The sequence below is a fragment of the Dermacentor silvarum genome, chromosome 1, assembly GCF_013339745.2.
Source record: "Dermacentor silvarum isolate Dsil-2018 chromosome 1, BIME_Dsil_1.4, whole genome shotgun sequence".
In the NCBI taxonomy this organism is placed as follows: Eukaryota; Metazoa; Arthropoda; class Arachnida; order Ixodida; family Ixodidae; genus Dermacentor; species Dermacentor silvarum.
In genome coordinates, this window is record NC_051154.1 from 367121274 (window position 1) to 367265452 (window position 144179).

At 44.6% G+C, this 144179-nt stretch overlaps 2 protein-coding genes, 1 long non-coding RNA gene and 1 pseudogene across 3 annotated transcripts; 2 read left to right on the top strand and 2 right to left on the bottom strand.

Annotated features, from left to right (window-relative positions):
• The first annotated feature begins 10483 nt into the window (after positions 1-10483).
• LOC119445289 (polyamine-transporting ATPase 13A3-like) lies at positions 10484-42677 on the top strand (annotated as a pseudogene).
• Positions 42678-42918: 241 nt separating this feature from the next.
• LOC119437448 (uncharacterized) lies at positions 42919-47195 on the top strand. Its single transcript, XR_005189376.2, has 4 exons — positions 42919-42991; positions 45588-45671; positions 45761-45920; positions 46830-47195. It is a non-coding gene; the product is annotated as an uncharacterized LOC119437448 (long non-coding RNA).
• An 11837-nt stretch (positions 47196-59032) lies between these two features.
• On the bottom strand, positions 59033-63535 carry LOC119445300 (uncharacterized). The gene has a single exon (XM_049662993.1). The coding sequence runs from the start codon at positions 63533-63535 to the stop codon at positions 59033-59035; it is 4503 nt and encodes a 1500-aa protein (XP_049518950.1).
• Positions 63536-63594: 59 nt separating this feature from the next.
• On the bottom strand, positions 63595-119834 carry LOC125939613 (splicing factor, arginine/serine-rich 19-like). Its single transcript, XM_049663000.1, has 8 exons — positions 119708-119834; positions 116371-116445; positions 105668-105740; positions 76877-76944; positions 76071-76157; positions 75846-75989; positions 68425-68561; positions 63595-66718 (listed from the first exon to the last, which is right to left on the bottom strand). Exons 1-8 carry the CDS (start codon positions 119750-119752, stop codon positions 63595-63597), a joined length of 3753 nt encoding a protein of 1250 aa, XP_049518957.1. The 5' UTR covers positions 119753-119834.
• Positions 119835-144179: the final 24345 nt, after the last annotated feature.

A 144179-nucleotide genomic window follows, 5' to 3' on the forward strand; every position in this document is an offset into this window, starting at 1 on the left:
TCCAGCGCCGTCTCCCAAATTGATCGAGTACGTGTACTTGGAGTGTCCAGTGCGAATGAACAGCTTCAAGAATTTGTCGCTGATCCATTGCTTCGGGTTCTTGCAGGCTGACACATTGTGAACACGCTGCACCAGTCAAAATTTTTCGCATGCAGCCAACCTGAGCAGTGCCTGTTTCCCTTTCTACATGATAGGTAAACTGTGGGCTTCCGCACAGAGTCCACTTAAGCGTCAACGTAACTGTCGCCAAGTGCTGTATGACACCAAAACTCATCAGCAAGTGTTAATCGGACATAGAGGTCGCTTTCAATCTTTGGTATAGCGAGAATGGCAAGAGATTCGGCTGACCTTGTGTCCACTTTGACATCGATTCCCTTGTTGCCATCCTCTCCAGTCACCAACCTGTCATCTGAGCTGTAGATGCCGGCTATTTCAAATGCCAGGAGTAGGAAGTCGTTTTTTTGGTATCCTTGTTTGGTCGCTCCACCTCTTGCACATTTCGGCATGATCTACAGCAAGCAGCTAAGTGGCTTGGCCTTTGGCAGATTCCACAAGTGTTTCCCCACAGCGGGCACCACTTTAGTGGGTAGCTTCTGTCGCAGAACCAACAGCAATGCAGAGGTCTACTTTTCTTTACAGTGTCTCATCCCTTGGCGATCCCGTCAACGGCAGTGGAGGTATCGTCATGGTCCTAAACACAAGCCTGGCTTAATGCATCTCAGCCGCCTTGCAGAAATCAATGGCCTTGTATGATGTCAGCTCCTTTTCGTGCAACAAGCGTGCTCTTAGCTTTTTGTCCGTGGTGCCACAGTCAAGCTGGTCAAGCACCATGAAGTCCTTCAGTTCGCCAAAATTACATGATTGTGCTTCCAGCTGCACATTGCGTGAAGATTGCTCAAACAGTTCACCCTCATGCTGCATCCGCGTGCAGAAAGCAATTTTTCAAATGTTTCGTTACGTTGCGGTTCGCAGTATGCATTGAACCGGTGAACTAGTGCATCGTAGTCATCCTGTTGAGCTGGTGTGAACTGAAAAGTATTGAAGACATCAATAACTTCTTGGCCTGCTAAGTGAAGTAATATGACAGCTTTCTCTGCATTGTTCGCTGCTTCCCAGTTTCCTTCAAGTAGGAATCGCTGAAACGTCTTCCAGCTGTCGGCTGCGTTCTCGGGCAACACGAGGCATTCCAAAGGAGGCAATGCGTCCATACTAGCTCATATTCTGGGAACCCCGCAGGCATCCCAATTCTGACACCATTCTAAGGACAATCTTGCTGGCTGGTTATTCAGACACGCGCGAGCTGTATGGCTTCCTCGGCGCGCTCTGTAAAATCGGTAGCGTCATCCTCTGTATCGCCACAATTATGGGGCAGCATAGCATCAAGCATCGTCGTTACTTCTCGACCGTGGAGAGGACCGAACGACGTCGTTCTTGTTGTTTCCTGCCGTGTCGTATCATACGAAAATGTGACATATGGCAGTATATTGTCCCAATTCTTGTGTTCCACATTGACGTACATACAGAGCATGTCAGCGAGGGTCTTGTTGAGTCGTTCTGTAAGCCCATTTGTTTGAGGATGGTAGGCTGTTGTCCTCCTATGAGCCGTGCTGCTGAGCCTGAGCACACTTCTCAAAAGCTCAGCTGTGAAAGCGGTTCCTTTGTCTGTTATTATGACAGCTGGAGCACCATGTATTATGACGATGTTCTCAATGAAACGTTATGCCGCTTCAGCTGCCATGTCACTCGGAAGTGCCTTGGCTTCTGTGTACCTCGTGAGGTAGTCTGTCGCAACTATGACCCATTTATTTCTGCTGGCAGATGTCAGAAGTGGGCCTAGAAGGTGCATTCCAATTTGCGCAAACGGCAACACCGGCACTGCAACGTGGTGTAAGAGCCCGGCGGGTTTAGTGGGTGGTACTTTGCGTCACTGACAGTCAAGGCAAGTTCTGATGTAATGCTTCACATCGGCTGCATGCTTTGGCCAGTAATATTTGTTTTTGACTCGTGCCAATGTCCGTGTGTAGCCGAGGTGTCGTGAGGGGGCTTCGTCGGGGCAAGCCTGCAGGATTTCTTTGCGGAAAGTATGTGTGACGTTGCTGGCATCTGGTCGTCTTTGTCGTCACTATCGTGGCTCGATGCAGAGGGGGTCGCGGCAATATAGTATCAGGTGATGTGGTGCCCGACAGGCAGCGTTGCTGGCCTAAATATGGAACACAGCCAATGCAGTGGTCTGCAAAGCTTCCTTGAAATGCCAAGTCTTTCATGCTGTCCCAAGGAAAGGTGGCTACCCGACTTCGTTTAGCCGAGTGGTTCTCTTCATGTGTGTACTTTCAACAGACCAGTGCATACTTGACCACGGAGGCGTTGGTGTGGTTCAAATAAATCATTGTGACTGCATTGCGGATGTGTGTGTACACTTGAATTGTACTGTCATGTGGTCTCCAAAGCTCTCTTGACACGCCAAGTTCTTTATGGCTGTCTGAGTGCATTAGCCCAGTTCACACAAACGGTGGTGGCTATCTAGCTGCTATTGCTTAATGTTAATGCCATTGGGAAGCGAGTGCGCCTTTGTGCGATGAGCTCCTGCTTTGATGGTCTTTCAAAACCAAGTGACATGTGGCACGGTGGAGACTTTTCACAGCTCAGAAAGCCCTCCTTATATGAAGAATGTTCGCAGCGCTCGACCACATCTTGCATGAAGTCATCAACGTATCCTGCATAGTGAAGAGGTGCAGTATCAGTATGAAGTTGTGCGCAAGTGTTGCGCAACAAACTAAGTTGTGCGCAAGTGTTGGCAACCATTTTTTCAATTTTTTTGTATTATCTTTTATACATTAGGATACATTCATACAATAGGATTCTGCTTCCGACGCTCAGCAGAAATTGCTTTTCTCAAATGCAATAGAGTTCAGTAGAATTGGTCAAGCGGTTGTGTAATGAGAGAACTTCTCAGTTTTACATGTATTTGGATAGCGAAATAAGAGTTGACCCAAATTTGTACATTCCGATTAACACGCATGTATTTGCAGCACTCGCCCAAGCATAAACATCTTCCAATAGCCGTAAAACTTGGTAGTCTATAGCACCATGTTTGTCTAGCTAGAAAGAATTGTACACAAAGATCAGCTTCCCTTATCATCCTGCAAATTCATGTTTAGGTCGAACAAAAACCTGTACTGTACATATGTAGAGGTTAACTGTTATATTCCCAGTTCCTGTGCGTACGATTTTGCCAGATTTGGCACATCTTTATAGTTTCATTGGTTTCCTGCTAAGGTCATTAAAGATGCCGCCGCAGGGCATAATACCCCACGGTTTATTAAAACGTTCGTTGACGACACTAGAGCTTTACAAAACAGCGAAAATGCCGAAAATATCGCACTGCAGAGTAATTGCCCTATGGTTGGCAAGAATTTCGTGCACACGTGTTGGTATGTTACAATCTGTCCAGAAATGTTACATACCGTAGCTTGAGTCCTCTTTCACTGTAGTCACAGTGAAGTGGCCTCGCCTTGCCTTGGAAGATTTAATCTTACACCGCTGCTTTCCATCCTGAGTGAGTGCTTGGTGCCGTGCAGCATTCTCATTGAAGTGCAGCACAGCGAGCCTCGTTCTAATGAAGAGAGGTTTGAATTATACCCTTCTCTTATTTCTTAGATGTCGAAATTAAAATTACCCCTCTTGCATTCCGTCCACTGAGAAGGCATTGGACTTTGGAGCAAACCGATTCATCAGGCTGTGGAAGGACTCCAATGAAAACGTTTGGACCTCAGGAGAGAGCCGGTGGATATCTTTCAGTAGTCTTACATTGTCGACAATAGTTTGAGACGAAGAAATGCAGGTGATGCTGAAACAGATACGTATAACAAATTAAAAATCTTTTTAGCTTTTTATCTGAAGATGTGATGTCCACACTAAGAAATGCTGTGTAGGGCAAGAATACAATATACAGTAGTGCTTACCTGGTCTCAACCATTCCCTGTCGTCAAGGGAGTCATGGAGGCATTTTTTGTAGGGCCCATCATGGCCATCGTGTTTGTTGCACACGTGGTTGAGCAGGCTTCTCCACATGCTGGTGACAAGCTCACGATCACCTTGGCCCATGGCAGCCACCCAGTAGAGGTGGTTTAGGATGCTTTGGATCGAAGGTGTGATAACTTGATGTGTGCGGCTAGCAGCCAGGAGCTTTTTTTCAGACCTAGAATATATGACAAGGGGTTGTTATTAGATATTTTATTTACTGACACTGCAGTCATAAAGCAAGGATTGTCGCGTGAGCAAGATGGTTGTTACTAAGCAAGTAACAGTGCCAGGTGCTGTATTGACCAATCTGAACCATAAAATGCAATCTTTATGAAAATTTATTTCAATTTTAAGAAACTAACACACATTCCTGCATGTCACCTGTCCTTTTAGTATGCACACATTTCTAAAGATCATTTGTGATAAGAAAGTGTTCCACCTGCTTAGATGCATTTCTGCAATAGACAAGCATAATTTGCGCAATAAATCGCATTGCAACGTACAGGTAGGCAATAAAAAATCCACTCTCTTTAATTACTCACTTCACGTCACCTGTTGTAACTGAGAAATTGACGCAGACCTGTAGTGAAGTCTGTAGGAAATCTTGAGACTAGACTCTCTTTCAAGATATACAGCCTCCATGTGTGCTAAGAAATATGTCGCCGTTCCAGCTTGCAGTTCCTTCAAAGTGTGTGTCACACAGTTCGAGATTACCTTAGCCACAACAACAAAGCATATTTTAGAATATTTTGGGCACAGATGCAGCAAAAATGCCATTGGTCTTAGGATTTAAGCTAGGCAGACATCTAGACATTGCGATCAATCATGAAAAAAATGTCTACCTCGTCAGGTAATCCTCTTGAATAGGCTGAATTGTGGTTCATGCGATTCTTGTGCATGCTATTGTTAAATTGGCCTGAAACCGGGATATGTGCTTACCTTTAGCAACATGCCAAGTATCAAACCAATGCTTAATCTCTGGCTTCTCCACGCGGCAGTAGCGGTTGACACCAGGATGTCGGTCTGTGAAAAGAATGAAGCTTAGTGAGCAAGGAGGTTATGTAAAACTCCTAGAGTAGCAGCTCCTCGCAGCCGCCTACGGGAGTGAGTGAAGCCACAGCGATCATGTTGCTAGCGGCAAAAGAGAGTGCATCCGTCGCATAGGCGGCCGCGGAATACGCGCAAGAGTCAGTTTCATTTGCAGTACCGCAATAATATTTTGAGAAGAAACATCTTTAAGATGTAAATCAGCTCACAATTAGCTGTCGTGAAAAAAGAGTTCTGCATCCAGCTCTAGTTGCAGGCTTTGAGGGAAGCTATCAGCGAGACACTTCGCTGTGTTAAATTACGACCAGTCTGTAATGTCATGTGACTGCTCAATATTCACCCCTGAATACCCGCTGGTTGGCAAGGAACATTTTCAGTCATCTTTTGTAAAGACGTAGTACGCTTTCCAGCAGCAATTTGTGACTATACGGCGCATGAAAACAAGACATTTTGGCACTAACGTTGAGTATATCACCAAACTGGGATCAATGATATGTTTTTAACCACTAGATCACATGTAAACAAGAAAAGGTGTGAGGCACATGGAACAGAGAGCAATTGGCACCCACAACGACAGCTTCCCTGTAGCAGCTGCCCGCCCATGTCACTCAAAAATTCCACCATGCACACGGCCTCCTTTTCCAGCACCAGCAAGTTTCCTCACAGCTCACTGCACGTCGCCATTAAGAGCTTCCACCACCAACCCTTGCGATAAGCCTTTTTACTTATCTGTTTCACAGCAAGTGTGTCGTAGTGTTAGAAAAAATGTCTTTTTTTGTATCATTCCTGGCAGTGTTACACATACCTTGACCCTGCAATAAGATACATATCCAGAATTAGGGGCCGGGGAGGTTGCTATTTTGGACCTTCTCAATATACGTGGCTAGGCATTTGTTCTCAAGTTGATTACAACAATGTAAATAAGATGCTCTAGCATACACAGCAGCAATGCTTACTGTTTCAGATTGCATCACCAAAATTAAAAAAAACACAATCTCTGTATGGTGTCTGTTGTCAGCGAACGTATCCTGATGCCCAGCTTCTCGACACCCATCAAGCACTTGGCAAGCCCTTGTTTTTCCATAGAAACACTGTTAGGGACTTCAGGTGACTGCACAAATACAGCAGATAGTTTCATAAGAATTTACTCAATATGCGTATAGTACTAATAGTAGCACTATGTGGTTACCTCTCCAACTTGCACTTGTTCTGTGTGCAAAATGCAGCCATTCTGCATTGAAAGCACACTGTATGTCATGTACTTGGCACTCTAGGCTGGAGAGTCACAGCGCCCGTCACCTGCCACGTCGACTTGCAAGCCAGCAAGCTCACTGGCCATTTCAGCTTGCTTACGGTGGAAAAGCTGGAAAAACAAGTGCATAATATACAAGTGCTAATGCATTGCTACAAAACTGCTACAATTTTGCTACCATAACAGCATCCTAATGTACTGGGGTTGTATTCAGTTGGGGCCATGTGCGAGGCACTGCCAACTAGAAAAATCAGAATGGTAAAACTGTTCAATGTGAGCTAAAAGAAACACATAAACAGTTTCTAAATTTCAACACCATGTACCAGAGTTTGTATTCTTTAGAATCATGATGAAGCAAGTTAGATGGGCCAGCTGGTTACAAGAATTAGGCAGCATGATGTTTCGGTGCAACTTTAGATGGCGCAGATTGAGATAAACAGGACAAATGCCAGTGTTGGTCCTCAGTATCCCTAATTTGACATCTAAATTTGCACTGCAAGATCAGGCTCTATGATATCAGACTTGGTAGTCATGCAAGGGCTGTTGGTTGTACATTACGTTACTAGAACATTACCCTAGCAAAAATTCAAATAGAAATACTTTATTGGCTTCTATAGGTCTCATCTTATTGGATTATGAAATGATCGACTTGATACACTAATAAAACTGATAGCCTGTATTGGTCTATCGGACTACAAAATAACATGCCTCATACACTGGTAAAACTGATAGCCTGTATTGGTCTATTAGCTTAAAGGTGCATTGGTGTTGTATAAACCAACAGAGCATGCCTAAATCATGCTCTAGTTCTTTGTAAATGTGACCCAGTAGGCGAACCTCGTTTATGGAAGGCAGCAAGTAGGCCCTCTGGTAGTTGTAGAAGGTCCGTTCTGTGATGGTCTGCACACCGATAGAATTTAGGCATCTCAATGTCGCAGCCACTGCACAGCCAGAAAATAGCACTCCTGCTGCCAGAAGAATGTTTCCAGCTCCACTCCCACGAACAAGTGGCTGGCTCCTCCACTGGAGTATGTGTTCTTCGTCACACATGGCCTCCACTATGAGCAAAGTGCCCACAACCTTGGAGCTGATGTCGCCTATTGCTTGGCCACAGACCTTGCAGGTGCTGAGCAATTCCCGCAGGCAGCTCTCAAAGACAATGAACTTTCGTTCAGTGTGCAAGGGCTCTCCTACCCTTGTGAGGACTTCTGAACTCTCATGGTGAGCACTGCAGGCAAATGGCATCACAAAACATGTCAGTACTTGGGTGCTCATATGTCTATTTGGAATTGTACGATGCATGGTGGCACCAGTTAGTTTGCTACCATTTTACTCGTTGCAAGATATGCCATCTAAAAGCTGTCTGCCTCGCCTCCTATGTATGAAACAGAGTTTAGCCGCAGGCTTCTCAAGAGAATTCTGCTGCCTTTTCACATCTATAGTTGTTTCCACACAAGTTGCAGTCACTCTAGCCCCTTATTACAGCTTGAGTATCATATAGCGTCTAGAGAGCTTTGAAGGGTAAAGAGTTGGATATGTTGGTAGTTCATGTTTAAAAAAACATCGTGAGGGAAAGGGACAAACGAAAAAAGCCACACACAGCGCTGTTTAAACAGAAGCTATCACTTTTTATCTCCAAAGTATAAAAAATTCATATCTTTACTTGGCTTGTCCAAGCAATCTCAAGATTACTAACATTTCCAGGTTTTCTACAACAATAACTTGCTTCTACCCTGCTATTTGAACAAAGCATGGCAAATGAACTGCTGTCTTCTCTGGCACGTCATTATGGAATTCTGTGCGTGATAAAATTAAACCATTGGTATACTTATGTTGACACACTCTGCACGAAATACTCGCTCAATAAGCTATCGGAAGGCAGTCATTAAATTATAATTGCAATCGTTGCTTTCCATTTAACGTTTTCTCGCTTCTGTTGTTTTTTGAATTAGTATGTTTGTAAAGTTCCTGACCTTTGCTGATATGCTCTCGCGCTTGTCCGTTTGTATTGTGATGTTTTTCTATAATAATTGCATTTGTCCAGTTCTTATGTAACCCTTTTGTGTAGTTTGTACTCAGATTTTGTTAATACGATTAGCATTCTGGGGTTCACTCATGCACTGTTATGAAAAATTGTGAGAGATTTATTTTGTTGTGAGTCTACTGTATTTTAATGCATATGATACGTGAAGAAGCTCTCGCTGAATGATGGCACATAGCTGGTGTCTTCTTGAGCTGCTGGCTTGTCTTCATCACCTGCGCAAGAGTCATCCATCTCCATTGGCACAGGCGTTGAACCACGGAGAGTTCTGAAGTCTGCTGGGAGCAATGGTAGTGGGGTGACTTGTATTGCAGTGTCTCTTTGGGCTTCCGGGCATGCAGCCTCATGCTCATTCAGCCCTGCACTTTGTGTTGTGGAGGGATGCTTCGTCTGTGTCGCTATGGAAACCATGGTTTTCATGGTCATCTGCACCTGCGTGGCTGGATTAAAACCGCTTGGGTTAGCAAAACTTTTTTGAGTGACAAGGTGCCTAATTTCTTATCCATAATGAACATTATCTATTATTCTGCTGACATGCAAATTCTGCCAATAAAGCACTATTTTGTAAATGTGCATAGAATGTGCACTGTTTCCGAGTTGTTTGGTCAGCTTAGCAACAGACTGGTATTGTGGTGTCGTCTGGGTTTCCACTGTTCTTGTGGTTTTTCTTGCGGCTGTATAATATGTGATGGATAAGAATAAATGCATACATGGAAGTTCAATATCTTCTTAAATGCATATTTCAAACATCACACTTCATTTCATGCATCATACAATACGACGCATCAAATGCATCACAATGTATTTCATAGATGACATTGGCATTTTTTATGTTTTATAAAGTAATTTCATTCAAGGTGTGTTGTTTTCAAATTGCAAGCCATTCAGTTTAAGGATGTTCAAAATGCTTATGGTACGTGTTATGAAAATGACCTTGGCATATGAAGTTAGCTGCTCTAAAGTAAACATTTATTGAGAGCCACATCCGTTGAACTGCCCTGTCCTAGGCCACCCTGTTGCAGTGTGAAGCTGCATGAGTCAGGCAATATGTAGCGCCTGTATGCGGTACATTTATCTGCTGGTATGTTGTTTCAGTAATATCTTGTATAAGTTAAGAGTACTTACCTGGCTGGCGGAGGTTTTTAATACATCGACACGATCTGTCACGCTTTCCCGAGGTGGTGTATGACCCTGCAAGAAAGCAGCCACTTGTTTGGCAGCGCACGCACATAAAAAAATTAGATTATGGGGTTTTACGTGTCAAAACCATGACCTGATTATGAGGCACGCCGTGGGGGACTCCGGAATAATTTGGACCACCTCGGGTTCTTTAACGTGCTCCTAAATCCAAGTACACGGGTGTTTTCGCATTTCGCCCCCATCGAAACGCACATGAAGGATAACAATATTTTCCACTGTGCTGATTGCATTCGTATCGGCGCATTCGCAGTATAGTTCCGCTTTCTGCGCGTGCATTGCGCTTGATAAAAGTGCGTGAAAGCGGATAACATGCACTGTCACAGCTACATTACAAGCTTGACCGTGCACCCTCAGAACGACGGATACTACGATTATTTATGGAACGCCGAGCTCTTGCCGATCGACGTGCTAGAACCAAGCAGTCCGGTCGCAATATATCTGGAGGCCGCGAGCTCAATTATTTGCTAGGGTAGGTCTATTTGCGCTCATTGTATAGGAAACATGCCCGCCGCTATACTCTATGGACTTCTCCAAAATTTTCATCTAGTCCGAACACATAGATAGTGGTGCGGTAGTGCTCAAAGAGCATAGTTCTGAAATCATGCCCGACGAGCAGCACACGACCTGTTTGTGCACTTACCTTTGCAACGGGAAGGAACAAAGACGCTAGGGCCTTCCCTCTGAGGTGAAAATTCTTCGTGCTGCCTCCAAATCGTTGCATTAGCACGGTATCGTGGTTGTAATCATCCACCGTAAAGTGACAACCGCAAACGCGCAGATCCAGGCGCCTATCGGATACTGAAAGTCCGATGCGCTGCAGCCACTTCGCTCGTCTGCTGCCTTGCAGAGGGACACGATGTCGCAGCTTGACATATGGCAAGTCGCTGCGTTTGCAGCCCACAACGGAACAAGGATGAACCATGGTGCTCGTGAAAAGAAAGCCCGAGACCAACACTGACCGCGCAGCTCTCGTCAGCCCGGAGCACGTTGTGACACAAGCAGACGACACTTGCTGTGGGCCGGAAGTGCTTTTTTGTGTACTGATACATGTCCTTGTGCATTCTCTTTCTGTAACTTTCTTTTTATATAAACAAATTACCTAACATCTAAACTATTACGAACAACATTTGTTCACCATAATGTTGGAAAAATAATTGATGACGTGCCCTGGGCAACCGATCAGATAGCTGCCCCAGTGACGTATTCTGGGCAAATCACGTCATCTGGGGAAAAAATAGCCGCTTGGCGTGCTGCAATCAGTAGCGATGCACATTTTTAAAACCTTATAATAAATTACACGCTTTACGTAGAGCGCTTAGATGGGTCAATTAATGATCAGAAGGACCTACTCTATCGACTCAGTACGTTCGTACAAAATCGTCAAAATCGTTTCAGGGTCCCTTTAAATACTGAGACTGCAACGCTATGTCGGCTGTCTCCGGACAGAGGTTAAATAGTTCCAGCATTTGAGAATCCAACGATCCCATGCAGTAAACCACAGCACTCGTTGGGCGCGGCTGATTATATTGCGTGATTGTAATATATAATCTGTCAGGCCACATGGCCTTTAGCTCTTGTTCCTCTTTCTGTAACAAAGAAAGACATAAACTTCAACTTCAACGTTATCCTGACCTACCCCTCACCCGCAGGTTAAATAAGCTGATTGTGTTTCAAATACGGGTATAGTGGTCTCAAAACACTGGGCATGATGAAAATAGCGCAAGCTGACATTTGTTAGGGCAGGAACTGCCCAGCGCCAGGCCTTCCTTGCAGCGCGAGCGTGTATGGAGAATCCCGTATGTCGCCCGCTACAGCGCGTCCCGAGGAGGCAAAAAAGACAATTCTCACTCTCCAAGGAGGGTATACGTAGTAACGATAAGCATTACTCACATGGCCACTCTATTAAGAAAGAAAATTGAGCTTCAGCTGTAGTTTTGTTGGACTTTCCACCATGCAGCCTTCGGGAACGTGCCCGCTTTCAAAAGTGGGGGGGGGGGGGGTGGCAAGTGCCCCTTTGCCCCCCCCCCCAGGTAAATACGCCTATGGTCTGCCGTGCTCTGTGGTGAGGTCTGTTGAGCTTCGATACGCATATTTTATTACTTTTTTGGTGCAGAATGCCTATAAAGTAGACAACGGCTGCCTGCGTTTGGTTTCAGTGCCTAATGATGTCGTGAGTGCCTTTGCATAAGCGGGAGAAGTCGTTGAAAGAAGGTTTCTCACAGCGCAGCATTGATCCCTTCAGAGGCTGTCGGTTGAACACTCAACAGGATAGTCCAAGCATACCTAGATGAAGGACGCATTCAAGATGCGCCGCACAAAAGGCAAGCCCGCGCCACGTCGATGGACCAATATTTACAAATTGTTGCTGTAATCAATGAGAAGCAATTTCTATGTGCGAAAAATGTGACAGCACGGTACGGCAAAGATTAAGGGAAGTCGTCTTCCGAAGCCGCATCGCCACTCAGAAGCCCTTCCTCACATGTGCCAACAAGACTGCTCGTCTCAAGTTCGCTCTCGAGCAGCGCAGTTGGAGGGTCGAGGATTGGAAATACGTCGTCTTCTCCGACGAATCTACTTTCTGCAGTCGCTGGGATACGCAGCAAAGAGTGTGGCGCGTGCAGAATACACGCTTCTGTGCGCAGAACACCAAGGAGGTCGCCGCAAGTACACGCAGGTCAGTAAAAGTGTGGGCGGCCATTTCACGTGACGGCCTGCGTCTCCTCTGGGAGATTCACAAGTGCTGTGTATTGCACATTGATGGAGCACGAAATGATACACGTATTGAATGGTCCACACCCCGATGGGTACTACCAATTAGAGCACTGCACGGGCTCGGGCTTACCCGAAAGCCCGGGCCCGGCCCGGCCCGTGGGCCGGGCCGGACCGGGTAGAGGAGTTGTTTCACGGGCTCGGGCCGGGCTCGGGTACGGCGTGTGCTTTTTGACCCGGGCCCGGGCCGGGCTCGGGTTTTTTGACGCGGGCCCGGGCCGGGCTCAGGCTTTCTGCGAGTTATTCTCGGGCTTCTCAACTCTGAAAAACATGTATTTTTCGGTCTCGGGCCGGGTTCGAGTCGGGCTCGGGCCGGGCTCGGGCTTAAGGTAAAGGGGTGGCGGGCCGGGCCGGGCGGGTAACGTAGATTATTTCCGGGCCCGGGCCGGGCCCGGGTCTCGCCATAAAAGTTTTAATCGGGCTCTGGCGGGCCGCCCAATGTAAAAACGGGCCCGGGCCGGGCCCGGGCCGCAAAAATCGGCCCGTGCAGTGCTCTGCTACCAATTCCAGCAGGACTTGTCTACCGTGCATACAGCAAAGGACGTAGCAAGTCTGTTAGATGAACGAGGGGTAATGCGCCACGAGTGGTGCGCAAAAGGTGCGGACATGAACATAATAGATCATGTTTGGGCCCGTATGAAGACAAACCTTGGTAGCTCTACTTGGACTTGACGACAGCTCACGAACAGTGGGAAGCCATACGAGGACAACGGGAACGTGTTGCCACTCGGACACAGCCTTCATCGAGGCTCTCTGCAGGTCACTGCCAGCAAGAATGGAAGATGTCATTCAAGCTGGCGGAGCCATGACCCGTTACAGCACCTCCTCTATCTCTCTGTGCCTGGGAAAAGGAGCGGAGAACAAAGAGAACCGGCCGTCGGCCCTAGTAGGGCTTTTCGCCGCCACGAACCGCTGCAGGAGTTGGATCACCGTCGCGCCGTTGGTCATGGAAACGCTGGCCGTGGCTGTACTCGCAGCTCATAAATGGTTGAGTTTTCGACTGTATTCGCGTTGTGTGAAGTACAATCAAAACTTTTGTAAACGGAAACCCTGAAGCACTTGTCGTTCTGGGCAACCAGCCCACTTTAGAGACATGTCTCGTTTGCTGCTATTGGTGCTCGATGCGCTCGCGCGTCGTCTGCTGCACCGATATGAGAGCGCGCGCCAGTTGAAATCCAATGCGTGAGAATTGTCATGTCACCATTATGTTCTCTTGTCTGAGAATCGATTTTTGAAAGCAGCGTTAGCCAGCAGCTAAAGCTGAAAGCTAGGGCGCTGAGAGCTAGCGCGCTGAAAGAGACCCGGTACGTGCTACCATCTACTCGTGTAGCAGACTACACGCAAGCCGGGAGTACATGCGCTAAATAGCACGCAATGTCGTTAGACTGCTTCCAAAGCGGTGCGTTATCCTACGTTCGCTTCGTTAAGTTTTTGAGAATTACATTTGATGCCACCGAAAGCAAGCCACAGCTTGCGCCAGAAAATTCGGAGCTGTGCCGTGTGATTCCATCATTCGAGAGCTTGATTTGATTGATGTTTGGTTTTTTTGGCGCAAGTGCCAGATATGGCCAAAGAGAGCCATACACATGGTGATGAGTTTCCAATCAATTATTTATAAATAAAGGAATGTACTGTGGATGGTGGGTGATAAATGGCTGTAAATAGGCCTAAAATCAGTCGCTGTAACTTGCGTAAAATGTGTAACTATTAAAATGATGACAATGACCGGAGATCTGAGCAATGACCATGGATGGTTTGTTCTGAAGTGATAATGACATAAAACGTGTACGTGAAAGTAGCACCGGTGCCCCAACAGGGCCCTTGAACGCAAGTATTTAGAAGCACGTGCTCTACAATAATGCTGTCGCAGCAGCAGCCTCTGAAGAGAGGAAGAGGATGTTCTTCTACGAACGTAGGGGGCTGATGACTCAATGTACCGGCTTCTTCAAGAAACTTTAAAACTAACTTGTGATCAAAGAACGGTTCTGTGCCCAGAAGCATTTCTGGGTGTAGAGGAACGTGTTTGTATGCTAAGGGGAAGTATTTCTTTCTTTGGGGCTCTAATTCCTTGCACTCTATTAAGACATGGATTACAGGTAGCGTCTCGCCACCTTTGCTACAGGAAGGGGGTTCATTACCAGTCAATAGGTGAGAGTGCGTGCCATACGTGTGGCCAATTCTAAGGCGGCAAAGAGTGACTTGGGTTTGTCGTGTTTTCGTAGTGGGTGGCCAATTCCCTAATTGTGGTTTGATGGCGTGCAGTTTATTTCTCGTTTCCGCATCCCATGAGTGCTGCCAAAATCTACTAAGGCTTTTGCGCAAGAAATGCTTCAATTCTACTGCGGGAACAGCTGTAGAGGAGGTGTTCCCCTTTCTTACAAGGAAATCGCCAGTTTTATCTGCAAGCATGTTGCCCTCAATACCTCTGTGGCCTGGTACCCAGCATATTGTGACACGTTGGTTAGATGTATATGTTGCGCACAGCGCTCAGTAGAGCTCACTGAGCACAGGGTTTTTGTGTTTACGAGGAGACATTGACGCCTTTACTACGCTTAAAGAGTCAGTGAATATAACAGATTTTTGAAGCTTTGTTTTCATTATTTGCTTCCCTGCACACAACAGGACATGAGCCTCAGCCGTAAATATGCTTGTTTCTGGATGCATTTCACCGAATTCAGAAAAGGAAGGACCGATTGCCGCATAGGACACGCCAGCATGTGACTTTGATGCATCAGTAAAGAATTCCGGGCAAGAGCATTTTCATTGAAGTTCACGAAAGTGCATTCGGATATGTACTTCCGGAGCATGCTTCCAGACCTCAACAAACGATATGTCACAATCTATAATTTGCCATTGCCACGGTGGTAACGGCGTTGCTGGAGGCATTAAATGATGCTCAAGCAGTGGAACACCGCTTTCGTCACCGAGTTTCATCACCCGCAGTGAGAAGGGTTCCGTTGCTGTAGGTCGGTTATGGAAAAGTATGGCACACGTAGTGTCATTTACGACAGGGTAGCAAGGATGTTGGCAGTTTGAATTTATTTTCAGAAAGTACATAAGGCTAGAGTAAAATCTTTGAAGGTTGAGTGACCACTCGTTTGACTCAACATAGAGGCTGGGGATGGGGCTTGTTCTAAAAGCCCCAGTCGCTAAGCGGAGCACTAAGTGATGGACAGGATCAAGCATCTTTAGTGCACTTGGCCTTGCAGATTGATATACGACTGATCTATAATCCAAGCGAGAACGTATGATACTCATATAAAGATTCATAAGGCATCTCATGTCACTGCCCCAAGCAGTGTGTGAAATATATCTTTAATATATTGGCTGTTTTTAGGCACTTTGCCTTGAGGTATTTAATGTGGGGGGTAAAAGTTAACTTTGAGTCAAAGTATACTCCCACAAATTTGTGCTCGCTACGTACAGGCAGGTGTACTCCATTCCGCTCAATGGCAGGATTTGCCGCTAAACCCCTCTTTCGAGAGAAAAGCACGCAAGTGCTTTTTTGAGCGCTAAGCCTGAAGCCATTCTCATCTGCCCATTTCGATATTTTGCTAACAGCAAGCTGGACTTGCCTTTCACAGATGGCCAGATTGCAAGACATAAAACCTATCTTGACGTCATCGACGTAAACAGAGTAAGAAAATGTTGGCGGTATGGTAGAACGAAGCGAATTCATTTTAACGATGAACAATATGCAACTCAGGACACCTCCCTGAGGTACACCAGTTTCCTGAATGAAAAGTCATGACAATGTGTTCCCAAGTCTCACACGGAAAGTCGGGTTCGAGAGATAACTTCTATGAGATTCAACATCATGCCTCGTACCCCCATAGACGATAGGTCTTGTGGTATTCTATAGCGCCATGTCGTGTCATAGGCTTTCTCCATATCAAAAAAGACCGAAAAAAATGTTGGTTGTGGAGAAATGCATCTCTTATAATTGCTTCTATTCGAACAAGGTGGTCAATGGTTCATCTGTTTTCTCTAAAACCGCACTGATATGCATCTAGCGCATTGTTATTTTCCAGATAATACAGCAACCGTTGGTTAACCATTTTCTCGAAAAGCTTGCAGATGCAACTTGTAAGCCCTATTGGCCTATAGCTGGATACTGAAGATGGGTCTTGGCCTGTCTTTAGAATAGGAATTACTATAGCTTCCTTCCATGTGGAAGGTATGTATCCCGCAGCCCAGATTCTAGTAGAAAGGAAAAGCAACGCCATTTGGCTTTCAGCGTTCAGGTATCTTATGTCATATACATCGCTGTCACCTCCAGGTGAGGAGTTGCTAAAGCTGCTCAGTGCAGCCTTAAATTCGGCAAGAATAAGGACGGTTGTATGGTTCATCTTCTCCACCTTTACGATTGAATGGCTTTCTTTCGGCTATAGCTTTACGTTTGAGGAAGGACTCGGAGTAGTATGCCGAGCTAGATATGTTTTCAAAGTGGTTACCAAGGGCGTTAGCCTGGTCTGCCAAGCTTTCTCCTTGATCATTCACCAAAGGAAGTGGATGCGATTGTCGACCATAACATTTTCGCAATCTCTTCCACACCTTAGCCTCATCTGTGTAAGAAATAATTCCTGAAAGGAACCTTTCCCAACTTTCTCTGCGAGCTTGACGTTGTGTGCGCCGGCCTCTTGATTTATAATAATTTATAAGGTTTTCTGTTGTTCGTGAACAACGCAAAAGACCCGAAGCCTTATTTTGATATTTCTGCGCCTTTCTACATGCGTCATTCCACCAAGGAGCTCGTTCCTTGGTTGCGGAACCATGTTTCTGCTGTATACAGTTTGTCGCCGCGTCAATTATGACAGCAGTGATATATGAGACCGCCCCATCTATACTTAGGTTATTAATTGAATTTCGAGATACGTAGCAAAGTTCCCGATATCGTTGCCAATCTGCACTCTCTAGCTTCCAGCGAGGCGGATAAGGATTATGTCCGAATTGTTCTGCCGTTTGTAGAACGATAGCATAGTGATCACTTCCATACTGATTTTTGGTCACTGACCATTCGAAATGTGGTAGTAGGGAAGGAGAGCCAATTGTTAAGTCTATGGCAGAGCACGTGTTGTGTCTCGTACTGTAGAAGGTAGGCTCCTTCTCATTGAAGAGGCAGGTACCTGTAGACAGCAGAAAATTTTCAATAAGGTGACCTCTTGCATCAAACCGCGAGTCGCCCCATAACGTATTGTGTGCATTAAAATCGCCAAGCACCATGTAGGGCTGAGATAGCTGGGATATCAAGTTTTCAAAAACCATCCTATTCAATACATAATCTGGTGGAATATATAACGAGCAGAGTGTTACGAGCCTATCATGCAATATGGCGCGGATTGCCACAGCCTCAAGAGGAGTGTAATGTCACCTATTGACAGGCGATCGACATATCAGCAATTATCTCAACGCCTCCTGATGATGTGAGAGCACCATCACGATCTTTTCGAAAAATTGCGAACTCCTTAAGAAAATTATTATGTGATGAATTCAGGTGCTTTTCTTGTACACAGATCATGTTTGGCTGGAAGTGACTGATGAGCTCTTAGACGTCATCTAGATTAATGATAAGCCCTCTGACGTTCCACTGCAAAATTTGGACAGCCATATTAATTAACAGCAATATGAATGCTCTGTGTGCAAAACAAGATATTTAACTTAAGGAGTTGTGTTTTTTGTGGAGCAGTGATTCGAGATTTTTCTTTTTTTGGCGCGCTCAAGTGAGCCACGCTGCTTCCTCTGTGCCAGAGGCGTAGAGGGTCAAGAAGAAGTATCCATCGCCTCTTGCGAGGCGCGGTTCGCCCTTTCCTGGGGCACATAGGACGATTTGTCAGGCCTCACTGCATGTGCAGGGGCCTTAAAGGCCACAGGCTCAGAGGCCTGCTGGCCCTTCTTAGACGAAGGTGGAGCAGCAGCAGCTGCCACCACCGAGGGAGTAGAAGTAGCTGCTGCCGGCACACTGTGTGTGGTTCGGACAGCTGCTAGAGGCTGGTGCGGCGCAGCCCCCACGCGCACCGTATCGGCATAAGAAGGTTTTACAAAAGAAAATCGCTTCCTTGCTTCATTAAATGAAATGTTCTCTTTCACCTTTAGAGTGATGATATCCTTCTCTCTCTCTTCCACGCAGGGCAAGAGCGCGAGAACGCAGGATGATCTCCATCACAGTTTGAACAATGCGGGTCAAATGTGCAATTTACAGCTGCGTGTTCTTTAGCACCACATGTTGCGCAGGACCTTCGGGTACGGCAGCTCTGGGAGCTGTGACCAAACTCCTGGTGCTTGAAACACCTGCGAGGATTAGGAATGTATGGTCTGACACGTATCTTTGTGTAATCTGTTTGGATATATTCTGGGAGTATACTGGAACCAAAGGTTAGGACTAAAGTGCTTTGTCGGTATTTCCTGGTCATTGTGCCTCATCTTGATCGCTGCACTTGGACAACATTTTCATCTTTCCATCCGTCAAGGAGTTCACTTTCGGTGAGATTCAAGAGGTCACTGTCGGATACCACACCACGAACTGTGTCCAAGGAGCGGTTTGCAGTTACGGTTATAGGAGTATTGCCAAAGGATAGGGGGGTGTTCAGTTTGTCATACTGGGTCTTGTTCTGAACTTCTAGGAAAAGGTCTCCACTGGGCATTTTTGTGGCTTTGTAACGTGGTCCGATTGTGTCCGTAAGACACTTCGACACAAGGAAAGGTGAGACTGATCTTGCTGTCATTTCTGGGCATTCAGTGTGGATAATATGAAACCGTGGAAATTTGTCAATGTTCTTTGCGGAAAACTGAAAGGTTTCATCGGTGCGCCCTCTTTTAGAAAGAGGACGATCGGGGAGTCGTGGAAACGATGTCGAAGCCATAAAAGTATATTTGATTTGGGTAACAAAGCCAGCCGCCCACCACCGGGCCCAACAAGGGGACGCTACAAGACCCGGAGGAATCGCAGACGCCAGCTGTACGTATATACCCAATATAGCATGCCCAAGGTTGGATACCATACACCAGGTTAACCCTTGCCGCCTCAGGAATAGGATGATGATGATTGTTGGAGTTTTTTGGCGCAAGGGCCAGATGTGGCCAAAGAGCGCCAAGGCGATGATAATGACTTGTCAGTGGTACATGAATGGTGAATTAGAAGGTGTGGATAAAACAGATGCGGCATGGCTGTGAAGAGGCCTAAAATAGTCGCTGTAAAATACGTAAAATCTATAGGTACTAAGAATATGGCAATGACTAATGAAGTGTGCTATGGATACGAGGGATGGATTGTGAAAGATTGATGATATACTAAAATATGTCGGAGGCTAAAAGTTTCAAAAACACTAATGCCTTAACAGAGCCCTTGAGATGTAAGGGCCTGGAGGCATGTGCTATACTGAGCTATTATCACAGTGGCATCCTCTTGAGAGAGGATGCACTACGTATTTCTTGGGCTGATAACGTGCAAGACAACATCATTAAAAAAAGCGAGGACTGCTTTGGTAATGAAAAGCGGTTCTTTGCCAAGAAACATAGCAGGATGAAGAGGGATAGAACAGCGGTATGCCAGAGGAAAATGTTTCTTCCTCTCTCTCTCGGCTTCCCTACACTCCAGGAGGACGTGAAGAACGGTGAGCCTCTCGCCACATCTACCACAGGTTGGAGGATCATTACCATTCAATAGAAAATTGTGGGTACCATATGTGTGTCCTATTCTGAGGCGACAGAATAGGACATCAGTTCGCCGTGTTTTCGATGCAGAGGGCCAGAAACCTAACTGTGGCTTAATCAAGTGAAGCTTATTATTTGTTTGCGCATCCCACAAGCATTGCCAATGGCTTCGCAGTTTCTTCCGCAAGAAAGGTTTCAAATCTGTTACAGGGACAGCAGCAGTAGGATTAATAGCATGCGATGTTATTGATGTGGCCATTTGGTCAGCCAGAACATTACCCTCGATGTCTCTATGCCCAGGCACCCAGCATATTATGATTTGTTGTTTAGACGCATAAACAGAGCAGATCAGTGAGTAGAGGTTGATAATTACAGGGTGTTTATGTTTTTGCGGCATCATTAACGCTTTAACAACGCTTAAAGAGTCGGTAAATATTACGGCCTTTTGGAGTTTCAATCTATCAATGTGTTTCACCGCCGATAGTACTGCATAGGCCTCTGCCGTAAAGATGCTTGTGTGGGGATAAAGTACATCGGATTCCGAGAAGGACGGACCGACTGCCGCATAGGAAACGCCAGCCTGTGACTTTGATGCGTCTGTGTAAAATTCAGGGCAAGAGTATTTTGACTTTAGTTCTAAAAAGTGCATTTGAATGTGTGCATCTGGCGCGTGTTTTGTGACTTCAATAAACGATGTGTCACATTCAACCAGCTGCCACTGCCACGGCGGTAGCAGCTTCGCTGGAGGCATTAGGCAATGTTCAAGTAGTGCAGCACCCATTTCTTCACTGAGCTTTCTCACGCGTAGCGAGAAGGGCTGCTTCGCTGTTGGTCGATTATTAAATAGTGTGGCACATGTGGTATCGTTTATGGTAAAATAGGTAGGATGTGTACGGTTTGAATTTATTTTAAGGAAATATGTAAAGCTGGCATAAGTCCTCTGTTGGTGGAGCGACCAGACGTTTGCTTCCACATAAAGGCTTTGTACGGGGCTTGTCCTGATGGCCCCAGTCGCGAGGCGGATTCCTAAATGGTGAACAGGATCCAACATTTTTAAAGCGCTGGGTGCAGCAGACTGATAAACTATCGCCCCGTAGTCAAGTCGTGAGCCGACAAGGCACCTGTACAAGTTCAAAATGCATTTCCTGTCACTGCCCCATGTTGTATGCGACAGCAGCTTCAATAAGTTCATTGTTTTCAGGCACTTAGCCTTCAAATATTTGATGTGCGGAACGAATGTGAGTTTTGAGTCCAATATGATGCCGAGAAACTTGTGCTCTTTGCTTACAGGTAGTGTGGTACCAGACAGCTCAATAGCAGGGTCTGGTACTATTCCTCTCTTATTAGTGAAAAGGACGCATGTGCTTTTCTGTGGGCTCAACCTAAAACCGTTTTCATCAGCCCATTTAGCCACTTTATTTAAGCCATGCTGGACATGTCGTTCGCAGACAGCAAAGTTGCACGATTTAAAACCAATCTGGACATCATCTACATATACAGAGTAGAACATCGTTCGTGGAATAGCCGTGCGTAGAGAGTTCATTTTCACAATAAACAGTGTACAGCTAAGCACACCGCCTTGCGGGACACCAGTTTCCTGGGTGAAAGACCTAGACAACGCCTGGCCCACCCTTACACGAAAGGTACGGTTAGAAAGGTAACTTTGGATTGTACTCAACATGTTGCCGCGGACACCCATAGCGGAAAGGTCTCGGATAATACCGAAGCGCCATGTGGTGTCATACGCTTTCTCTAAATCAAGAAATACTGAGAGAAAAAACTGTTTGTGTATAAAGGCATCCCTTATGATTGCCTCGATGCGGACAAGGTGGTCTGTAGTCGACCTACCTTCTCGGAAGCCACATTGGTAAGGATCTAGTATTCCGTTGCTTTCTAGGACACAGATTAGGCGCCGGTTAATCATCTTTTCGAAGAGCTTGCACAGACAGCTTGTCAAAGCAATGGGTCTGTAGCTACTAGGTAAGGACGGGTCCTTGCCCTGTTTAAGTATGGGGATTACTATAGCTTCTTTCCAAGAGGATGGAATGTACCCAGCAGCCCACATGACATTAAAAAGAGAGAGGAGTGTCTTTTGTGTTTCAGGGTGTAGGCACTTGATCATTTCATACATGATACGGTCAGCACCTGGTGCCGAACCGTTGCAACAAGCAAGAGAAGCTTTAAGTTCAGCTAAACTGAACGGGCAGTTGTAATGTTCATTTCGGGCACATTTCCGATCGAGGGGCTGTCGCTCTGCGCGCTCTTTGAACCTAAGGAATGTTTGTGTGTAATGAAATGCACTGGAGACATATTCAAAGTATTCGCCCAGACAATCTGCCTGATCCTCCAGGCAATCTCCTTGGATATTCACTAAGGGCGGCGGGTTCGTCTCACGGCCCTTTAATTTATTAACCCTATTCCATACTTTTGCCTCATCTGTGTAAGAGTTTATACCAGAAATGTACCTCTCCCAACTCTCTCTCTTTGCACGTGGACGTGTCCTTCTGCCTTGCGATTTAACCTGTTTAAAATTAATAAGGTTTTCGGCAGTAGGAGAATCGCGAAGCAATCCCCATGCTTTGTTTTGATTTTTGCGCGCTTTACGACATTCTTCGTTCCACCAAGGAATGCGGCGCTTCTTAGTCAGTCCGTTAGTTTGTGTAATACATTTCGTAGCAGCATCAATAATAAAACCTGTTAGATATGTTACGGCGTCGTCTACGTTAAGAGCAACAATGTCATCACGGCTTAGGTGTGTTAGCTCTCGGAACAGTTCCCAGTTGGCCGAGTCTACGCTCCATCGAGGTGATCGTGGCAAGCATCCATCTCGTTTCGTTGAGTTTAACATAATTGGGAAGTGGTCGCTTCCATAGGGGTTCTTGAGGACGGACCACTCCAGGTATGGCATTAGTGTGCTCGACACTATGCTTAAGTCTATGGACGAGTATGTGTTGTGTGTAATGCTGTAGTATGTAGGTTCTTTCTTGTTCAATAAAGCTTTACTCACTCTGGTGTAACATTTACCTATCTCATAGATATGTAATAATAGGCTGGGTTCCCAGCCATAGAGGAATCTAGGGTAATGTGCTCGCCTACGAAATCGCCAAATCAATGGCATCGCAAGGTATTGGTCTTCCCGCTGCTGCACCTGCTACAGATCTGAAGCCTTTCCTACGAAACAAACTGCGAAGCCACTGGCAACGCTTATAAGACATCGAAACAAATAATAAGCTCCACTTGATTAAGCCACAGTTAGGGTTCTGGCCCTGTACAACGAAAACACGATGAACTGATGTTCTATTCTGTCGTCTCAGAGTAGGACACACATATGTTACAATTTTCTATTGAATGGTAATGATCCTCCAACCTGTGGTAGATGTGGCGAGAGGCTCACCATCCTCCACATCCTCCTGGAGTGTCAGGAAGCCGAAAGAGAAAGAAAGAAGCATTTTCCTCTAGCATACCGCTATTGTGTCCCTCTCCATCCCACTATGTTTCTTGGTAAAGAACCGCTTTTGAACATTAAAGCAGTCCTCGAGTTCTTGAACGATGTCGTCCTGCATGTTATTAGCCCAGTAAGTTCGCAGCGCATCCTCTCTCCAAAGGATGTTGCTTTAACAGTTTTTTTATAGCACATGCCTGAAGGCCCTTGTGTTCCAAGGGCTCTGTTTAGGCACTTGTGCTTCTGGGTAATTCTTGCATCTGTAATATTTTGTAAGTAGTATCATTCTTTCGCAATGCATTGTTCATGTTCATAGTACACATAATTAGTCATCGCCATAATCTTATTATGTATAGATTTACGTACATTACAGCGACTGTATTTAGGCCCCTTTACAGCTATGCCACATCTAATGTTCATATAATTCACTATTCATCTACCACTAACAAGGCATTACCATCGCCTTGGCGCTCTTTGGCCACATCTGGCACTTGCGCAAATAAACTAGAATAATCAATCAAGATGTGACAGCTCATTAGAATACATTTAAAGCGTTTTCTCAGTGCCAAGTTGAATGGCTCGCATTTAGGCTTCCTGTAAATGTCATCTTTCTTGCATAGACTTTTAAGCAGGCCTGTAGTCATGCAGGGCTATATGGTGAGGAGTAGCCTCTGCGACACAGCCTGGTGGTTGTTGATGATGCTATTTAGCAGGTAACGATGATTGAAAACACAGTACTATAAGAATACAAGCATCACTTGGTGAAATGGCAAGTTGCCTGTTTGAGCTTGATGAACTTGGTTTTGTCAAAGCCTGGCCTGGGAGATTTAGCGCTTCGAACAATACTGTTATCTCGAAAGTGCTCACTGATGTGTTTTACTTAGTTTGTGACCCCTAATTTTATTTACCGGTGTTAAAAAATGGTGTCTTGGGTTTTGTGTGATGTTACCTTCATTTTAGAAATCACTTCACGGTACATAAAGTATAGTTATTTAGGTGAGCTTAATTTTATGCATTCAGACAAATACATTTGGTTCACATAGGTTTCCCTTTCTAATCTCCTTTGTCTCCACATCAACAGTGCTTGTTAATCTGGCTGAACGGTGTAAGCTAGTGTATCCCATGTATGTCACAGTTCTCTAAATATGTGAGTCATAGACCAATTTAATGTGCCACTATGTCTCATAGTCTCTATGACATTTTGTGTACTTCATTAATTTTATTCTTCCCTTCTTCCAGTGGGTTGAAGTTGACAGCTGTCAAGATTTGCTCGCAATGTCAGCTGGTTTGTCGGGCTTAGATGTTGACTACCAGCTAGTCCTGTTTAGTGAAAACTCTCTGTACATAGAAATGACACCTGTTAACAAGCTCGTCATAAATGAGCTGAACATGAAAATTTGATACTGGTGCTACCACTTGTAATATTACTTGTAAAAAAGATTAACATAATCTGCAAGTAACAAAAAGAATGCAGTAATGTGTACTTGCACATAGTGGGATTGTTCTATGACTGTAGAGAGTTCATATAACATTCAATTTTTTTATAGAAACAGAAGCAAACTGCTTGTGGCAACCTCTCTTCGCTTGCAAATCAACTGCATGTTAGTGCTGAGAAATGTTATGTGGAATCATACAGCTTACTTGTGACCCTACTTTTAACTGTACCTGGCTGTTCGTGGAAAGCTATTGGTAAATATAATGAAAAATGTTAGGAAAAAGATTTGATTGATTGATTGAGCTTTCACCATTTACAGTAAATGATGCCGATTTCATACTTTACGACCGCACTGTACACTACTATAATCCATTAATAATTTGTTACTCTAGGTTGCTGTAATAAATTATTGTCTTCAGCTTCTACAAATTTTTTTAAACATGGCCTTTCTCTGCCTCTAGGTGTTCAGCCCATTTTACATGTATCAAGTGTTCATTGTTATTGTGTGGATGGTTCTGGTGTATTACCAGTTTGCTGTTTGCGTCGTCTTGCTCTCCATTATATCAGTCAGCATATCAGTCTGGCAATCTAGAAAGGTGGGCTTCTTTCTTATCATTACTGTCATGCCTCATGGTTTTTTATCTCTTGATAACCACTAAAACGTTAATGTAATTTGGTATTTTATTGCCTTTATTGTTTTAACTTTTCATTCAATAATGTTTGCTTTATTTAGTACTTGAAAAAGGTGCACATCTAGTGCGCTTATTCAGTATTTCATGGCTACGCGAATTGTCTGTGTTATAGTAGTGAAAAGTGCATTTTCAATTGCCTGGAAACAATTGCTGCGGTTCATGGCTTGTAGCCCGAGTTTGAAATCACGATCAGGAAAATTCAAGTGCCTTGGGTTGTAATCTTAGGCACTGCAACCAACATAATGGGTTGTATATTAAAAAACAACTGGTGAATGTTGAAATCTTCCACCTACATACTGCAAACCTGATCTTTCAGCAAACAAGGGTGCTGAGGGAAGCAAATCAGACAGAATCAAAAGTGACTGTGTTGCGAGATGAGACTGGTAAGCATGAATGTTGCGTGATATACAGGTCATTACAGTAAACAAGCACAGTGATATTATTCATGACAGCTTAATATGCACAAGGCATTTTTGAGTGAAACCTGTATCACGTGGTGATACAGAAGTAACCCTCTCCTCCAAGGAACTTGTACCTGGCGATGTCATCATACTACCAAAGAAACATGTAATGCTGTCCTTATCAATGGGGACTGTATTGTCAATCAGAGCATGCTGACAGGTAGACACAAATAGTTGTCCTTTCAAATTTAAATTCAAATTTATTACACATCATAGAAATAGTACAGTGTGCATATACGGAAGGAGGTCCAAAGCTATATCACCATTGGCGGCAACTCGATTGAAGCTAATTATGTAAAACGCAAAGTAAAAAACAAAGCAATTGAAAGAGAAGTTACATTTCTTAAAATGCATGTATAGCTGCATCAAGACAATATTTTGGTAAGGTAACACAAGGAAATGTTCACAGGGTGGACAATAATAATTATGTTAAAAAATAAAATGTTTAAATGTCTTTTAAGCATTGGGGGGGGGGCAAAAAAGTTGCAGATTTCATATGCGCGATGATATTGAGGAAAGAAAGCAAAGTGGATATGCCATAATTAGTATGTATACTAGGCAAGAGCAAGTTACGGTGGGTGGTGAAGCGAGTAGAATTAGGTTTAGAGAGCATGCGTTGTGGGAATCTCTAATGTGAGTACACATTGAAAAATTTAAGGAACATCAATGCCTGCAATAAAAATAAAAGCTAGACAAAGGCCCGATGTTAAGATCACCAAGAATGCATTAAGGAAAAGGTGACAACCATGGGGTGAAATCATTAATTATGCTATCGGCTCTTTTCTGGAGTGTAATCAATGGGGAGAGGTGAACAGAGTATGTATGAACCCATGATGTGAAGCAGTAGTTTATATGGCTTTGTATAAAAGCGTAATTTAATGTTGCAAGTAAAAATAAGTGCTTTTAAGTTTATCATGGAATACCAGAGCATGTCTAATTGTAGGTGCACTTGTAGATTGTGAAGAATGATATCGAGGTTTCAAACTTGTGATCAGCCATGGCCAAATCTTGTGTGCATATAATGAGTGAGAGCATCTTGAACCAGATTAGCAGACTAAACATTGTGGGCTACCCAGACAGTGGGTTAAGAAGCACCTTAATGCAACAAAATGGCCCATGTTTTCATCCCACTTGGCGATGCATTGCCGAGACTGCGGGTGTTTATCGAAGTTCGAGTGCACATTTGTTTTGCTCTGACATGGATACCAGATGACAAGGGAAATTCGCGAGGCATTCAATATAAAAATAAACAAAATCGAAATGAGGTGTGTCAGCCAGCGTTTTGTGTTTTCTAACACTTCATCAGAAAGAACTCTCTTAGAGTTTGGAGTGATAATGGCAGCCAAACATCCAAACTGTGTACCTTCTTGGCGTTTTTCAACTTGGCCTTAGTACTGTGTATTACACAGAATTTTTGACAGACTTCTGAGTTAGCAGCCCAAAATGGTGGCAGCCTGAACTCTTTGTTGAAATTTACTTCACTAAAACAGAAATTCGAGATAGTTGGTATTGCATAAGTATAGGTAAATCACCCTGCATTATAGACAAGGCATAACCGCATAAATGACACACACAGGGTGCTCACTTTGACTGATTTATTGGCATAAAGTTCACATACTTATAAGCACATGTTGTGCAGAATAAAAAAACAGAAAGCAATACAACGTTCTTAGAACTTGTGCCGAAAACCAATTTCTTTGTCTAGTAAGGAAATAGAGGAGGTGCTAACACATTGCTCTGTTACTCGTTGTATCATATCTGCTTCAACTATCTCTCTAGTAAGTTGCTCCTTCGCCTTACCTCTAATAGAGCACTTGCCATACAATGGCACACAACCACAATGTGTACAATGATACAATAAGTTTATTTGCTTTAAACAACCTACCTGTCGACGTTATGCTTGTGGTCAGCTAATTTTGTGTTCACGTATCTTCGAGTCTTGCCCACTTATACTTCTAAACAATCCAATGGCAGCAACAGCCTCCACTCAAGAAGCAAACTGCTTCTTGTGCTTTTTGCACATCCTAATGGTTTTGCATTAGGTTACTTTACTTGCATAACTTGGACGGCGTTTCTGGTGCCGTAAAGATGACATAAACGTTACCACTTTGTGCTATCTTCTTGAAGAAGATAGCGCAAGGTGCACACATTCACGTCATCTTTTTGATTGCAAAAGAGGTTATATTCTACTGTCTGTTTGGTGCAGGTGAAAGCTGCCCTAACACAAAGGTTGCTGTGGCTACAGGAGAAGGGTACACATGCACTGCAAACAAAAGGAACACACTCTTCTTTGGAACAAATATACTTCACTCAAGAAGTACTAATGGCCAAGTTAAAGCCGTTGTCTACAGGGCAGGTATGGAACTTTTGTTAGAAATGCCACAGTTTTTAAACAAACAAACAAATAAAAATGACTGTGAACAAATAACTTTTATGTGTAAGTCACAAATACGCAGCTAATTCAGAGCAACTTGAAAAATAAAGCGAACCCCCTTGGGCTGATGAAGCTACCTTTATATTGTCAGCAGCTTCCTAAAGAAGCCTCCAGTACGTGTTTTGTCCTTACTAATTTATTAGCAGTGATTAATTAACTTCTATTATGATAGCAATTACATGGACGATGAAGGCGCATTCACGCCGTCATGCTGTCCAGCTATCGATGGTGCATTTGTGGCACACACGCTAAGGTTTACAGCGTCTTCAGAGATGTGAGTTGTGTTTGTTTGCAAAAACGACAAAGTGAGGGGATGCACCAGCAATGCTCTGCTCAATTGGCTTGGTAACAGAGCCAGGACAGTGTTCTAGCTTCTGCTGCTGGCATGTGCATTGCGCGCACGCACACCACAAGCACACTAACGTTCCTGCTGAGCACTTCTATGGGCCGCACAGGCAAACGTCAGGCTAATGTTATCTAAAATTTTACTGGGCACGGTCTCATCTTCTGAACCATCGAGGTGTGACGCCTAGACTTCACTGGGCAGTGTTCCTCATCACACCAGTGCTGAGACACCTGGTAGCGGCGACGGTGCTAGTAGTTGCTTTGTGTGCTGCATCGTGCCAGCATATGTCGCACCCGCAAATAGTTTAAACACCATCTAATCAGTTAAATTGCACTACTAAATCTTGCTATCACTGGCATAGGCGAAACTGGCGCATTTTTTAAATTATTAACTCTATAGAGGGCAGTGTCAATGAGGTTCGTAAAGCACATTTGAAAATGTTACTTCTATTATTTTGTAATGTGCTACCTTTTCTGTAACTCTTTTCACTGCATATAAAAGAAAGCCGCTGCGATGAGCTGGGGTGGTCTCTTGGAAGGTTTTATGGGCTCTTTTTGAAGCACGGGAAGAAGAGCTATGCAAACAGTAATGTCTAACAGGCAACTGAAAGTGATGTCTTCAAATTGACTCTACAAACCTCATATTGACATTGTGACCGTAAAATTAATGATGAAAAAGTTAGTTGCCCCTTGAAACACCCACTGTACTACCTGTTCTAATTCAGAGACAACCAAATTTGTTTAATATAGTGCAATGCGAATAAAGGCTTCTTTTTTGCTACACATTATTAAAAGCAACAGACATCAATGACTGTGTGATGACTGCAAATTATTTCATATTTGCTAATTAAATGTTAACTAATTACTTTAGGGCACGTTCTGCAGTTCTGTATTTGACTCTGGTCAGTGCTCAAGGCATGTCCACTAAGTAGAAATCGTGGGACCAGCACCAATTTTTGCACATTTTAACAACTGCAAACAGGCACCAAAATGCATTAGCATTTATTTTATCATTTTCTCAGATAGCGTATCTTGTGCACTGCACATAAAAACTGCATGAAAAACGATTGTACTTTGGCAGATTTTGGGTGCAATATGTCGAAAATTGTGTTCGTGTTACCATTTCTTTAAATGAACATGCTCTATGTACTGAATAAACTTGTGCTCTGAGATGAATAATAAAAACTTTAAATGCTGAATGTTAGATATTTATTAGCTATAATTTTAGAGAAGTTGGTAATGCATTTCTAGAAAAAAAAGAGATGTTATCATCTTTGTTGCACTGTCTTTTGAGAAAGTGACCCTTATTTAAAGCAGATGTCGTTGTTCAGCTGTCATAGTTAACCGATTGGTCAGTTTTATAAAAAAGGATTATTGCAAACTAACAAGTTGTTAATTTTCTGTACTTGCCCGACACTGGTGCCCAAATGGATATGCACTTCAAGATTCAACACTGTGAAAGGCGAGCTTGTGAGGACAGTCTTTTTCCCAAAACTAGTGCATTTCAAGCTGCATGCTGATGTTATGAAGTCAATGGCGACATTTCTTAACCTTGGTGAGTAAACCTTACATACCATATATTGCCTTAACTTATCAGGCTTCATGCACTCATGTTGCACATTTTAACTTTTTTAGGCATACCAGCAATGATCTACACTGGCATCATATTCAGCAAACTCGGTGTGAGTACCCGTTTTGTAATTATTGTGTTCTTGTAACCCAAAAAGAGCCTATTACGAAACATAAATTCTTGTTTAAGCAATAGGCTTCCATTAAGCCAAACTCAGAACCAAAAAGGAGGTTTGGCTTATATGTTAAGTTGAGCTTGACAGGATAATCCTAGAAAACATGCACGCATTCTCTAAATGGTGGCCTATAGGAAGCAGTGACTGAGATTGTGTCACAAAGAGAAAAATAATGCCAAAACATCATTTATTACGAAGCAATGTTATAGCCTCCCTAGCAATGAACCAAAAGATCAAACTGCGCGTATTCTTTAAGTGGTCGAGCAACCGGTTTCTGCTGAAAATATTCATGCCGAAATTCTTGGTATCTTCGTGGCCTTGAAGACACCCCTATTAACAAGGGCAGCTATTATTTCTTCGCACTCATTCTGTCAAAATGACCAGGATGTTTTCTTCAGGCACTGAAGTGTGCCATGAGGTTACAATTGTGAAAGTGGCTATTATTCTCTCCTGGTAATTATTTCCTGACTAGGCATGGTAATTCTTGGGATGCCAAACATGTGGGCTGTCTCTGGCTTTGAAAATTTCAATGAATGCATTTCTGACAGCACTTCGAATTTTTTTGAAAGCTTGATTGACTTGTGATTGACTTGTATCAGTGTTTGAAAGTTGTTGAAAAGGAGGTGGAACTGTTGTTTTAATGTCCAGTGCTTTCTAACAGCAGGAGTAGCATAGGCACAGCACTACACAGCCAGGGCTTGTCTAAGCTAAGGCTTTTGATCACTTCAGATCCTTTCACAACCTCTACATGTTCCAACTTCGGAGCTATTATGAACAGATAATCAGTAGCAGTATGATACCTTGAACTACACTATTTTGTAAAGGTGCTCTTGTGGACTGTGGCTGTTTAAGTTAACATAACACCCCTGAAAAGCACTCTTTGTATCCTTTTTGTTTCATTTCAAGGACAAGAGAAACATCGCCATGCAGTGAGGGACAGAGAAGTGGCAGGCATATATAATGCACTTAAGCCAGCTAGCCCGAATCGCAGTTTTTCTAGCTAGCTTTCCAAGAAATACTGAAAGCAATTGTATTGCCACGCGCCTTCGAAGTGGGCTAACGACGTTTATTTATGAGCAGCTGGGCTCTGGAGAAAATGGCGGCGAGAGCTAACTATCGAGCGGGGCGGTTAGCACGCGCACTTCTTTCTTCTTGCGCCTCTGCGCTTGCCCTATTCCCACTACTACAGGTGACATTTCCCCCCTTCCTCGGAAAGAGCATCACCTCGATGCTCAAGAAGTGGTGTGGGAAAGGGAAAAAAACTACAAAAAAAAAACAAAAAACAAAAAAGAAAACACGCTCAATGAAAATGCTCAAGCACAGAACACAGTGATAGCTACAGCAGCGTAGCTAGAAACAGTTCTCTACGTCTCTAGAAACAGAGAGGTAAGCGCATGAGGTGCAAATGGGAGCGTAAAAATCACGAACGCGCAACGTAGGGCTTCATGCGTACGACGTGAACGACGTCAGGGCTAGGTGGTTGTCTTTGCCGTGTTTGCGCCGCACTGTCTGGAACGACTTCATAGTTCACGTCACTAATGCGGCGCAGCACTTTGTATGGGCCAAAATACTGGCTGAGCAACTTTTCACAAAGACCACGGCGGCGAACAGGGGTCCACACCAACACTTGGTCTCCGGGACTGTAGCGCACTTGCCGGTGACTGATGTTATAGCGCCGTGCATCTGAGACTTGCTGCTCACCGATGTGCAGCCGCGCGAGCTGGCGAGCCTCCTCAGCGCGCAGAGCAAACTCTTCGGCGTCAGTAGTTAGGTGCTCGGCGTCGTGGCACGGAAGCATAGCGTCCAGCATCGTCTGTACTTCGCGGCCGTAGACGAGGCGAAATGGTGTGAAGCGCGTTGTTTCTTGTACGGCGGAATTATACGCGAAGGTCACATAAGGCAGGATACGATCCCATGTTTTGTGCTGGACGTCGATGTACATAGAGATCATGTCTGTGATGGTCCTGTTTAGTCGCTCCGTAAGGCCGTTGGACTGCGGATGGTAAGCGGTCGTCTTTCGATGCCTGGTATTGCTTAGTTGAAAAATTTCGTCCATGAGCTGTGCCGTGAACGCCGTTCCTCTGTCTGTGATAACAATGGATGGGGCACCATGGCGCAAGACAATGTGACACATGAAGAACTGCGCTACCTCAGAATCCGTGGCTCGTGGGAGCGCCTCTGTCTCAGCATAGCGGGTTAAATAGTCAGTGGCGACAATCACCCACTTGTTGCCGTCGGTTGATAGAGGAAACGGCCGAAGAATGTCCAAGCCGACTTGGTTGAATGGCTTATGAGGTGGTTCGATGGGTTGCAATAACCCGGCGGGCTTCAGGGGTGGTGACTTTCGCCGCTGACATTCACGACAGCATTTAACATACTGGTTGACGCTTGCCGACAGCCCGGGCCAGTAATACATCTCGCGCACTCTAGCAAGCGTTCGTGAGGAGCCGAGGTGGCCAGAAGTAGGCTCGTCGTGGCAAGCGAAAAGAATATTGTCCCGCAAGTCTTTGGGAACTACTAGGAGGTAGGCTCGGTCATTCGGGCGGGCGTTCTTCTTGTACAGCACATTGTCTCGTAGACAGAAGGACGTCAAGACGCGACGTAGATGGCATGGTATGGTTGTTTGACGGCCCTCTAAGTGGTCGATCAGAGGTCGAATTTCAGCGTCGTCACGCTGCCATCTGACCAAGTCCGACGTAGTAAGGGCGCCCAGGAAGCCGTCGTCGTCCTCTGACTGTCGACTGACAGATTCGGTGGGAGCACGCGACAACGTGTCGGCGTCTTCGTGCTTGCGGCCAGACTTATAAACTATAGTGACGTCAAATTCCTGTAGCCGCAAGCTCCACCGTGCCAGTCGTCCTGAAGGATCGCGTATGTTCGCCAACCAACATAGAGCATGGTGGTCTGTCACCACTTTGAAGGGGCGGCCGTAGAGATAAGGGCGAAACTTCGTGATCGCCCAGACGACCGCGAGACACTCTTTTTCTGTGGTAGAGTAGTTCGCCTCGGCACGGGACAGCGAGCGGCTAGCATAAGCAATTACTCTTTCAATGCCGTCTTGACGTTGGACAAGTACTGCGCCAAGGCCGATGTTACTGGCGTCAGTATGCACCTCGGTGTCAGCCTCTTCGTCGAAATGTGCCAGGACGGGTGCTGACTGCATGCGTTATCGTAGGTCAACGAAGGCCGTCTGTTGCTCATGCGTCCAGGTAAATGGCGTGTCATCCCTGGTAAGGCGAGTCAGCGGTTCCGCAATCTTCGAGAAGTTGTCGATGAAGTGGCGATAATACGCACACAAGCCCAGGAAGCGTCGGACGGCCTTCTTGTCGGCAGGAGGAGGAAAAGCTGCTACAGCGGCAAGTTTGTCGGGATCGGGTCGAACTCCTTTGGCGCTGACGACGTGCCCAAGAAACTTGAGCTCTTCATAACCGAAGTGGCACTTTTCTGGTTTAAGCGTGAGATCAGCCGATCGGAGCGCTTCTAGCACATGCCGCAGGCGATGAAGACGTTGCTCAAATGTTTCAGAAAAGACAACTACGTCGTCAAGATACACAAGGCAAGTCTGCCACTTCAATCCAGCGAGGACAGTATCCATCATTCGCTGGAAAGTAGCTGGGGCTGAACACAAACCGAAAGGGAGCACTCGAAATTCGTAAAGGCCGTCGGGAGTCACAAAAGCAGTTTTCTCGCGGTCTCGTTCGTCTACCTCGATCTGCCAGTATCCACTTTTCAAGTCGAGTGACGAAAAGTACTGGGCACGCCGCAGTCGATCTAACGAGTCGTCGATACGTGGCAGTGGGTACACGTCCTTTTTAGTTACGTTGTTGAGCTTCCGGTAGTCGACGCAAAAGCGTAGCGTTCCGTCTTTCTTTTTGACAAGAACGACCGGAGACGACCATGAGCTGTTGGAAGGTTCGATCACGCCGTCTTCAAGCATCTCTTGTACTTGCGTACGAATCGCTTCGCGTTCCTTTGCCGACACGCGGTAGGGCTGCTGGCGTATCGGGCGTGCGTCGTCGCATGTGATGATCCTGTGCCTTGTAACTGAAGTCTGGTGCACCTTAGACGAGCTTGCGAAGCATGGCCTGAATTCAAGCAAGAGCTCGTGCAGTGCTGCCTGTTTGTCTTGAGACAACTGTGAATTAATGTCGACGTTTCCCAGTGCCTTGTCAGCCATCCTCACTGGTTCAGGCGCAAAACATTCAGCAACGTGTTCTATTTCTTCGGCAAACGCTATCGAAGTACCGCGGAAAAGGTGTCGATGCTCGTTACTAAAGTTGGTGACTAGCAACTTAGATCGGCCATCACGAAGCTGTAGCACACTTCTGGCCGCACAAACACCTTGTGTCAGTAGATACGCTAAGTTACTTTCTGCGACCACTCCACCTTCGCGCAATCCACCACACATCACTTCGACTAGAACACTGGCTCGTGGAGGAAGCATAACACTTTCGGCGGAAACACGTAGCGCGTCGTCACGTCGTTTGTCGGCGTTTGTGTCAATTGCTTGGTCGGCTGAGAACGTGACTACACCTCCCCCTAAGTCAATAACAGCGCCGTATTCCTGCAGGAAGTCAACTCCGAGAATGACGTCGCGGGAGCATTCGCGTAGGACAAGGCAGCTCGCCAAGAATGTCGATCCTCGAATCCGAACTCTTGTCGTGCAGGTTCCCAGTGGAGTAACGACGTGACCACCAGCCGTACGAATCTGCGAAACATGCCAAGGTGTAATTACTTTCTTCAGAAACGTCGCCATCTTCCCGCTGAATATAGAATAGTCCGCTCCGGTATCCACTAAAGCGCTAACCGCATAACCGTCAATCACCACAGGTATGTCGAGCGAAAGCTGGTCATTCCGTTCAGCTGCAGTTGATGTCGGTCCGGTACCCTTCGTTACTCGCGTCGATCGGAGGTCTTCAGCGCGTCGACTGCCAGCGGCCTCGCCCCCAAAGGTCTCTGGAGTTCGTTTTCCCGGCGGGGACTTGGCGACCGTCTGCTCGAATACCGCTGAGGCGATGGTGAAAATCGCCTTGGCGACGGCGAGCGCGACTGCCGCCCGGTAGGCGGTGGCATGCGTTGCTGAGCCAGATAATCTTCAATGTGCCGAGGTCGTTGGCCCAGTCGGGGTGGTGGTGAGTAGGCGGAAAAGCCCCGCAACCCAAGGCGTCGGTATGGGCACTGGCGGTACAAATGATCTGCCTCACCACAGTGGAAGCACAGAGGACGGCGATCCGGAGTGTGCCAAACATCTGACTTCCCAGGGGACATGCGTCGATCGTCGGCGCAATGTACTGGTTGCTCCTGCGGAAGCACAACCGGAGGAGCGGCATGGTGAAATGGTGGAGGCGTGCGTCGTTCCTCGATGTACGGCACCGGTTGGGCTGGTGGAAGTGCAACCGGATGAGCGGCCTGGACAAAAAAGTGGTCGCAGTTTCACCTGAAAGGCGAAGCATCAATTGCGATAGCAAATTTGTAGAGAGCTATACGGAGTAATGATAGTAGCTTTATCAGCCGTATAAACTTGGGCATGCAGCAGCACCGGCAACACGCAGAACTGTTGTCGACGCCGTCGGCGTTTTGCCCGCGTTCGCTCAAAATGCGTGCGGCGTTGGTGAGTGTTGCCGGAGCCTCTGATATAAATAGGCACTTGGTGCCGGCGCTAAACGTCGCCTCCCTTCCCTCCCCTCCCCCCCACGGCCTTTCGTGCGTCAGAAGAAGGCGCGTTTGCTCTACAGATATGGTGATTGTAAAGGAGGAAAGAGACGCCTACTTCTGCAGCCCTTAAGGGAGCACGGCACAGAATGCCCGTTTGTTCTCCGCCATGCGTTCACTCCCCGTGAAAGCGCGCGTCCCTCGCGCCCTTTCACTCGCACATACAGCGTTCGACGGCGCGCGGCGACGATTTTATCTCCATTGACGTCATACGGAACCTCACGGCGACGGCGACGGCGACGGCAGAAATCTGCTTTGGAGTGTCCATATAATTGCTATCGCAATAAAAGCGGCGGGGACGAAGCAGGCTGTCTCAACACTTCTGCGTAGGTCGCACGGTGGTGTATAGAAGGTACAGGCGCGGTGTTAGCAAAAGGAAAGTTGGACCGGAGCGCTTGGTTCACTTCATCTTTTACAACACTCGCAATGGAGCTCACCGTGGCTTATGGCGTGCCATAAACCTTCATTATTTCTTCGCGCACAACGGTGCGGATGAGTTCGCGAAGGTTGTCATTATTGATTCCAATGGTCGTCAAAATGTCTGTACTCGCGTTCACTTGCCGATCATAAAAGTTCGAGCGATGCTGAAGCATCTTTTCCATACTTACAGCCTCGGCTAAAAATTCGGCGACAGTCTTGGGAGGATTGCGCACCAGACCAGCGAAGAGCTGCTCCTTCACCCCTCCCATCAGGTGACGCAGCTTCTTGTCCTCGGTCATTCCAGGGTCTGCTCGCCTGAAGAGGCGCGTCATATCTTCGACGAACGCAGTAACGCTTTCGTTGGGAAGCTGGACTCGGGCCTGGATTGCTCGTTCGGCTCGTTCACGGCGATCGGGACTGGCGTAGGTGTCTAGTAGTTGACGACGGAAGTCGCGCCACGACGTCAGTTGCTCCTCACGGTTTTGAAGCCATGTACGCGCGCCGTTCTCCAGGCAAAAGTAGACATTCCTACGTTTAGTCGCGTCATCCCATTCGTTGCATTCGGCCACGCGCTCGAAGTCGGTCATCCAGTCTTCGACGTCTTCGAAGACGTCGCCATGGAACGACTTCGGCACCTGTGGATTCTGAAGCGTATACCGATTCGTCATTGCACATTCCATACCGGTTGGGGTAGTCCGAAGCACTGCGGTGTCTTCAGTATCTTCAGGAGGTAGTCCCCGGATCCTGCGGCTGGTCCGATGGACGGGAGTATCGACTAACACAGGGCTGGTGCTTCTGCTCCCAGGAGAAGTCTGCGGCATGAGTGAGAAGTACCCCGCACCTCCACCACTTTGCCACGCGCCTTCAAAGGGGGCTAACGACGTTTATTTATAAGCAGCTGGGCTCTGGAGAAAATGGCGGCGAGAGCTAACTATCGAGCGGGGCGGTTAGCACGCGCACTTCTTTCTTCTTGCGCCTCTGCGCTTTCCCTATTCCCACTACTACAGGTGAAAGTATTTAAGGCATGCTTATAATAAATCTGCATGAAAGAGATGTGTTACTATTTGAATGTCATCTCTGTTCAACATTATGAAGCTGAATTTGCGGTCGCTTTTTCCTTACTTTTCTACATTTCAGGCATACGCTCATAATATTGCAATCATTGTCATTGATATCGCCACTTTTATGGTGCTTCCACTACTGCCCGCAGTGCTGACTAGCATCAATGCGTCAGTTCAGAGACGTCTAAAAAATAAAGGCATCTACTGCCTCAAATCCAGCTGCATCAATTTTTGTGGAGCCTTTAGTGTGTCCTGCTTTGATAAGGTAGGTTATGAAGAATATCTGAAACTTGATCCCAAGATATTTACCATGAAAAATTAGACAGAACTATGGAGTTTTCCTTTGCATCTGTCAAAGTGGGTAGTTGTAGGCTACTTCTGCACAGCTTCAAATATACTAGAGTAGGCGTACTGCACAGTATACGAGGCTTAAAGAAACTGTGTAATAAAAGATTTTGCAGTTATGATTTTAATGAACTTGGGGCACATTTTCCTCATTACAATTGAAAGGTAGTGCCTATACTAACACAGACGGTGGCTACTCATAGCTGTACATTTGTCTATCTCGCACACACAACTCTATCATAGAGTTGTGTGCTAGCGGTTTTTATGAGGATGTTACTGTGAATTTTTACATTATTCATTTGAAAAGGTGCTTGTGATATTCTCTTGTGTTAATTTCTAGCCGGCTTTTTAACTTCACTGACCACCATGAAAAACAAAAACACAATTGCCAGACAGCTTCTTGTATGTCTTTTACAGACAGGAACACTGACGGAGGACTGCCTGGACATTGCAGCCATTGTTCCCTGTGAAAATGCAATGTAACAACAGATTAGTGCTCTTTGGAGTTATCAGAGCGTATATATGTCTGTAGTCATTTATTTCAATTGATAAAGCTGTGCAGAATACTTTGATCTTTCATTTTATTAGTGCTCAAAGTAGTGTGTTTAAAACAGCTAGAGCATGATTAGAAACAAAGGGGTAATAGCAAAGTTGACTGCTATGATAATTGGTAATGTGTTGAAGAGCTTGTGTCACAAAAGAATTAGGCAGCACAACGTAAAAGAACTAGACAGGAATGCAGAATGGAAAATGTCACTGCAGGTAATGCAATTACATTGCAATGCAGGGTTTTTCTATGTCCTGATGTAAAGGACAGTACTGCAGGCACGAACCTGGAAAGTCTGGTTAACCTCCGTGCCTTTGCTTCCTCCATTCCCTCTCTCTCGGCTTTCTGCGCTCTTTGAGCATTGTGCTAAAATTCATCTTAGGACCAATAATTAGTTAGTCCAGCAACGCACTCAGTTTAACCTTAAAGGGACAATAAACAGCAACAATAAATAAGTTTAGACTGATAAATTATTCTTTAAAAACTAAGTTTTCACTATTATGTGGCAATGGGTTGATTATTAAAGAACATGAATGTCAAAGATTTATTTTTCTTAGTTTCGCTCCAGAACCCTAGTGCTGGTACGTCAGTGTGGTATCAAGAATTCGGAAGTATTTTGTCATACTTGGGCTTTTGTGGCTCAGTGACAATTCTTGAAACTTGGCAAGTTCGATATTCGGCTTGTTTTGGAATACAGTGTAGTTCATCTTCAGCAATAAAAATGTACCTGCAGCTGTGAGCAAACGTTGTAAAAATACATATTACGGCTAGCTGGTAGCTGGTATGGGAACTTCAAGGTAGCGTCGCCACCCGTCCTCCATTTTTGTGCCTTTTATTGCTTTCCAACCTTCTTCTTACATTAATAGTGGCTTTTTTGGTATTGTAGAAGGGCAATTTACTATTAGAATTGAAAGGATTTTTCACATTAATGTTAAGAAAGACCTCTACCTTGGGTCTAACTTTTTTCTTATCCTAAATACAAAAACGTTCATCCAAACTGCCTTGGTGGCTGCCAAGGGAAGCAATTTTTCTGTTCCGTTTTGCTTAGGTGTGCTGCTTAAGGTGAATCTTTCCTCTAAATGCAACTTTATTTTTGCTTCACATACAATATCGTAAATTATAGTTTGGCATAATGGGCTACTAACAGCTTAGCGTCTTTAGCGTAATGCTTAACATGAGAATGAAATGAGTGACAAATAGTAAACATTGAAACAAATACAAAATATACAGAGCAACAAAGAAATATGTGGGTATACAATGGATTAAACAACAAGCAACCCGTGGCTATGGTGATGAAACAAAGGTACTGCACAGGCTGGAGTAGATTATTAAAGGTGTCAGAACAGCAGTGAAGGACTGCAAGGTATTGGTGAAATGATGTATGTTCAAGTTGGAGTTAAGGGGGTTGTACAGCTAAATTTTGCAAACAATGTACTGGACACTTGTGGAGCAACCGCAGTGAGTGAAACAGTAATATGCTTGCACCTACAATCTATGCTCTCTGGCCTGCACGTTGGAACCAGCAGTGAACAACCTGAAGGTCCTTCCATATGGTCCCATGCTTGTTGCCCTGGCAACATGCCATTCCTTGAACCTTGTTGATGGTGGAGTAGTGGGCTATGAGATGGACATCAAGACGCTACAAATTATTGATTGGGTGAGAAAGAAGCTCTGGAATTGACTATTCCGGAAATTGCAGCATAGTGCTAAAGAAGCTATCGACTTTTTAAGACCGTGCATTATAAAACATGGTATTGCGTGGCTGAGAGTAGAGATTGGAGATGATTCAAGATATCGTTGAGATTCAAAAACTTCACTTTTTTGTAGGAAAAAGGAAAACGTGTCAACATGCCTTAATGTGTCGGTTAAAGTTTTACATATTGCCTGAATTATAATAATTTGAAGCCTCTTATTGGGACCAATTACCTGTGGACACATCTATGCAGCAATGTTAACAAGCCCTTCAGGTGCCAAAGCAAGGAACTTAAGCTTAAACCTATCTTAAAGGGAAAGGCGAACTTAGTTTAATCTCTAAGAATATTTTTTTCAAACCGCATTTGTATTTCTTTATTAAAACAGAACTGATTTGCAGAGAAAAGATGAGTCAAACTTTTTAAATTTTGTGCCCAAACTGTGGTGCAAATGGCATCAGTGTGATGTCACAAACTTTTCATGTATTTGGCACGTCATTATGCAGGAAACGTTTCAACAGTTGCCTGCATGAGTCATACTTCCGAACGCCATGTAATCTTTCTTTATCAGTAAAGGGTTCACTGGTGCTGACCAGGCAATGTCAATAGCGATGATCTTTTGGGGACAGGGTGCGGAAATTTCAAAATGTTATCACCAAATGTCTTTCATTTTTGGATCCTTTCTGGCTTAGAAAGCATGCGCCCATAGCAAGATTACTCTTTTGGTGTTGTGGAAGTGTAGTGTGCTTATTTAACTTTACTTAGTATTGCTTTTTAGTGCCTACTTAAGAACATGGAAGAGTGGATATTTACTATCAATTAATAACGGACAGTGCTGCATTTTTGTCTAAATTTTGTGCAACTGTCATGTTTGCTGTTCAGAGACTGGAGGAACCACAGCTTGGTGAGTCTGTTCCTTTTGAAAAGATACCAGCTCGCATTCTCATGCCAAGAAACTTGCGATTGGTGAGTATGGCACTTTCCCTTATTTTTCTGCATTGTGCTCCATAACATTCACAGTTTGTAAGATTACTTACAGTACACCTTTTGCTCTGTTTTATATGAAACAAATGTTTGCCGGTAAGATAATGCACTGTGGGCTTGCACGTGTTGTCATGTAAGGGTGCTGCTTTACTAGGCTTATCAGTGTATAGCACACCCTAGGGCTATAGGATTTTCTCCAGATGTGCAGTAGAATCTCATTGACACACCCATGTTTGTTACGTTTCCCAGCTCGATCCTTCGCTTTAAAGCACCGGTCCTGTTTTGTTTCAGTAAGGTCATATGGATTAGCTTCCTGTTTGGTACTTTTCTCTTCTCGATTGTTACACCGAAAAACTCCGGCCGTCAGCAACTGTCAGTGGCGGTCTTGTTGACTGCTGAAAAAGAAGCCTCACAGTTGAAGAAAAATTCGTCGGACGAATTCTTCAACTGCGAGGCTTTTCTTCCAAGGAACCCGTATTGGTTTCATTTGTAGCAATTGCTACGATTGAGTGGATGTCTCATTTTCCATTTAAAGATCTGATTATGAGTGGTGGTAATGGATTCTGCGATGTGAAGATAAATCCTAGTTGATGGGGCACAGTTCAGTTTCCTTTAGCCAGCAACTAATCTTTATTGTGGTTTTAAGAACAAGTTACTCTGTTAAACTACGACAGAGACATCCAACCAACCACACTCGTACTGTGGTTTATTTAATAATGACCAAATCATCACCTGTAAGAACTGTTGCTGAAGGGAAATACGTTTTCCAAGCTTTTCTTCAACCTTATGCACATGTACTTTACGTACTTGAAAGTATTTGGAGTTCTGTGGAAGAAAGCACAAAGTTGTTCTTTGTTTGTGCATCTATCCATATAATAACTTATACAATAATTCTTCGAATTACAATTGTCTGTAATGACTGACTTTTGACCATTACTTATGATCCAAACAAAAACCACCAGTTCTGTAAAGTTCACGTGAGCCGTTTTTTGTGCCCATATAGCTGTTGCACTGTTATTTGTTAATTTATTTGACTGTCAGCACAGAGCAGCACAAGCCTGGGGTTTGTAAGGTAGTTCCCATTTGAGTCCCAGCTTCAGAGAGCAAGTGTGGTTGCCACGGCAGCAAGCAGCAACATCTTTCACATCTATGGCAAAGGTGCTCCAGAAGTCATCCAGAAGATGTGCTTGCCAGAAACAGGTATATCATCCTTTTGCTGCCCACAGCATTTACTAAATGTTATAAGGTACGAAGCACAGACAAACTAGTGCAGTCTTGTGCAGAGTGCTGAAACCTCTGCGTGTAAAAGTGTGGTACAGCCTTTTCATTTGGTTCTGTTTCAACCCTATCATCCCTCATGCCACCTGGCCACATCTGGTAATGACAGAGGCACGGATTCGTATAGTGCGCTTGATGAAGCATTGAGAGTATTGGTTTGGGATAAAGCTGGTAGGACAACAGCTGTGCTATACTGGCCATCATCATCATTAATAGGTGAGAAGAGAAAGCACCATGCTGCAATGCTTGTAGCACCTTGCAGTTTTATTAACTCTCATATCTACGAACTGTCTCCTGCTTTTTATGCTTTCTATGAACACTGAAATTAATTTCAATAATTTCAGTGTCGCAGTGAAATTTGCTGTTGTGTCATATATCATATTGTATCCAGCAGAGTTCATACGAAAGTATGTTAATGTAAGTGAAACTTCAGATATTGCTAGTGCCTGTTGTCACATTGTTTGTAGTTCCCCCCAAAATGCTGGGATTTTTGTAGTGATTGTACTGTTTCATTTTTCAGATACAATTGCTCCAATATTCATTATACAAATTGGTCCTATATTACCAATTGTCAGAACATCTGCATAAGATTTTCATTACTAGTACCAGCAAAAAATATGTTTCCTTTGATAATTGATGGATTGTAAAACTCGGCCATCTGGCAGTCAGCCCATGAAGAGAGATAGAGAATTAAAGGCAGGAAATTACCTATACCTTGTGCAATTTGCTACCCTACTCTGTTCATAAACTTTTCTGAAGCACAAATACGCATTGAGAAAACAATTGCAGAATAATTTAGTTCTGAAAATAATCTCAATCATGTGCATATATTGAGAAAACTTGTGCCAAGCAGTGCCAGTGTTGTAAAGGAAACAAGCAAAGGTTTATTAGTAGACATTGTCACTTATGTTAAAGCTCACGGCAAACTCTGATGCCGTCTATTCAAATACATGTAAAACACAGAAATGCTTCTATGAGGCAGCCTCTGGATTGATTTGAATGAAAATTGTTGCAGTTAAGAGAGAAAGTTGAATTGGGGTGATTGTAGGAAATAGAATATTTACATAGGCCATATTTTTTAATATTGCCAAATATTAGTAAGTCTATATAATACTAAAGCACGAACCTTACAAACCCATAACTCTGCGCCAAAAAGTGATATCACACTTCTGTAAACTGCATCCATTAGAACATCAAAAGAGGACAAATTTGATATATGAATTTGCAGCTTACGTGATTTTGTTACAATGCTCTTGAGGATGTTGCGAAAATCCCACAGACATATTAGCGATATATTTCAGAGGGGTGTATGTATACATTCATTTTGGTGCTTTATATGCATTATTAGCCTCAGTTGACGGAATTGTAATATCGTGTTTTATTGCTGAGTTGAGAGGTTGTGAACTTGATCGATAGTTTCACCTTTTAAAATTTTGCAATTTTTAACAATATTTGTAAACATATTGACGGTTTCAATAAAAAATCTTCGTCCGACAGTCACTAGACTTTAACCTTTTCTTTTAACTGCAACAAAGCTCATCAAGTTCGGTTCAGTGGTGGTCAAGAAAAACATTTTCTCCTTTCCCATGTATTTAGACAAGAGCTCTAAAGCTAAAGCTTCCTCTTGGGCAGTATAAATTGATCATTAGCGGTCTACTTAAATATCAATTTTTGAAGGACTTGTATTTCAACCATGCTACTGTTATTATCGCCTCTCTTGTTCCTCTCTAGCAGTGTGTGTCTAAGATCAATTGGTATTCACTGTCTCAACGAAACCACACAATACTTGGCACCCGTTGGTTCCACGGGGTATTCCCAGATAATTGTAGTGGATTACATATACCTAAGCAGACTTACTTCAATATCATAAATTTCAGGGCAGTGTTTTGTGTGCGGCACATTTATGAAAAGCTTTTCATTCATAATCTATCGATTTTAGGAACCGTATTTTTTATTTGGTCCATAAGGTTTTACAATATAGACGACATTAAATTTTTTGAATACTATTGTCAATTTATTTTATTTCTGTGTAACGCAATACTAAAAACAGAAGGCTGTCACAATTATGAAATTACTGTACGTATGAGGTCATATGAAGTGGGTTAAATTCATATATATTGCAACGCTTCAAGATATATAAATATTTGTGAATACAACTTTAGCTAAGCCTTTGTATAAAAGGTGGCAATTTCACATCAGTTGCGAACTAATGCATCATATTTGTCTGCTTGAGGTGCTCTAACAGATGCAATTTACAGAACTGTGATACTATAAAGCTGCGGATTTGAAAACATTATGCTTCAATTTATCTCACATTTATTGATTTTCTGGAAATAATTATAAGGAGTTTGTGGCCCAAAGTAAAGATTGTTTCCTGTAATTCCTTTAATTTAGCTTTTTCACTCAAATTCAACACATTTTATTTAAATCGATTCAACAGTGGTCTAATGAAAAGCATTCTTGTATTTCACATGTATTTGAATGAGGAAATTGGAGTAGGCCCTGGGCTAAATCTTCTTCCTGATGGCCCTTTCTTTAGCAGCATTGGTGCAGTGGTATGCTCGGGAAGGCTTATAAATGTGGGCTTCAGTTTTAAAAGCAGGCTGCGTGGTTAATACTGCCTTAACATACAGTCATAAGATAGCTGTGAAATTGGACTATGTATTTTACAGGTGCAAACGAATCCCTTTAAGAAGCACTTCGTACTGGACGAATTCCGTTCAGTGCATAACATGCGGCTGTGTCATAAACTCTGGTTTCGGTCGGCTGTATGTATGGTGTCAGAGGACCACGTGTTTACATGGAGTGAGGCATCTCACGGTGAAAAACATGTCCAACTTTACTGTGTGCTCTACTTTCAGATTTTTAAACAAGAGCAGCGTTGCTCGCAAATGTAGAAGCTTTGCTTAAATCAATATCCACAAGCATGGGTTCCAATTTTTTCAGTTTTCTGAAACGTGTAGCCTGTTGACATGAAAAACTCTTGAGATTGTCCTTGCTCTCTTTCTTACAGTTTTTGGACGCCCCACAGTATGAGTCCCATGCATTTCTTTTCGTACTCTCTCTGCTGAATTTTATTTTTTCATATTTATGGGTGGTAAGCTTTTGTCATGTTCCTTCTTGCATAAGGATACTGCGGGCAGTTTTCGAAAAAATATAGCGTACATATTCATGCCATTTTTTCAGGTTTTCATGGTTCAACAGTTTCTATTTAACTTTGTCATGCCACGACTTCATAACTGGAGGGGACCTCGTCGCCCATATGAGAAGTTGGGACGGGACCTCATGGCCAAGCCTTCATGGCCACCTCTCATCACTGCTGCTAGCCCCGAGGACGGGCCTCTTTGTGAGTACCATGGCAACTGCAATCATTTTCACTGATGAACACTTTGTTCATTCTTTTTCAGGCCTTAATGTACTTTATGCTGTCAGGAACTGAAAAAACACTAGGCCATTGTAGGTAGTGAAGCTTGCTTCCTACAGCAAATGCGTGTAAGCTAGCGGATGCATGCATAAGCTTTTAAACTTTCTGTGGAATTCTCAAGACATGTGTATAAGGGAGTTTTAGAAATAGAGCACCAAAAGTTAGGGGACCTGAACCGCCAGGCATGCAAAAGAACACTAAGAGAGTCCAAAAGAATGCAGAAGGTCTACAATATGGAGTTCGGGCTTTTGTATTTGCTAAGCATACTTAGGTATGCTATTTCTAAACTCTGTATAGTTTACAAGGCGTAAGCTTATGTTTATATAAACAAAACCATGAATTCAAGACTGTTCCTGGGTATGCATTTTTCTCTTTTGTTACCCACTTTAATTGTGACAAATTCTCTGTGGAGTCAGCATTATTGTAACATAAAGAACACATCTGTGATCCACATACTTATTTTGCCAAGCGGTGAAAATGTTAACATTGCCCCGGGAATTGCTCTCATAGATATCAGAATGCTGAACAGGTATGTGTGGCTGTTTATAGAATTGTGCTTTTGCGATTTGATGTCCTCCAAGCTAACTGCACTTCAAAGCACTTTCAAGCTTGGCTGAGCCTTTCTTCCAACATGCACCAATTCCCATTACAAAATGAATTTGATTGATTGATCGATTGATTAATGTGAATTTCTTTGTTAATGGTGGACATTCTCACATCACATCATCTTGCAAATTTCGAAGCTTCAATATGGTATATAGTGCAACATGTCCCAAGTCTACAGCACAGTGTGAATTCACAATGCTCACAGTGCAGGTTATTTCATTCCAGCATCTCCTAACGATGACCAATCTTCATAACTCCTGAACTTGCCCGCTAGTGGAAAACAAACAGCGAAAATGATGTTTTAATCGAAAGAGATTCATGAAGTGAGCGTGGTGGGTAGGCCCACACTCACATTTTCCACATTTCGTGGTAGCAGCAAGAAACGCAAGAATGAAGCTTTGAGGCATGAGTAACTAACTGAAGACAACTGTGAAAAAGCTCAAAGTGTGGTGCATATTAAAACAGCCATGTTAAGCGCAGGTCAAACGAAAAAATGCAATGCAGCACACAAAAACATTGTGTGATTCATATGTGACTGATAATTGACATGCATTTCTGTTCATGTGTAATAAAAATTGTTTTGGTATGTTGGCCAAGTGCCTCATTTTCATTTATACTTGCAGATCACATTACACTCGAATCTCGTTGATACGATCTTCATGAGAAAAGGAAAATAAAACGCATCACCCAAAAATCGTATTATCTGAAAATAATTGTATGAAAGAAAAAATCGTATACAAGTAAAAAAACGTATTATGCAGAAAAACCTATTATCCAGAATCGTGCCAACGAGATTCCACTGTATATTCATTTCATGTGTTATAAAAATACAGAAGGGTAAAAAGAAGGACACCAACCACAGAAAGAATACAAGAAAAGACGTTTCGGCTCCCCTGACGGGAGCCTTGTTCACAATGAAATCAAGGACGTGCGATACAATGTTTATATGGTTTTTAACATATGACGTAAGCTGCGCGTGTAGATGGGGGGAGAGTTCCGTCATTCCGTTTGAGGGTGTTATCTGTCATTTGGATTAGGAGGGATTCCAAGTGGTGTCTTGAAGTCAAATTTCTTTCTTTTTCTAATATCTTGGCGTTATCCCAATCAATCCTGTGGCCCAAGTCACCTGCATGTTCTGCCAAGGCGTTTGATGCGACTTTTTTCTTTTTGACATCGTTGACATGCTGCTTCAACCGCTGTTCGAAATTGCCTGTCTCGCCGATATATACGCAGTCGCAGTCTTCAATGGAATCCCGTAGACGATGCCAGGAAACTTTGTCTTCGGAAGCTTGTCCTTCACGTTTACCACGAGCGACCAGTCGCGCGGCAATCTGCGCATATTCGCGGGCTCCTTTCACACTCGGAAAGCACTTTTATGTAGCACGTATTGGGCAACAGAAAGCTGCATCGGGAGTTTTTCATTTCTCCTCTACAATTTTCTCATTGACACTTTGACAATTAGGACAGTACTTCTCGAGTTAGTTAGATAATTAATTACAATTAGCTAATGAAATCTCAGTAGCGAAAAAATTACTGCCAGCTAGTGCACTGTACTGGAAACAATACGCACTAGGTTTGCTTCGCGCAATGCCGTTCCTCTTTTTTAAAATTGTGCTGCGTGATAGTTGGGACACCCTGTATATACATATATTGTACTTTAATAACAGTTACATTGGACACTTCGTGTGACCTCGAAAGATTGTTCCCGGAAGTGACGAGCTCATTTGAGTCAAGAGACTATCGTCTCTTGATTGAGCCTTGCGACTAGCGGATTCAGTTAAACACGTTAGGGAGATACATGTGTTTTGTGCGTATTAAGTCGCACAAGTACACATCTATGAAAAAGCAATGTAACGCCTTGTAAAAGATTTAATACAAAAGATACAATCAAGAAACTTTTTCCTGACGAAAGGTCAGTTATTGAGAAGACATAACATATATAAACATTAAACGATATATAGCACTTTCTGAACATAACTTATGACTATAATTATTAGCATAAGTATAATGTGATTCCATAACGCCATAGTTTCATTACATGTCAAACATGCCTTATGCCACTGGTTTCGTTTATTTTCCGGAGGCAGAACAAAGGATTATACAGCAAAAATTATCGGGTGCCCAAATAAATAAGCATATTAACAAATAAATAAATAAGACAGCAATATCTGAAAATTGTGAAAGGACCCTATAGCAAATAAAGGAACAACGTGGATTGTGTTATTGAGAGGCAAATGCAGCATACGACGAATAAAAATGAGGAAAATGCACAGACTAGGGAGTTTTACAAATAGCCCAACCACGTGTCTTTTCTTATCCAAATGGCCTCACTCTGCTGGCGCTTGTATTTGTTCGCTCGTGCACTCGTCCTGTGCATATTCTGCATTATTTTTCGGGTATATCGATATAAATGCGACTTGTGGCATTCAGTGTGTTGCGTGACGGCGAGTAGCTCTCTGGAGCATCGATTGTTTTCATTACGTTCACTCCTCAACGGTGTTTGGCTGGCTATTGTTGTTGTTGCCGGCTTCAAAATGCATTCCGCATCGTACATATCACCTGTGAAACGTTCAAGGATGGGTTCGTGTTGTGTCGTGCTAGGGTGCAGCTTTCGCTCAGGAACCAACCTCCTTTCGAAAGTGCGAACGTATAGGTTCCCTAGTGAGACTGGCAGCGGTGCGCCGGGACAAGTGACAGCCTACCAAGAGCTCCCAGATTTGCTCTGCTCACTTCATCCAAACTAGGTTACTACGTGGAGTAGCCGGACTGGTATAATGCGGAATAATAAAAGTGCTACTGCGCGATTGTTCTGGCTGTATGCGGTGTAACTCACCCGAGAGCAGCTCGACTCTCGCCCCGAGCTTGCCCGCTCGTCCAGTTTCTTGGCTCAGCATGGAACGCCATGCTAGGAACATGAGTTTTAATTATTGTTTAGCGGGTGCCACGCTGTCGCCGTTTTATTTTAATGTTTTTGTATCTGGGGCACAAGTGCACTTCTGCAGCTTTAGTACCCTAGGTACATGTGCGCATTGGTTTATCATGTTTGATGTCCCAAAGCGACTCGGGCTATGACGGACGCCGCAGTGGAGGGCTCCGGATAATTTCGACCACCTGTGGTTCTTTAATTAACGTTCACTGACATTGCACAGTACGCGGACCTCTAGCATTTCGCCTCGATCGAAATGCGACGGCTGGTGCCCAGACGGCGTCTTTCGGGTCAGCAGCCGGGCATCGTAACCGCCGAGCCACCGCGGCGGCATGTGAACATTCGTATCGGTATCGCAGAGCAGAATTGCAGAAAAGCTAGCGATTTCCATGCATGCATGTAGGAAGTTTCGGCCACATTCTACAAGCATTTACGAAATAACGGAGGCCAATTATGGATTGCAATTTCGTGCCCAACACTACAGGTTCCATTTGGTTAGAAGTGTGGTAAGTTCATGAGCATTTAAGTTAGTTCCATTTCAGTCGACCTAGGTGTCTTGCACTAAATGACTTTCGAGAATGTACAGTTATTTGTTAATGCATATTGAAAAGCAGAAACAAGGCATATGACGCAGAAAACATGGGCATGCACACATGCTCAGTTTACCACTTCATCCTCTATCTTGCAGCCAAAAAAGTGCCATTGCGAAATACAAAAACACACGTGTGCTTGTGTTGTAGTGCACGTTAAAGAACCCCAGGTGGTCAAAATTAATCCAGAACCCTCCACTACGGCGAGCCTCACAATCAGAACTGGTTTTGGCACGTAAAACTCTAGAAAGAAGAAAGTGCCATTAAAATTTTTCTAGTTTTCGGCAGTCCCATTACGTGCCTTGAAGACAACAGTCTGCATTCATTGCATGTCCTCACTAATATGCTCCGCTTGTTGCTTCGGTGTTGTAAGTAAGGGAAGGTGTTTGGAGACTGAAGAAAACGAAAATCGCACGACATCATCGTCCAGCAGATCGCGCAGCTCTCCGCCTCTAAACATCAGCTTTTGGCGATACCGATCTTTCGCTTCGGTGCTAAGCGCCTTAAAGTAGTGGCTCGTCATCTCGACAATATTCACGATGTAGAATCAGGTCATCACAGATTCCACCCAGCAGTTTAAACATCGACACGCCGGCCTCACGTCGCGCATGCCTTCAAACAACATAGCCGGAAGTGCTTCTAGCTCTCCTGCCGGAAGTTCCGATGGGGCAACCAATCAGCTGCAAGCGAGGTTTGGTTTGTAAACACTAAAACCGTCTATGGAACTGCACTCAAATTTCGCATTAGGGAGTGTTGTAATCATTGGTGAATTTTTTTTATCTGGCTTGTCTCTATATTTCTGTAACGTTTGCAATACAGATATGGTTATCAGCTATTGATTTCATGTGTGCATACAGTGCCGTGTACATATGTATACAGCATAGCTCCAATATCTTGTTAGCCATTATCTTGGAACAATTCAGTATATGTGTGGTGCACCTGATTAGCAGGTTACTTGAGGCCAGTTTATTCAATAACTTCTAGAATGCTCTCAGAAACATATGATTCGTATCTTTGCAATGAATAATCTATTACACAGTCTCTTCCCCCCTCTCCTTCTTTTTTGGAAAGCTCTGAACAGAGTTCATGCACTCCAGACCTGTCAACTTTAGAATATGAAATATACTACTGTTAAAGTGATAAAATACTAAACATTGCTTGATTACTGATGATGTTGATCATTTCATAAAGAATGACATAAGGGATTGGCAGACTTTTCTCTGTAGGCGTACTGTGAACAGGCAATCTCTTCTATAGTCACAGCAAGAAGGATCTGCATCACAAGCAAATGTTTGTACAGTAGGTTTATTCATGAAATACTCACATAATGGCACCCAAAATATTGACTGCCATTATACATTGGCTTTATGAGTTAGTGACTCTTCTGTGTGAATATGTTCATGCAATCTATAAATCTAAAATATCAGGCTATGAAAATTCGGTCAGCGACTGCTGAAATAGATGCAAGTGAGAAATCGTAAAATTATTGGTACATGCAAATGGCAACAATCGTAAACAAGATCTAAAAATTTTGCATTTTAAGAGGGTATTTTACAATAAAATCGTAAAGTTGGCCTGTGTCTGCAGTGTGTGAGAGAGAGAGAGAGAGAAAAACTTGAGAAAGCAAAAAAACAAGGAATGGCCCATGTTCCTAGATTGTAGAGCTCTTACACATACTTTCTAGCTAACAAAGCCTGCCTAATACTTTAAAACTGGTGGTAGAAACCTTACTTATTGGACATGCATTGAGCACTGCCTGGCTTGCTTTGACAATGCACTTAAGTTTAGTTGGAGATCTTACGGACATTTATCATCCAGTTTCTGATGTTCACAAATGCTACAGACTTTGGCAAGTAAAAGCTATAATGCTGTCTCAAATAGCCCATTTTGAATGATTGGCGACCATCATCATTGAAACGACCAATATATCAGCAGGAGCTCAAGAGGCATTTCTGGACGTTGTCAATGCTATAGGCATAATATCACAAATAAATTTCTAGTTTAAGGCTACTTCCGTACCTATCAACATATCACCTCATTTTTGTTTGTGTGACCTTGATGTAGCAAATGCGTGCTCTGCTTTAAAAAAGTACTAACATGATAATTTTACTTGTCATTTAAAAAAATTAAATGAAAGTTCTACCCTTTTAAACCCTAGCAAATACGGCAGCTGCCAGGGCACCCTAAATGGTTTACTGTAATACTTGTTTCTGTGGACCAATTTTGGCTTGGATACTCGGAAGTTGGACGTGTCATGACATCATTACACACTGACTCACTCTGTTCCTTCAATTGCTGCAGCTATAAGAAATGCTTGCACCATCCGTTCATCTTGTTTTAAGCCGCATCATCATACCTAGCCTTGTTGCAACATGATGTCAGCAAACATTGCTCTCTGTCATGAGATCATGCCAATGTTGATGATGCCATGTCCATCAATGATGCCATGCCGATCATTCGAGATTAGTTTTGTATCACATTAAAACATTCTTACAAAAGTTCTTCAACCAATGTTTTTGCATGTGAGAAACTTGTGGTAGAGTTTCTATAACTTCAGAAATTGTGTGTCGGTGCTCATTTGAGGTTGCCGCTGTGAGCTTCAAAATTTGTATGCTGTTTGCAGACGCCCGCTAATGCTATGTTCAGTTGTAGGACCGGCCTGCCTTCCAAACTGATGGCACTGCATGGTTATGGCTCAGGTCTCCTTAGCTCACGTTCTGGTGAAGCACCACTGCTCAAGTCGCTTTGTGGTCCTCTTGTCCGAATTTGGAGGCCACCTTTGGCAGCGCGATGTCCGACGACAGTTGGCCACACAACTGCCCCAGGATGGTCCCTGCAAGTTGCTGTTCCAGCAGCTGATAGGTATCTGACACTCACAGGCCTAAAATGTCACTGTAGAGGCATCATGGAGCTAAGAATTGGGACTGCATTTAGGTCATCCAGGAGGGCATTCACTCTTTGTGCTGCAGAAGACATTCTGTATTTTCCATTTTTTGCTTTCAAACCTTTTCAAGCTCGGCAAAGAAAGCGAGAAGAAACCATTTCGAATATTATTTATTCACCGTTTATTGGAGAACAATTATTTCACCTGTATTAGTAAATTGCTCTTCTACAATACAAAAAAGACATTGTTGCCGTGAGCAGAAGCTTAGCAAGCCAGAAAAGCTGCAAAAATGAAAAGTTGGTCGCATTTGTTCGGGCCGAGTTAATTGTTTATTGGTAAAATCAACTAACTATATTGTATTCCGAAAGAGACAAAAACTTAACTTGGCAAATTTCAAGAACTTTCACTGAGCCAAAATGGCTGAGCTACGAAAATATGCATTGAAATCTGTCAGAGAAAATGAAAGCCTTCTTTTTCTCTTCTAATAATCAGCCTATTATTCTGCGAAATTCATGAAAATATTCTTCTTAAAAAATACTTTGCCAGTCTAAAATGATTATTGTTTCTCTTTAGCGTCCCTTTAGTGTAGCTCTGTCACCACCATTTGTCTGCCTACAACAATTAAGCTTTGTTTCCACATGTGTGAAGGTAGTGCCATTCTTCCTTTTCTTGTCCAAGCATCCAACCTTCCCACCATCTATCACTGCTGTCATTACTCAGCCCTCCCAAATTGAGTCTATATGAGGCCAGTTATGGTGTTGGACTCATCTGTTGGCTAGCCACAGAAAAAAATAGGGCAGAGACCATAAGAGGACAATTGTCAAAATCAGTCGATAGTTTCCCATTAAACCTGCTGAGATATGCTGCCGAGGACCGACACTTGTTGAGTTAGCTCTCTTGGCTAATGCTATGAGATGTGTGGGTGCTGTGACATTGCACTGCCTCCATGACTGGCTCGCGTTACATTACAAAGCACAATAAAACTGATGCAAGGACACACATAGTGCACTGGTATCAGGGTCAGTCTTCCAAATCACGACCTTTGATTACACTGTCTTTGGGATTGGGCCAACTTTGAATGTGTCGTCTCCAGGATTAGCCCAGTTTACTTGGCTAGATGCAAAGCTGGTCCTCGCGAAGTGCGGGAAGAGGCAGTAAAAGCTAAGTGAAAAGTGTATAGTTCCTGCATGACACCCCATCCGGTGGCCATGAATTTACATTTATTTCAATTTATGAGCCATCATCTCTTTAGCTGCAATTTTATTAGTGCCCGAGTCATTTCTTGGCTCAGAAAAAAAAGTTTTTAGAATGGGGTCATTATTTGCCCTCAGTGTCCCTTTAAAGGGAAATCTGTGAAGTATATGTAGTGTTAAAGGGCACCCACCACCTCACAAATCGTTTCCAGGAAATGTTTTTAAAGCACATTTTGTACAAGAAGAGTTATTAAAAATCAAATGTTGTCTCTGCCAGTCGTTTGCGTCATTGCTCTTCTTCTTGGCATTTATAGCAGCTGGAGGTTGTGTTGGGGCAGGGCAATGCCTGCGATGCTACCTCTCTCCTCCCTCCCAGCTGTTTGTCATGGTATTGAGCTTTGGTGTATCAGGACAATAGTAGTACTGTTGGCTGCCAGCAGATGATGCCAATGCCATATTTGATAGCTTTCCATTGTTTCATCAACCTTTGCAGTAACTGTAGGCAGACATTGTCTGATTATTAATTAAGCACAGACTTACTGTTGCTAAACATGTTATTTAGCTACCACACTTCTGAATTGCAAGTTGTTTCAAACACGTATGAAAGGTATAGTCCATTGAAGCATGCATAAAGTTCTCTGCAATAATAGATGGAACCACAATTTATATCTTCGTCGTCATCATGATGATACAACAGCACATGCAAGAAATTCACTGGCACGAAACTCGCCAAAGCATGCAGGCACGCTAAAGGATAGACAAAAAGCGGCACTTTGAGGAGGTAGCACAACTCCTGTAATGACTGTCACTTGAGACTGGAAATGCAGAAATGAAGTTAATTGCACTTTTTAACCTGGTGGACATTTATAATTGTTGCCAGTCTCACTGAATAATAATAGCATTACTGGAGGTGTTCTGGTTGTCTGGAAGCATTCATCAGTCATGCTGTCTCAAGAAATCAAGGAAGCACACTGGCCAATAGCCCACTGTGTTTCAATTGATAAGCCTGAAATGGCTGTATGCATGAAGCGGCAGGTGCAGGAATAATATTTGGCTCTGCTGTTCACGATAGCACAGTCTTGTGACTGGCAGCTTTATTTACCACATCCGAAAAGCATTGCTTTATTGAAGATCTGGATGTGAATGGCAGCTTAATTGTCCAATTTGCCTCATGTGCAGTGCCTACTGTTAGTGCATGTTGTCTAGCAATAGCAGATTTATTGGGCATCCCTGCAAGCAATGATCACCCACAACAAATGCCATAGTGTTAAGTAGTGACACAATTCTGTTTGATCACTTCTGTGGTGTACAGACTCTTGGTACTGAAACCTAGCTTAGCTAAACCAATCTACCGTGCTGATGGGCTTTACCTAGCTATGTATTAAAACATATGTTCCCCTAGATGTTCCACAAAACTTCTGCTATTGCCAAGAACAGCTATTCTTGCTGTGTTTGCAAGCATGGAAAGCTTAGCAATTGCATACTTGAAAGCAATGTTGGGCCCCACCTGAATACAGCCACATCATGCTTGACTTTTCTTGAGTGTAGTTTCATGGATTCATTGGAAGTAATGCTTGTTCATAAGCAAATAAAACATCTTGCATCATTTTTACAGACAAGCCACGGTCACTACGATCCATCTGCACGGTTGCCATACTAAGAGCAGTTGGAAGGCAGAGACTAAAGTACCTCAAAAGCTTTCCGTTCCCTTGAATGTGTACAGATTTCTTATATATGCGGACTTGATTCCTAAAGCATGTGAGCTAATAGCTGTCTCTGAGTAAACTATGACCTTCAAATAAATTTTGTGCCACCTGAAAAGGTGCCGCCACGGTGCAGTGCACCTTTGAACCTCGCAGCGAGGGGGTGCAGACCGGCTCACCACAACTTGCACCTTTTCGTTCGTGGTGCTGTGCACATTTTCTGAATTTAACAAACCTTGTACGACAAATTTTCACACCCAACCTAGTTTTAATAAAACTATTATATCTGCATTGCCCCATGGCCACTTTACTCACGACTTAAGCAGGGTTTGAACAAAGCTCTAATTCCGTCCGTTTTTTGCATGCCTACCTTTTCGTACCATGAATCTTTATTATTTTCACCATTAAAGCATGGTGTATTGAAGCGAGACTGTGCGTAAAATTATGACAATGAAAATCAGTATTCTGCTGCCCATACTATTAATGCCTAACACATGTAATTCAAAAACAGAATCCTCAGTCTCCAAGTGTGTAGCTCACTGCTGACTCGCATTCAATTTTCTTGCTGTCACGACTTCGGGAGTAAGTTTTGGCAGGGTGTTTATAGAACAATGCACTAAAAAGAGGAGTGGTTTGCAAACAGTAAATTAAGGGAAATATTTGCAACATAGATTTAACTCATAAGGATGGTTCAAAAAACGTGTAAGCAATTAGAGGCCTATATCTTTACCATCTATATCCTCTAAAATATTAGAGCATATTTTATACAAAGACATCAAACACTTATTACAACACAGACTATTTATTGATAATCAACATGGTTTTCGCAAGGGACTGTCCTGCACAACACGATTCAGTTCTATCGCGATTTATTGTCCGAGGTGGATGAAAACAGGCAAATAGACTGCATTTTTTTTATCTTAGAGAGGCGTTCGACACGTTTTGCCACCCATTAAAACTTCACAAGCTTCATAGGGCAAATGTTGATCAGAAAGTGTGCAGTTGGATCACCAATTACCTGTCACAGTGTTGACAATGTGTTGTGCTGAACGGTACTTCTTGGGTCGAGGTCACATCGGGTGTTCCTCAGGGGTCTGTTTTAGGGCCGCTATCATTTTTTTCTTTATATTAATGATATTCCTGCTGGGATATCTTCAAGTTTACATTTGTTTGCAGACGACTGCATCGCGCACAAAAAAATAAATAAAAATAAACAGACTTCTATTGATTTGCAAACTGACCTTAGTGACCACTTCTCATGTGTGAGAAGTGGAAAATGCAACTAAATGCGAAAAAATGTGTTCATGTGTCCTTTAAAAAAATAGAAACCCATTGTTTTTTGAATAGTGATATTACTAACCAGCAACTTATGTATAAATTTTTGGGTGTGATGTTTTTCAGTAATTGTTCCTGGAATGCACATTTGAACAAGCGCCGCCAGAGCACTAAATTTCATCGAGCAAAATTTGAAATCCTCACCCACTACCCATAAAAAAAATTGCTTATTTTTCATTCATTCGTCCGATAATGAAGTATGCATGTTGTGTTTAAGACCCTTCCCAGAAAACCTTGATTTACCAAATCAAGATAATACAGAATGGAGCAGCAATGTTCATTCTGGGGCAGTGCAAGCGAGGGTAGAGCTGCACTGAAATGAAAAGCCAGCTAGAATGGGAAGCTGAAGAAAACTACGTTTGAAATTGTTATTTAAAGTATATAACAAGACCAGAACAGAGACAATTATCTTAAACTACTGCACTGTATATCTAAAAGAACTGATCATGACCTTAAAATTCAATACCGGAATAGAACGAACCTTTATGCTAATTCATATTTTGCTCAAACTGAAACAGTGGAATCGATTGTCTTGTGACCAAGTGTGCTGTATTAATGAAGACTTGTTTTTCTCCAAGTGTAATTCGCAAAGCCGGGTATCTCTGAATAAAGATAAGGAACTACCAATTTAATGTTCCAGGGTCACTTATCAGGAACCAATGGGTGCAGCTCGAGACATTTTTTGCACATTCACTGCAACATGGATCATGGTCGGTTAATCTCCCTGTGCAACTGTGCAGGGCTTTCCTGCAGTGTGCAAGAGACATCTTTGCTAAAAATCAACTGAGAGAAAAAATTGTAGTCACATCTCATCTCATGCATTGTGGCTCCATATCTCTGTAGCCTGAGGAAGTTTCAAAGGAGCACAACTCCCTGGTGACTCGCCAGTGGGACACGACGCACCAGAGGAATACGACAGGTGACCCACCGGTGGGTCACAACACACAGGAATCTAGACTTATAAAGTGCAGCTGCAGAGATTGTGTTAACTAGCTCATGTAAGCAAGTGCATATAATCCCAGGCAAGCAACACACCAACTAGTGGCCACTGCTGTGATGGATTAGAAGATACCACATTTTACTCGTAAGCACAGGATCACTGTTTCTGTTCTCAAGGTTGCATTCTCAATGGAGTGCAGCACATAAAAACACTTGTGTACTGACCCACAAGGGGTTAAGAGTAACCTGTTGGCATAGCCCAAATTCCTACTCCACTCATGGTGGCAGCCCTTGCAGACCAGGTGTAGCTTCTGAATGTGAAACCTCATCAATGTATACCATACAGTGTGGGCATGGAACACACTTCAACACTGTTACAATTGATGTTTGCTGCTCCTGTTCTGTGTAGTGCACTCACTTTTTCACTGCACCAAAGCCAACTTCCACAATATTACACTACGAAGCAAATCATTCCACAAGAATACTTCATTTATTCTACGAATAACAATAAGCATACTTAACAATTTATAATGATGTTCAATGCTTGATGTTCATGGTGTATACTGTAAGCAAAAGCTAAGTGACATGCACCTTGTGCCAAATGAAAGCTGGAACACCAGCCTCAGGTAAAACATTCACTGTGAAGACAATGTAACAAATATGTTTTGAGCTCTTGACTCAGCTGTCCACAGAGCTACACATAATCCAAGAAAATGGCAAGCACCCATGACTTGAGCCCGCAATAGAGCCTTTGCTCCTTAGGAGGTCCTGTTTTGTGCCACCTAATGCCACAACACACAGTATCTTTCTTGAGAAGCAGTCACTGGTGTGCACAATGTCCTGAAGAGCACGAGAATGCTATGTGGGTGGCCTGGAGGGTAGCAGGCCCACAGGTGGTGGTGGTGGTGGTGGAAGGTGTGCCTGCTGCAGCTGTTGAGGCTGCATCACAACTGGACCAGCCTGTACAATCTGGTGTGGGTGGTACACGTAGGAAGCAGCAGTAGCACTGCCATAGAGGTGCTGCTGAGGAGGCACCTGCTGCATGGGCATAGCTTGGAGAGCCGCCTGGCCAGGTGCGTAGGTGTAAGCTACTGTCTGCCCCAAATGTGTTGTGGCTGTGTATGCATAGCCTGCTGCTGGGTAGCTACTATATGGGATGGTGTATCCTGCAGCTGGGTAGGCCTGCTGGGGCAAATGCACCTGGTACTGCGGGTAGGCAGCAGCCACGGTTTCCACAGCAACAGGGCGAGTAGGGGCGGCTGCTGAAGCCACTGCCGCAGCCACTGCTGAAGCAGTGGCCAGAGCAGGTGCCGTTGCAGCCGGTGGTGGTGGTGGTCGTTTTGGGGGAGGTGGGGGCGGCGGCAGGGAGTCGGCTACAGATGATGGTATGATAACCTTGAACTTCGTGCGGTGTTTGCGTTCACGAGGTGGCGGTGGTGGAGGAGGTGGTGGTGGAGGAGGCGGTGGTGAAGGAGGTGGTGGTGGAGGAGGTGGTGGTGATGGGGCACCACCTCTAGATGGTGGTTCTTTGCCTGGCGGGATGCCATCAGCAAAAGTAACAGATTTCTTTGGCTTATTTGAGAGGGTGCCCCTGCCGGCTAGCAAGAGAATACCTGCAGGTGGGGGAGGGAACACCAAGCAACGAACAGGTGGTCGTGGAGGTGGCTGTGGTGGCACTTCTACAGAGCTGGACGAGGTCACAGATGATGATCCTTTGCGTTTCTTGAACCGCAAGTGACGAGGCGGTGGAGGAGGCGGTGGCGGGGAGCTTTCTTTCTCTTCGGGTTGTTCTGCAGGCACTGCCAAGCCGCTGCCAAGGTCATCCGATGATGAACATGCCACTTCCTCGACAGCAGCAAGGCATATATCTTCAGTGTTCACAATGGTTACAAACATGTCATCTGACGATGGAAACTTCACCTGATCCTCGGTGCAGACATCACTTCCAACTTCTACCTCAGCGCCGACCTCTGGTGCTGACTGCTCAGCAGGAAAACATTCTAAGCCATCTACATTTTCTGCCTGTAAGATCTGAGGAGTGGCTGACTGCATTCTTGGCTCAGAATTCGCCTGAACTTTGGTGATGATGGGCCGTAACATACTCTTGCTACTGAAAACTTCTGGCTGGGCAGGCAGTTCTGGCTTTTGGGATGCAGATTTATGCAAGCTGTGTTTTGAATCTTTCTTTGTAGGAGGAGACGGCGGAATTTCCTCAGCACTAGTAGACGTTCTGGCAATCTCACTGTGCCTTTTCCTGTGCAACCTCTTGGATGAAGAAGGTTGGCTTGGTGAAAGAGAAACATCACTAGATGAACAAATTGTATGCACAATGCTTTTAGAAGAATCTGAGGAGGCAGGTGAATTTGAAACAGGCACAGGTGTACTTGTAGCTGCAATAGCAGATGACACTAGCTGTGGACTGGAACTAGCAAGTGGCACAGAGGACTGAAAAGACGTTATTGAAGACACAGGGGCTGGCATAGCAACAGGAGCTGCCAGAACAGGGACAGGAATTGGAGCTTCAGCAGCAACTGATGATATATGTGTAATATGTGAGGCAGGAGCTGATAATGACAATGACGAAGTAATGGGAATCCCAGCAGAAACAATGGACCCAATGGGAGCAAGAACACAAGATGCTTGACTGTCTGCACCAGCGGAACCAACACAGGAAAGGTAAGTAATTGCACCAAGGGCAGATGTAATGGCTGGACTAGGTGCAGGTACAGGTGCCGGAGGTGGTGGCACAGATGGTAAAAATGGAGAGCTGCTGACTTCACTCTCACAAGCCACATCAAGGGCTCCAATGTCTTCAACAGGCACCTGAGATAAATCATCTTGCAATGAAGCTACCAGTAAAGTCTGCATTGGGATAGTGAACACAGGATCCAGTTCGTTCTTGCCTTCAGCTGGTGCTGCGCTGATGACAGCTGGAGCTTGCTCAGGCGGCTCAAGAGCATCTTCACTAGGCACTTCAACTTCCTGTGCTACCTCAACTTCAATACAACTTCCGAGGTTGAGCTGTTCCATGAACTTTTCATATTCAGAGGTCAAGTCCTTGTCAGCACCAAGTGGTGTCATCTGACTGGTTTCCATGCACACTAATTCCTCTGGCAAAGCAGTCATGCTTGGGCTGGCAGCGACAGCTACATCTTCCTTTGGCTCTTCTGCTTTCATGGTGGTTCCCACTTGGGGTTCGCGATTCTCAGCTACAGTTTTTATGGCTCTTTCCATATCATCAGAAACATTCATAGCATTAGGTGAGGGCACGTTCCCTTCTTTCTCTATCTCCGGCAGCCTGACCTCTTCCTGACCAGAGCATAAAACTTTATCCTCCATAAAACATTTTCTTGGACGAGTTGGTTCATTACTGACTTGTTTTTCCGTGCTACTGTTTTTTCCTTCATCCTCCCGTTTATGTTCCTTAGCAGCTTCTTTTTCTGCACTTTCTACTGTCGTTTCAGGTTCAGTTGTCAATTCTGTTTTGTCTAGCAATGATTCTGTCTTTTCTGGTACAGCAAGTGGTGATTTTGATGACACCTCCGTGTTCACTTTTGGTGGTTCACACTCTGGGGTTTTTGGCACAGTACCTTTTGAGTGGTGTGTTGCACCAAGAGCTTCTGAATTGGTTAGTGTGGTTTGAACACTGCAATGTGTGGCTGCATCCAACTCTGTGTTTGCCCACTGATCGCTGATTGCCGTTTCTTCAGGCACATCCTCCTGATCAGCCTTGGAGTGACTTATTTCATTTTCAGAGTCCAGATCCTTTGCTGGCACTTCTGGACTGTCCATGCTATCGTACAGGCACTGCAAAGCCTGAAGTCCTGACATTGCATTGAGGTCGGGAGATAGATGGTCAGTGACATCTGATTCCTTTACTGCTTCCCTAGAAGGTGACGTTACTTTCTTTCTATCTGGAGCATCCAGCGGTACTTCCTTTTTCGACTTGTGTGCTCTACAACAGCCGTCCTTTTTTGCAGAATCTTTTGGCACTTCGCGGATGTCTTTCTTTTCTTTTTCCTCAGGATTACTAGCTACGGAAGTCCTTTTCTCCTTCTTTACAAATGCTACACTGATCTTGGCATAAGTACGGTTGCAGCCATATGAAATAAATGGTTCGCTGTTAGTATATCTAATAAGACTCATAGGCCAGCTGATTTCTTTCTTTCGATCAGCTGTTTTCACTTTGATGCAGTCGCTGCCTTCTTTCCGTGCTTTTTCTAAAGCTTCACCTTTAAGTCTCTCTTTCTCTTTTGGGTACAAAATGGCCTCTTCCTTTACTTTTTTTGCTCCTTCTTGGTGTTCCTTTTTTGTTCTTTTCTTTTTGGTCTTCTCCTGCTTTGTAACAGACCTCCTATGCCCTGCAGTAGTGGTATTGGACTTAGGCAATCGATGACTGGTTCCTCTGCTATCAACCTTGTTTGCTCTTGGTGCATCCTGCTCGAAGGCTCTTTTCTTACATGCAGGCTCATTACTTGGAGATGGTTCACTCTTCCTTTTATGCTCCTTACTTCTCTTGCTGTCAAGTTTCTCGGTTGCTTTGTCATCACTCGTAGGCCGGCGATTGCTTGGTGGGCAGTCCTTCTGGTCTTTTTTTGTATCACTGTGCTCGGTGCTATCTCGGCGCTCAGCACTAACAGGGCACTCAATGTGGTGCTCTGCACTGCTACGGCGCTCGGCAATGGCATTGCAGGGACTCTTTCTTGAAGGCATCTCAACAGTTTTTTTGGTTGAAGTTTCACAAGTTCCCTTGGCTGGGCCACTTGTATTAACTTTAGTAGCAACAGAATCAAGCTTCTTGGCTTCAGTATCAACTTTATTTTTATGTGAACTTTTAGAATGCACTGTAGTCTTGCTGGGAGCATCTGCAGCACCAATACATGCTTTGTCCACATCAGATGCATTTTTTTCAATTTTCAAATGTTGATCTTTGAGTTCACAGGGGACATCAGCGACATTCTTTGAGGACAGTTCTTCCAAACCTTCACCACTGCAGCTCTGTTGCAGCTTATCCAAAGCTTGCTTGCTTGTTTGTGCATCATATGCAGGTTTAATTGGCTCAAGGTCAAAGGTCATTACCAAATTTAAATCTTTGTCAGCTTTTGATGCCTCCTTCACGATAACTTGCTTGGTGGAACCTCTTGAAGCACTAATTTTCTTGACAAGCTCCTGTGGTGGTTTTGAGTCTTCAGCTGTGCGTGCATCATGTGACACACTGCCAATGTGGAGTGTACTGCCTGAATGCTGTGTGGTCTGGGTTATTTGCTTGCTTATGGTCAGTATGCTATCAATGCCAGCAGTCTGTGTGAGCATGGTGGCACGTGCTTGCACAGTCTTGGCAGTCTGTGCCTTCTTTGCCATTCTAGCCATTTTTTTCTTAAGCATCTTGGACTTCAGCATCAGTTTCTTCCTCTTTTTCTTCAGTTTCTGAGGGCACTCCGAAGAAGAAGAGGATGAAGATGATGAGCTGCTAGAGCTGTTTGAACTATAGCTGGAAGAAGACGAGCTGCTGGAACTCTCAGAGTCTGAGCCACTGCCTGAACTGCTTGAGCTACGTTCGTGCCTGAACTGCTGCTACGTGATGAACTTGAAGATGATGATGATGAGGAGTATGATGATGATGATGAGCGCGAACTAGATGCTTTAGGCCTCATCTTTCGTTTCTTTTTCTTCTTTTCCTGTGGCTTGTCTTTTGTGGTCTTCCGTTTCTCCTTAGCTGCCTTGGCAGTTTTCGCCTTGAGAGGGGCTATGAGGTCCACGGTTGGTAACTCTGTACTTTCAGGCTTTGGCTTCTTCAGTTTACTTGCTTTGCTATCTTTTCTGTTATTTCCTGAAACTTCCTTCTTGCTTTCCGAGTTCTGTCTCTGCACTGCCACAAGGGTGCTTTTCTTGATAGCTTCTATTTCCTCTAAGAACTTCTGCTGTGCCTTAATGGGATCATCACAACTTCCAGAGTCATCACTAGCTTCCTTAAGCTTCTCAGTTTGACTTTCAAGTTGTTTCTGACCAATTGCTCCTGTGTCTTCATGAGTTTTCTGTGCTTCTTCAGGCAACAGTTTGTCAATGCATATCTGTGATGGGGAATCAGACTTCGGCTTCTGGCAAAGTTTGCTCTCACTGTCACTTTCATCCAACTTGACAGAGCAGGTTGCTAAAAAATTGTGTTGCTCAGCAATTTCGTCACGAGTCTCAATTTTGTCGTCACAAAGTGACACCTTCTCAGTCGACACTGTTGAAAGCTTACATGGTGAACGCTGAAACATGTCTGCACTGTCAAAACTGTCTGCTTCTCCAAGAGTATCGAGTGGGCTGTCCTTGCACATCAGGTTTATCACTAGCTCCTTTTTTTCTAAGCATTCACCTGCTTCATCAGGTTTTTTATGACATGCAGTTTGCAAAATGGTCAAATCGAAAGCTTGCTTTTTGTCTTGCTTGCAAGTGGTTTCTGGCAAATGTCTGGGCCCTCTAGCAGCCTTCTCTTCTTCTGCATTATGAGATTCCTCACCATTCATTGCTTCTGTAGTGCCATCATCCAGAGGTGCCTCTGGACTCGAAGCCTGTGGCTCTGCACTTGCTGTTTCCATCCGTACTGTGTCCTCCTTCTTATGGTCATTAGTAGTGGCATGCTTTTCTTCACTTTTCTTGCAATCTGTTGACATCTCTTTTTTCTTCTGACTGTCAGCATTGCTTCTTGCATGGCCCTTTGAGTGACTTACTCGCTCCCTGCTCAGTGACCGCTGCTTGGCTTCTTTCCCAGTCTTATGAGTGTCTCTGTCTTTGCCTCTATCCTTGAACTTGCTCCTCTGCCGCTCCCTCGACCTGCTCCTTCTTGTGTCCTTGGCATGGCTTGCCTTTTTGTCTCTAGAGCGACTTTGCTTTCCATCCTTGGAACTGCTCCTCTTTTTATCTCGTGTGGAACGGCTGCGGTGGCGCTCTCGTGATTGCCCCTTTCGTCGATCCCTGGATCTACTTCTCCTTCGCTCCCTTGATTGGCTTCGTTTCTTGTCTTTTAAACAACTCCTTTTACGTTCACGGGAACGACTTTTCCTGTCTCTGGAGTGCTTACCGCTGCGAGGACTTCTGCCGCAATCCTTTTCTGTTTTGGAACCACTAGTTGCACTTTCTTTCTTCTTCCTGCCATTTCGAGATGAGACATCGAGAGACTCTGTCTTACTTTTGGCAGACCCTTCACTCCTGTCACTAACTTTAGAAGGCTGCTGCTTTTTCTTCGCATCTCCATGACTTTCTTCAGAATCTGCTTTACTGCCTGTGGCATCAACTAGTTTCTTGGTTGCATCCTCTGACTCATTTTTAATTTTTTTCTCTGGAACTCCTTCCACTGCATCATCAGGAAGCTTGAGCTCAAACTTATCACTCTTCAAAAACTTCACAAATTCGAACTTTGGCTTCACCCTTAACCTCTTGGGAGGGGACACAAAGTAAAAGTTCCTGTCTTCCTGTTGCTCAGGTTCGGTGAATGGCTTCCCGTTTTTCTCAGGTTCTTCAGCACTTGTAGCATCACCCGGCTGTGCCTCTTCACTTGTTGTAGCTGCAGCAGTCACTTCTGGGCCTTCCTTATCAGGCTGGTCATCGTCTTCCTTGAACAGTGCACTTGAAATGGGTGCCACTTTTCCAATGTTTTTCTGAGCAAAGCTGAATGACAAGGCACCCTTGACTGGCTTTGTGATTGTAGTAGCTGCCCTCTTCCTCTTCACTTCGAGGGCTTTCTGCAGGGGCTGGTTTGAAGTCAAAGAGAATGCGATGAGTCGCTTCTTTGCCAATGCTTTGCCAATGAGCAGCTTAGACTTGGACTCCTCGATGAGGGGTGGCTCTATTGCAGGCAAGAGTGCCTCCGTAGGTGGGGCAGGAGGTGGAGGCACCTCGGACACCAAGGGCTGTGGCAGCTCGGACACTGAAGGCTGTGGCAAGTCGGGCACCGTAGGTTGTGGCAATTGAGGTAGAGCAGGCTCTGGAAGAGCAGGTGTAGGCTCTTCTGGCGAGTACTTTTCTCGACCAGGGTCTAAAAGGGTAAGAATTAAAAATGGAGGTGGGGGTGGGGGAGGTGGAATGTCGGTGGGAAAGGGAATCTCACTAGGCAGTGGTGGCAGTTCAAATATGTTAGAATCAGCAAAGAATGTTGTTTGTGGGATGCTTGCTTCTTCTTTGTGTTCTGGAACACTTCCTGGTGGACTCTGAGCTTGGCTGTCAAGGTCTAGTTCCTTTTTCGCATTGATTTCATCGTCACATGAATTGGCATTGCTGGAGTCCTGCTGGCTTTCGTCGGCATCCTGCTGGCTTTCATCGGCATCCTGCTGGCTCTCATCTGCTTCCTGCTGGTTTTCATCGGCTTCCTGCTGGCTTTCATCAATGTCTTGCTGGCATTCATTGATGTCTTGCTGGCATTCATTGGTGTCCTGCTGGTATTCGTCACTGTCATAGAGAGTGGGAAACTGTGATGATGCTTGTGGCTTTGTTTCATCAACGTAGTCCAGCTGCTGGAAACGTCCTCTAAACTTTTCTCCAGTTCCCATTTCGCTGGGTCCCCTATAGCAAAGAAACAGCAATTATTTTTTAGAGAGAGAGTCAGCACACCAGCATCATAAAAAATAAACATGAAGAGCTAATTCTTTAGTTTAGGAATGAGTAAACTTGGGCATGTATTTACTTGAACACTCAACTGATGGTTAATAAATATAGCAAACACAGTGAAACATTTGTAAATATGCAGGCCTTCCAATTATAGACCAGGCCCCATCATAGGGGACGGACAGTACTCTCAAATGAGACACAGCACGTCTTCCTGGAATTTATTCCGACGAAGCAGAAGTTACTCGTTTGTGACTAGCGCTTGCTCTTCTAATACTTCGTTTTCCTTTTCTTCCTAATAAGAAACACTTTGTGTTTTTACGTCGCTATAAAATACATATTTGAATGAACTATTCATAGTGAAATATTTAACGCACACAATAGACAAGGACACAGTGAAGGTGGAAACACGAGTGCTTACTCAAACCTGTTTATTTTTTGGAAAGAGACAGAACATAAATGCACCAGCTATCTGCACTGAGCATGTGCAAAAAGAGTTATCAGTATATACAGAAACACAGTACAAAGGTTCAACCGGTATTCAAGAATGCAAATTCTTTGTCAGTGATTTTTCAGCACACCTTTTGATATGAAACGCTTCTGTTATTTCACGTGTTAGTTCTTATCTGAAAACAAAATATCAGTGTCAAAAAATACTGGATCACAAAGACATAGATTAAAGTGGTTAGACAAGTGCGAATGATTTTCTTTACCGAGAGAAAGTTGATGTTCTTTTAGACAGGTGTTTGTGCACCGACCGGTTTGTCCTATGTACATGTTGCCACAGGTTAACAGAAGCCAGTACACAACACCTATTCTGCATTTTGTAAATTTTTGATCTTCTTTTAGACCGCAGCTGCATTTTCTTACCCTATTGTCAAACTTTTTTGAAGCACAGTTTTTGCACCTTGCTAGGAGCGCTGAAAACCACTTCAATGCCATACCCGGCTACCAACATTCTTTAGGCCATGAGAAAAATAATGGACATAATGCACAACCGCAAGGCGCTTCATCTTCGTGCTATGCCTGTTCCTTGAATCTGTGGGTTGTACATCCTTTACAATCATAATTACTTTTTCAACCGCTCTGCCAATAATAAGTTCCGGGAATCCCACTGAAGCTAGCCTTGTTACCTGATTGGCAAAGCTTTCTTTTATTCGGTGGCAACAAGATTGTGCGTGCTAAATATTTCAGTATGAACTCGCCCAACTATCAGTTCCGCTGAATAACTACTGTTCAGATGAGCAAACCTTTACAGAATCCCCCACATAGACTTCAATTTGAGTGAACACTTTCTTCAGGTTCCCTGAAGTTTTTTGATGCCAAGTTTCACTTTATTGGGAGAGCGGGAAATGTAGGTGAATAGCAGAAATCTGCAGCTGACACGATACTATCAGGTTCAGCAGGGGTATTGAATCAGCACCAGAATAGTTACTCCACAGTAGATGTAATTCAATATATAGTCATGGTGCTTTGATCTTTCACAGCACCACTAAAGAACTTTGGGGTAGACACTATAGCACAACACTGATGCTAATTCTGCTCACACACTGGCCACATAATTATGTTCCGAAGAAACAAATCAACATTTCAATTAAACTTTCCTCATACCTTAGGAGAAAGCGTGCCTAAGGCTAGCAGTGAAGAAGAAAAGCAGTGCTCACCGTATCACTGCCACATGAGCTCTTAGCTCTGCCAAATGCTGGAGACGTCGCTGCTCCTTCTCACGGCCCTTGTCCTCACGTTTCACCTTGGACAGCACATTGCGTCCAAACTCCCGCTGCTTGAGCTCCTTGAGTCTCTGCATCAGCCATTTAGATTACTAGTCAGTGAAGCATATTGTTACGGGCATAACGTTTATTTAGGGAGTATTGCTGTATACAAGGTTTGGACAAGCAGCGGCGACGGATGCAAGGCTGTCGCGTGCCTCTGGCTACTTCGTCGCCGTCGTCTTCTGTCCGACCGACAGTAGCAGCCCCTTCACTGTCTCGTTGCACTACCCCCCCGGGGCGATAGCGCCGACCCGGTGCTTGCTACGACGGACCAGAGGGTCCAGTTACGCACGGCTTAAATCTCGAGACATGCACGATAGCAGAAGGCGGGGGCGTAGACGGCACTGACTGGCTCGATCTCATACGTAACGTCGGCGACTTGACGTAGCACCCTGTAAGGACCATCGTAGCGGGACAATAGCTTTTCAGAGAGACCGATGCGGCGGGACAGAGACCACAGTAGCACGAGGGTGCCTGGGGAGTAAGAAACGTCTCTGTGGCGACTATCATACAGGGCTTTTTGGGAAGCCTGAGACACTGTGAGCTGTTCACGAGCGATCTGGCAAGCTGTGTCGGCGCGCGCTATGGCGTCGCGAACGTACGTGGTGGTTGAGCTGACAGGAAGTAAAGTATTGAGAGGCAGAGAAGGTTCGCGTTTATACAGGAGATAAAATGGGGAGTAGCCAGTGGTGTCATGTCGGGACGAGTTATAGGCGAAAGTAATGTACGGCAAAGTAGCGTCCCAATCGTGGTGATCGGCGGAGACGTACATTGAAAGCATATCGGTCACAGTTCGGTTCAGGCGCTCTGTGAGTCCATTCGTTTGCGGGTGATAAGCAGTTGTGAGCTTAGAGCAGGAACGAAGGATGTCATCGATGACACGAGACAACAAGTATCGGTGTTGATCGGTCAGAAGCTGTCGAAGAGCACCATGATGTAGGATGAGGTCATGAAGGAGAAAGTCCGCGATATCCGTAGCGCAGCTGGTTGGGAGGGCATGGGTAACGGCGTATCGCGTGGCGTAGTCGGTCGCGACGGCAACCCACTTGTTGCCTGATGTCGAGGTTGGAAAGGGGCCAAGAAGGTCAAGCCCAATATGAAAGAACGGTTCGGCGGGAATGTCTATATGATGAAGCAGACCGGCAGGTAACATAGCTGGCCTCTTGCGGCAATGGCATTTGTCACAGCTAGCGACATATCATTGGACAGAGCGATAAAGACCAGGCCAGAAGAAACGGCGCCTGACGCGATCATAAGTGCGGGTGACACCAAGGTGACCAGCAGTGGGCTCATCGTGAAGCTGGCGAAGGATATCATACTCCAGATGGGCAGGCACGACAAGGAGGTGTTCAGGGCCCTCAGGATGCATATTCTGGCGGTATAAGGTGCCGTCCTGAAGGAAGAACAAGTGGAGTGAAGGGTCGGGTGTGGCGGAGTTGAGACGGTCAATGATAGACCGTAAAGCTGAGTCGCGGCGTTGTTCGAACCGTATATTAACGAGGTCCGAGATAGACAAGACGCAGGCGTCCGTGTCTTGCTCGGTGACGTGCATCTTGATGAAGCTGACCGGACTTGTGCACCACTGAAAACAAGTATTCTTGGAGGCGCAGAGCCCAACGACAAAGATGGCCTGTAGGGTCTTTGAGCGAAGAAAGCCAACAGAGGGCATGATGATCAGTTACGACGGTAAAGGTGCGGCCAAACAGGTAGGGATGAAATTTGGCGACAGCCCAGACAAGAGCAAAACACTCTCGTTCCGTGATGGAGTAATTCTTGTACAGTGCGGACAGGAGGCGGCTAGCGTACGCAATAACAGTCGTGGCCGCTCTGACGCTGAGCGAGGACGGTACCAATTCCATGGCCGCTGGCATCTGTGCGAAGTTCCGTCGGTGCTGTCGGATCAATGTGCTAAAATAGGGGAAGTCGTGAGGGCATCTATAAGCGCCGAAAAGGCAGTAGCTTGGGGTGAGCCCCATGTAAAAGCAACGTCTTCTTTAGGAGCGCAGTAAGGGGATGCGCAATGTCGGCGAAATTACGAATAAAACGTGGAAATAGGAGCACAATCCTATAAAACTGCGTGTGTCTTTAGCCGAACAAGGTACAGGAAAATGCTGCACGGCGCGAACTTTTTCAGGATCGGCCTGGACGCCTGTCGCGTTGATGAGATGGATAAGTACGGTTATTTCACGGCGTCCAAAACGGCATTTTGAGGCATTGAGTTGGAGACTGGCATTGCGGAATACCTCGAAAATTATGGAGAGGCGCTGAAGATGGCTGTCAAATGTTGGCGAAAAAACAATGACATCGTCAAGGTAGCACAAGCAGGTTGACCATTTCAAGCCACGAAGAAGCGAATCCATCATGCGCTCGAATGTGGCCAGCGCATTGCAAAGGCCGAAAGGCATCACTTTAAAGTGATAGAGGCCATCGGGAGTTACGAATGCGGTTTTTTAGCGGTCCAGTGGGTCAGCAGCAATCTGCCAATAACCTGAGCAAAGGTCAATACACAAGAAATATTGGGCGCCGTGAAGACAGTCGAGTGCGTCGTCGATACGGGGCAAGGGACAGATGTCCTTGTTCGTGACCTTGTTGAGGTGTCGATAACCAACACAAAATCTCCAGGTGTTGTCCTTTTTTTTTGACCAGCACAACAAGAGCAGCCCAAGGACTCGAGGACGGTTCGATGATGTTCTTGGCCAGCATTTTATCGACTTGCTTTTGGATTATGGCGCGTTCCGCAGCGGAAACGTGATAAGGGCGCCGGTGAACCGGTTGAGCATCACTGGTGTGGATGGAGTGCTGAACAACTGTTGTCTGGCCTAAAGGCCGATTTTCGAGATCAAAGATATCGCAATACGACAGCAAGACCCGGCGAAGATCTTCTGCTTGCCTATGCGGGAGGTCGACTGCTATCATTTTCTCGAAATTGGCACATAGCGACGAGGTGGCTGTGAGAGAGCCGGAAACAGTTCGAGGGCTGTCGACGGCTAACACAGAAATTGCGCATTCCTGCAACGACGACACAGTGGCAAGCGCGATACCAGCAGGTAGCATGTGGGTAAAAACACCAAAGTTCAAAAGCAGCAGGCAGGCTGTGTTGTCGCGTACGGTAACCACAGTGTGCGGGAGAACGACAGAGTGCATCAAGACCACATTGAGAATCGGGGAAACAATGTATTCACCATCGCACACAGGAGGAGAGGGACTTAATGGCATGCACGTGGAGGCTTATAGTGGCAGGTGGAGGAACTCGACAGAACATAAGCGGCTGGGAGTGTCCGATAGTACGTGGGCGTGAAAAGGGAGTTCCAGTTGAAGGAAACCTGTGGAGCAGTCGATAAGGGCTGAGTGCGTCGAGAGACAGTCTAGGCCGAGGATCACGTCGTGGGGACACTTTGCAAGCATGGCAAACAAACCAATGGTCTGATGGCCAGCAATGCACACTCAAGCGGTGCACATACCAAGAACGGCAGACGAGCTGCCATCAGCGACCCGTACTGTGCTCTGAATTGTGGGCATAATCACTTTGCTGAGCTGAGTATGGAAAGTAGCGCTCATTATTGAAATCTGGGCTCCGGTGTCTATGAGGGCCGTAACAGTGACGTCGTCCACTTGAATGTCCAGAAGGTTTCGGCGCATAGGTACAGTCAACAGAGGATTTGTATATCGGGTCACTGATGCAGCGTCACCTTCGGGAGCTGCACAGCTTAGTTTTCCGGAGCGTAGGTGCCAGGCTGTGCAGGGGACGATGACCGGTATGGTCGTGGTGATCGAGATCGAGGGCCTTGTGGGGACGGTGAGCGGCTAAACCTGGAGTGTGGAACGGCGGCATCGGAAGCTTCGAAAGCATGTGCATCGGAGCGAGGGGAAAACCGTCGAATGTTGCCTCCAGGACGACGCCAAGATCCAGTGCTCCAGTTTGAAGGCGACACCAGCTACTGCGGCAGTGACGGGCAATGTGTCCCACGCGAGAGCAGTTGAAACATATGGGTCGGTCGTCTGCTGTCCTCCAGTCAGCCGGGTTTGTGTAGCGCGAAGGGTAGACCTGGTTCAGGGTGACATTTTCAGGGGTAAGTTCGGATGTATGGATGGAACAGACGGCCGATGATAATCCCATGTTTGCGAACTCCTGGCAGACGATTGCTTGTATGAGTGACACGGTGGACAGGTTGGCTGACTGAACGTCTGGAAGAATGGCCGTAGGAGCTAGAGCTTAGAGTTTACGGCGGACAATACGTGTTACATCTTCTGACGCTGTAGCCTGTACACGCGTCGGTGGGTCTTCGCATGATGATGTAGCGGCGGTGTTAGGTAGCAGAAGGAACTGGCGGGTGATGCGGCGACTCTTCACTTGTTCAAAGCGCTGGCATTCCTTAAATATGGCGTCGACCGTCATACCGTCCTTACACACCAGCAGATTAAACGCGTCGTTGGCTATTCCTTTCAAAATATGCGATATCTTGTCATCTTCGGCCATTTTTGTGTCAACTTTTTGACAAAGGCCCAGTACGTCCTGTATGTACGAACGATTCAGTGGTCATGTGGATACGAGATCCCAACTCTTTTTTAGCGGCCTGCTGTCGGCCAAATGATCTGCCGAACAACTCACGCAGCTTCGCCTTGCAAGTGTCCCAATATGTAAGATCTTCATGCGTCCGGTACTACAGGCGTGCCATTCTTTTCAGATAGAATATCGCGTTGGCTAATATAACCGTGGGGTCCCACCTGTTGCAGTTGCTGACGCATTCGTACATGTCGATCCAGTCTTCGACATCCAAGCCATCTGTGCCAGAAAAGGTTCCCGGGTCTTGTGGGTGCAAAAGAATCACAGGAGCCGGTGGCTGCTGCATCGTCGGCACTACACTGGTAATCGCGGAGCAACCAAGATGGCAACCGCTTCAAAGTTCCGTGCTTGGTTGACGGAGCCGGCACGTTGACAGGTTTACCAAGCACCTCCACCAAAAGATGTTACGGGGATAACATTTATTTAGGGAGTATTGCTATATACAAGGTTTAGACAAGCAGCGGCGACGGATGCAAGGCCGTCGCGCGCCTCTGGCTACTTCGCCGCCATCGTCTTCGTTCGACCTACAGTAGCAGCCCCTTCACTATCTCGTGGCAATATGTTAAATGTTAAACCTATGTCCTATTAGTGTGACTTTCGTATTCAAGGTGGTGGCCGGCAACGTGTTGATTGATTAATTGCTTTGTGGAGTTTAACATACCAAATCAACGAACAAGCAATGAGAGATGCGATAGTGGAGGGCTTCGAATTAAATATGACAACCCAGGGATCTAGAACGGGCAGCTAAATCCAAGTAGTACATGAACGTTATTGCATTTTACCCCCCAGATATGTGGCTGCTGCCACCAGGCATTGAACCCACCACCTCGTGCTAAGTGGCAGAATGCCATAGTCACTGAGCCATCGCGGTAAGTGGGCAATATGACAAATAGCAAACAGAATGATCAATTCTCTAGTTAAGCATTGATGCAGTTGCAGTCTTGATTGTAATTAACAGGTTAAAATTATATATATATATATATATATATATATATATATGTGCCAAAACCACAATCCAACTATGAGGCATGGTGTAGTGGGAGAGGGACTCCGGATTAATTTTGTCTGCCTAGTGTTCTTTAACGTGCACCTAACGCACGGTATCCAAGCGTTTTTGCATTTTGCCCCTGTCAAAATTTGGCCTCCACAGCTGGGAATCAAACCCACAATATTGTGCTCAGATGCAAAATGCCATGGCCATCAAGCCACTGTGATTATTCTGAAAAAACTTAATAAAAAGCAGTTCAGTTGAAAATAGATCAGTACTTTCAACCTCCAAAAAAAGGCTCTTAGGAGGCCGGTGTTGTGAAGCTGCCAACATTTATTAAAGCCTTCTCATTCCGGCTAGTAATGCACTCCTACAACCTTATGCTCAGCTGAAAAATGCCATACCCACCAAGCCACTGCGACGAGTCAGTTAAAAATAATAATAAAAAGCAGTTCAGTTGCAAATAGATAAGTACTTTCTGTCTCAAGAAAAGGCTCGTAGGAGGCCGGTGTTGTGAAGCTGCCCACATTTATTAAGGCATCCTCGTTCCGCGTTAGATCATGGAGTGTACTACAGTGTGTAGGCTATCCAGTCTTCTTCTTCTGTTGGACAGTGGCACCACTGCTGTTGGCAGCACCACTACAAGATCAATAGAATGAACTACAGTTAACCCTGCTTATAATGAACCTCCATATAATGAATTCATGGATATAACAAAGTTTTTCTATTCCCTGCCATTACTCCATAGAAGCACATGTATTTGAGACTTCTACGTAATGAAGTGGCAATGGCAGACCCCCTCGAAATAATTTTTCCCCACCGACCACCTAGAGATTTCACCCCAAATTTTGTCATTTTTGCGCGAGCAGCAACCGGAAGCACCTTCTCCACCACGACGGAATGCAAAGCGGCAGCATCGCGCATGGTGCGCTTAAATTCACAGCGACTGTGAGGCGAGAGCGAGCGCACCTGTGCGTGTATGTGAGCGTGCGCGAAGTGGGCCTGCCTTCCTCGACCCGGCGATCTTGCCACCGCAGGATCGCCGGGTCGGCCCTTTTTTATGAAGGCATTTGACTGTACTTGATTTAAGCCTGCCGAGACATGGAGGGCTGTTGACGAAAGGAAAAAGGTGATTACATCTTCCAAAGAGTCTAAACACACCATTGCTGAACTCGTATTATATAATGTCTAGTGCAAAACTGTTGAAAAAGCTACAAAACCCAGAATCCATAGGGCTGGTAATCCAGCACAGCACAGAAGTAGATTCATTAGTCTACAGGCAACCACTTCCAGATACCAAGAATGCTATTTTATCTGCCATTTGACAATCAGTGATCACTCAAATGTCATCGACTGCATGGTACTCACAGCAAGCTGCTTCTATGTTGGTAACCAAATGCATAATATCAGCAACGAAGCCCTGATTTTGGCCAGTAGATGCATATTTTATGAAACAGCACTTCCAACGGGCACAAAGCAGGGAGGTCATGTTCATGACGTAGTCTTAGCGATTGTTCCTTTTATAATTTGATATTTTTTTTGTTTTTGCCAGTAGCAAAACAAGTATACATGTTGGATTTTTCCCCATACATAAACATCACTATTGCCAGTCAGCACTCGTTTTTGTCATTTGCTTTATGTTGTAAGCACAATTTTTAATGGCAACCTTTTCCTTTCAGTAACATTGCAGGAACTGGCACTTGCATAAAAAACCCTGTGCACTATACTTCCTCCAGGTTGCAAAGCTGGATTGACACCTACCTGTTTGTGAGCATGGTCATAAGAGTTGATGTGGTTGTCAAACTCCTGATGCTTTGTGTACTGTTTGTCACAGAGGTCGCAGTAGAAGTTGGCCTTCAGGGTCGCCAAGGCCTCCTGAGCTACCTTTTCTTTCTCTTGAACGGCCTTGAAAGAGTTAAAAAAAGATAGGCAATTCAATACTTTGACCAGAGGAGTATGCTTGCCGGTGAAGAATGCATTAGTCACCTTGTACTTAAGTTTGAGCTCTTCCGTCTCCTCCTTCTCAATCTCCAGTGTTCTCCTTTTCTCTGTTGTCTCCTCTGCGTAGTCCATCTGGAAGTGCCCAAGTACGAAAAGAAAAAGGTGTCAAGGCAGTTTCCCCAATACCTAGAAGGTTACACCTTAGAGCTTTAACTAATGTATATTAAAAACAACTTACAAGCATAAAACTACAGCTAAAGCAAGAGGATTGCCGGAAAACTAAGAAGTGAAGTGATCAAACAAGTGATGTTGCAGGAGCAAACGTTCCAACAAACTTGTCCTTGTCAGGGCAACAACACAGTTGTTGCGTTGATGAAGATAAGTCAACTTGTAGAAACATCAGCGCCAGTGACATCACTTGTTCGACGACTGTTCATCACTACAGCTAAAGGAGTATCATTTATGTTCATATTGCACTGCTGCTTAAAAAAAGAACTTGTTTAGTGATCCAACAAATTCAAGGTCATTCAAGGTCTAGATTTCAACATTACAGCAATTACAACTTTGCTCCTTCAAGCCTGTAAACTTCAGATAATACACAATAGTTTTAAGTTCTGCACTGCCACACCAACTGCATCAGCAGGATTACATTTTGGCAGACATGAAAGATTTACCATTGGGCTAGGTGCATTCCCACACTTTAATATGAGATGGTTCTTTTATTGCAATTTAGGAAATGGTACTTTTAAACAATTAAAAATATGAAAATTTATATGAAACAATGCAATCTGTATAGCCTTGTCAATAGCTAACACTGGAGAATAAAACAGAAGTGGTTAGAGGATTCGTACTTCCATCTCCATTCGTCCAAATCCCATGTTGTCTTCCTTGAGGATGATTGTCAAGGGATCGGTGCGCCCTGAAAAAAAGATGAATGCACTTCTTTTGCACTGTACAACTACATACCCTGCCATCTTCCTTGATGTACATACATCACACAGATTACTGTGGCCAGCATTAAAAAGATGAGAGTGAGGCTCCAACGAATATATAAACAAGAAACTCTTTAAATTCTTATCTACACTTCTGTTGATCCCCATTATGCTTTATAACATTCAATACAAATGCTGACTAAGAATTTAATTGAATCAATGTTTCACAAACTCGTTACCACAGCCAAAAATTGGCCTGTCAACCTGCTTCCTGTCATGTCTGAAAGGAAAATTTTTCAAAAGAACTACTACTCAATGCATTCAAGTGCTACAGCCTTCACATGACTGCCAGTAAGGAAAACCTTCAGGACATTCATGAGTATGCAACACTGATTATTATGTGATTGTAGTTGCTAAAATCTAGGCATAGGTGAGAAAATTCCAAGAAACAAATTTGAAGGAATACAATGATGGCTGGTTGTTGAAATTGCACAGGTACACCGTTGAAGATTTGCCTCGTGCATGCCCCCGGTACTTGGTGCTGAAGAAATTGTGCAGCTCTTCAAAGAATGTACAACTATCAAAGAAACATTGAACTGGGTACTCAGCTCATCTTTTGAATGCATTTGTTATGGTGAGCCTTTTTTCATGCAAAAGAAAAGCGAGACAACACAACAAAGCCCCGTTTACAACACTACTTTATTCACAACAGAGAATCATTTGATGATCAAAACACTGCAAACAGGCTCTGCTTGAACTTTTCCAGCAGCTTCCATGGCGGCGATGAAGCTTCTACTTGTGTGATGAACAGATGGCATCATCCATCCTGTTCAAACAAAAAGTGAAGGGAACATTAGAAAAAATCTGGGAAATTAACAGTAGACAAAAACATCAACGTACCTCTACTTTGCAACCTCATATTAAAAATATATTATCACAACTATATTTGGCTTGTCCACTCATAATGTCAATCATTTGTCAAATCTCTCCCACATGATCAATTGAAGTATAAATTATGCCCAAGGAAATAAGCAATACTATAATTACCACAATTGGACTACACTATATATATATACCGTTACTACTAGTACTTGAGTGTTCACAAAGTTGTTTTGTGCTGTATCACTAGTTTGCTGAACACCAAGCATGAACATGACAGGAATAATAATAATAATAATAATAATGAAAGAAGCGGAAAAACAATCATTTTGCACTTGTAAAATCAATTCAATGCCAAAAATACCAGCAATATGAAAATTATTATTATTAAATCTCATAGTTATCATATGGCTGCTGCAAAAATTGGATCAACAACCTGAAAAAGAAATTATATTTAACCCTCTGGTGCTACCAGTTAACTAAGATTGCATAGCGGAATGTCAGGTTTGATGACAATTCTGTCATAGCGGTTGTGCTTAAAGTTCATAACAATGGTGGCACACTACACTACAATGCAGCTGCAAACGCATCTATCTCACTGGCAGCTTGCACATATTGACCGTCCGACTACCGCAACCAATTTCACATGTCCTAGCATGTGTGTGAATGTATTCACTAGTCACTACAGTTGGAGTGTACTAGATTGGGGGAGTTGGTCCAGCGGACGCCTTGGCAAGCGCCGAGGGTGAAGCAAAAAAACATGGAAAATCTGGCGGCACTGCTGTCGCCTTCTTCCGAATCTCCGGCCAATAAACGTTGGCTCCGGCTGTTTTGGCAGCGCTCATTGGCTGAGGTACAGTGTACTTGAAGGGGGCAGTGGGCTTACTCAGCTGCTCCTCTGACGCAGTCAGCAGTCGCAACCAAGAGGTGGCGCCACTGGCAACCTCAATGGAAGCTTTGCTTGCAGAAGCTTTGATTTTTCTCGCGTTTCTGTCGGTTTCAGATCGAAGCAGTTCACACTCTTATTTGTTTCTAATTTTGGCATACTTGAGAGTCTACATATCTTTAGCAAGCACTGTATTTGTTTAGGCCACATGATATTTGTCATAATAGTACCTTGTGGAAAAGGAAGACGGCAACTCTTGGGCAATTTGCTGCCTATTCTAACTGTTACACCTTTTGTCAGATTTTTCTTATGCGGAAGGGGCCTTCGAATTTTCCGAATTATCGGGCAATTGTAAAAAAATGAAAGAAAATTTTGAATTAAAGGGACAGTGACCAAATATACGGTTTCATGCCGTGTCGACCTAATGTAAAATTTTGTCAGACCCAGAAAACAATGCGCGCATAATTCCCAGCTGGGCTCAAAAAAAGAACAAAAAATCCGGCGTGCTAATAAGGTTTGTGCCTTTGCTCAGCCAAAATGAATTTGTATATATGGCTTAAATATTTCATTGTTCCACTTTAGTTGTTCCATGCTTCACAGTAGCCTTCTGTGTTTATTATTAACCATCAATACGCCGGCACACATTTGTTAAATCAAATCGGGTTTATTTTTTCCATAAAGAAATGGAGGGAGGCCTGAACAAAAAATGAGAGCTATAGTTCACTTGACAAAGACTCAGGCCTATGCTTATGTACAGCTATACAAGGGTAAGCAAAATGAAGATAACAGGGCTGTTACTGACACAAATCTTTTATTTGCAAGTACAGCAAGCCATTGTTTCATGCACTTCAACTCATGTGCAATGGCTCAACTTCAGCTGCTTCGCTCTCTGCCGCTTTTCTGCCTTGCCACTGTTAATTCCTTTCACATAAAAATGCAGACGTGTGACAATGTAAAAACGAATTATTTTAGCTGTGAGGCTAAAAGCGTGCACATTGCAGCCAACTTTGAGGGAAAAGCTTGCTCTTAACAACTGCCAGCATATCCAAACGCTGTCGGAGTGCAGCTCACTCTAACAGAAGTATTCTGAGATAAGATCCTCTAGCTTTTTCATGAAGCCGTATAGATGACTGGAGGGATAAAGGAGGCCTCCTCGGTCACAGAAGTTTGTAATTAGCAGAGCGAGTTGAACACTTTTGCCTGGTGGCGTCATAGTGAGCAGCTTTATGCATTCTTGGCATTTTGTGCTGGAATTGACAATACACTTCCGCGCAACATAGCCCGCAATGCGTTAAGTGAGCCTCGAGTCGCTTCTGGCCACGTGCTGGTTATGGTCGTTTGAAACCCGCAAACCCGTGCAATGATGGGGTACCACGTTTTGTGTGGCCTCTGTGGCAGTAGCGCTAGCAGCAGTTTGACTGCACTCATTTCTGTCAACTGATGCTTCGAGAGAGTCAACTTCCAGTAAGGAGGCCAGTGTACCTTCCTCGCAGTTTCCTTTACTAACTAACCTAACTAGATCATAAAAAGAAAGATAATTCACAGTGATCAGGAACTGCGTTGGAGTTGAGCACAAAACGTGGCTCGAAATGGAGCTCGCATACTGCGCTCGTGTCGTCCAGGGGCTTGTCAGCTCTGTGGAGGTTCTTTTCCCACTCTTTCCGCCTATTTTTATCCTTTGGGACGCAAAACAAGGACAACTTCGGCCCATCCTTCCCATAAACATATAGCCAGTTTGGCACCCAGGCGCGTAACAGTTGTTTGGTCGATGCCGCGGCATGGCTCAGTTACTGCAAGGCATACTAATCTCTTGCAGGCTATGTGCGGAAAAAAAACTGAATGAAAAAAAAACCCCACGCGACGACGTCCACAGAAAAAACAACGCAGCTCAGGAACTCCAACTAATATGATTGGGCACTGGGCGGGCACTGGCAGCTGCGCTGTCGCACCCACGTTCCATTGAAAGCGATGCCAGCGCTGCCGCTCGGGTTATCAGAGAAGCTCATATTGGCGACATTCGTGGAGCCGCCGCATCGCATAGCCATCGCCAGAGAGTAAGCCCACTGCCCCCTTCCAGTACAATGTAGCTGAGGCGAGCTCACGGGCTGAGTAGCTGTCGTCTGCTCGATGTACCGTCGCTTTTACATCATTTGCGTTCTTTCCGCTGCTCTTTTTCCATTTTATTTACAACAGATTGGTGGGGAATAATCTCAGTGTTACCGCCACCGAGTATACGCCTGTCAAAGCTGCATGCAGCTGCGGTAGGGTCTCCGACGGGGCCGCTCATTCGGGAGAAAGTGACGGTGGTGCCACCTGGATTATCAATAAAAAATGTCTCAGCACAGAGCCCTCGTTGGACCCACTCCCCTAATCTAGTACACTCTACTACAGTTGAACCTCATGTGAAGGCGCTTTCGGCACAAAAATAACTTTGCTATAATTCATATTCTTTATAAGCATATATCCAATTACACCCTAAAATTGGTGAGCAAATTATATATACTTCATTATATTCGATAATTTGTTATACACAATGTTTCGTTGTACCAAGGTTTCACTGTGTGTTCATCTTCAACAGCGCCACTTAAGACAGGGACAAGCAAAAAAAAAAAACAAGACCTTGTCGACTCACTGACCTTCCCTGTCTAAAAGTGTATGCTTTAGCAGGGCGCTACAAGCTACAACTCGGCACTGCTGACAAGCTTATGCTTCGCTCATGTTTTTATAAGTGTTTTCTTTGTATTGTGTGCCACTTTTCACTTACTATACCGACAAATTAAACTCAAAGCAGAATCCCTCTTACAAGTGATACCGTATTTATTCGAATCTAGGCCGATAGTTTTTTTCAAATAATCACATACGAAACTCTAGGGTCGGCTTAGATTCGAGGATTTTAAAAAATGCGCCAGTTTTTAACTGAAACTGATAAATATGGTGCATAGTTAGCGCCATCTAGAAAAGTCAGTATCGCAGCCGCTACTAGCCGCGCCAGTAGCCAGCTGAAGTACACGAGTGACGTCGCCATTTTGACCTGCGTCGAATCGGTATGGTGCAGCATCGGCGCGCAGTGTGGCGTTATCGTAATGGCACCAAATGGGCGATGCCACTATAGTGCTGCTTTCAAAACGAATACTGTATTTACTCGAATCTAACGCGCACTTTCAACACGACCCTAAATCTGCGTCGGCATTTCAAAATGGCCGCCTCGCACTCGCGTCGTGCCTAGCTACCGTACAGCATGCGGAAGCTTCCTCCGTGTGCTGCAGTACACGTGCTTAGGCAATAGTCTACCGTCTGTCTTCACGTTCCCAGCGTCTGCTCTATCTATCAGCATGAAGTACCGAGTTCATCATGATGCCGCATTTAAAAGGAAAGTGATCGTCTGTGCGGAGACGGACGGAAATCGGGCCGCATCACGGGCGTTCGGAGAATCTGAAACTTGCGAGCGGGACTGGCGCAAACAGAAGGAGAGGATTTTCGCCAGCAAAGCAATGCGGTACGGTTTCAGTGGACCGAAGCAGGACGTAATCTGCGACGATCCACTCCGGCGATACGATCAGGCTTGGCCCTATCTTGAAAGCAATCTGCGACGGGTGAAGTCCGCCGCGCGCCGTGTTTTCGCCGCGTTGAAGCAAGAGGCATGCTAGCACGAAGGCGCGCTTCGTCTCCAGCGTTTTGATAGTTCGTTTCCGCGGTCAACGAGCGAGATGTGTTCAAGTTTGCTTGAGCGCGCATGACACCGTGCTTGTTAATAGCGGTCTACTAAATTGCTACCGCATTCGATGCATCGCCTTTCGGGCGAAACTGCGACTTTTTTTTATTCATCGCAACATCAGTGCATCGGGAGGAAATCTATTTTTCCAAATGACAGAAAGTTGTATTTCAGTTTGAAAGCATGAGGTGCGCGGTACTGGTAAAGGACTTTTTCCTCACGGAAAACGGGTGCGCGTTACAATCGAGGAAGCGTGAGAATCGAGTAAATACGGTAGTTGTGCTAGCCGTAGAGGCATCGTCAAACGTTCAAGCCGGGCGGAACTTCGGCATCGGTCTGTCGTTGGAGGGGGCCACGGGAGATGGTTTTTGCGTGCGCCGCAACGTGCGCTCCTTCCAAAAAAGCAGCATATCTAATGCGCTAGGTGGTACTGAACATAGCGCACTGTTTGAAGATGTCAGCAGTAAGAAAGATAGCGACGAGGCTAGCAGCGATGGTGACATAGAATGAGCTCGGCATGTTCAAATTTAATAAATGCTGTTTCATTTTGCGAATGCTGTTCTCGCTTTTTCGTTCGGCCTACATTCGAGGTAAGTTTTTTTTTTTCGGACTTCGAACTTTTGGGGGGCCGGCTTAGAATCGGAGTTGGCCTAGATTCGAGTAAATACGGTAACTTAAAAATGTGATCTCTCACCACTGTACCTATAGTTTCAAAAGATGGTGTAAACCCAAACTAAGGAGCACTAAGTGAGAGCATGCTGACATAACCAGAGTGTCGAACTGAAACTTTTTTTCATTTCGGTTCACTGAAAACAGTTCAGTTCTGGTTCAACTCAAGAATGAAAAAATGGTTCAAACCAATTCGAACCAGCTCAAGTTCATTTGCTTAACCGAAGAATAATTACAAGAAAACAGTACAAATTTATTTTGTACAATAACTTGACGGTGATGCTAAGCTGCACTGAAAGATTACACCTGTTTGTTCTTCAGGCTGCGCATAGTTACAAAAGAATTATGTAGATCCAACACCAATGCTGGAATCTATGTGATACAAAGCTTTATTAAGAGAGCGTGAGAGAAGAGAATATACTGAGGAACCACACTCATCCAGGGTGCTACCCTGCTCAGGAGTACAAAAAAGTGGGGGGGGGGGACCAAGGAGTAATAATGAAGAAAGGTAGCTGGATGCAATTATATGTATGCCCGTGTTTGAAGGGCTTGTTCACAGCCTGGAGGCCTGTGGTAACGAACATTTTTAAGAGAGGCTTGATAGCTCGCTTCATTAATATGTCCGGTCGACGGCCCAGTAACACTTTTTATCTGAACGGCCTGTTAATTGGCACTAACAAAGACATCAATGATGCTGTTCACAATAATACTGGGACAAACAACAAGTATACGTGCTCCACTGTCTCAGGTACTTTGCATGCATCACAGTCTGGTGATCCCATGTATCGGATGTGACATAGATATTGTCGCGAAAACACAACACTCAGTCTGCCCACTGATGCAACAAACTGGAAACCGTACTAAAGGTGCTGCTGCTTTTAAAATCACGGGAGGATGGTGTGTATTTACAAATGAGGTAGCATCGTAGAGCGACAAGTGCAGGCAATGCGTGGATGAAACGTTCCAGAATAGGTGGCCAACCTGAACCGAAAAGCATTTTTGGGGGAGTTTTGCTCTTGAGTGAAAAAATTTTTAACGTTCCGTTTCAGGTACAGTTCGATAGCTAGGCATAACACAAACTATAGAAAGCAGACATGAAAGATTGCCTTTAGTTAGCCAGCCATAACTTCTTTGTGTTTCTTTCATTCACACTAGTAATGTGCCAACTTGCACAAAATTAAAACAATTCTTTTTTTATTTGAGCAACATCGAGGGGACCCTGCTCTTCAAAGATAATTTACTTCTGGGTAGATTTGGATGAAACTTGCTGAATTGATGTGCTTCAATGTGCTAATTTAGGATACACATTCAGTTCTCTTGCAGAGTAAATAATGTTTCAGAAATTAAAAAAATTCAGTTCTTTTCACAACTTGCTTGGAGCTGAGCTATTAAATAAACTATATAGCATGCAATAAAGACTGACATACAAAAATGATGTGGAACCAACAAGGAGTGCAAACAGCAAGAATATTATTCTAAGCAAATTTTATATCAAGTGAGAGCAAGGCAAATGTTTCAAGCGAGAAGCCATAAAACGCCCAGGACAAATAACTTTTTTAAAAATTTTGTATATTCATTATAATAAAGACCCTATTGCACTCTCCAATTGTCTACCTTTCTGACAAAAAAAAATATGCGATAGGACAAGTATAACCAGAAACACTATCGCTTCAGTACTATGACACCATCAAAAATGATGTTTTGTGAAAATGAGAAAAACGTATCGCAACATGTTTCTAGTGACTGCGGCAAAGGCCAAATCAACCAATACAGGGGTCCAATCAAACAAAAATAAATGCTGTATGCCTTTCTTTGTTCATTGCGGTGCTCTGCTTGCATGCATTATGAGAGCAGCAATGACAAGTGACTGCCATTTTCATCTCTCCTCAGCTGAGTCGTCTGCAGGTATGTTTGCCACACTGCCTGCCCTCTGAACGTCTAGCTTGGCTTGACTCGACTTCTGCTGCATAGTTGAAACAAATAGTTGTCTAAAATGGTGGATCACATATTTTAAAGCCAATTTGTTTACTGCAAAATGATATTAATGAGGCAGAAGGGTGATTGCCATATTTGTTAATTTTTTTCTAATTATCGTTACTAGCATTATTTTTAAACGACATCACCTTTTGCCATGTAGCGATTCGCGAGAACAATGACAAAGTTCAACAATATGTCACTCATTGGAAGTGACAGTTCGCATTGAGACAGGGGTATAAATAACACCATGTTGGAAAACCCTTAGGTCACTTGCCCAAAATCATATCATTAATAAGAAACATCGGCAGGAATTATCATAACTCTCCACAATAGCTCAGTGGCTATGGCACTGTGCTGCCGAGCACGAGGTCGTAGGTTCGATCCCAGCCACCGCAGCCACATTCCGATGGGGACAGAATGCAAAAATGCTTGTGTACCATACACTGAGTGCACGTTAAAAAACCCCAGGTGGTAAAAATTAATCCAAAGTGCACCACTACAGCATGCGTCATAATAAAATTGTGGTTTTGACACGTAAAACCCCAGAAATTGATTTAATTTAGAAGTTAATGTAGACAATTTCACCAATGAATGTGTGTACCTGTGGTGGCAACATGCAGAAGGACAACCCCCCAAAAATTTAAGTAGGCCAACCTGGCAATTTGCAGCCAATGGACCCCTGCAGATGATGCACACCAAGTCACCATGTCACAGCTCACCTCGGGCTCACAGAACCCTTGCACAGCACTGAAAACATGGTGAGTGGCTTCAACATCATGTCAGCATGTACAGAGAGATATCAGTCTGCACAACAAAATTTTACTGGGCCCCTTACTCATCTATTAAAATCCTAGCCATGTAATGTTCAATTTACCTAAGCAGCAGCATAGACAACTCTATGCAAAATTTACACAATGATCAAAGCCAGATCGCATGCCATGTATGCACAGTGCTATACATAAAGCACAGCTATGTTAACCTAGAATGAATAGATTAAACTTCTGGGACTGTCGATATGTCAATGTCATCGTAAGCAGAGGCTCATTAAGTCGAAAAAAACATGATGATGAAAGAGGGGCAGCATGGCCACCTTGAAAACCACATACCAGCTCCTTGTGACGTCACAGATTGTGGCAGCATTTGCTCAGCACTAGTCACTAAATTATTTACCACAGAAGAAATGGAACTACATTACATTTGAAAGTAAGCAAAGACGATACCTGGCAAAAAAAGACCAGACATGTGAAAATACAGTTGAACATAATGAATTGAATATAATGAAATGACCTGTACAATTAGGGATTCCGTATGCCCTGGCCGAATTCCTATTTCTTATTTTTTATTGTGAAAGCCTCTACACTGCAGACCACAACAACAAATCCACATGTATAACAAATGCAACAGCTCATTTGTTTCCCTACAATAAACACACATACCAGCGTTGAAACTACCTTCCACAGCATCACTGAGTTGTGCTGCGGCATAGAGAGTGCCTATGAACACCACAGCAAAGACGGGATGTGTGTAGCGTACCTCAATGTCCTAAGGTCAGTTGCAGTTGCACATTTCATGAGATGAAGTGTACAGAAAAAAATTCACAACTTCTTCCACTAAGTAACTCTTGTATTCTTGTGAATATCATGCACACACCGGACCCCAATGATGACCACTGTGGTGACAGTGGCAGCATCCATGTTGCCAGTGTTGCAGCCGTTTACAGGATGCATTGAACACGCATCATCTCCGTCGGCCTACCCCAGAAAGATTTAAAATCGAAAACATTAGCTCACTATGAATAATTATAGTACTGTTTACCCTACTTTACCGCGTGCCTTTTTTCCCCAAGAAAGTTCATCCAGAAATTGCTTGCGCAGTGCAATCGCATACGCAATCAAAACCGTGTTCACAGCAGCCTACCGTCAGAGCCAGCCTAGCCAGCGTCATTGCCACGACCATCACAAGATGGTAATGGTGACCATGGATGGCAATGTATGAGTTCTCGCATAGCATGATGACAATTTCGTGCCGCTTTCAAGTCTGATTACGAAAGTACATTGAGACAATAACTTATTTTGCATGTTAAGCTAGCAGCAACAAGTCACATGTTCTTGGCATTCTGCAGAATTGCATGCATGGCAGGACAAACTGGCCATGTGTTTAGTCTAGGCATGGGCTACCATTTTGTTTGCAACTGCTGCGGAGTCGTCTGCTCAATACAGAATACCAGACGCGCTATGGACTGTATGGAAGACAACATGTTTGGTTCTAATAGACAGTGATGAAGTGCTGCCTGGGAGTGATGACGATGGGCATTCCCTTCAACACGTCGGTACTAGAGTCACACTTCCTTGTGAATAAACTCTTTGCAGTTCTGCGATTTCGTTACCGGCAAAGAGCCACATTTCATATTGAATTACCTGGAGCCAGTACAATTCTACTCGTTACAGGCAAAGAAGTTCGAGATTTCATCGTTTAGAATAAGTAAATAAATTTCTATTCTGCAAAGGTAAAGCTCACTGCTTCCCTTTTTTTGTTATTGCCAGAATTGGAGGCATGCTACGTCTCTTTTGCTAAAAAGCGGGTGCGTGTTCAATTTAGGGATGTGTTAGAAGCGAGACAGACGCTTTCAAATTGATTAACAGTGTTTTTTCGTGTTTTTCCTGCTAGGTTAATTTGACCTGTTGGATAATTCGACCAATTTTGTTGGTCCCACCAGGGTTGTATTAGCAGAAGTCAACTGTATTCTTTCGCTGAACCTGCTTGCTCTATTTGCAAGTGGTATGGTGCGTGACCGTTACAATAAAGCAACCTGTATTAAAAATGATTTTCGAGGTCCAATGTGCTTCATTATAAAGGCATTTGACTGCACAGCAAAATCCCCAACATCAGACTGATGTCAAAGACACCATGATTTGAGTGTTCATTACAAAGAAAGAAAAAGGAGGGCAGGGGTTCCCTTCGGCCTTAATTTACTCTGCTAACAATTACCTTTATTTCTGCCACATAATTGCGAAATGGAATTGTGAAAGGACAATCTACCCGGCTAAAGTCATGTACTGTTTCTCTTTAGCATCGCTTGGAATAACATTGTAGCGTTCCTAACTAGAACGGCTATATAAAAGACCTAATCTCAGTGAGACGGGTGTCGTCCGCCATTTAATCTCACTTCTTCATTTTCACTTCTCCCCTAGCCACCCTCTTTGTCTTCTTTCATGCATCCAGGCCAGACCGCTTCACTCTTCTGGACTTCTTTTTATTACACCTCCTGGTGTAATACTTGAATGTGTTCCCAATGGAAGTGCACTCCGTTTGACCGGACGCTCCAGTGTACCAGACGTTCTTCAATATTCCATGCTGGGATGCGGTCTTAAGCACTTCAAATGATCCATAAAATTTGGAGTTTTAAGGTACAACTCCTTTCCTTATAAGGACATAGTCTCCAGGTTGTACGTCTGGTATCTCGCTGTTGTATCTCTTATCAAAGTTTGTCTTCATGCAGCACTTGTAGACCTGTTCTCTTACAGTTTTCTTGACTTCATTAATTTGGAGGTTTTCTAAGTGGCCTAGCTCACGATCTGCAGGAAGTATGGGCGCTGTGCCCGAAGTGGCAAAATGAGGACTGCAGCCTAAACCAGTGGTGTACGATCTGTTGTGATGTTTCACAGTGGCCTCGAGGTAGCACTTCCAGCCACCTGCAAAGTCAGGATACATCTTCAGAAACTGTTTGACGTCTCGTATGGCTCATTCCGGTAGGCCATTTGCTGCCGGGTGGTACGGAGAAGAATACTTGATCGTTATCCCGTGCTCTTGTGCCCACTTTGATAACTTCACACTCCAGAATGCCGGCCCGTTGTCGCAGACTATCGTATTTGTGTGCTTAAAACATTCAGCCTTGAGGAGATCGATAACGCTGCTTGCGTCTTCTTTACCAGCTTTAGCCGCAATCATCCTTGTGCATTCATCTATGGAAAGCAGGAAAGCTTGCGTTCGTTTGACTCCTTCCCCCTTCTTGAGCTCCGCAAAGTCCAAATGAATTACTTCGAATGGGACGCTTGAATATTCGGGGTTTGTCATAACGTCTGTCGACTGCTTGAATTTACCTTTGTTCACCTGGCAGAGGTGGCATGTGTGTATGTAATTGCTGATGTTTTTCATGCCTGGCCATGTGAATGTCATGAGCAATTTCTTATATGTGTGCCAGAAGCCATCATGTCCGCCCGATCCAGAAGTGTCGTGGTACAAATGAAGAATCCTTTGAACCATAGTTGGCCGTACATGATACTTTCCTTTGATGAACTGGAGATCTTCTGTACCTTCCCACAGCTTAATATGATTATTTCTGGATTCTCGCTTGATTCGTGTACAAGTAATCGAGATAGTGCATCAGCATCAGTGAGAAGCGGGCCAGGATGGTGCGAGGTTATGAAATCAAACTGTTGCAGATAGTTGACCCATCTGGCAATGCGGCCTCTTGGTTGTGCCATGCTCAGAAGTTGAGTCAGTGCTTGATGGTCAGTGAAAAGCTTGAATTTTGCACCTTCCAGGTAAGTACGAAAATATTGAACAGCTTTTAAGATGGCCAGAGCTTCCTTTTCTGTGGTGGAGTAATTGATTTCAGCAGGCTTCAGAGTATAGCTATAATACCCCACAACACGGTGTTTCATTTGATCAGCTTGTGTTGAGGATTTCTGATATAGGACTGCACTGGTTGCATAGTGTGACATGTCTGTGTTCAGCACGAAAGGCAGAGAAAAATTCGGTATTCGCAAGATCGGGTCTGACGATATTAGTTTTACCTGCTCACAATAGGCACCTTCGCACTCCTCGTCCCATCGAAAAGGCATGTCCTTCTGGGTTAAACGTGTCAGACACCTTGTTCTCAGGGCATAGTCTTTGATAAACGCCCTAAAGTGTCCTGGTAGGCCAAGAAAAACACGTAGGGAGTGCACCGTCGTAAGGCTTTACCAACTTGGAAATTCTTTCTACCGATTCTTGCTTAGTGCTTTTAGTGTGTCCATCAAACACCCTGCCAAGAAATACTTTTTCTTGAAAAAATGCAGTTTTCTTAAAGTTGACTTTAAATTGGGCAAGGCTGAGAGCGTGAATAACCTTTGAAAGATGACTACGGTGCTCCTCTTTTGTTTTTGAGTAGATGATGATGTAGTCGATGTACACAATGCAAAATGTGCCCAAGTAAGGTTTCAGAATGTCGGTCATAATCTTCTGAAACCACGCAGGGGAGTTTTTACAACCAAATGGTAGGGATTGTACTCAAACAAGTCAAATGGGGTTATGAATGCAGTGTATTTTTTCGTCTCTTCACTAGATTCCAAAAGCCCTTACAGAGATCAATTCGTGAAAAACAATGGCAACCACCAGTTTCGTCAATGATGTCGTCGATTCTCGGCATTGGATAAGGTATCAATTCAGTTTGACGATTGAGAGCATGGTAGTCTGTACAAAGGCGGAACGTTCCGTCTTTTTTTAGCGGAATGGTTATAGAAGCAAATGGGGATACCGAAGGCCGGATGATACCCGCGTCCAACATTTCTTGCAACTCCTTTTTCATGCACATCTTTTTATCTCTGGACATATTATAGGAGGCTCTACGGACCACTGTTTTATCTGCGAGCTCAAAAGGAACGACGTGTTTTCATCGCTGAAGGATAGCTGCCCATGCATATAACCTTTGGGTACTTAGTATTGATGTCTTGCTCGTTGAAAATCAGCATTGATACGCTAGGTTCTTGACCAGGATCTTCTGTTTTTATGTTGTCTTCGGCCATTACATTGTCGTTCCAATGGAGGTTTATCTTAAGTTTCTTCATGTCTGGGCGGGACAAGAGAAAATCATAGGCGACATTGGGAATAGCCAATACGTCATTGGTAATAGAATGTCCTTGGAATTCAATAGCCAGGGTTATCCATTCGCTATGCATGGTCACTGACCCATCGTAGGCTTGGACACGCAACATTCTACCAGCATGCAAATGACCGGCGTCCACTCGACTCTTGTTGATCATTGAGACAGAAGCCCCACTGTCAACAAGGGCCTTCCCTTCAATGCCATCTACCTTAATGGGAGCATACAGTAAGCTTGACGACACGAAATACACGGTCTGACTGTAGCTCTCTTTCTCAGGCTTTTGAACCACAGCAGTCATGTTTATGTGGAAGTAGTCTGTCGTGAACTATGATAACTGGACTTTCACCATCATCACAGTCATGATCAATGCTTGCTTATGATGTTTTCTTATGAAGCTTTCTTCACACTCGGATGACGGCAATGACTCTAGATATTTATTCATGTTGAGAATCAAGTTGTTCTGTTCAACCGCCTGGTTGTCTTCTTAATGGAACTGTTGGCACTGTAGTATGTAGAATGCTCAGAAGGTCAGCAAGTGATCTTGGACCTTTGAGCTGGACTTGACTACAGATTTCGATACACAACCCTTGAGTTACCAAAGCTACAACTGCACGAGACGCTAGCTTCGGTTCTGCAGAATACAATAGGTGACAGTTTCTCAATACAGTACTCAAGCAGAGAGCCACAGGTATATCTAAACCGTAGTGCAGCATCCCATCTTTCTGCCACGTTGCCTTGGAAGCAGCTAAAAATTTGCTTTTCCAGCTCCCAACTTGTTCGTTCATGATCCATTAGATGCACATCATACCATTTTCTGGCGATAGCGCTCGAATAACGGCGCATATTCAAAATCTTTGTGTCGTCGGAGTGCCACATATTCTTGTCACAGGCGTACTCGAAAAACCACAGCCAGTAGTGCACACTTTGCGAGTCTCCTTCAAAAACATCCGGCTCTACAATATATTGTGCCGATTTCTCTTGATGAAGCAATTGGACAAAAGTTCTCATTATTTCACTTTGTTGCATCGTTTGCCTTTGCAGTTCTTCTATAACAGTCAAGACCAGGCTCACCTTCTCGGCGGGAGTTTCCTCTTTGAGGGTGCCACGGCATATGGGTTCCAGAACGAGTTCGCTCAGTGTCTGGAGCTGTAGGTTCACTGTCACCGATCCTGTTTGCACCAAGGCTTGGTGGCTGATTGCAGCTTCTTGCAGCACCACGTTGATCCGCCCGGTAGAACTAAATTTGTGAGGAAGGTCCGTCGCTGGCTCACTGTGCACTTGGTATCGGGTGAAAACAACAGACTCCGATGACGCCTGGTCGACAAAAAACATCCGGCTCTACAATATATTGTGCCGATTTCTCTTGATGAAGCAATTGGACAAAAGTTCTCATTATTTCACTTTGTTGCATCGTTTGCCTTTGCAGTTCTTCTATAACAGTCAAGACCAGGCTCACCTTCTCGGCGGGAGTTTCCTCTTTGAGGGTGCCACGGCATATGGGTTCCAGAACGAGTTCGCTCAGTGTCTGGAGCTGTAGGTTCACTGTCACCGATCCTGTTTGCACCAAGGCTTGGTGGCTGATTGCAGCTTCTTGCAGCACCACGTTGATCCGCCCGGTAGAACTAAATTTGTGAGGAAGGTCCGTTGCTGGCTCACTGTGCACTTGGTATCGGGTGAAAACAACAGACTCCGATGACGCCTGGTCGACAAAAAACGTCACCCACATGTCTGGTCTTCAGAAGCTGTCGGCTGTGCCAAAATGTAGCATCCCTAACTATAACGGCTATATAAAAGACAATCTCAGTGAGACGGGTGTTGTCTGCCATTTAATCTCACTTCATCTTCACTTCTCCCCTAGCCACCCTCTTCGTCTTCTTTCATGCATCCAGCACAGACCGCTTCAATCATTATAGAACATATTGCTTAAATCTACAGATGACAATAAAGGAATGTTTTAGACCTAAGGCAGGAGATGACAGGAAAAACTTTGCAAACACACCTGGAGTACAGATAAAAATTGGGTAATAAAGTTTTCCTAAAAGAGTTGATGTATTTAGAAAAATTAATGCAGATTTATTAAAATCAAACTTTTTAAAATCAAACATGTAACAAACTAAGAAATTAGTGTGTATCATTAAATTATGTTCTCCCAGAAAGTGAGCTTTACACATACTGATCTACAGGACACAAATTACATGACTACACTTACAGAATAAAAACTTGCATGAAGCTAGTTGAAAGCATGCGCACAAAAATCACTGGTCAATGTGGTGCCATACAATAACACTCAATACTGTACTTCGCACTGATTCAAGAAAATTCATATTAATGCTTCTTTCAAAAATTAATTGTGATTACCTTTCTCAAGCTCCGATCTTATGCAAATACTTTTGTATCTCTATTTGCATATGTCAGCACCAGTTCCAACATGTATCGGCAATCTAGTCATGCCTGGAATCAATCTACTTGCCATGCTTGCACCTGTGACAAGTTACTAAAGTTCATAAAACCTTTATTGACACTATTCAGTTTACTCTCGGAATTATGCAAGTGTGAGAAATTTTATGCTCTTTATGTACTGCACATAAAATTCATAATGTAGTGCGCATAAAATTCATAATCTATGCTGACAACACTACTGTTTTGTTTTCGTGCAATAATGCTCTGGAGCTAGTATCTGTGACTGACTCTTGTTTATCAAAAATATATTCATGGTGTCAAGATTAATGCTGATAAAACAAAGGCAGTTTTATTTCAAGCGAAGAATTAGAATATGTCTTTGCAGGGACGTGATGTTAGGGCCTTCTAAAATTGAACTCGTCCCTTCTGTGAAAACACTCGGGGTCTTTTTGATGAAAATATGAGCTGGAGCGATCAAATTGATGTTCTTGAAGGCAAACTCTCCCAAATTACTGGACGTGTTTTCTCTCTTCACTACATGCCTCGGAAGATTAAAGTGTTTATTTATAATGCTTTATTTGCGAGCCACCTTCATTATTGCTGCCTTATTTGGGGCACCACATCTGTTACAAATATTACCTGCCCGCTTGTAATACAAAAGAAAATTGTTCGCGTATTTAGTGATATGCCCTTTGACTTCCCATCTGAACCCCTATGTAAGAAACTTCACGTAATTAAAGTCAGTGATATGGTTAACTAGCGCCTTGCTCTTGGATACCTAAAAGAAACCAAACGAACATAAGCCTTGTTTCATCTCTGGCCAGATTAGAACACAACATCCCATGCTATAACACCAGGTCCCCGGAATAGTGGCATGTGCTGCATGTGCGTTAAACTTATGATAACCATATGATTTGTTACTCTCCCCACTTTGCTGAATAATCTCAGATCTGCGTCCATTGATGCACCTAATTGTTCTGGCAGAGAACTTCCTGGTCAGACAGACAGCTTGTAAGTGCATCGATAAATAACAACCACCACAAGTTTGAATTACAACCAAAAAAATTTCTTTAAACAATTGTCTACATGCATGTAGAAAATTTGGGGTTCACTATGTACTAACACAAATTATAATTTTATTTAATTCAAGATGAAAACTCCCCACCAGAACAAAATATCACACTGGTGATGCAAATGCAGTAGGCTCCACAATTAATCTTTTGCAATACATCAATAACAAAAATTAAGTACTGAATGACAATTTCTAGAACTGCATACAAATAAAACTTCTATTCTATTCACACAAACATGCTGAGCAACATAATCGCAACGTCAAGCTCACAACTCACCTTCCCAGAGGAACCCATGATGAACATCCTTTCCAGCTCGTCCATGAAAGCAGCTGCCGAGATGACACCCACCAGGAGACCAGCGGCACCTCGTACGCATGGCATCAGTCGCTCAAGTAGGCACCCACCAGCTTCCAGCTCTAGGTGCATGCACCACACTACTGTGATGCCACCGCGGTGCAACGACATCCCCCAATCAATCCCGAAACTGTGGGCCCAGTTCATCTTGGCCCAACACAACAGCTTCCAAAGAGCGACCGATACGAGTAAAGAACCAAGTTTTCAGCACCAACATGCTTAGGTTTCACGATGGTAGAGCTTTACAAAATGCTTCACGAGAAAAATGAGTACTACATCCACTTTCTTATTGGAGAAGAATCACACAAATAATGCAGCATCGAAGTTACACGATGCCACTCATAGTTCAACCAACCCCAACTGACAGCAAAGGCAAGTCCGATTCCATTCAAGCAAGCTGTGCAATATAGTATTAGCTCTTTAGAATAGCATGGAGATCAACCGTAATCTGAATCCAAGCACTCGTAGCGCCCACAGATGCCGCAACGCAGGGCGCTTTTGTCGGCGCTCTCAGTGGGTGCCTTGGTGCCGGCTGTTGAAGTGAAAAATAAAGAAGCACAGCGCGTGCTTGAGGTGCAAGCTCAGTACGCGCAGCACGTGCAGAAGCTCAGCACGCGCAGAAGCGTGCCACACTGGTTGTCGCAGCCACGTCGCTCGGCTCGCCACCTTCGCCCTTCTGTAAAAGTAGGGACAACGGCACGGCTCATACGGCCACCGTTACGTATCGCCTACATTGGTGACCCGGGAGAGCGTGCCTTCCACCGAGTGACACGCTGCCATTGCCACCTGGCCGGAGCCGCAGTTCGACTTCACTGCCGCCGTTCTCGTCCAGCTACGTCGGCACATGGTTTGCCCAGTTCGAGGCGGTTCTGGAGCTGAACGACGCATGGATCCAGGAGTTCAAGCATGTGGTACTCCTCAACGTCCTGCCGCTTGCTCTCCAGCTCCATCTCGAAGTTCCATCGCCTGGCCCGCGCCCGTACGACAAACTACGGCAGTCTGTCCTCAACTTCTATGGCACTGCCTACCGCCCTCTTTCAGAGGTTGACGGCACGGTGCGAGACTGCCTACGCCCTCCCGGCAAGCACCAGACGCATCTCTTTCAACGCCCGTGAGTGAGTACGAACTTTATAATCCACCATCAGGCAAGCCTTCCTTCCTCGACTTGCCCTGATACCGTCTCGTTGACCACCTGATGCGCTGCCACACAGTCCCTGGCCTCCGGCTCTCTCCAGGGGTCTCTTTCGTGCGAGTACGCGCACAATGTTGTCGTCGAGGGTATCGACACTACCATGACAGCAGCCACGTCATCGCCATTCTCGCCACCAACGATGGCAGGCGACAGTGGTGCCATCGCTGACCCAACGCCCGCTCCTGTGCCGCCCGCCATCAAGTCTGGCTCCAACGACATCGCTCCTCCGACGACACCCGACCCGTCCATGCCGTTCACTGAGCCAGCCTCTGAGATGGCACGCGAGCCCTGCACCGTGCCGACTCCGCTGCCTTTGACCTTGCTGGCTATCGCCACAGCGGACACGGGCCACAACCTTCTGCGACCCCAGCTGCATCCCACATCAGGCGTCCTCAACGAACCACCGGACGCTCCTGTGGCACCTGACCCCACTTTGCCTGGCCGGCCAGTGGCTTCCTCAGGATGCGAATCAGCGCAGGATCATTATCGCTTCCCAAGGTATGCCACATCCCCGTGCAGTGCACGCGCCATGGCCCGTCCAGCACTCCATCGCTAGTGCGCGCACCCTATACGCCATTTACCAGTGCGGTCCGTGATGCGCCACCGGCAATGCTCGCGCAGGTACCGTCGACGTACCATTCGCCTTACAGGCCTCCCCCTTCCTCAAGATGCATGTTCTGAGCATTATATCGCCTGCTGGACGTGCCCCTCCCAACAGCATCCATTCAGCGAGTCCCTCGACCGTTGCGGAGCTCCCAGTGCCGCCTGCCTGAGTGGTGATGGCGACCCGATGCCTTCACGTTGAAAACTCGGACTGGCTATGGACACTTTTCTATCGCAATTCAACTGGCTTGCCATTTTAACATTCCGTCTGGGCGGGGGCCCTGTAGTGCCCACCGACGCCGCAACGCAGGGCGCTTTGGTCGGCGCTCTCAGCCGGTGCCTTGGCGCCAGCTGTCGAAGTGAACAATAAAGAAGCATAGCACGTGCTTGAGATGCAAGCTCAGCACGCGCAGTGTCCTTCTAGAAGCTTGCCACACTAGTCGTCACAGCCACGTCGCTCGGCTCGCCACCTTTGCCCTTCTGTAAACGTAGGGACGACGACACGGCTCAGACGGCCGCTGTCATGTCCTCCTACACACTGCTGTCCAGCAACATAAAGTAAAAATCAGTAAGGTGTTCATGAGGGCTAGTTGGCTCTATATAGAACTGAGGTTTGAACAGTGCAAATAAAACGAGCACACGAAGAAACAAATAACACAAACAAGCGCCGACTGCCAAATGCAAGCTTAAGCAAACTTCCAGTTGGCAGTCAGTGCTTGTCTGTGGTATTTGTTTCTTCGTGTCCTTGTTTTATTCGGGCAGTTTAAACCTCAGTTCTAAAAGTAAAAATGTTTAAGCATAGCTATATCAGTTACAAATAAATGCCAAACAATACTCTGTGATGAGTGAATATAATCAAAACCACAGGCTGGCATGGAAACATTTTCCCCCACTATTGTGCTGGCACGAAAGAGTGACATGCCGTTTGTAAATTTACATGCACAACATACAAACATGCAGTGACCACTAACTAGCACACAAAATCACAAATTGAAACGGCAACTAAACAAGAAATGTTCCTGAACTACCTAAAGCACTACAAAAGACGTGTAAGACGCTAAGTGCCCACATAAAATTTCATTAAGTGAAAAGGGGCACTTTAGGTACTGTTACGTTCGGCGACCAGCGGGGGCAGCAAACTTGAAGTATCTCCTGATTGCCTGTGACGGATCGCTTCAGGAGGCTGAAAAATGTCCCGCCGGGAAAGATCAGCAGCGACACCATGCCTATACACCTTTCAAAGAATACGTGTCACCCGGGTGCCGACCACGACGCTAGGAGGAGGAGACTCTTGGAAAAAGGCCGCTACTACGACGCTTTCTCACGGCCGCTCGACAGACTAGTTGGCTGCCAAGGTTGTTCCCCAAACAAACCCGTCGATGGCTGGCCCTTCCAGGGAACCCAGACACATCAGTTCAACTCGGGCGTGAAGCCACCTGTCGGCGAGTGTCTCCTCCTTTCTAGGGGGCACTGAGCAGTGTGTGCCCGAGGGCACTACTCCGAATGTGTTCAGGAAACGAAGGCGCCGGGGCATTATGCAAACCCTCGCCCTTAAGGCGGACCCTTTGGTGACTCTCGATGCTCCGATTGGAGGATGATGGGACCGTAGCTTGGCCAGAGGGCTTTTAAGGGGACTTTTGCGGCTCTCTGGTGTGCTTCGATGCAGGGTGCTTCGACCCAGTCACGCTAGTCTGACGAGACATAACGTCTCATTTTCCAACTTTTCATGTAAATAATGTAAATAAACCCAGTACTCTTCATTCTCGATGAGTACCTGTTCCTCCCTTCAACAACGTCTTCAGTGTGGATGAGGCGGACGACGTCATGGGCCAGCTACCACTTTGGATATGCCCAACTCCAACTCTTACAACTAGTGGCGAGATGCACCGGTGGTGTAGGCTAGAGAGCGACCTGCAGTTCGACGTCAGACTCCGATGCCACAACTCCCAACACCTACAACTGGTGGGCAGCGGTGAGATTGACCTCACAGATCTTGGGACAGACATGGTGACCGACCGGTATTCTGATGAAGTTGGAGGCGACTTGGAATGACGACCTCTTACAACTGACTGGATACGGCGGGGGACTGGTGATATGGTGCTGCTTATGTGGGTAAGCGTTTGGTTTTGGCTGTAAGATTTACCACGCTTCGATTTTTCTGGGTTTGTAGAATTGAATCGCTGGGGATCTTTTACTTGTATTCTGATTCTGAATTCTGATTTGAGTGTGTATCGCAGTAAGTATTGTGTGACAGCAGAGCCAAAGCTTAAATGTAGCGACCATGGTCCTGTTGAGTTTGACGAAATCTGGCCTGTTGTGGTTGTGTGAAAAGCTCGAGGTAGATGTAGAGGAGGACTTAGCGGAAGCAGAGATTCGTAAAACCATTCTCCAAAGTGACAATGATTTGAATATCATCGAACCTCTCGGCAACAAAATTTTAAGCAAAATACAGAAGCAGGAAGCAATTAGGCAGGAACAGAGAAAAATTAGACAGGAACAGGAAGAAAATAGGCAGAAGTTGAAAAGAATTTTGCAGGAGAAATGCAGTCCAGAAGAAAGAGAAGTAGGCCGGAAGCATGTAGCATCGGTGGAGAGATACATTGGATGTTTGGAGCAATCGAAGAAAGACAACAGTGGCTTGAAAAAACGGTAGGTTGGAGGCAGCGAAAGTGGGAGGAAGTCGCTAGCAGGGTTTTGTCGAGAGACGAAGAGGTTAGTACCTGTGAGGTTAGCAGCTAATTCAAAGATGAACTCAAAGTGTTAGCTGCTAACGATGCCTTAGTGGCGACAAAGGCCATTGAAGGCCGTAGTGAGAGCGACGAAGTGTTGTGCTAACAGAGCACTGTAGAAACAGCTAGGCCAGCTGTGAATTGGCAGTCACCGTGTGTGGGCATCGCAGGAGTTAGCGAGGTCGAGTCAGGGCTGCGTGCCAATGCGCAGTGCAAGCTGGACAATGCGGTTGTGGGCATTCGCAGGATTGCGAGCTGTGTAGCTCAAATGTAAACAACCGCATGGTTCAGGAATCGGTAAAGCTGTCCGCCAGTCTAGGTTGCCAAAAGAGGAATGATTTAGGCATGAATCATTCAGACTGTGCGGGTGAGGCAGCGATTGAGATCGAGAAGCTGTGTGACGATGCACAGTGTGAGCTGGACAATGCAGTAGAGGGCAGTTCGCAGGAGTGCGAGTTGCGTAGCTCGAGTAAAGACTGCTGCAAAGAGGGAGAGGATTTAATAGTAAATCACTCCGACTGTGCGGGTAAGACAGCGATCCAGACTGACGAGATATGTGATGGTCGGCACGAGGCGCGAGAAGATTGCACACAAGTGTGTTCGAAGAAAAGGTGCCGTAGAAGGAAGCATCGTCAGGATCGGAATGCAGCAGGGAGTCTGACGCAGCCTAGCAAAGTGAAAGGCGTCAAGATGCATGAGCGGGGCACAAAGAAAAGAAAGGTGCGATCAGTTTTCGATTAAAGCGTGTCCGAGCCGCCGGCTAAAAAGCGTCAAAGAAGCCTGCTCTGCACAAACGCGGACAAAGGGCCTGGGGCCATTATGTTCCCCGTCGTTCCATTGTTTTTTTCGGGGTGCAGCATGCAGTGCGAAGGGGTGCAAGGTAGCAGGATGAGGTGAGGCGATAGGGAGACGCGACGAGGTCAACTGAGGTCGTTTTGAATCATGTCGGCAGGGCACAAATTGGCAGGAAACTGTGAAGTCTCTAAAGAGTTGACGGAATGTCAGGCCTTTTGTTGTTCCTGGATGGCCAGAATAGCTTTCAGGGCGCGACCTCCTCGAGTACGGCTCAAAAGTACAAGTCCGACGTAAACAATCGGAACGACAAGAAAAAAGGAAAGTTCCGCAGAAAGAAACACTTTCTTTTGTTTCTTTAAAAGGATGGATAGTAGGGCGAGTTGGTACGGTAACATATTCTTGGTATAAGCGCAAAGAAGACACGGACGGTGGCTGAAGAAGACAGGACGAGCGCTAACTCACAACTAAATCTTTATTGGAAATAACAACCATATATAAGTGATTGCAAAAACCGTAGCAAATAAAAAATCACATGGTCGAAAGGATAACAGTTACCAGAAAAAAATCAGAAAATGGTGAAGCCACTAAAATTTAAACACGAAAAAACACTACTACCCACTGATGCACGCGCTGAGAAAGTATTGAAATTCACCTTCTGACAATGATAATGATGCCTGGCTAACACAAGTTTCTCCTAGTCTTTTTTATGAGAAATGCCTCAATTATTTAGCATGAAGTTTGGCATTTGTGTCTAGAAAGGACTTTTGTGTCCTCAAACAATGGCCTACAACCACACTTAAACATCTAGCCTTCTCATCTAACCTCGCGCTATTGTTTGTAGGCGGCAAGGGAATATGCACACCCTCGCCCTCAAGACGGACCAGTCCCTTCGGTGAGTCTCGACGCTCCGATTGGAGGATGGTGAGACCGCAGCTTGACCAGAGGGCTTTTAAGGAGACTTTTGCGGCTCTCTGGTGTGCTTCGACCCCGTCACACTAGACGGATGAGACGTAACGTCCGTTCTCCTATTTCTCATGTAAATAAAGTAAATAAACCCAATAATCTTCGTTCTCGATGAGTACCTGTTCCTCCCTTCAATGTCTTCAGCGTGGATGAGGTGGATGATGGCATGGGCCAGCTACCACTTTGAATATGCCCAACTCCAACTCTTACAACTGGTGGCGAGATGCACTGGTGGCGTACGCTAGAGAGCGACCCGCAGTTTGACGTCGGACTCCAAGGCCACGACTCTCAACTCCTACAGTACTTCAAAAGGAGCCATAGGAATGCGCACACTGATATACAAACAGTAATATTGAAAAGATAGCATTGCTTTGAATTAAAGCAAGTGATAAGGGGATTTATTAACAGAAAACGACAGGCGAAAAACCAACGCAGCTGCAAGGGAACAACGGTCTCGGTGCCAACAGCTAGTGATCTGAGTTCGCCTTCTACATCGATGATAACACCCCTCTACTGCTTGCTTCCTGTTCTTCTTCATTACACAAGTAACCAAAGTATCTTGTTTGCATGAATATATTGCGCGAGCAACATGACGCAGTTTTTGAACATTGTTTGATTGCCACTTTTAAAATGCTTGATGTGCATGCCCAGACGCTTTTCATGCATGACAGTTCATAGGAACTTACAAGTGCTAGGCTGCATATACTTAAATTCACATAAATTTTACATAGGCTTGTAGCTGTGTATTGGGATAAAACAAACTTGTTTTTAATATTTAAAAGTAAGTTTAACTTGTTTTTTGGGGCCGCATGCACAAACAAAAATACTGAAAAAAAGAAAGTGTGTCTGGCACAGTGCCTACAAATGCCTATGATGTTGCTCCAAAAACCTGGATCAAGAATACCAGCAGCCAATGTTACTCTTATAACTAAGTGCCCAAACCTAATTGTCCAAGCTGAAATGTTGCTGTTACTGATTATTACGGACACTACTAAAGACCCAACACCAAAAATAAAGGTTGTAATGCAGCATACCAAGAGATATTGTGGCCACACACGCACACACATACACATATATGGATCTTGAACAAACTTGGATCACTTAGCTAATCAATGAAATCACTCTAGGTGGGAGATTGGACAAATAGATAAATGTTAGGAGTAATTTAGTAGAAACAAAGTGATCACAGCCACAATGTTTTCTTTTTTGGTACCAAAAGATTGCTTTCGGCCTTTCCTTCTGCTAAGGGTGAACTTAATAAAACATCAGAAATATAAAAGATCAATTCAACTTTTTTGTAGAACTTCCCTTACAGATTGCCTAACCGGAGACCGATGAAAGCCTGACAATATAAGAAAACTTGTTAGGATAAATTCAACCACATTAGTGGAAAACAATAGCACACTTCACTCCAATCTTCAAGCTCGAATACAATATGTGCCTATGGGTTTCTGAATGCTTAAATGTGGGCATGATAATGATCACATGCCATGTCCAAATGTGTATCCATATCTCTCTGCAGCTTTGATTGCTTAGTTTAACTAGACAAACATGAAAGGCTGCTAAGATTCATGCTTTTTTGTAGTGTTCGGCTCAGGCATTCTTTTCAAGCATGCATTTTCATCAAACCTACAAGGCACTTCACATTACTATATAGACTTGACTAATAGCAGCATCCACAACATCGCACAATGAGTTTCTCCCCAAAATAATTTCCAATTATGAGCTTGAAAAAAGTCTACTAACACTCCTGATTCAAGGACATGAAAACAGCTACTTTCCTGTGAAAAGAGCAGCAAGCAGAGCTTAGCTGCATCACTCTGTTAGTCATACATTTAAAGTTTCATATAACACGATCGGAGCAAAAAGATGAAGTATAATAAATTTAGCAAGTTAGTAAAGATTCAGCACTTTAAGCTAGCATCATGCTACCACATGTTTGGAAAAACATTTTGAGCACTTGCACACCACACACACTGAACACCTTCAAGTATCACTTCGCTTCTGTCACCTTGCTACTGGTTTGTGACTGCCTCATTCAGAGTGGCATGTACTACTTTACCTTCAGTAAAGAAAGTAACATGATGCACTTTCAAGAAGGAAGTAGTGATCAAGTGCAAGTGGGGAGGGTTTTTAAACACAAGACACAAAGTGAACAGCACTGGCACCAAATGCTGCAAGTACAACTGCTCACTGTAAGAATTCCCAAGTTTTTTTACTGATGTCTGAGCCCATTCTTTCCACAAAAAGTGCAGAAAAAGGTGGCAGGGCTTTTACGCAAATGTATCATCATCATCAGCCTATATTTATGTGCACTGCAGGAAGAAGGACTATCCCTGTGATCTCCGATTACCCCTGTCTTGCACTAGCTGATTCCAACTTGCGTCTGCAAATTTCCTAACTTCATCATCCCACCTAGTTTTCTGTCATCCTCGACTGTGCTTCTCTTCTCGTGGTACCCATTCTGTAACTCTAATGGTTTGCTGGTTATCTACCCTACGCATTACATGTCCTGCCCAACTCCATTTCTTTCTCTTAATGTCAGCTAGAGTATGGGCTAACCCCATTTGATCTCCGACTTACTCCGCTCTTTTCCCATCTCTTAACGTTAGGCCTAACATTTTTCATTCCATCGCTCTTTGTGCGGTCCTTAATTTGTTCTCGAGCTTCTTTGTAAACCTCCAAGTTTCTGCCCCATATGTTAGCCCCAGTAGAATGCAATGATTGTACACTTTTCTTTTTAATGACAGTGGTAGCTCCCAGTCAGGATTTGGCAATGCCTGCCGTATGCACTACAGCCCCATTTTATTCTTCTGTAAGTTTCATTTTCATGATCAGAGTCCCCTGGGAGTAATTGACCTAGATAACCATACTCCTTTACAGACTCTAGAGGCTGACTGGCGATACTGAATTCTTGTTCCCTTGCCAGGCTATTGAACATTATCTTTGTCTTCTGCATATTTATCTTCAACCCCACTCTTACACTTTCTCGGTTAAGGTCCTCAATCATTTGCTGTAATTCGTCCCCATTGTTGCTGAGTAGGACAATGTCATCTGCAAACTGAAGGTTGCCGAGATATTCGCCGTTGATCCTCACTGCTAAACCTACCCAATCTAAGAGCTTGAATACTTCTAAGCATGCAGTGAATAGCATTGTAGAGACTGTGTCCCCTTGCCTGACCCCTTTCTTGATAGGTAACTTTCTACTTTTCTTGAGGAGAACCAAGGTAGCTGTGGAATCGTAGATATTTGCCAAGATATTCACGTATGCCTCCTGTACTCCTTCATTACACAATGCCTCTACGAGTGCTGGTATCTCTACTGAATCAAATGCCTTTTCATAATCTATGAAAGCCCTATAGATAGGTTGATTGTACTCCGCACATTTCTCGATTACCTGATTGATGACATTGATATGATCCATCGTGGAATATCCCTTCCTGAAGCCAGCCTGTTCTCTTGGTTGACTGAAGTCAAGGGTTGCCCTGATTCTATTGGAAATTATCTTGGTGAATATTTTATACAATACTGAAAGCAAGCTAATGGGCCTATAATTCTTCAATTCTTAACGTCTCCCTTCTTACGAATTAGAATATTGTTGGCATTCTTCCAGCTTTCTGGCACCACTTGAAGTCGTGAGGCATTGCGTATTTCAAGCATAATAGATCCTCTATCTTTGATTAAATCGACTGTTATTCAATCTTTTCAAGTAGCTTTTCCCCAAGTTATGTCTTGAAAGGCCCTTCTAACTTCATCGCTAGTTATAGGAGCCTCTGTATTCTGTTCATTACTTCAAATGAAAGTAGCTTGGCTGCTCTGGGTAGTGTACAGGTCAGTATAGAATTTTGCTGCTTTTACTATGTCATCGAAATTGCTGATGATATTACCCTGCTTATCTTTCAGTGCATACATCTTGCCTTGTCCTATGCCAAGTTTTCTTCGGACGGATTTCCATGCTGCGTCTATATTTTACTGCTTCCTCCATCTTTTGCACATTATAATTTCGAATGTCCTTTACTTTCTTCTTGTTGATCAGTTTTGACACTTCAGCGAATTCTATATGATTTCGAGTTTGACACTTTCATGCTTTGTCGTTTCTTTATTAGGTCCTTTGTTACTTCGAAGAGCTTACCTACTGGTTGCATTGGTGCCTTACCTCCCACTTCAATTGCTGCTTCTGAAATCAGCCTAGTTGCGGTTTCATTCAATACATCTATGTTGTCTTCCTCTTCCTGTTCTAAAGCTGCATATTTGTTTGCGAGCACCAGTCTGAATTGGTCAGCTTTTACCCTTACTGCGTCTAGGTTGGCCCGTTTCTTCTTGACTGATTTTATTCTTTCTGTCTTCAAATTGACAGAAATCCTAGACTTCACTAACCTATGGTCATTGCACTTTACCCAACCTAACATTTCTACATCCTGCACTATGTTGGGATCGGCAGAGAATATGAGATCTATTTCATTTTTTATTTCTCCATTAGGGCTTTTCCAGGTCCACTTCCTGTTACTGCGCTTCCTGAAGAAGGTATTCATTATTCAGAGCATATTTCTTTCCAAGTCAATACGGTACCACAAACACAAGAGGGAGGAGGAAGTGGTGACAAGAGTACAACCTTGCTCATTCTTGCCCAGGCCCTGTCCGGACTTCCAGCCATGTCGCAGCAGCAGCTGGTAGCCGAGATTGTCCTAGGAGGTGCAACCCCACAGGAGGAGAGAAAGGAGGGAGGTGTCAAGTAGAACCAACACGAACAAGCGCCCCCAGCAAGTAGTCCCGTACGCCAAGGCAGTGGCCACCCGCAGAGACAGCAGTGGCGGCCCTCTACCCCATGCCCGGCACCACTAGCATGCTTGGTTGGGAAACAAGGAGCACACACGACACACACACGCTCAGTCAGTTCCCAAGAGAAGCCCACCTCCCTTCCCATTCATAGCTCTTATGGCAACCGGAATCAGCTCTATTGAGACCCACACGGTGAAAGTAGATTGGGGAAAGGGTGAAGTTGGCAGCCACCTGAAAGTTGGCTAAAGCTACAAAAGAAGTCCAATAGATTTTCAAGACAAAAAGTATGCATTTGAGGAGAAAAAAAAGTTTATTCCACTCTTAGCATCAATCTTGGCAGCATTGCCCTTCCAGTTCAGCCACTTCATGCTTCTTTCTTTCAGATGGATGCCAACTCTCGCCATAAATCTGTCTCTAACTTGCAAGTTGTGCAAAATTCATTTAGTTAATGTTTCAGCGCTTCAACTTGTGCCCTTTTGCTGCAAATCGCTAGCCTCTTTGTCAACTCAGTAAAGCAAATGCCCTTAGAAAGATAGTAGCCCCAGGTAATATGTATCCTTGGACCAACATAAATTTTATTTCAACTGTGAAGTAAGAGGAACATGTGTGGGTTTGCCTTGTTGCTTCATACTACTTTTGGGTGGATGCTGTATCTTCATTTAATAGCTCTTACAGCACTGAAAGTTGCCAGATCCCAAGCGTACACTTCAATAGCATCAGAAAAGATACCCAAGGGCATGAATATAGAAGAGCAAGTGCACGGATGGAGCAAGAGAAAGATGGAGTGCCCATTCTCCATGTAGAGGCCAAGTGAAACACTGAAACACTGACAGACGCACTTCCAAAGCTAAACAGTTCAGTTTAAAATTGAAATGAAAGGTAAAAATATTCCTTTGGGAAATTTAGTCTGTTAAAGGACATCCTTGTACGAATGTGATGTTAATTCTGCAGGAAGATGCATAGATGTTTGCCAAATCATTTGCCATTGCACTGCTTAACCAGCCTGTATGAAAGTGTCTGAGAAAAAGAAAGGGGATGCACAAGGCTATGCAAGTAAATGGATTCCTTGTCAGATGACCAGTAAGTGAATGGAAGAATACTCTTAGTAAAGCTTCAGATGATCAGTGAGAAAATGCTTAAACGGGACTGTTAACTCCTCGTGCAACCTTGCTTAATGACAAAGCACGAAAGATGCCACAACGAGCCATAATGTGAATAAGCACCAACTCATTCAAACACTAACATAGTGTTCTAAAGTATGCGGCCCTATTAGCAAGCTATGATAGTTTCCCATTGAATTAAACCATATGATCATGCTCCAAAGAATAAAACAAAAATTACAAATTTAAAGTCAGCGGTTTTACATGCCAAAACCATGAACTGATAATAAGGCGCGCTGTAGTGAGACACTCCGGATCCCTTTTGGCAACCTGGCTTCCTTTAGCGTGCCCCAAGGCACAGTTGGGCTCACTCATACAGTCCTACTTATAATGAATGCTTGCTTATAGCTTTAAGACAATGCCATCATTAGAATTTGTATCTAGACAATGACAGACTGAACACACATTCCCCCTTCCATATGTGGTGCAGGAGCTTTCCTCTTTGTGCCCGTGTTCTTCCTCGATATGGGATATGCAAAATGCTGATATATCACTACTCTACACATGCTAGACACAATCAGGATGGCAGACCTTGTGCCCTTCCTTTTTTTCCATCTTCCTCTTTTTCGCACACAGCCCTCAGCTTTGACAGCCCTGAGAGTACGCAGCTGTCCATCTCAATAAGCGAAAGGTAGAGGTGCGAGAAAGCGTGCTTATAAAATTTGTGGCACACATTCCTTGCTCTGCTCAGAACTACACTTTATTTGCCAATTAGCACACTGCACACAGCAACATTGATATTGATATTACTCCTGTGGCACATGCATGGAGGTGATCAAAATGACAAACTGCACAGCCACGTCCCCCATTAAAAGTTTCCTATTTTCAACGACACTTGTTTAGGTAGTGTGATGGACTTCAGCATAAGTGAGATCGCAAAATGATTTCAGTCCTCAGTGCTGTGTATGCAACATGCAAGGCAAGCTGCTGTGCCACATTCTTCTTTCTTTCTCGTTTATTTGAGACAATTTCATACATTGCCTAGGAAAAAAATGGAAAGGAGACCTTAACAATGGGTTCCACAGCAAGCTAGCTAGCCCACTACAAATGCAAGGTATGCTGACTCACTGAGGAAATTAAGATGAAACTATGGTTTTGTGAAATAAACTTTTGTTGCTGCTCTAAGCTGAAGACACGATTGTCTATGATGTCTGAAAAGCAACGGGTCTGCAGTGGATCCCTCATATACATACACTCCTTTGCTGTAAGCAAATCTGAAACTGTAGTTTATGGCTCTACACCTTTAAGGATGGAAGACAAGCTCAGCTTGTCAAGCGCAAAATTGCAACACATATGAACGACACGACCAATTACCCAGCACTATTTTTTGTTATTTGTGCAGGCCTGAAGAGATTTTGAGCTGCTGTGTTGCCCCGCTTTGTTTCCAGGTGGTGTGCGTTCATTTTGTGCTTGTAAATAACATCAGATGGTGCGGAGCTGTTGAAAAGTAAAGTTGGGAGCATAGACACTTGTGTGCAGCAAAGCCCACCTTCACTACAGTTAATTTTTTTTCCTCCTAGTAAACTGCTCATTACTGACAGAAATTTTTTGCATGGTCTTGTTCTATAGGATTATCAGAATCATTACCACACAAAAGAAAAGTTTATCGTTCTTGCAAGTTAAAAACATTTGCTTAAGTGGTACACCATTTTTACGAAATAAGACTGACCCGCTTTTCGATCAAGTGTGGGATGTTCACTTAGTGCAAATACTTGAATTACTATAATAAATTCCATGAGATGTTCAGGTCCATTGTAAGTGGGCTCAACTGCAGCTCTTCTATCGCAGATTCAAGAATGTGCAAGTTCAGAGGGAAGGTTTCAGAAGCAGAGTGCCGTGAATGAACAAGGTGAACATTCTCACAGGCTAAGAACACTGGCAGAGGCAAGAGACTCAATCCGCCATTTTCACGGCCCGACGGCGCATGCGCCCTGCCCTGGCGGATTAGTCGCGAAACGTTTTGGAAGGGTCGCGCGCGCGGCCGTGCGGCCCCATCTGGGGGAAACGTCCCCCGAAAAAAAAAAAGCGCTCGGACGCGACGCGCGCTACTGACAACTCGTGCCGTGTACCGCGTTGCAACTCCACTGGTAGCTCGACGTCAGTGCAGTACTGAAAGTGTGCGTAGCGTAAGACTCGCTTTGGTACTGCGACGGGCTTTCTTGTCGACGGCACCAATAAAATCACCGTGCCTATACCATCGTTCGACCGAAACCCGCGTGATAGGCCGTCGAACCGATAACGCGATAGCCGCAACGCCTTCGTTGGTCGCGCTCAATAAATAATCGCGCTCAAAGTGAGTCAAAACATGCCTACGAAGTTGAAAGGTTGAAATGCGCAAGGCTTCGACCCTCTCAAGCCGTGCACATGAAGTTTGAGCCAATGTTGATTTCAGCGAAGCTTAGGCCTGGCTTCGTCGAGTTCGTGCACCCGCTACCGGCGGACCTGTACTGAAAAGTAAGCAAGTTAAGACGAAGGAAACTGCTTTTATAGTTCAGTTCTGGCCTTAGCGATTTGAAATAAACTACTCTTCGCTTCGCACGGCGCGTGCACAATAATCTGCAAGCGGCGACACAGCGCTGTGCCCAACGGCTGTGCCAACATCTGTAGGTCACCGTTCCCGTATATAGGCTGCCGCTCGTATTCGCAACGTAGATGGGTCGGTTTGTACGTGTTGGTATGCTCACGCATTTCTTAATTCCTGGGATATACTGTTTATCTCTGCATCAAACGCGAAACAAGAGACGTACGGTACATTCGGTACAGCAGCATAAACAGCCGCCTCGCTCAGTTATACCAACGGTGTCAGCGATGGCATCCGCGTTTTTGCGGGAGAACAACACGGCCTTTAAATGAGCGCTTATGTGAGCACATTTTTCTCTAATAATGCTTTATGACACGCGCAAACTAAGTATGATGAAGTTAAAGAAAAGCGAGAATCAGTAATAAATTAACAGCCCGATATTTGTAACTGGATCATAGTCGCCGTTGAGTAGCTCAGGCACTCATACTGACTCGTCTCACGGTGGAATAACGCGGCTCATACGAGCAGGTATGTGTGTTTTATTCGACGTTTCGACTTTTTTTTTTCATATCAGCGATGCACCCTTTGCCAATGTTTGACGCTAACAACGATCTGTGGCTGTAGATGTCGATGTAAACAAGGGCACCGCTTTGCTAAATCCGACGCGGAAAGCTGCGCGGTCGAAAGCTTCTTATTTATGCAAAATGTCTAAATAATATGCAAAAAGAGTTGAAAGAAAAGCGAGGTGCAAGTGCAGGAGTCAGCAACAACAAACTCCAAAGCAGCCGCGCCGGCAGAGGGAACTCAGCGTACCTTTATAGGCCACACTATAAACAAAACAGCGCTATCACGCCTGCTCACCCTATATATATAGTTGGTGAGTGCTACATGGCTTCCAGGAACGACATGCTGCCCCGCAGAAGCCATTAATAATTATTCGCGATCCACGAAATGCACAACCGATGCGCACTCAACAAGGGCGCAGGTTCACAAATCAACCGGCGAAAGCCCCGGCACCCTACCAAAACGTTTCGGGTGGCGTGCGGCAGAGGGCAGCACAGGAAAATGAAAAAGGCGGATTAATAGAGGAGGCCTGTGCGATTCGCTTCTCAATTCAAGACTGCATCATACCTGCCAACCTGTGAATTTAAAAATCGATAAATATCCTCCCCGACCATGACAAAGGAAGGGGAGAGGGTGTGTGTTGCAATCAATTTTCTTTAAAGTTTGCCCTGAGCACACCTTTCATGAGATACATACGCAGGTTAACGATTATTTACCTCTAGATGCAGCACACTAGCAACGACAGACTGAAAACCAACACATTGTTTTCATATCACAATTACTTTTTCAGGAACTTTGCTGTTGCTATTTTTGCCAGCATCAAGAACTTCTCTGAATAAAGACAGAAGGAGCTTGCCCTCTTGTACTATATGGCGCCTTTTGCTGCCATGGAACAGTGGCACAGGTACCATCAAAATTGCTTCCTTGGGTGCAATTTTTGCGATCTTATGCCGCCCTATCATTTAACACCTTAAAAACTGTTTTGCGAGCAGAACCTACTTTCGTAAAGCTTGCCGCAACATTAATAAAATAGTGGAACAAACTCGTAAACATTACAAAAAATTTGAGGCAGTTGGCAGGTATGCTGTAAGCGTAAGCTGCGCGCCCAAGTTGCAATGAATTAAATGCTTTTTTTTAAAGTGACGTGTATGTTACGAAGTCTTCTGTGAACATCTGCCCATGGCACATGGTTTGTACTAGCTCAAAACATTGCTCAACCACCTTTCCAGTGCTTTTATGTTCGAAATATTTCAGTTTGTACTTTGTTTCTGCATCTACCCTTCACTCAAGTTTCTAAAGCACACAATCTATGCTAAACTGCATATAAGAAATAAACCCATACGCCACATGAGATTTACTAGCTTTTCAAAGGAGCTAGGCTCCGCTAATATGCTCAGGGAAGATTAGCGGAGCAAGAGCAGTGTGCCCTGCAGCAAATGCAGGTCACTGACAGCCATGACTGAGCATATATGAATACATTTGTGTTTCCACACACATGTACAAATATAAGTCTGTGTGTGCCTTTATACAAATGACTTAAAGAATGAAAACAAAAAGCTGCATGAATGCTCAATGCAACAAGATGAGTGGTAGTTATTTGAAACTACAGAAAAAAATGATTTGTATTATGAGGCACATTTCTATATCTAGTCAGACTAAGCTAGTGCACCTTCACAGCTAGTTTCATCAACTACATTGCTTTTAATGCTACATCAGTTGATGAAAGTTCACATTTACTGTTCTGTTATGGGGTGCCATAACGGAAACTTCTGTGGTTTGAATATGTTATTTTAAAAGTAGCTGAATACACAAGTACCAACAGCAAAAAAAAAAACGATATAAAAGATAGAAGCCGTGACATGTCCATTAGCAATTTAAAAGAAGAGTTCAATAGGCCCTTGCAAGCGTTTGTATATATACACATACATTTCCTTACTGTTGTGATGGTGACATCAAACAGCCACTTGAGCTGCAAGTCTGTCTTATTTGACTATTCTCTTGAAGCTGTCTGCACTTGTTTGGTGGAAAAAAGGAGTATTATTAGTGCAGAAAATTTATCATAAGCTTTTAGTCCATTTCTCAAACTGTTAATTTCATGGTGTTTATGCAAGTTGGAGGAAAGTTACCCATCTGCTACCCATCTTTTGTTTTAGCTTCTTTTGAGACTTGGAAATCCTCAGTTTCCGGTAAGACCAACCCTATTTAATAGGTGCATGCTACCAACACATTGTTGCGGTGAGATGGGTTTATTTACAAGATGATCGAGGGGGCGTAGAGATGAGACTGCAGGCAGTCAGGCATAGCTCTATACCGCGTGCACTCCATCCATCTCCTCTTTGGCTCCGCCGCGCAGCGTAACATCGTCCGGTGCAGACGAAGCTCGCCGAGCGACTTACGGAACTACGTGGTTGGTAGCACTCAATTCGGGAACCCTATGATGGCAGGGCTTCAGGCGGGCCACATGAACCACTTGTGTCGTCCGCAACCGGCGATTATTGGAGGTCAGTTTTGCTATGACGTAGTTGACGTCACTTAATCGGTTGAGTATCATGAATGGACCGCTGTACATTGCGATAAACTTGCGATATAAGCCTTTCTTCCGTGCAGGTGTCCACAGTAAAACGTGATCGCCCGAAGCGAAAGTGACAGGTATATGCCAGGCGTCATAGCGTGCCTTGGTGGAAACTTGCGAGGAGATGGTTCTTAGGCGAGCAAGCCGACGCGCTTCTTCAGCACGACACAATATCTGTACAATAGATGTGCCTTCGTTCACTGTGAATGGCAAAATTGTATCCAAGAAAGTTTGGGGACTGCGAGCGTACAACAGATAGAAAGACGCATACACGGTTACTTCATGCTTGGCTGTATTGTATGCGTACGTGACGAAGGGCAGCACAGCTTCCCAATTCTTGTGATCAGCTGAGACGTAGAGTGACAACATGCTGGTGAGAGTACAATTCGTGCGTTTGGTCAGGTCATTGGTTTGTGGAAGGTATGGCGTTGAATGCGGATAAGTAGAACCACAAAAGGCACAGCAGATCTTCAACAACGTCGGCGGTGAATTGCCGTCCGCGGTCACTTATAACAACACGGGGAGCGCCGTGGGATAGGATGACAGAATGGAGCAGAAAGCACGACACGTCGGCGGCGGTAGCAGAGGTAAGCACTGCAGTCTCAGTATAGCGTGTCAAGAAGTCGACGCACACAATGATCCAGCGATGGCCGGTAGAGCTCTTGGGAAAGGGGCCGAGCAAGTCGATACCAACTTTTTCAAATGGTGAAGTAGGGGGTCTCACTGGTTGCAAAAAGCCTGCAGGAGGCGACGCCGGCTTCTTATGACATTGGCAACCTGGTCAACTGGCTATGTACTGTCTTGTGCTCTTCCAAAACTTCGGCCAATAAAAGCGCTGACATAATCGATGAAGCATCCGGGCAAAGCCCAGGTGACCCGACGTGATGTCGTCATGCATGGCACGAAGAATCGCAGTACGCAGGTGTTCGGGAACGACTAGGAGCAACGAAGCGCCGTCAGCAGAGTAATTCTTTTTATAAAGCAGGGCGTCCCACAGCGTGAATGGAGTGGTCTGACCTGACGTGCGGGCAGCCTCCAATAGGGGTATCAGTGTAGGATCGCAATGTTGTTCACATTTAAAGGTACTGATGTCAGGAAACTCGGTAATGCTGGCAAGGTAGTCGTCAAAGTCGCTAGCGTTGGTATGTGGCGACGGGAGACGTGATAAGCAGTCGACATCGGTTGACACCGACCGCTCTTGTAGGCGACAGAAAAGTTGTATTCTTGAAGGCATAATGCACAGCGTGCCAGCCGTCCTGAAGGATCTCGCAGTCCAACAAGCCAACAAAGGGAATGATGGTCCGTGACTATCTTGAAATGGCGACCGTACAGATACGGCCGAAATTTCTGGATGGCGAAGACAACTGCCAGGCATTCCAATTCGGTGACAGTGTAATTTCGCTCCGCTCGTGTCAGTGTCCGACTTGCGTATGCAACGACGTGCTGGCGCCCATGGTGAAGGTGAACGAGGACGGCGCCAACGACCACACCACTAGCATCAGTGTGTAACTCAGTCATGACCTCGGGATCAAAATGGCGCAATACTGGCCCAGAGGTTAGTAAGTACTTCAGCTGACGGAACGCGTCCTCGCACTCTGCAGTCCATACGTATGGACTGTCTTTCTGAAGAAGGCACGTGAGTGGGTGAGCAAGTTGGGCGAAGTTCTTAATAATCCCGCGAAAATACGAACACAACCCTAGGAAACTTCGGAGGTCTTTTGCTGTCTTCAGTTGGCTGAAACCGCACACTGCAGCAATCTTTTCAGGATCAGGTCGTATACCATCTTTGTCGACGAGAAAACCGAGCACGAGAGTCTGGCGCTCACCAAAGTGGCACTTGGAGTTTAAAACCAGTCCTGCAGTTTGTATGCGATCCAGTACGATGCCAAGTCGGTGATTATGCTCCTTGAGTGTTGCCAAAAATGATTACATCATCGAGATAGCACATGCATATCTCCCATTTCAAGCCGCGTAGCCCTGTGTCCATAAACCTCTCAATAGTTGCTGGTGCGTTGCATAAGCCAAAAGGCATGACATTAAACTCGAAGAGTCCGTGTGGGGTCACAAAGGCAGTTTTCTCCTTATCCGTCGGATGCATCTGTATTTGCCAGTATCCCGATCGTAAGTCAATGGAGAAGTAGGAGGCTGAATGAAGGCAATCGATAGCATCGGCGATGCGTGGCAGAGGGTATACATCTGTCTTGGTGGCTGCGTTAAGTCTTCGATAATCCACACAGAACCTCCAAGAATTGTCCTTTTTCTTGACTAGTATCACTGGAGCTGCCCAGGGACTGCAAGACTCCTGGACAACATCTTTCCGCAGCATTTCTTGAACTTGCTCATCAATTACTTTTCGTTCTGCAGGAGAAACGCGGTACGGCTTTTGGCGAATAGGCGTCGCTTGGCCCATGTTTATGCGGTGCTGCGTGCACGAGTCAGGAAGTGAAATTGGATGCTCGTCTTGTGCGAAATCGAATACTGGTGCATAGCGGACGAGCACCCTTTGCAATTCTTCCCACTCTGAAGAGGACAGCGACGTGGATCGACGAGGACAGCGACGTGTTCATCATGCGGTAGAACTCCGAGGTGTAGTCACGCTTTGCTGCGCTTGTGTCAAGAGAAGCGTCAACGACAGCAATACTGACAGTCGCTTCTGAGTCAAAGGTGGCCAGCTTCAGTCCAGTCGGCAGTAAAACTTGTTGCATAGACGCGTTCACTGTCCACACGTGAGCACGACCATCTAAGCATTCTATAATCGATCGAGCGTATGGCTTTCCTTTGTAGCAATTGCTAAAATTGGGTGGATGTCTCATTTTCCCTTTATTTGTGGTAGCTTGTAGCAAAGACGTATTATCACTAGTTTCTCGTTTACTCTGTGAACCGTCACGAAACATTCAGCTTCCAACATTCGAGTCTTGTCGGTGTAGTCGCCGTGACTCATGCTTGGGCACATTGATTCAAGTGAGAGCCCTTTCACTTATTCACTTACGTTGTCAATAGGGGGGGGGGGGGTAAGTTTACTTGCAAGTAGGGGTAGATGTGTGTAGGTAACGTCCGAGAAAGTTACTATGCCAGTAAGTGGCACTATTTCCTTTTGTAAGTACTCACTCTTAAGTGCCGATGTTCCGGAGTTGAAGTCCTTTCTTTGGAGGTTAGCTATACAGCGCTGGCGGATGAATTAACTTTTTTTTACTCCTCGAGGAAAGTCGTGCCTCGCGAAGGGCTGGCAACACAAGCAGACCTTCTCAAGCAGCAGCCCAACACAGGTTCATTCCGTTCCTTACATATTCCTCATATTCGCATTGTTTATATGCAAATCACTATTTTTGCAGCTAACTAGCGGACACGTCTTCCCTTTATCGTTACACATTTTGCAGCATGAATTGGGCACAGTGCATTACGAACACTCACTTGCATTTCTGACAGCTGATTGCACAGTAGCAGGGCAGAAGCAGTAATGGTTTCGTATTCGTGTACATTCACTGAGGCAACGTATGGCACGCGACCGAAAGTGCCATCTCGTTCCTCTAGAGCAAACTGCTCTGTGAAAAGGGTCAATACTTAATTTTTCATTTAGCCATGTAAACACCTGGCCAACGAGTTCCAATTAGCCACTCAAGAAAGATGGCTTATGCTTCTAACCATAACCAAGCCTTTGTTTATTATTACTATTTAGTTTTGCAAAACTGGCCACTAAACCCAAAGAACTAGCTTCTTACCTGTGTAATTGGCTCAGCAAGAGAAGACTGCTCAAGCTCGATGAGGTTGTCATCATAGACATCAACTCCTTTACCCTGAAAAAAAAGGGGGGGTTTAAGGTTTTTAAGTCTCTACAATCAGTGGCATTAAACATGGTGCTTGAACTTGATAAGCCTTTCACACATAGTGACGCATATAAAATGCAGAAATAAGTGCCCTTCAAAGGGAACATGTATACTTGCACAAAGAAATCGGTAGTCACTTAGTCTACAATCCCCCTCCTCTTCCTTATCCTTTTATCCCCCTTGCCCTTTAAACAAAACCCCTCAGCCTGCTGAGGGAGCTCTTAGTGCATCAAGTGTGAGTGGTTGGTCTGTGAAGGGAGCATTTGATTCTTTCAGCCTTTTCTAGTACATCACCCCAATGGCACAGTCCCACATAAAGGGGGAAAGAGGGGCTTTTAGCAAGGATGTACTCCGATCACAAGGTGAGCTAACTTGTTCTTGGCCGTTTGTGTGCTCATTTATTGCTGAACAGCTAGGGCCATGCTGGTAGCATTTTACCCGTTTCATTGCTGCACCTATTGAACAGTCTTCTTTCTGAGGTTTTACGTGTCACAACCAATTCTGATTATGAAGCACGTCATAGTGGAGGGCTCTGGATTAATTTTGACCACCTGGGGTTCTTTAACGTGCACTACAACGCAAGCACGGGCATTTGTGCATTTCGCCTCCATCGAAATGCGGCTTTGACTAATCTACACGGCTCACGAGTGAATTAAAGGTGCTGCGCGAAAATTTAAAAATACTGGCGCTACTATCGACTAACTGCACTATCTAGCGCATTTTCTAAGCCCTGTTTCATTTCCCAAGTAGTTTGTTTTTTTCCTGAGCGGCGGTGATTTTTAATGGCAGCTCAAAGAGTGCCTCCATGTGTTCACGAAGATGGCAGACGATCCGGTCGCCGGACGCTTGCGCGAACGACATTTTTCTGACGATTCTGTGGCGTTTGCAAGTAATTCTTCTGCTTGTTTCTACTTTTAGAACTTGTAATGTGAAGCTATATATGTTCTTTACACAATTTAGAATATTTTACATGGTAAGGCATACTTTACGGTGTTTTGGTGCTGTATTCAGAGATTTGTACTTTTTCTGAGCTGCTATTTAGCATAATTACCTGTAATACTCATAGTTTAACAGCTCCTCTATTTCTCTCTTTCCTGATATTCAATATAATATTGTGTTTGAAATTTGTAGAGGGAAAAATGTAATTCTGGCACCTGATGGAACAAGGCAGTTACCGCTAGGCAGAAAAAAAAGTGTAAGTCGTAAGCTTTAGGAGCTAGATAATTCAAACTTTTCTGGTTTAGATAAATTGATTTTTAAACATTTTGCATATTTCAGATTATTTTTCTTTTTTTTTTCCTTTTGTGTTTACAAAATATAATTACGAAAACCTACAAAAAGTGGCACATTTTTCCACAGTAACGAAAGAGATAATGAGGATAAATGGCAGATGAATTAGGCTTTTTTGGGGTGGAGCCCCTCCTGTATTTTTGACTTGCCACCGACTCTAGATATACATCTTGACAACCTTTCAAAGTAATTTAGCATTCAGCACTGGCTGTTTGCCCTTAAAACTCGCAGCATGATCGTTTTTTGAAGCCTACGTAGCGGTGACGTAGTGACTGAGCATTTGCCTTGCATGCGGGAGGTACTCGGTTCAAATCCCGGTGTCACCAGAAACCAACAGGTTTTTCTAATGGGTAGCCTGGTGCTTGGCTACTTGTGGGGGTCCCCACTTAATAGGTGCATTGGAACGGGAAATTTGCGCCATGGGAGCGCCCCACATCCCCTTTTTGAGGGTTTTGTGAACACAGAACCTGAAGAGATTTGTATGTTGCATGGTGTTGGCTCTTTGCCCAGAACAATTCACCCCTCAAGAAAGTCGAGTGTCAGGATGCAATTCTATGGTTCACCTGGAAGTAGTATTCATATTTGAAAAAACAAACAGAACGCTGACCAAAATGGTGTTATCAAAGCGGGTAGATGCTTCAGCTTCTACACGGAAGCCGAAATGTCTACCCCCTTTGACAACAGCATTTTGGTAGGCACTCTGTTTATTGTTTTTTTTCTAATGAATCTGATTCCTGTGCAGACGAGATTTCCAATTATTGATTCCTAGTAGAAGTATACCCCCACTCCCACGGGGCACTTTTAATCACAATCGAACCCGATCAGCAGGATGGAATTACTCGATAGCGATTGAATCCATTCTGCAGCTTCTGCAAAGGGCCCAATCGAGACCGAGAAATTCGATCGCGATCGGGCTCTTTCGAAAGTGCCCCACACGATTGGGGCATAAAAGACCACTGTTAACTACGATCCGGGACTCAACAACGCGAGTTAAGACTGCCGAATGGATTAGCATTGTCATCTCACTGTGCAGGACTCTCGACACTTAAGCGCAACTTGTTTCGCGAAACGAAAACGGAACGGCGAACACAAAGATCATCGAAAGAGGTTACGTGGGGATTGTCGATGTTACCTGTCAGACCGACTAAAAACTCGCTTTATCGAGTTCTGGGGCCATAGGTATCGTTTATCGTCTATGCCGATCGAACCACAGAAGCATTGGTGATAAACGCGCTATGATGCAAACTAGACAACCATATACTATCTGCACCACCGAGCCAGTGATAAACATCTTTAAGTTGTCAGGAAAAATAAATAGTCGAATGCGTCCAGCATAGCTTTCACGAAGTCAAGAGTAAAAGGAAAGGGCGAGGACACCTGTCGATACGCAGCAAATAGCCCAACAAAATACAGTGTAAACAGGTCACGCTATTTGTTGTGAAGCGAACGATCTCGGTCCAGCAAAAGACCGTGCGTTACAAATATCCCTTGGACACTGAAAATCGAGCAGCTTCACCGCCCCAATGGAAGAGCAGTGTGCAGATGTTGAGATGGCCTGGAACATGTTATAAACGTGCTGATGTGCATACGACTGATTTCACTGTGATTTGACACGTCTGTAACAAACTATACTGCTGGCACGACTTCCTAAAGCGCTACAGCACCTGCGCAGTCGTGGGGCGTCACTGCGCAATGTCTCAACGTCAACAGCAAAATAAGAAGTGCTACGACACTACAGCACAAAGAAAGCACGCGTAATGAACTGCGCTCAACAAATCATCAACGACTTCTCATTGATTGCAAATGCTCGATATCCTGCTGTTATCGCGCAGTCCGAGGACCCTTAGGCTTAGACCTCATAGAGATTCGGGGTTTTACAAAAATCGCCGAATAACACCACAGCGGCGAACAAACCTCGTTATAGAATGATAAATTCAGATACCTGATAATCTCGAACGTCATGAAACCGAGAAAACCTCTCCGCCATTTGATCACATTTAGCTACAATTCACAAGCGCACGGTAATCACAACGACACCATCGAAAACATTCGAAGCGAAATCCGGACACTGCATCAACAGAGTTGCCAGGCGGAATTACTCACGCCGTCAAACCTATGTTGACCAGCATCGTGTGACCACCGCTGACATGCCGCTGACCAACTGGCGTGAAATATGACATATGCGTTTATAGCTGTGAAATTTCGTTGTTTTATTGACGCCAAATGTACTTTATGGTCAGCGTGCTAACGTAAATGAGTAATTATACTTTAACAAATCTGCTTCGCTTTTCATCATCTCACTTCTCTTGTTTTTACATGTGATTTTAATAATGCTTTAATTTATAGTTTCCATTACGTAACGCATTTCTTTCTTTGCACTACAGCAGCGTAAACTGAAACTTTCTTTCAACGTCGCTATTCAAAACACCGTGTTCCAACTTCAATGTGTCCCGTATATTGTGCACACAGGCCTCAGCGCCTATAGTGCTGTCGCTTTAAAAATCCGCCATGCTTGTGTTTATATGCATTGTTCTCTTCAAATGTGCTGTGGAGGTAACGGTAAAGTCTTAAAAATTTTTATATATACGCCGCGATCGTACTATACGCACGCGCTTTCTGAGGAATGCTTAACACATCGCGTCTCTGTCAGGTGCTGTACCTTGACATCTGACAGAAGCATTGGTACGCTAGGGGTCTTGTTTAGAGAAACATTACATCACATCACTTTATTTCCTTAAAGACCCCTCTAGGGGGCATTACATAAGGGGTGGGTTTACAATATATCCACATGACGTCACTTACAAATAAAATCGGTTACATCATTGAAAAAAAAGTTGATGGACAAGGGATTGCTGCAATTTGGTGGGAAAGGCCATTCCATTCTGATGCTGCGCGCGGAAAAAATGAAGATGAAAATGGGCAAAGGTGCGGGCACGTGGGCGTGACACTTGAAGTTCACGGCCGACGCGAAGAGATATGCGGGCAGGGGGTGCGATGTAAGGGGGATGGCCGAGCGAACTGTAAAATAATTTATGGAACAAAGACACCGTGGCGATGCGACGGCGAAGATAGGGATTTGATAAGCCGGATTCTGCTTTCAAAGATTATACACTAACGCGGTATTGATAAGCGGAATGGATGAATCTAGCAGTGCGGTTTTGAACTGCTTCCAGAGCAGTGGCGAGGTAGGACTGGTGTGGGCTCCAAATCGCGGATGCGTACTCGAGCTTAGGTCTGACGAGCGTTTTAAAACCTAGAAGTTTTACATGTATGGGGGCATGGCGGAGGTTGCGTTTTAAGAATCCAAGTGTTTTTTTGGCAGATGATATGATGTTAGTAATATGAGTACGCCAGGACAGGTCACTGCATAAGGTTACACACAAGTATTTGAATGCGTTAACGGCTTCTACGCGAACACCAGAAATTGTGTACGGAAAATGAAGGGGGTTAGAACAGAGCGAGAAGGTTACAGATTTGCATTTATTAGGATTCAGCATCATTAGCCATTGGCTGCACCAGTTTAAGACGTGGTTAAGATCAGTCTGTAAAGCTAGTTGGTCGAGGGCGTTATTGATAGTGTAATAGATGACGCAATCGTCAGCAAACACACGGATGTTAGTTGATATGTTTGAAGGCAAATCGTTAATATAAATCAAGAACAAAAGGGCCCCAAGGACGGATCCTTGTGGTAAACCTGAGGTTACTGGGAGGAAATCAGAGGTTTTGTTACTAATAAGAACGGTTTGAGAGTGGTTAGCCAGGAATGCCTTAATCCATTCAAGAATATTGGGATCTATGTTTAAGTGGCTAAGTTTTAGTATTTTTATTTTGTGTGCTATTTTGTCGAATGCCTTTGCAAAATCTAAGAGAGCGCCTGTCTGTACGTTGCGATCGAGGTTATCGTGTAAATCGTGAAGGAAGGTGGCCAGTTGAGTTTCGCATGACAGACCTTTGCGAAAACCATGCTCGGAAGGGTTAAAGAACTGGATCGAGTCTAGATGATGCATGATATGAGAGCAAATGACATGTTCCATGACCTTGCAAGGAACGCTGGTTATGTAAATAGGTCGGTAGTTCAATGGTGAGTTTTTGTTACCTGATTTGTAGATTGGAAGAACCTTTCCCATTTTCCAGTCCTCGGGTAAGCTTGCAGTTGCAAGAGACTGGGAGTATAGTATACATAGATAGGCAGCAGAAAGCAGAAATACATTTAGTGTTTTTTAGGAACTTTGTGGTAATATCATCTATACCAGATGATGAGGAGAGTTTAATAGTTCCCATCTGAGATGCTATGCCGTAGACAGAGAATACAATAGGTGGAATTTGCGGTTCACTGGAAGGGGGGGGGGATAAAAAAGAACATGGTGCATCACTTTCTACAGTATAAACCAGATGAAAAGGTACAATTAAATATATCAGCACATTCCTCATAGGACAAAACCTAATTGAATTCGTTTGTGAGACTTATAGTGTGGGTATTGTGAGAGTTAATTACTTCCCAAAATTTTCTAGAATTATTTTTAATAGTTTAGGAAGGTCAACATGAAAGAATGAATATTCGGCGCAGCGAATTCCTTCCAAGTAAGTATTCTCAGCGGCACAGTATTTTCCCCACGCGTGCGCATTGCCTTTCAGTTTCGCGGCACGATAAAACAGCTTCTTTTTATTTTCTAACCTTTTCAGCGATCTTTTGAGGGTTGGCGTGGAAAGTTATTTTAAGAATACATTTATTTACAAGCTCGTCTATTTCAGTTTTGTAGAGGGTCCAATTGTCATTAAAGCTTCCGTTCTCAAAATTAGCTTCAAAAAGAGGAAGGTACTCAATTAACTCGTCATTTATAGTTTGATAAGCCGCGTTTACATGAATGCGACAGTAGCGCATCGCATTTCCAAGCGCATTTGGGAAAGGCGATGCGACGCCGTTTACATGTAGCTTGAGTGTACTAGACAATGGTCGAGTGGGCCGAACGGCGCTCTGCCGCTGAGGCGCCGCGTGTGGAAAAATTGTGCGAGAGCACTGCGAGCAAATGGATTGGGGCGGAGACGCGCTCCGCGGCATATTCAACGTACTTTCCCTGCGGGCGCCGAGGCCGATTGCGCATAGTACGCTATTAAAATAGTGCGTTATTTCAACTGCAAATTGATGCTTACACCATCTTGCAAAACATATATATTTGAGGCATGGATATACAACGCGACGTCTTCAATTTTGCTGTCGTTGTCAAGCGCGCGTTCGCTACGCGGACGCTGGTGGCGCCCAATCATTCTCGCAGAACGTCTGTGCTGTACATTTTTAAATGTTTTAGTTGCTTTGGTGCGCTCATGACTCTTGACGGCGGGTACCAAAGGTAGTTTCAGCCAAGTGAACGGCTGTTTTTAACACTGTCTTCTAAAAGCAACTGGTATCTCTGTAAGATGAATCTACATACGAAAACTTTAATATTGATGGGGTGTCATTTTATGCGTGCTTCTTGTCGGTGGATATTGCTCAGGGTAAATGATCTAAGCAGACAATATTAGAGTGAAATAAACCAGGTTTATTAACTGCGTGGCGCGAATAATGGCCAATGTATTTCTAGGTAAATAAATCAAAGGTACATAGACATATATTCACGATATATATGTAAGGGGAAAATATCAAATATTGTAAATGCACTAACTGAAAAAGTGAGAACTCCCGACCGTGCTGGTGTTTGCATAAGAAAGACACGTAGTGAATATTGCACATAAAATTCTCATTCGCAGAAATAATATTCATAGCAGGCAAAACCACTATATATATATATATATATATATATATATATATATATATATATATATTATATATATATGCAAGTGCTATTGATATACTGTACGACGCCGAATAGTCGTTTTCGTTCGAATGGAATGCATAACAGCACTATTGCAGTCTCAAAGGTGAGTGACCGATGCAAGAGAGGACTGTTATTCCGCATGATTGTGCTGCCGGAGAGTTGTGGCTGTTGCGCAGAGGCGCAGTTCCCGAGAGAATTAACGCAGGGGTGTTAATAAGTCCCGCTAATAAGCTGTCCTTCAATATAAACGCCCCGTTTTGGGGCGGCCTGTATATCTGCTAACTTGATTCAGACAAGGAAACCCTTATTTTGACAGTCTCGCCATGTTTACAACCCATTAAAACTGGGCGCCCAATGCGGTACCACACTTATCTTCTTCAACGAACGCAACAGATCTTCACATATCTATCTCTACGTGTATGTGAGACATGCCGTTCTTTTAATTGTTTCATTATGGTGGCTATGATAGTGCACCGAATAATTGAAAGCAGCTGTTTATAATATACAAGCTGCTCAGTTGAGCGGTCATACATTTACGAACGGCATTACATTTATGTATAAAATATAGGATAAGCGTAATATGTTTTTCTCGGAAATCAGACTCGAGAATAATTTTTGCTTATACCCCTACAAAAAAGCCGAAGAACGCAGCCACCTGATTTTTCAAAAATTTAAAGCAAATTCTTCGGTTTTACGTGGCAAAGCCATGATATGATTATGAGGCACTCGGTTTAGATTTCCCCACCTGGGGTTCTTTAACGTGCACCTAATTTGAAGTACACGAGTGTTTTCCATTTGTTCCCATCGAATTCCGCGACGGATTGTACCCGCGAGCTCCAGTTTAGTAGCGCACCGCCGTATCCACTATACCGGGTGTTCAAAATTAAGCTTTAGGGAGTTTTTAAAAATCGCCTGTGGCAGCTAGCACAATTCTTATTGATGACCTGGGTTACTCGAAGAGGCGGACATTATAGTAGCGCGAGAAATCGAAACACATATTCAACTTACTAAAAAATTTATTAATGAACTTCTTAGTTAACTACTTTAGGACACATATTGCAATTTACGAATTGTTGCAAGGTTGCAAAACGCATTCACTTGAAATGAATTTCCAGAATGACACCAACCGCGATAAATGACCCCGTACCAATTACACCGCATTCTGTTATGAGAGGAAGGCGGAAACTTGAATAGAATGTTGCGCTGCAGTTTTTTTAATAACAATGCTTCCCGTAAATCTGAGTACCCGCCACCGGGGCTCAGTTAGCGAAGGCGTTGCGCTGCTGAGCACGAGTTCGCGGAATCGAATCCAAGCCGCGGCGCCCGCATTTCGATGGAGGCGAAATGCAAGATGCCCGTGTGCTTGCGTTGTAGTGCACGTTAAAGAACCCCAGGTGGTCAAAATTATTCCGGAGCCCTCCACTACGGCGTGCCTAATATTCAGAACTGGTTTTGGCACGTAAAAACCCCCAAAAGAAGAAAGAAATCTGAGTATAAGGTGCCGGATGGGGCAGATATGTTTTACTTGTTTGAAGCGGCAAGCAGGAAGGTTAAACATATGTTTCTCCGTCTGCGTTTCCCAAGACCTACTAATGGAAAACTATATGGGGAACAATACACCCGAGAGATACATGGTGCTTGAAGAACGAGAAAAATATTTGTTCTCCAAAGGGAACCGTGCAATAACATAGTAGCCGACACTGCAGCCGCGATGCATGCGCCATCACCGAGCGGCATTAAAAAATAAAATAAAGAGAAAGAAAGGCATTTATTCTTAAGGCATAAGTACATGTCATATTCAATTATGAACACCACTTGAGCGGTCTGAACGCAAATACCACCGCGCGAAGTAGTACGAATGACCCTGCCGAGCGGTATCACCAGCAGTTTCCAACGGCGTGACCTTGATGCGGCCCAATCCACTTCGATCGCAGCGCCACCACAGTATTTTTCCACGTCGGGCGCCTCACTGCAAAGCATGCGCCGCCCCAACCGCTCGTCCCACTCGACCGTGTTCTAGTACACTCTAATGTAGCGCTGTTGGCTTTGTCGTAGAGGTGGATAGTCTTTTTAGAAGTCTGGCGCGGAACTGTTTTGAAGCTAAATGCGGCTTGGATAACTTTATGATCACTAATTTCTTTGAGGTATATAACTGATAAGAGGCTTTCAGGACTGTTTGTGAGTATTAAATCCAAGATATTTGCCGATTCCTGCGTGGTGCGTGTTGGTTCTGATACTGATTGAGTAGGTTAAAATTAAGGCAAACGTCAAAAAATTTGTTGCTTCGGAGTTACTCACTATGGAAACTTGGTTACGCCAGTCAATGCTTGGATAGTTAAAATCACCGAAAAGCAGAACGTTAGCATTAGGATGCGCTTCAACAAGCTGGCTTAGTATATTATTAATTTTCTGTAGGAAGTTAGGGTTGTTTATGGGTGGTCCATAGCATACACCCAGTATGACTGCTTTTGGCGTAGCGCGACATAATAACCATACTATTTCTAGGTCAGGCACGATATTAATTACGGAGCATGTCAGCTGCTGACTTGCAGCAATGAGAACGCCTCCTCCTTGGGAGCCTTTGTGGTCATTCCGATAAAGACTGAAGTTTGGCAAGTCAGCCAAAACTTAAGCGTCGCTTACGTCATTAGTAAGCCAAGTCACTGTAAATACCAAAAGATTACTTGTGGATGACGAAACAAGATTAGATATGATTTCTCGTTTCGGCAAGAAGCTGCGTATGATTGTAAAAAATGACGGAAAACGAAAGTTCCTTTGGAGGGGTGGCATTCGTACGAAAGGGTGTTTTCGGTTTTAGAGATGATTGCTAGGTGGTGAATTCTTTTACCGTTTGAGTTGATGCGTCAAATGTATAACGCTGCGATCAGTTGAAAAGCGTTTTAAAACGAAGGGAAAATGGAACCGATTTGGACTTGGCAAATGCAAGAAGGTGTTTCCGCGCAATGCAGACGGCACTGGAAAAATATTCGCCCACGCTGTAGCCGGTTCCCTTGAATTTACGACCAGAGGAAAGAACTGAGCATTTAGTTTTATGAAAAGCAAATTTAACTATTGTAGGCCGGCATTGGTTTTGGGTGAACTTACCGAGACGGTGTGCGCAATCATTATCTTCAGGGTCTATGTTGGTATTTAAGTGGTTGCGACAGAGGTCAATGATTAGTTGTTCCGTTTGGGTCAAAGTTTCTTTTGTGTTGCTTTCAGGGATGCCGTAAAGTATGAGGTTGTTCCTGCGCGAGTGATTTGAGGCATCATCCAGGCGGGCTTCAAGGTTGCATACCAAACCAGCTGTTTGCGCAGTATCTGCCCGCAGGCTATCAATGTCTGTTCTAATTGATAGAAGGCTTTGGTAAAGGTTTTCGAAGTCGGTAAGGCATTGGCTTACGGCTTTTAATGTTTGTTGTGCAGTTTGTAGCTTAGCTTTCAGGTCTTTAACCTCTGAAATGAGCTCTGACTGTCCGGTAGTTAGTTTTCGCAATTGATCCAGTACGGCAATGAGATTTGGACCGTGGTTAGATTCTACATAACCAGCCAGTAACAAGAGACAGCGGATTAAATCAACCATTTTAACAGTGACAGCAAAACAACACCGTGGGCCCGGTAGCTGCACTAAGAAGCAATTGCTCGTACTCTTAGAAAACAGAGAATACTATTTACAGACCTGTGTGGCGAAGACGAAAGGATTAGTCGTCACCATTGTGGTGCAGCCCGCCAAGCCCACGAAGTGTTGAGCGCGTAAGACTAGAATTCAGAGCCGTTCTCGGGCGCCGCCATTTTCTCGCGACGGTGGCGCCGCGGTGTGAGCATTGGACTGTGGACTGCGGGCACCGCGAATCGCTGCACTGGCGGAAGCAGGAGCGGTGGCAATGAATTATTCTTCAAGCGGACCGTTGAAGCTTTAAATTGTTAAGCGCGTGCTCATTTCACTTTTGCATTATGTACGCATGACGAACTCAGTAGAACACACGTCCGATCGAGGGCACGCTTGACTTTTCTAAAGTTTCGCGGTGTCATGGTCGCAATGAGGGCGACGCATTTTCGTTTGCGGAAAACGTATGCATTGGTTTCTGCGCGTCGTAAAGCGAGATATTCTGTTAGATTAAGTGTTCTGGCAAGGGCCACCCATGGTTCAAGATAATTAGTGCCAATAAGCATGCTACAGCTGCATGTAACGTCGCTGTGCACTGTCACAGAACCTTTGCAGTGACACGACACTGTTGTGGCGAAGCTTTTGTTGTTGACAAAAGTAAAAATCACAAGGTGTAAAACTATCGATTTCATTCGTCGACAAACTTATCTAAACAGGGTAGCGGTTTTCGAAATGCGTTTCACACCTCGTGTAAAGTTAGTGAGTCAAGTATGGGATGAAAGTAACAATATTGCCGCGAAGCACTGTTTGCTTTCTTTTCACCCGCCTCTGAAAGCTTCTGTATTAGCCTCATTGGCTACGCGATACGTGACCAAAGCGCGCTTGCATGAACACTAATTTTTTTAGCGTAGCTTGCACTGGAGGCGCAATGTTAAAGAGACAGCAGAGCTGATGGGCACTTAGCTATCCTGGCTTTTGGTCTAGGCTAAGCACTACCAAGTCATCCCCAGCATTTTCCTGACATTATTGATTATTGATCAATTATCGATTAGCTATTGATTGGCTATTGATTTGCTATCGCAAGGTATTGGCCACGTATTTCGGCTAGACTAAGCACTACCAAGTCATCCCCAGCATTTTCCTGACATTATAGATTATTGATCAATTATCGATTAGCTATTGATTGGCTATCAATTGGCTGTCGCAAGGTATTAGCCACGTATTTCGGCTAGGCTAAGCACTACCAAGTCATCCCCAGCATTTTCCTGACATTATTGATTATTGATCAATTATCCATTAGCTATTGATTGGATAACGATTGGCTATCGCAAGGTATTGGCCACGTATTTTGGCTAGGTTAAGCACTACCAAATCATCCCCAGCATTTCCCGGAATTTATTATTTGTCGATTATCAATTAGCTATTGATTGGCTATCGACTGGCTATCGCAAGGTATTGGTCACGTATTTGGGCTAGGCTAAGCACTACCAAGTCATCCCCAGCATTTTCCAGAAATTATTGAATATTGGTCGATTATAAATTACCTATCGATTGGCTACGCAAAGTATTGGCCACGTATTTGGGCTAGGCAAGCACTACCAGACGGGGTTTTACATGTAGCGAAAGCCTATCATTCGGTAATGTATAACCTAATGTATAACCAGGGTCCTTCAATACTTTCTTATGGTCATGAAACTCCCGCCGAAGTTTCATATAGGGACAAAAGCCGCCACCAGAGGCGCCACCGTGAGTAGAAGGGCACCAATCTGCCGCGCTTGGAAGGGCAGTCGCGGGTTCGCGTGTATGTTTGCCATGAAAAACACCTCGCCCACATTTTTATTTCACTGTGTCCACTAACTAAACATAGCAGTGCTTACTCTTCACCAAATACGATAGCATGCAAGTTGTTTATTACTTCAACTCATTGATTGTTAGCAATCGTTCACCCAAGGCTGCCTGCCCGTCAAGTGTTGCAATTTCGCTTGTGCTCACACCTATACCTACGTTTCTTGATTCCTGTGTAGGTGATTAAAATCGTGCTTAAATTATACAGTGCGCCATGACTAAGCCTAGCTGACCCACATATTAACGTTGCTTGAGGAAGAAGTTATGGTGCGCCCTACTGCGTGCTGGCGGTCCGCAGCGCTTATTCCCCTGTTAATTGCCTGTTTATTCTGGGGCATCGCGAAGCTGCCAATGGCAATTTCGCTCGCAGCACAGGTACGTCTGAATAAAGTCATCTTGGCACTAATTGCAGCAGCAGCGGTGAACTGCGCATACTAGATATAGGCAATATGTGCGGTTTCTATGCGAAAGTTCTTGCATTTACGCATACAAATTTAAAGATGATCAGTTCGAACCTGCGCGAGTGTTTTTTTTTGTTTTTCATCCATTCACATTTAATGTCGCAGTGACCATCAGTTCAAGGTTGGCGTTTCACTTAGTCGACTGAAAACACCCCCCGAGTATTATTTATTAAAATGCCAGCCCAGATAGAAACCAGCTCAGAGATTCCATCGTCATTAGGTCATTCAAGACTACATTTACCGATCAAACTTAATAAGCATATTATTCTTTTGCATGTTTCTCTTGTTTGTCTTTATACTCAGTTTTCTTAATCCAATTAGAGCCTAATTTTTTGTATTATTTTTTCCGCCTAACAGAAAACAAGTTTGCGCAGGTCTTTGTGGATAGCATTTTGACTTGTGCTAACCACGCTACCCCTTGCAGGACAGTGTCTACTTAGTAAAAGGGCCGAATGGAAGGCATGGTATACGATTATTCGGGAGTAATTACTAGCAAGCGTCAAGAATGCAAAAGTGACGCAAGCACTAGTGCACATATGGTTGCAATTAAGATTGCGTTCGATAGACTGGCAGAAAAGTTGGTGGATAGAGGGAATGAGAAAAAACACCAGGAAAAATAATTTGTCACTGCTTTCATCTCTCCTGTGGCTGGACAGGATGAACGAGCACCAGCACGAAATAGTCTGTTCCTCTCGCGTGTAAAAAAAAATGCAAACGGCACTTAATAAAAAAACAGTCCACAACTTCAGCCGTATAGTGCGTACAAAATGTGTTGCGCAGCCAACACTGGCCGAGGAAGTACGGTCATCCAGCAGGATGTCTTCAACAATGTTCATGTAGACATTGGCACAGGCTATATGTATTTTCCACGGTGCACACTTCTAGGTGCTCGTCCACAATTTGCAGAAGGCAAAGCAGCTGATCTGATGGCACTTCCAAAAATCCCATAGTCTTTATTTCGGTCAGTGCACTTGGCTTTCGGGAGGTGCTCCTCAGTGTTTGGAGGCAGTCCTTGCAGCTTATTTTAGCAAACTTTCTTGCAATCTAGCCACCAAGGTAGTCAAAAATGCAGTCCTTTGTTGACTCCGAACGATTGATATCTTGCATGCACTCAGCCGGCTTCAGTAGTATATCGTCCAAAAGAACTGCCAGGGTATCAATCTGAAACACAAATATCTTTCACTATCACTCAGTGAATGACATGAGTGTCAAATTTTAAGCACCAGAAAGCATAATAGATCTTCACTGCATTTAAAACGAGACGTGTATGCCCATTAGCATCAAATGGTTAGACAAGCATTATCACATTTCTATACAGTGCACAGCTACTCTGCAAGTTGTTTTGTTGTGTGTTATTAAAAGGTTTACCTGGTTAGCAATAGGTTCTTCATGCTGAAAGAGATCTTGCATTTTTAAGAGTGGGCGTGGCCCATCTTCATTTTAGTCAGCATTATCACTTTTTCGTTTGGATCATTAAGCAAAAGTAAGCACGTTCATTGCAAATGCCGCGCTTCAAGTAAACCTCTAAAACACAGACACTGTCGCGATTTATACAAAAAAAAAACACACATCAGGAATGGGGGCTTACCGCACTGAATTCGTGGACTTCATGTTTGCCTTCATGATGCACTGATCTATAATGAGCATCTCGCGGCCCGATAGCTTCTGAATGGTTTCCTGCATGCCACGTTTTTAATTTGCCTGCGCCTCTGCTTTTGCGAGCTTCCGCTGACACGAATGAAGTTGTTGCTTCCCATTGCGAAGTTGGTCCTTCACCCTTTGCAGCTCTGAGGCAAAGCAAACGGCGTGCTCAGTTATGCACTCTGCATCAGCACCGCCAAGGCTATTTACAGTTCGTACTTCATCTGCAAAGAGTGTCCAAGAACAAATATCGTAATGAGAGTGATGTCAGTTTGCCTGCGTAGTGAGGAAGTAGCATACTCCAAAGGTGTGTACCAGACTTACCGTGAATTTCTTCTGGTGAATGGTGAATTACGAAGTGTCGATGTCACTGCATGGAGAGACACGTTCAGCCGAAACAAAAAACAAACACGCACAACAGCACGCCGCGCCGACACTCCGCTTTCCGGCGGCAGCGGCCGCCTTCCCCGTCGCCCTTCTAGCGACGCCAGCGCCGCAACTGCGGGCGCTATATGAAGCTCTCCCATAGCGTTACGCGGGAGTTTCATGACCAGGAGAAAAGTATTGAAGGACCCTGGTATAACTTATTGTATAACTCAAATTATGACTAAATTTGCACCAGGCTTTCGCCTTCAAGTGTTACAAAGACTGTTAACGCCGAGCGGAATTTTTAAATATTGGCGGTCGCCACATTCCTATTAAGAATGCCGACGACGGCTCAATGCCGCCCTGACGCATAGCTTTTGTACATCGTTGATACTCACTCAAACCGTGAGTAGGAACGACACAAACGCACAAATAAACACACTGCCAGTCCGCCGATTCCCGCAGTCCACGCCGAGAGGTGGCGCCTGGTGTCGAGAGTATTGGAGCGCGCCCGCAGCCTGAGTGCGAGGCTAAAATAATCTGGTCTTGGTAGCGAAACCAACGTTGGTAGCGAAACCAACTACACTTTTTCAGTTCCGTATTTCCGCGCCGCGCCCATGGAGAGAAGGCGGCCTGTCGCGATTCTCGCCACCGCGGCGCTGCGGTTACGGGTTGCGCTAGGAGAGCGAGCGTCGTCTGCTAGCGGGCAGCGTTCCGCCGCGGCATCGCAGGTTCTCCCCAATTCTGGCTGTGTACTGCAAAAGAAATAACTGTTCTGGGGAAGTTGCTCGGCATTTTTTTCGGCTATTCCAGTTCACGATTTATTTGAAACGGGTCGTATTGTGCAAGGAGTAATGTGTACGCCCAGGGATTTTGAGCGGTGGGTAAAATATCAAGAATGACAGCGTTTTAAACGAACGTTCGCGCAGCAGTGGCTGTCAAGTGTGCACACTGCACACGAATTCACTTGCCATGCCAATCATGCGATTCTATTGCAGCACGAATGGTATTTCCTTACAGCCGCGCGGAACAACTGTTTTCTTTATGATAGACATCCGAGTAGCTTAGCTTCTGAGCCTCAGGAGCTGGCTGCCCGCTTCAAGTTTAGCGACTGCGCAACTTGGAACCATCGAGTGATACCTTGGATTCTTTCATCCGAAATTCTCCACGCTCATTCTACTTTAACGAAATATTCGACATGGGCTTACCCAATACATATGTATCGCGATGTACACGCAGTACAGTGATTGTATGAGCATGGTCCGTGCGTGAACACGAGGACAAAGAACCAACTAGCCCAAGGTCAAACCTTACCTTGGATTCCTGCGGTTACTGCTTTCAAAATGGGAAAAAGAGGAACTTTATTACCAATAGCGTTCACAAACTACATTGCCTTGGTGAAACTTCTGTGGTCACGGCTCTAGCTAGACAAGTTTCGCTTTCTCAAGTTCCCTTTGTGCACGAACTGCACTGTCATTTTCTTGGCACTTGAGTCGTGCAAAAAAGTGCATGCGCGTGAGCAAATAAAAATGTATTAGCTCAGCTGTTAACTTCTCAGCGTGCTCTGGGCAGCCAAAAGTATTTGTGCCTTTCTTAATAAGGGCATCCAGAACATCCCAGAAAAGCTCCCCAAATGTTTCCCCCTTGCACACTTGCCTGAATGTGTGCTCTACAGAGCTTATACAGGTGAACCGCTTGTTTGAAGGGAATACAAGGCTTCCCGTGACAAAAGCACGCTCAATTACGAGCACGGCTTCAGGAGGAATGGAATCCTACGACCCCAGGGCTTCTTTCATACAGTTTTCACAACGTGTGGTTTTTCTTAATTTAAAAGCAACGTAGCCAGCCAAGTAATATAGCGCTGTGGTTTCTGGTGCAGGAGCATTGTAGCCATGGTCATCAGCAGCACTGCACAGTTCCGTGAATGGAATGGCCATGAGTTTCTTCCAAACATGCTTTGTGCACACTTTTCTGGCGGAGTGCGTCTTGACGGCCAGGGTTTGGTCGTTGAGTTCATTACCGGGTCATTACCGGTCTCACAATTTCCTTTGACAGCCATTTTCACAGGTGTGTATAGTGAAAGTATCCGAAATATTTGGCTGAACTTCGTCACCGTCGGATGGTCTTCATCGCCTCCAAAAGATCTCAATAGACCAAAGAATCTCTAAAAAGAAAAAAAGAAATCTCTTAACAATATTAAATACAGCAGCACTTCAACTTAGTTACCTCGAGTGGGTCCTGGTTCAAGCTCGCCGTAAGAATATAGTTGACGCCCTTGCTGTGTAGGAATTCAATTAGAGACAGGACAGACATCAGTGTGACACGGATTGACTCGACAGTTTGAGCAGATGCAAAGAGCTTTACATTGTTGATTCCGTCCGATTCATAATCTCCAGAAAATCCTTCAAAAACTGCAATACAAGAAACGGCAATAACAAACAATTAATAACACTGCCAAGTCTCAGTCGTACTTCAAAACACCGGTCACCGCTTTACCGCTGCAAGGCTCGCACATTTGTTTAATGTGTTTTGTATATATACTTTGGTATGCTTACCTGAATCTTGGCGGATCCTTCCTTTATCCCAGCCGGAGGAACCTTCGCATTTAGTATGTCAAAAAGGTCATTTATGAGCAATGTAATCTCCTCCGTTCCAGTGCTGTCAGCGAAGCCAGGGACCTTTAGCTGCCGGTAAACCTTAAGTCCTATAGCAACGCTCCGGCTGAAAATCTGAAATCGAATTTCAGCATTTTTTAGCATTTCAAACAACTGCAAATACACGCAGTCCTGCACAATGAGGTATAACTTGTCCCATGCAAATGAATGCACATGTAATGTGCTCCTGTACAGTATTTATTTTGTACAACAGTGCACATGCAATTCGTAACATCAAAATGCCAACACCAGTCCCTAAGAGAGGTGATGGCCTCTAGAGGAGGTTATAGTGGCAAAATGAGCGTCACAAATATCCTACCTGGGTGGCCAGACGCACATTCATGGTTTGAAGCCTCTGTGCATGGCTTCACATGGTACTCTGTCAGTTTCGGCACGACTTTAATGTGGGCCTTCTTTTCTGCTTCAAATAGTCACTCATAATGCTGGTACTTCACTTGGTGCTCACCAATCTGTAATGCAGATGGCCCACAATAATGGGATAACGGGAAAGCTTGTAAGCAAGATCAGGTATTACAGGTATTAACACAATGGTTTGATTAGAGCATGGGCACACTTACCTGCCCGTACTTGTGCTTCATCATGTGATTTCTGACACACTTGATAATATGCGGTACATCACACATAAAATTGAGAAATGCTCCATTAATGCATAGGTGTGAAATCTTGCACTGGGCACCAGCGAGTTTGCCACTGATGCCAAGGTGTGTCCACATCGACGTATTGTTTCGTGCGCCATCACTGATAACTGCTACCATTTTAGCATCATGCTCATTCAACTGCAGCACCATGTTCAAAACTATTTTTTCTAACAAACATCCTGGTGCGGCGCCTTTTGTTGCCTAACTTGCAATAGGCTGAACCCATTTCTCAAACATGGGGTTAAACATAATGACTAGAGCATGGTATTCTAATTTGTTGGTGTCTGCTGTGGCGATGTCACCATAGTTGACGAAACCGTCAAACTTGCAGGAAACTCTGTTGAATTGCGTTGATTCCCTGAGCTTGACCTCGTTAATTATGGTTCCGTACGTATGATGATCTGGCTTTCCAGTCATATGTACCTTGATGCTTTCAAGGGCAAATTTGTTCAAGCCGTACTCACACGGCAGGCCCTTCAATAGCTGCACAAGGCGACTTGCACTAGGGAGGGGAAGGACCTTCATGTCTGATAGCGTTCTGTAGCACTTCGGACTTGTCAGCCGCAAAAGCAAGCACACCATGATACAGTCAGTCGTGTATCTATGACCGCGGGGTGATTTTGCTGCCTGTTGCATGACTGCTGTTCGAATGGCGACCTTCTGTATTTCAGGTAGGTCTTGCACAAGCTCGTCAAGGGATGTTGTGAACATGTCCCTCAGCTTCTCACTGAGCCGCTTCACTTCCCGCTTTTTGCGCTCACGTGCTGCGGTGGCACGAATCAATCGCTTCCTCAGCACACAAGCTGCGACAGGGACCTTCCTCCTTGCTGGCGTAGATGTCTTCTTCTTCAGGCTCTTATTCAAAGTGACGCACATATTGCAGACACCTTTGTCTGCATCCGTCAAAACTGAGCAGTCCTTGTGGAACAATGTGCTTCCAACTTTCACCCTTGCTCTGATGGTGGCAACATCACTGCAAGAGCAGCCTAGGCAAAATTGTTTGTTGTGTACAATCTGCAGCAGGGCTTCTAGATCTTGCAGAGAACGAATCTCTACATCAAACGACGACTGTCGGAGCAGCCTCCCATTTGCGTGGACAACATAGGTGATATCGTCCCGCACAACGACACTCTTCAGGATTGTGTACGCCCCCGCTTTCATTCCGGCCACGCAAAAAACAATGTGTCGACGCTGCCCTGGTTCTTCTTCGAGTACTGCCGTTGTCCAGTTGGCTGGGAGCCGTATTGACGCCCTATTCTCGACAATCTGAGCAAAATTGGTGCACTGCAGGGGAACAGGCGCCATATGGTTAAACAGTTCCTCTGGTCGCTCCGTAGGCAAGTGCGCTTCATTTGTGGTCACATCGTGCGTAGATGCTGCCTTTCTCTTTTTCGGAGATCGCCGCCGAGTATGCTTTCTCGACAAGTAACTGGGAAAGTTCGGAATATTAAAGGGGACTGCACCTTCCTTCAATGCCCAGTACGCTAGGTCGATCTCGACTACTTCACCGTTGATAACATGCTTAAACGTCTTCGAAATGTCCGCTTCGAGAAAATGAACGTCACAAACCTTGCTGGTTTTTCTGAGCTCATTGTGCGCGCGGGGAATAGCTCTTTTCCATTTACTGAGAAGCTCCGGATCCGATGGCGGCGCGAAAAAGTGACGCTTCTGAGTGTTGCTTCTGTACCCGCTGGTACAGCCAGGTGCGAAGCAGGTTGGCATTGCGCTAAGCCCAGCACATCAGATAAAACACAGCGTGTTGACGGAGTCACCAAATGCTTCCGTCCGCGGCCGCACTGTCCAATAGCCCCACAAACCGAACGCACTGAAAGGGCAAGGTTCTCGCACGGGCGTCAAGACAAACGCAAGCGAAAAGAATCGTGTAAAGTGGACACGCAACTGCGTCACTGAATAAAGAACCAAACTGCGCCGCAACTGGCGAACGCCGTCAAGAACGCCATCACGAACAACGTTTATGGATACTTTTTCAAAAGGTACCTATAAACGTTGGTCACGAATGCGTCACAAGTGGCGAACGCCGTCACGGCGTTCGCCAGTCGGCGGGCGAACGCCGTGAACGCTGCCGCCGACACTGCGCAACCCTAGGGTGCCTCGATGCCCAGCGCCGCCGTCCAGGGTGGAGACAACCCCGCTGGCACCGCCATATTGAGTCACACGAGCTGAGACTCAGCTACGCTTGCGTTCATAAATAGTGTTACTCGCGGCGCACTTCCAAGTGCTTTGCCTTGATGAGGATTTTTTTATCGGTATCGCATCTGCACATCTTTATAGCCAATAGCCGTTAACTCGTCGAAGGTCCAAGACGTAAATGTATGGCGCCGGGAACATGCCCCAAGTTGCCTAACTCAATTTACATTTAATATGCCATGTGTATGTTTGAAATACGCACTACTTTTTTTTGCGCTTCGATGCTTGGTTTGCGACCCCCTGTTTGTGGAAGTTTTTCTTTTTCGCTGTTGTATTTTGGTTTACACGTCACGCCTCCTTTGCCGTAGCCAGCCACTCGGCCACAGTGGTTAGTTTCGCCTGCGTTGCGCGTGCTCTTCGCGTTCGTTGCAATTATTTGACGATATCTACGCGAAATTTTGCTTTTTTGCCCACAAAACTGTGTGCTGACAGGATTAAGCTGGTGTAAAAATAACTGCGATGTGAAAATAAGGTTTAGTTAGTGCTGTAGAGAAACATGTAACGTAACTTGTCTGTGTCAATATTGAGTAATACACACAAGAAACCAAACGATGCACAAAATATATTTACTTATAATGTCTAGTACAATCAATCATGAAAGAGATATGTACATGAAAAATTATATGTACTGTGTGGCGCCTGAAGGTTATGTTGAAAGACGAGATAAAAAAAATTTGCAAGGTAGGCTCGACACACAATTCGGGATAGGGAGAGTTTTTTAAAATTTATTCATTACATGAGGGGAGGGGTTCAAGTGAGTACATCAACCTTATTACACTTAATATAAATCCAAAACAAGAATGCAAACAAGAAAACGCAACCGCGGGTAATATTAATCAAGATATCCAGCCAGAATACATCAGCTACCATCGAATACGTCGCATCAGCCAAACACATCGATGGCGAGTACAGAACATTTTATAAATAACCATTAGAACACTAATAACTACATTGAAAAAATAAACAAGACTGCATACATATCGCGTACAAAAACCGTAAATGAAACTAAGACAGTGAAATACAGATTAGCAATGTTTTTCACTTCGAAAATATAGTCCATGATGATGTAGGGCTGTTGACTTTAACAGACGGCGCCCATCCTGTCGATTTCCCTCGTACTGGTCCTCTTCAAAGTGTTTCTAAGTACAAGTAAAACAAAAAAAGTGATTATTGATATGAAAAGTTGCCTTGTAAATACAGAGAACCCATTACCGTGCCTAAAAATAAATTTTCGCAGAAGTAATGCTGTATTACCTCCCTTCACACGTTTCGAAGAAATGCACAGGCTACAACAGACACCATGCCAGAAAGCGCCGAAAACTTTTGGTCCCATGATGCCCCTTAACTCCACTACACCTGGGCATACCGTGCACAGGCATTTAAAGACCGTCACAGTACCCACTACGATCGGGAATGAGCACGAATGTCCATCCGCTTACGAGCACCACGCTACAAATATATTCGTCTAAAAAATCAGCTATATAACGTAACAACCTGAGATCCGCAAGATATCTGCTGAGAATAGAGAAAATCACAATGCTTCGCTTGCCACGTACGCAACAGCCGCTCTCCCCAGAAGAAGCACTGCGTTCTTTAGTTTCAAATAACCAGTAGCGAAAAAAGAAACCGAGGAAAAAAAAACAAGAAACAAGAGACACACGATGTGTGCTTCCCGTGAAAAAGTAAAATAGGTGGTTTACATGACGATTTGTAGCTAATGCAAGGCTATTTCGCGGCGAAGAATTTTCGTCAGTCCTTAAAATAAGGGTACTACTCGCATGGACTGCGCCGATCAAAACGGCAAAAGCCTATGCGACGCGCGCTCGCAAACCATAGGCTACTCAGACAGCATCGGTGCAGTGCTTAGTTAGTGAGCGAGGATCCGAGAATACTTTCTTATTTAAATGAAAAACACGATGTGATAGTCTAAACTTTCTTGACACTTACCTCGCAAATGTAGGAGCTATCCGTTGCCTTCCAGTGATACCGCTTTACTTGGGCTTCCCATCTCTTCCTTCGCTCTGGGTCCCGGGGGAAGCGTAAACAACGAAGCCCTTTACGCGTCGATCCGGTGCACTTGGGAACACAACAGCCCGTCATGTCGACTCGATGCACTTGACAAGCTTGTCATTCATGCGGCTGAACACTGTCCAGCAAGTAGAAGCGTCAGCGAAGCATCCGCGCGCACTGTTTCTCGAACTAAGCACCGGCACCAAGCACTCGCAACCGCTCGCTGTGACTCAAGATGGCGTCGCAGCGAGAAAGCGGCGGCGCGGGTGCGGTCAAAGGATGGCACCTAGAGTGTACTAGAATATGGTCGAGTGGGACGAGCGGCTGGGGCGGCGCACGCTTTGCAGTGAGGCGCCCGACGTGGAAAAATACTGTGGCGGCGCTGCGATCGAACTGGATTGGGCCGCATCAAGGTCGCGCCGTTGGAAACTGCTGGCGATACTGCTCGGCAGGGTCAATCGCACTACTGCGTGCGCTGGTATTTGCGTTCGGACCTCTCGAATGGTGTTCATAATCGAATATGACATGTATATATGTCTTAAGAACAAATGCCTTTCTTTCTCTTCATTTTATTTTTTAATGCCGCTCGGTGATTGCCCGTGCATTGCGGCCGCAGTGTCGGCTTTCATTCTACTATGTTATTGTACGGTTCCCTTTGGAGAACAAGTATTTTTCTCGTTCTTAAAGCAGTATGTATCTCTCGTGTGTATTGTTCCGCATATAGTTTTCCATCAGTAGGTCTTGCGGAACGCAAACGGAGAAACATATGTAACCTTCCTGCTTGCCGCTTCAAACGAGTAAAGCATATCTGCCCCATCCGGCACCTTGTACTCAGATTTCGTTCTTCTTTTGGGGTTTTTTACGTGCCAAAACCAGTTCTGATTATAAGGCACGCCGTAGTGCAGGGCTCCGGATTAATTTTGACCACCTGGGGTTCATTAACGTCCACTACAACGCAAGCACACTGGCTTCTTGCATTTCGCCTCCATCGAAATGCGGCCGCCGCGGCCGGGATTCGATTCCGCGAACTCGTCCTCAGCAGCGCAACGCCTTAGCTAACTGAGCCCCCGCGGCGGGTACTCAGATTTACGGGAAGCATCGTTATTGAAAAAAAGAAAAACTGCAGCACAACATTCCATTCAAGTTTCCGCCTTACTCGCGTAACAGAATGCGGAGTAATGGGTACGGGGTCATTTATCGCGGTCGGTGTCATTCTGGTGTCATTCTGGAAATTCATTTCAAGTGGATGCGTTTTGCAACCTCACCAGCTACAATTCGTAAATTGCAATATGTGTCGTAAAGTAATTAACTAAGAAGTTCATTAATCAATTTTGTTAATAAGTTGAATAGGTGTTTCGATTCTCGTGCTACAAATGTCCGCCTCTTCGAATAACCCAGCTCATCAATGAGAATTGTGCTAACTGCCACAGGAGATTTTGAAAAATCCCCTAAACCTTAATTTCGAACAGCCGGTATAGTGGATATACGGCCTTGCGTTGCTAAACTGGAGCTCGCGGGTTCAATCCGTCGCGGAATTCGATGGGAACAAATGGAAAACACTCGTGTACTTCTATTTAGGTGCATGTTAAAAAGCCCCAGGTGGCGAAATCTAAACCGGGTGCCTCATACTCATATCGTGGTTTTGCCACGTAAAACCCACAAATTTGTTTGCACTAAAAAAAAAGACAGGTGGCTGCGTTCTTCGTCTTTTTGCTAGGAGTGTAAACAAACTAAATTATTCTCGAGTCTGATTTCCGAGAAAAAACATGTTACGCTTATCCCATATTTCATACATAAATGTAACGCCATTCCCAAATGTCTGTCCGCTCAACTAAGCAGCTTGTATATTATAAACAGCTGCTTTCAGTTATTCGACGCACTATCATAACGACAATAATGAAGCAATTAGAGAAACGGCATACCTCACATACACGTACAGATATGTGTAGATCTGCTGCGTTCGTTCAAGAAGATAAGTGTGGTACCACATGGGGCACCCAGTTTTAATGGGTTGCAAAGATGGTGAGACTGTAAAAAAAAGAAGTTTTCCTTGCCTGAATCAAGTTAGCAGATTTACAGGCTGCCACAAAACGGGGCATTTATATTGAATGACAGCTTATTACACTTATTATCAGGGCTTATTAGCAGCTTATTAGCCGGACTTATTAACACCCCTGCGTTAATTTTCTCAGGAACTGCGCCTCTGCACAACAGCCACAACTCTCCGGCAGCACAATCATTCGGAATAACAGTCCGCACTTGCATCGGTCACTCACCTTTGAGACTGCAATAGTGCGGTTATGCGTTACATTCGTACGGAAACGACTGTTCGGCGTCGTACAGCATATCAATAACACTTTCACACACACACACACACACACACACACACACACACACACACACACACACACACACACACACACACACACACACACACACACACACACACACACACACACACACACACACACACACACATATATATATATATATATATATATATATATATATATATAGTTTTAATTGCCTGCTATGAATATTATTTCTGCCAATGAGAGTTTTACGTGCAGTATTCACTAATACGTGTGTTTCGTATGCAAACGTGCACGGTCGGGAGTTCTCACTGTACCATTTGTACCATTCTCAATGTACCCTTTGATTTAATTACGTACAAATACATCGGTCATTCTTCGCGCCACGCAGCTAATAAACCTGGTTTATTTCACTGTAATATTGTCTGCTTAGATCATTTACCCTGAGCAATATCCACCGACAAGAAGCGCGCGTAAAATGACACGCTATCAATAATAAAATTTTCGTACGTAGCTTCATGTTGCAGAGATGCCAGTTGCTTTTAAAGGACAGTGTTAAAAACAATGGTTCACTTGACTGAAACTACCTTTGGTACCCGCCGTCAAGAGTCATGAGCGCACCAAAGCAACTAAAACATAAAAACAAATGTACTACACAGACGTTCTGCTAGAAAAACTGGGCGCCGCCAGCGTCCGCGTAGCGAACGCGCGCTCGCTAGCAGACGACGCGCTTGACAACGACAACAAAACTGAAGACGACGCGTTGTATAATCCATGCCTCAAATATATATGTTTGGCAAGAAGGTGTAAACATAAATTTGCAGTTGAAATAAAGCACTATTTTAAGAGCGTACTATGCGCAATCGGCATCGGCGCCCGCAGCGAAAGTGCGTTGAATATGCCGCGGAGCGCGTCTCCGCCCCAATCCAGTTCGCTCGCAGCGCCCTCGCAAAATTTTTCCACACGCGGCGCCTCAGCGGGAGAGCGCCGTTCGGCCCACTCGACCATTATCTAGTACACTCTAATGGCACCACCCTGAACGGCGGCGCTGGCATCGAGGCATGGAGGTAAAAAATAGGCCGGCGCTGGTGACACGCGCGTGGCACCAGCGAAGTCCAAGTGGAGAGCGCTGCTGCCACGCAATGACGTCACCAAAAAGAAAGCAGTTTAACAGAAGACATGAAATGCTAGTATTATCGTTTTGTTGTTAAATATACTTTGTCTAAATATATAGAGCATTTGATTTAATGCCGTGTTTAAAATCGAAAATGACTGTGGGCGCCCACACATGCGTGCACGCAGCGGGGGAGGGGATCGCACGAGACGGTCTTTTCGTCGCTGTGGCTACTTGTGGCCGTGTGGTGTGTAGTATCAGTGAGTGCGAATAACGTTTCCCTTACGAAGATAATAGTGAAGCTTCGAAGGAACTGCATTGCATCCACAAAACGGCACCACATGTCGCCTGCTATGGATTGGCGGTTTCGAAGAGTCGTGTGGTGACACTGTGCCGCCGACTGCATGGTGCCGACAGAGATAATTCGTGTGTTGTAGCATGTGTCGTAGACTGTTGCTAGTTTTAGTTGTGACTGCGTTTTCCAATATAGCCGGATGCCTGTTTAACCTTCGACACCACGTTACGGTGGCTAGATGGGTAACCACGTCGAGACACTGCTCACGAGCTCGAAAACGCAGAATTGATGCGCGCCGCCGTTGGACGATCGATGTAGGGTGCATAGATATTTCCAATTATCACTTTGCAAGATAGGAGTGCCTTTTGTCGATAAACAAATTGCATTCACGCATTTCGCATCCCTTTGCGCACGCAGAAGCCTAGTCAGCCTGGCTATAGTCATGTCTAATGACGCGAAAGTCTGAACGTGAAACGTGAATCTAACAGAAAGGCATGTCCCCGCCTGAAGGCAGTCAGCAAGTGTCTGTGACGAGTTTTAAGTGACTTACACGAGGCTGGGCATTGAACAGTGTGTGTAATGCCTCTGCTTCAGTCTGGCAAGTGCCCATCCCGCTTTCATGAACCAATTGAAATGTCCAATGTATTGGTTGCTGTAGTGAGACAGCAATTCCATAGCAGCAGTGAAAATTACCTGTGGAAGTAATAGTAATGCGATGGGGTTTTGTGGTGATTGTCATTATGTAGCGTATGCATGGGAATGCAATCATTTCCACCCTGTGCATGTGTGTAGATAAATGGTTTAAATTATCTCCCGAGATTATGGGACAGCAGCTAGCTGGTGTTGTAATTATCTTCAGTGGATCTCTTACTGTACAGGCTATAACAAAACCTCTCTACTTTTATGTGCCTTCTTTTTGCAATTGTCTTCGCTCTGCAAGGAAAGCCAAGCTTCTCTAACTAAGGTGTAGAAGGCTTGTGCGACTTCAGCTGAACTTGAAGCAATCTGCAGGAGTCAAGCACATGTGTAGAGTTTTACTGGTGCATGCACCCTTAGGGGCTCATTTCTTATTGAAAACACTACCATAGCATTTTTTTCTTTCTGTTTTTAATGTTGTGTGCCTTAATAACATGGTTAGAATATAGAAGTACTTCTGCAAATTTAGGAAATGTTCAATGGAGGCACATCTAAGAAATGTGGGGTCCCTGACGTAATTCCTAATGCATTTTCGTACATTATTCCCAGTGGGCTCTTATTGCTATTATTTTTCAGTGTTCTCTCACAACAGGTATTGTTCCTTCATCTTGAAAACAAACGAAAGTCCTCCCCCTTTTTAAAGGTAAAAGCGTGCTTTTGTAACTATATATTGATCTTCTTTACACCTTAGTCTAGTAAAATGTTAGAATACATAGTTTATAAGCATATTGTT

Excerpts from the sequence above, each read along its gene's own strand:
- LOC119445300 (XM_049662993.1), bottom strand. The coding sequence starts at position 63,535 with ATGGCAAAGAAGGCACAGACTGCCAAGACTGTGCAAGCACGTGCCACC.
- LOC125939613 (XM_049663000.1), bottom strand. The coding sequence starts at position 119,752 with ATGGCGGAGAGGTTTTCTCGGTTTCATGACGTTCGAGATTATCAG. Across the intron at positions 105,741-116,370 it reads TTGCTGAGCCAATTACACAG|GACAATCTCGGCTACCAGCT; the intron begins GTAAGAAGCTAG and ends TGCACCTCCTAG. Across the intron at positions 66,719-68,424 it reads GCTCATGTGGCAGTGATACG|GGGACCCAGCGAAATGGGAA; the intron begins GTGAGCACTGCT and ends TCTTTGCTATAG.